Below are 143,646 nucleotides of genomic sequence, written 5' to 3'. Positions count from 1 at the left end.
GGGCAGATTCCTTGAGCTCAGGAGTTCCAAGACCAGCCTCGGCAACATGGCAAAACCCTTCTCCACAAAAAATACAAAAATTAGCCAGGTACGGTGGCAGGCATCTGTGGTCCCAGCTGCTCGGGAGGCTGAGACAGGAGGATCACTTGAGCCTAGGTGGCAGAGGTTGCATTGAGCCAAGATCACACCACTGCCCTCCAGCCTGGGCAACAGAACAAGACCAGATCTCAAAAAAAAAAGAAAAAGAAGAAGAAGAGAGAATGAGGTTCAGAGGTGACTAGCCTGAAGCCACCCTACTTAAAAGTGCCAGCAGTGGGATTCAAATTCTGTCCAACTGTCCTCAGAGCCAAAGCTTCTTGCACTACACTAAACTACCCCACAGAGTTTCTGTCCCTGGTCATTTCTACATGAGAGCTAAAACAAGAAGGTAGAGTCACATTATTCAACCTCAAATGAGAACATACTTTTTGATGACCATGAAAGCACTGCAAGTATTGATTTTGGTTTTACAAATAAATTTTAGCAATCAGACAAATTCACAAATACGGAATCTGTGAATAATTAGAATTGACTACTGAAGCTCCTCCATTTTTGTCTTTCTGTTCTAAGTTGAGGCTTCATTTTAGTCATAGGTTTGGTTTTAGAAAAAATAAAATTTTAATTCTGTTTGGTTTTTGTTCCCATTTTTTTAAGGCCTGGTGTGCTGCAGGGAACTGTTTCAGTCTGCAACGGGAACATGATATTGCAATTAAATTCTTCCAGAGAGCTATCCAAGTTGATCCAAATTATGCTTATGCCTATACTCTATTAGGGCATGAGTTTGTCTTAACTGAAGAATTGGACAAAGCATTAGCTTGTTTTCGAAATGCTATCAGAGTCAATCCTAGACATTATAATGCATGGTAAGTGGTAATGAAGTGCAAAGACAAAGCCTTATTGATGGTGCCTGTACTTACTAATTTTTCTTGTTAGATAGCTCTTTATTGCCATGAATTTGGTTACTAATACTTAGGGATGGTACATACTGGTCAATAACTTCTAACTAAAATGTTTTCTTATGAAATGTACGTCTTTAACAAACTCTTAAATTAACTAATGATAATAGAACACCAGATTCTTATACTCAACAGTTTCAGACTTCTACCAAACTTTTGCAGATACTGTAGTTGTTTTTTGTTTGTTTGTTTAGTTTTGTTACTTTGTTACTTTTTCTTCAAACACCGAAATGGTGATTGGGACAAAAAGTGCTTGGGAAATTGGAAAGGAATAGCATAATTCACTTATTGGATAATAGAAAAAAAAATTGAAAAAATTCACTAGTTGCTGCTTTTTGACAGTGTTCCGGTTTATTGAGTTACTATTAAGAACTTAATGTACCCTTTTATTTAGCAGTATCTCTATTTTACTTTTTTGTACTTGTGTATAAGCAGACACATAGGAAATTACTACCTAGGTCATACTGTTATCAACTGAATAAGATATGAAAAAGTTTGGTCCTATTTCTGCCTCAACACCATACTTACTGTTGACATTTATTGTATTTTTCTGGACTGACTTAATAGTTTAAATATCAAGAGAAGGTATAATTATGAAGCCATAACTGTGGTAGTTTTTTTGTCAGATACGGTTATCTTTGGGGTTATTATAACAGTTGAGTTTTATCATTCTATTTGCTTCTAAATCTGAAGTATTATATTACTAAAACATTTTTTGATTTGTGACTATGTTGTTTAACGGATTATATCTCATTTTTCAGTAGTAGTTACATTGCCTGAAAGATGGCCAAAAAAATAGTGCTAGCTTTTGCTGACCAATGTAACAATCAACTTGCCAATGCTGCCGTCTCTTCCGACAGCTATGTTCTCTGTAATATTTTAAGAACTCAGTTCTTTTTTTTTTTTTTTTTTTGTGTCTTTTTCTGGCGGTGTCTCCCGGGTTGGAGTGCAGTGGCGCCATCTCGGCTCACTGTATGCTCCGCCTCCCGGGTTCACGCCATTCTCCTGCCTCAGCCTCCCGAGTAGCTGGGACTACAGGTGCCCACCACCATGCCTGGCTAATTTTTTTTTGTATTTTTAGTAGAGACAGGGTTTCACTGTGTTAGCCAGGATGGTCTCAATCTCCTGACCTCGTGATCCACCCACCTTGGCCTCCCAGTGCTGGGATTACAGGCGTGAGCCACCACACCCGGCCAAGAACCCAGTTCTTAATAAGACTTGTGTTGTTTTTGATTTTTTCCCAAGTCTGGTTGATCCTTATGTTGTTTTTTTAAAATGTGTATTGTTGGTTCAGCTATTTTGCAGGAGTTGCATTCTTAAAAAACTTAACCATATCAAAAATTATGTTTAAAGGAGGATTATTCAGATTGGCAAGCTTTTACTAGGAGGAGTTTGAATGCTGACGTATTTAGGTAACTCTAAATACTGAGCAACTTTATTCTAACTACAAAATAAATAGCCTTTCTTTTGTTTTCACTTTCACTATCATTAGCATAGTGTTTAATACCTTTTCTTCATCTATAACACAATTATAATGATATATAAAGCCACTCAACTAAAGCAGATATGTTGTGCTTTTTTCTTATTCATTTGATGCTTATTCCCCATCATCATCATCATCATCATGATCATCTAGTTGTGGCCGTGAGAAGTCTCCGTAATATAAACCATCCACACTATATTCATTTGACATTTTGAAAATTCAGGAGAAATACCTGCATATTAACCTAATACACTATTACATGGCCTTTAAAAATTGTAATTTGAAGGTCTATAAGTATAGGAGCATGCTTTTGATAACAGTAAGTGGGGGAGAAGGAAGCCAAACATGACACTATGTATGCTATAGTTATAATAATATAAAACAGAATGTGGAAATAGCATTGTTAGGAGTTCAGCCTTTAGAATCATTAAGGAAGAACCTGGTTAGAATCTTTATTAGCTGTATAACTTTAAGCAAGTTATTTAACTTCTCTAAGTTTCAGTTTCCTTATTCAAAATAAGGATGATAATGGTACCTATGATTCCTCCAGGGATTAAATGAGATAATTTAGCAATGATCTTGGCACACATGTAATAACTACTCAGTAAAAATTAGCTGTTAAATCTAGAATATGACAGGTATGGTGGCTCATACCTATAAGCCCAGCACTTTAGGAAGCTGAAGCGGGAAGATTACTTTAGACCAGGAGTTTGAGACCAGCCTGGTCAACATAGCAAGACCACTTCCCTAACAAAAAAAAACAATCAAGGCCGGGTGTGGTAGCTCACACCTGTAATCCCAGCACTTTGGGAGGCTGAGGCAGGTGAATCATGAGGTCAAGAGATCAAGACCATCCTGGCCAACATGGTGAAACCCCGCCTCTACTAAAAATACAAAAATTAGCTGGATGTGGTGATGCATGCCTGTAGTCCCAGCTGCTTGGGAGACTGAGGCAGGAAAACCGCTTGAACCTGGGAGGTGGAGGTTGTGCCACTGCACTCCAGCATGGCAACAGAGTGAGACTTCATCTCAAAAAAAAAAAACAAAACAATTAGTCAGGCATGGTGGTGTATGCCTGTAGTCCTAACTACTCAGGAGGCTGAGGTGGGAGGATTGTGTGAGCCTAAGAGTTCAAGGTTACCTACAGTGAGCTATGATCACGCCATTGCATTCCAGCCTGGACGACACAGCAAGACACTGAATTAAAAAAAAAAAAAAAAATCTATATGGGTTTAGGGGTGTGGTTTCTTTTTTCCTTATTATCATAGTTTTATTTGATTTGATTTGGTTGTTTTTGCTTGTAAAAGTGACCCTTTAAAATGTTTTAATGGTCTGGGCATGGTGGCTCATGCCTGTAATCCTAGCGTTTGGGAGGCCAAGAGTTTGAGGCTAAGAGTTTGAAACCAGCATGGTCAACATAGTGAGACCTTGTCTCCACAAAAAATTAAAAATATATTAATATAAGAAGGCTGGGGGCGGTAGCTCACACCTGTAATCCCAGCACTTTGGTAGGCTGGGACAAGCAGGTCACTTAACGCCAGGAGTTCAAGACCAGCCTGGCCAACATGGCGAAACCTAGTCTCTACTAAAAATACAAGAAAATTAGCTGGGCATGGTGGCACATGCCTGTAATCCCAGCTACTTGGGAGGCTGAGGCACGAAAATCGCTTGAACCCAGGAGGCAGAGGTTGCAGTGAGCTGAGATTGCACCACTGCACTCCAACCTGGGTGACAAAGCAAGACTGTCTCAAAAAAATATACATATATAGGCCAGGCGTGGTGGCTCACGCCTGTAATCCCAACACTTTTGGAGGCCAAGGCCGAGGCGGGCGGATCACCTGAGGTCGGGAGAAACCCTGTCTTTACTAAAAATACAAAATTAGCTGGGTGTGGTGGCGCATGCCCGTAATCCCAGCTACTCGGAAGGCTGAGGCAGGAGAAACACGAACCTGGGAGGTGGAGGTTGTGGTGAGCTGTGATCGTGCCATTGCACTCCAGCCTGGGCAACAAGAGTGAAACTCCGTCTCACGCCTGTAATCCCAGCACTTTGGGAGGCCAAGGCGGGCAGATCACCTGAGGTCAGGAGTTCAAGACCAGCCTGACCAACACGGAGAAACCCCGTCTCTGCTAAAAATACAAAATTAGCCGGGCATAATGGTGCATGCCTGTAATCCCCAGCTACTCGGGAGGCTGAGGCAGGAGAATTGCTTGAACCTGTGGGTGGAGGTTGTCGTGAGCCGAGATTACACCATTGCACTCCAGCCTGGGCAACAAGAGCAAAACTCTGTCTCAAAAAATATATATGTATATGTAAAATATATATATATAATGTGTGTGTGTGTGTGTGTGTGTGTGTGTGTGTGTGTGTGTGTGTGTTGTGTGTGTGTGTGTGTGTGTGTGTGTGTGTGTGTGTGTGTGTGTGTCTCTGTGTGTGTATATGTGCGCCTGGGCAACATGGCAAAACCCCATCTCTACAAAAAATACAAAAATTAGCCATGCCTGGTGGTGTGCACCTGTAGTTCCAGCTACTCAGGATGCTGAGGTGGGAGGATTGATCACTTGAGCCTGGGAGGTCGAGGCTGCAGTGAGCCGTGATTCAGCCACTGCACTCCAGCCTAGGCAACAGAGTGAGATGCTATATTTAAAATATAATAATAATAATAATAATAATAAACTGCTTTAATGGCTAGGCATTGTGGTTCATGCCTGTAGTCTCAGCTACTCTGGAGGCTGAGGCTGGAGGATTCTTTGAACCCGGAAGTTCAAGGATGCAGTGAGCTATGATTGGCCCACTGCACTCCAGCCTGGGTGAGAGTGAGACCCCAATTCAAAAAAAAAAAATTTGTTTAATTAAAAATAAGTAAATAAAATACTTTAATGATTTTTATCATAACTGATATTTTTTGCCTCCCCTCTAAGACCACCAGTATTCCACTGGATTATTAAAATGCCAGATTCTATACTTGTTCTTTTACTAATTGAACTAAATTAGCAACCTAAACTTTATATTTTTAAAATTATACTTTGTTTTATACTTTCAGGTATGGTTTAGGAATGATTTATTACAAGCAAGAAAAATTCAGCCTTGCAGAAATGCATTTCCAAAAAGCACTTGATATCAACCCTCAAAGTTCAGTTTTACTTTGCCACATTGGAGTAGTAAGTAGCTTTCTAAACATTAATACTCTATTAATCTCCCTTTTGAAATATGTTTGTTATTGATTTAATTGCTGTGATAAAAACTGGTCCTTTTTTGTGTTGAAACAGTATTCTGGAGCCTATTACAACCAAAAATACTACCCATTTGGCTTAGCATAAAAAAAAAAAATCACAGAATTGCCATTATCCCTTGCACAAGTCACTTCATTGCTCTGAGCTTCTGTTTTATGAATGTCATGTACTACTTGCTTACCTCATAGGGTTGTTCTGTGACTCAAGTAAGATATCTCCTGGCCGGTTGCGGTGGCTCATGCCTGTAATGCCAGCGCTTTAGGAGGCCGAGGCAGGTGGATCACCTGAGGTCAGGAGTTGGAGACCAGCCTGGCAAACATGGTGAAACCCCATCTTTACTAAAAATACAAAAATTAGCTAGGCATGGTGGCACATGCCTGTAGTCCCAGCTATTCGGGAAGCTGAGGCAGGAGAATTGCTTGAACCCAGAAGGAGGAGGTTGCTGTAAGCCGAGATCGCACTACTGCACTACAGCCTGGGCGGCAGAGCAAGACTCTGTCTCAAAAAAAAAAAAAAAAAAAAGATACTTCCTATTTTTGAAAGCATTTTCCACGGGTTAATATTTAGCTCCTAAGTTAAGTAGGGTTTTTTTTGGGGGGGGGTTTTTTGTTTGTTTGTTTGTTTGTTTCTTTGTTTGTTTTGAGATCTGTCACCCAGGCTGGAGTGCAGTGGCCCGATCTCGGCTCACTGCAAGCTCTGCCTCCCGGGTTCACGCCATTCTCCTGCCTCAGCGTCCCGAGTAGCTGGGACTACAGGTGTCCACCACGACGCCTGGCTGATTTTTTGTATTTTTAGTAGAGACTGGGTTTCACCGTGTTAGCCAGGATGGTCTGGATCTCCTGACCTCATGATCTGCTGCCTCGGCCTCCCAAAGTGCTGGGATTACAGGTGTGAGCCACCACGCCCGGCCTTAAGTAGGTAGTGTTTTAAGGCAAATGGTTCCCTGTGTTTAAGCCTCTGAGTAACATAGGTATGTCATAATAAGGCAATATGTACAATCATTTTTATATTTATATATTTTAAATGTATCTGGTAACAAATTGTACTTTGGCCAGGTACAGTGGCTCATACTTGTAATCCCAACACTTTGGGATGCCAAGGCAGGAGGATTGCTTGAGGCCAGGAGTTCAAGACCAGCCTGGGCAACATAGTGAGATCCAATCTCTACAAAAAAAAATTTAAAAATTAGCCTGGCATGGTGGTGCACACCTGTGGTCCTGGCTATTTGGGAAGCTGAAGCACAAGGATCACTTGAGCCCAGGAGTTCAAGGCTGCTGTGAGCTAAGAAGGTGATACTGCACTCCAGCCTGGGCAACAGAATGAGACTCCATCTCTTAAAAGAAAATAAATAAATTGTACTTTAATAGGAGAAAAGATATGTACATTATGTTTGTTTGCTTTTTTAAAATCTCATTTATTAGCTTCTGTATAAGTACAGTACCTTAAGTTCTTGTTCTCATCTTCTCATCCCTTTCCCCTTCTCCCTCCCCTCAGCTTCTCTCTTTTTTTCCCCCTAGCAAGTTTAGCTTTTGTGGGAATGGTCATACAATGTGAGGAAATTATGTTAGTTCGAAATGTCACTATCATGGGGGGAGTAGAATTCTAATTCTCTATTGACTAGAATGAAATTGACCATGATAATTTTCTTAAAAATGGACATAGTCCAGCACCATAAGACAGGGAAAGAAAAAAAAGTTGACAGTAACTTCTTTTATAGTTAGCTACTGCGGAAAAAATGGAGAGATAATGTGTCTACTTAAAGTTATTTTGTATTGTCATCACCTTATTTATTCAATTCAAAATTAAATACCTCTTGACACCTTTTGGTGAAGTTGAACACTTTTTAAAAAATAGGAATTCTTCTAAACTTATTGTAGAACAGGTTGTTTTAAATTTTTGAGTGGTTTATTTGAAGAAATTGTCAGGTAAGAGAGTAAGCTTTTCTCTTTTAGGAAACTAGTATTTAGGGTCTCAATCCTGTGGGCAGAATATTTGGCCAGCATTAGATCATTGCATAGATGAGTTTAGCAAGCAGATGTTGGCACTACCTATTCTCACATTCTTATGACCATGATATTTGTTAAAGTTCTGCAGCCACATTCATACATTCATTCATCCCACTTTTTTAATTTAATTTTTTTTTTTTTGAGATGGAGTTTCACTCTTGTTGCCCAGGCTGGAGTGCAGTGGCATAATCTCAGCTTACTGCAACCTCCACCTCCCAGGTTCAAGTGATTCTCCTGCCTCAGCCTCCCGAGTAGCTGGGATTACAGGTGCCCGACACCACGCCCGGCTAATTTGTTATATTTTTAGTAGAGGTGGGGTTTCATCATGTTGGCCAGGCTGGTCTCGAACTCCTGACCTCGGGTGATCCACCCATCTTGGCCTCGAAAAGTGCTGGGATTACAGGCGTGAGCCACCGGGCCCAGCCCACCCCACTTTATAACATATAATTTGTCCAAGGAGGAACACAGCAGAATATTAGTATATACATATGAATGAATAGTGAGGTTTGGTACTTTTTAAAATCTTTTAAATTTTAAGTTATTTAAAATATCTTGGCTGGGCGCGGTGGCTCACGCTTGTAATCCCAGCACTTTGGGAGGCCGAGGCGGGCGGATCACGAGGTCAGGAGATCGAGACCACGGTGAAACCCCATCTCTACTAAAAATACAAAAAAAAAAAAATTAGCCGGCCGTGGTGGCGGGCGCCTGTAGTCCCAGCTACTCGGAGAGGCTGAGGCAGGAGAATGGCGTGAACCCGGGAGTCAGAGCTTGCAATGAGCGGAGATTGCGCCACTGCACTCCAGCCTGGGCGACAGAGCGAGACTCCGTCTCAAAAAAAAAAAAAATCTTAAGTTATTTGCTTCCCAGTATTAGAGATCAGTGATTTTCAATTATGTAAAACAGTAAAATCATTTTTCTTTTTTTTTTTCTTTTTTTTTTTTTTTTTTAGACGGAGTCTTGCTCTGTCACCCAGGCTGGAGTGCAGTGGCGCGATCTTGGCTCACTGCAACCTCTGCCTCCCTGGTTCAAGCAATTCTCCTGCCTCAGCCTCCCAAGTAGCTCGGACTACAGGTGTGTGACACCACGCCCAGCTAATTTTTTGTATTTTTAGTAGAGATGGGGTTTCACCATGTTAGCCAGGATGGTCTCGATCTCCTGACCTCGTGATCCACCTGCCTCGGCCTCCCAAAGTGCTTGGATTACAGGCATGAGCCACCGCACCTGGCCAGTAAAATCATTTTTCAAATAAATTCCTAAAATATTGAAAATATAATTGTTCTGAGTGAAACAAGGTTTGTAAACAGGAGTTTTTTTAACATAGTTTTGAGAAGTCTAATGTTTGAAAGACCACATAAACCGGACAAAATGTGACTATTATCTGGCTAAATAGTACAGATCTTTTTTATGAATAGAACACCAAGGTTTTGATTGCCTTTTAGACTTAAAGGTAACCAAATATCTGCTCTAGACTATTGATTATCATCATAGATATGTACCAGAGGACCTAGATTTTTATCGCAGAGCAAATTATTTAAGATCTCTAGACTTCAGTATTCTCATCTTTAGTGAAGCAGTTGAACTAGAATTAGAAGTGATTTTAGATATAATCTATTAATCATTTGGTAGTTAATTACTCAATCCACTTAATGCAGTGGACAATCTAGTTAGACTCTACAACCTTCTCTCTAATAATTTGATTATGTTGGTTTTGAGTCATGTTGGTTCTCACCTTTCTTCATAAATATCAAGAGGGAGTATTAAAATGATCGTTATTTCTTACAGGTTCAACATGCACTGAAAAAATCAGAGAAGGCTTTGGATACCCTAAACAAAGCCATTGTCATTGATCCCAAGAACCCTCTATGCAAATTTCACAGAGCCTCAGTTTTATTTGCAAATGAAAAATATAAGGTAAGATAAATATCTTAAGGGTCTTCAGTGTTGTATTGCTTAAAAACAACATTATCCCTTGTTTTCAATAAACTGAAAGTTATTTATTTTATTTTGATCTGAGACATTTTTCCAAGCCGTTAATTTCATTTTTTGTGATCTTTATTTCTTCATGAAATACTCATAGGAAGGATAGGTGTGTGGATATTTAGGAATATATAATTATCCCTTGTAAAGATGCCTTATATAGAAAGGCAGTTTTTTCATCAGGTAGTTATCTTAAAGTTATCTTAAACCATCCTCTTAGGACCAAAATAAGTGAACAGATGAAAATGAATGTATGGGCCAGGCGCAGTGGCTTACGCCTGTAATCCCAGCACTTTGGGAGACTAAGGCGGGCAGATCACCTGAGTCAGGAGTTCAAGACCAGCCAGGCCACATGGTGAAACCCCATCTCTACTAAAAATACAAAAAATTAGCTGGGCATGGTGGCGGGTGCCTGTAAGTCTCAGCTACTGGGGAGGCTGAGGCAGGAGATTTCAACTTGCATTTGGGTCAAAGAATCATTCCATTGAGCATGAGTCTATATTTCAGATTTCAGAATCTGAGATCAGAGGAATCTATACATTTCAGACATTTCTTTTTTTAATTTTATTTTATTTGAGATGGAGTCTTGCTCTGTTGCCCAGGCAGTAGTGCAGTGGCATGATCTTGGCTCACTGCAACCTCCACCTCATGGGTTCAAGCAATTCTTCTGCCTCTCCTGCCTTGTGTTGTTGTAGCAGTGAAGGAGGATTGGAGTGTGTCATCTTAAAGATTAAGATTTCTTTAAAGGCCAGGCGCAGCAGCTCACGCCTGTAATCCCAGCACTTTTTGGGAGGCTGAGGCGGGTGGATCACGAGGTCAGGAGTTCACGACCAGCCTGGCCAACAGGGTGAAACTCCATCTCTACTAAAAATACAAAAATTAGCCGGACATGGTGGCGGGCTCCTGTAATCACAGCTACTTGGGAGGCTGAAGCAGGAGAATTGCTTCAACCTGGGAGGCGCAAGTTGCAGTGAGCCACTGCACTTAAGGCTGGATGACAGAGCAAAACTCCATCTCGGGGAAAAAAAAGATTTCTTTAAAGGCTAGGCATGATGGCTCATGCCTGTAATCCCAGCACTTTGGGAGGCCAAGGTGAGAGGATCACTTGAGGTCAGAAGTTTGAGACCATCTGGCCAATATGGTGAAACCACATGTCTACTAAAAATACAAAAATTAGCCGGGCGTGGTGGCACACGCCTGTAATTCCAGCTGCCCAGGAGGCTGAGGCAGGAGAATCGCTTGAAACCGGGAGGCAGAGGTTGCAGTGAGCCAAGATCATGACACCGCACTCCAGCCTGGGTGACAGAGCGAAACTCCATCTCAAAAAAAAAAAAAAGATTTATTTAAAGTAAGGCCGGGTGCAGTGGCTCACCCCTGTAACCCCAGCACTTTGGGAGGCTCACCTGAGGTCAGGAGTTCAAGACCAGCCTGGGCAACTTTAGTGAAACCCCATCTCTACTAAAAATGCAAAACAAAATTAGGCATTACAGGTAATCCCAGCTACTCAGGAGGCTGAGGCAGGAGAATCACTTGAACCCAGGAGGCAGAGGTTGCAGTGAGCAGAGTTCGCACCACTGCACTCCAGCCTGGGTGACAGAATGAGAGTCCATCACGAAAAAGAAAAAAAGATGTCTTTAAAGTAATAATTCTCAAAGTGGTCTGGGAACTTCTGAGGGTCCCTAAAATCCTTCCAAGGAGTCCTAGAGGTCAAAGCTATTTTTACAATAATATCTTGACATTATTTACCTTTTTCACTCTTATTCTGTCCCAAATGGACAGTAGAATTTTCCAAAAGCTACATAATACGTGATATCAGAACAGATTAAATGGAGAAGCAGATAGATGTGAGAATCTAGCTGTCTTCTACTAACAGAGACTTGCAAAAATGTTAATGCCACTCTTCTCAATGACTTTTTGTTATTCTGAAAAATTATATAGTTACTTTTCGTTAAAAAATAAATCACTGGGCTGGGCATAGTGGCTCACACCTGTAATCCCAGCACTTTGGTAGGCTGAGGCGGGCAGATTACTTGAGGTCAGGAGTTGAAGACCAGCCTGGCTGACATGGTGAAATCCCGTCTCTACTAAAAATACAAAAATTAGCTGGGTATGGTGGCACATGCCTGTAATCCCAGTTACGCGGGAGGCTGAGGCAGGAGAATTGCTTGAATCTGAGAAGTGGAGATTGCAGAGAGCAGAGGTTGCGCCACTGCACTCCAGCCTGGGCGACAGAGCGAGACTCCACCTCAGTAAATAAAAATGAATAGATAGATAGATAGATAGATAGATAGATAGATAGATGACCAAAAGCAAAGTTTGTCACCACCTGCATTCACAAAGAGGGGCGTGTGTGTGTGTATGTGTGTGTGTGTGTGTGTGTGTGTGTGTGTGTGTTCAGTGTACTAGAGTGCCTGCCATTTCTTAGTACCTATTGTCATATAAGTATGCATTTTATTTTCACAACAATAAGAACTAATACAATAAGGAAGTATATTGATTAAGATTTAGTTAGCTTTTGTGAAGATGATTTGGGAAATCGAATAAGTAAAAACACTTGCTTGGTCAAAACTTTAAAAATTTTTGCTACTTTAAGGTTTTTCTTTGCCTTTTTCAGTCTGCTTTACAAGAACTTGAAGAATTGAAACAAATTGTTCCCAAAGAATCCCTCGTTTACTTCTTAATAGGAAAGGTAAAGACTGGGGTCATGGTCCCAAACAGTGACTTTCATAGCAAATATTGACATTTTATAAGAATAAATGTAATACTTCCTGTACAATATCTATTGAGCAAATTCAACTAAAGCTCTGAACTGAGTGCTCTGGGAATAACAGATTTAGTTCTAACACTTAAGAAAGTGATATCCTAGCCGGGCACGGTGCCTCACGCCTGTAATCCCAGCACTGACTCCTGAGGTCAGAAGTTTAAGACCAGCCTGACCAACATGGTGAAACCTGACTTCTACTAAAAATACAAAAAATTAGCTGGGTGTGGTGACACATGCCTGTAATCCCAGCTACTCCGGAGGCTGAGGCAGGAGAATCACTTGAACCCGGGAGGCAGAGGTTGCCGTGAGCCAAGATCACCCCACTGCACTCCAGTCTGGGCAAGAGAACAAGATTCTGTCTCAGAAAGAAAAAAAAAAAAAAGAAGAAGAACAACGTGAATGGCACTGTGTTGTCTTGATTAAGAGAAATGGCTTATGAGAGTCCCAAGGCCAGACTAGTCAGTTTTTTATAGACTAGACCTCCATATGCCAGTTAGTTAAGGTGACTGTAGACAGTTGTAAAGAGCTGATATAACTCAATTTAAAATCACTGTAAATGAAAGTTAATTAAGCAGTTTATAATCCATTTAATCCCATTATCATTGTTCCAGTCAGAGTGATATTTATTGGAAACTTACTACCTGAAAGAAGCAAGGAATTCTGAAAATAATGTCTGATTATATTAAAAGGACCTCAAAAGCTGGTATGAGTTCATCTGTAGGAAGAAAATGTCCTACCCTTAGAATGAGTTTAGAGCACATAAATCAGGAGCCTAATTTAAATTATAAATATTTAGAATTGTAGAGGCTGGGCGCGGTGGCTCACGCCTGTAATCCCAGCACTTTGGGAGGCAGGTGGATCACCTGAGTCAGGAGTTTGAGACTAGCCTAGCTAACATGGCAACACCCTGTCTCTACTAAAAATACAAAAATTAGCCGGGGGCGGTGGTGGGCACCTGTAGTCCCAGCTACTCAGGATACTGAAGCAGGAGAATCGCTTGAACCTGGGAGGCGGAGGTTGCAGTGAGCCAAGATCGCGCCATTGCACTCTAGCTGGGGAAATAGAGTGAGACTCCATCTCAAAAATAAATAAATAAGTATATAAATATTTAGAATTTTATAGTTGAAGCTCACAACTTATTGAAAAATGTAGTGCTGCTGTTTATTTTTAGGTTTACAAGAAGTTAGGTCAAACGCACCTCGCCCTGATGAATTTCTCTTGGGCTATGGATTTAGATCCTAAAGGAGCCAATAACCAGATTAAAGAGGCAATTGATAAGCGCTATCTTCCAGATGATGAGGAGCCAATAACCCAAGAAGAACAGATCAGTAAGTATCATACATATGATTTTGAGTATTTAGAAAGTTACCTTTTGCATAAGGATTTGTAGGCTACTCTTTTATTTTTCTAACCATGGTGTTTTCATTATACCAAATGGACTTTTAGGGAAATTGAAGAGGGTGATGTAATAACAAAATGCATATAAAGTCAGATAATGAGTGTGTGTTCTGGATCTAGTTTGCTGTGTGACTTTGACAAATTCATTGCTAGGTTTTACCTGGGCCTCAATTTATGTTTGAATATGTAACCAGTACTGTTTTATCTGCTTCATAAAAATGTAGTTTTTTAAATAAGAGAATGGAGAAATTTCTGACAAGATAAATTCTGATTAGATGCCTTTGTTCCAGAAAACTCGGTGAAAGGCTTTAATTAAAATTATAAGCCACGGGGCCAGGCGCAGTGGCTCAGGCCTGTAATTCCAACACTGGGAGGTGGAGGTGGGTGGATCACCTGAGGTCAGGAGATCAACACCAGCTGACCAACATGGTGAAACCCCGTCTCTACTAAAAATACAAAAATTAGCTGGGTGTGGTTGCGGGCGCCTGTAATCCCAGCTACTCGGGAGGCTGAGACAGGAGAATTGCTTGAACCCAGGAGGCTGAAGTTGCAGTGAGCCAAAATCACGCCATTGCGCTCCAACCTGGGTGACAAGAATGAAACTCTGTCTCATATATATATATATGATTTTATATATATATATATATGAGATTTCAGTCTGCTGTCTCATATATATATATATATATGATTTTATATATATGCCAGGCATGATGGCTTGCATATGTAATCCCAGCTACTCAGGAGGCTGAGTTGGGAGGATTGCTTGAGCCTAGGATTTCACCACTAGCCAGTGAGACCCTGTCTCTAAACAAATTTTTAAAAGTAGCTGGCTGTGGTGGTACGCGTCTATAGTCCCAGCTACTTGGGAGGCTGAGGCAGGAGAATCATACCACTTGAGCCCAGGAGTTTGAGGCTGCAGTGAGCTATGATTGTGCCACTGCACTCCAGCCTAGGTGACAGAGCAAGATAGATGATTGATTGATTGATTGATTGACCGACCCCGTAAACCTTTTGAAACTGAAGATTATAGTCAATGTTTCTGTGGACTAGCAGGGAGTATTCTTAAAGTGGAGTCAGTGATTGGAGGTTGGGAGAAATGTCAATTTTTTTTTTTTTAATGTCTCAGAGAACTAGCTAGTTGTAATTCCTAGGGCAGGAATAAGGAACTCATTAGGAAGAGGCAGTTTTGGTAGTTAAAACCTTAAAGGTAAAATGCAGTAAGCTAATATCAGACCTATTATAAAGTTAGGAAACTTGAGTTGCATTTTATTAAAGGATATGAGGATTTTTAAGGGCCTTTATTTAGAATTTTATCTCTCTGCATATAATACAATTTTTCTTACTTGTTTTCATGAACCAACAGGATATATTTGTCAGAAACCTTACTGTGGACTTTTGTTTTATTTTTAAAGTGGGAACAGATGAATCCCAGGAGAGCAGCATGACAGATGCGGATGACACACAACTTCATGCAGCTGAAAGTGATGAATTTTAACTTCTGGAAATCGGACTTTTACAACTGGATGTGTGACTAGTGCTGACATGTTTCTTGTCCCTCCATATACTGAGTCTTTACTCTTGAGCCGGCGGTGTCATTATCCGTCACTTATACCATGAGTGTGCCACTTTCATTGGACCCTGACTGTATACAGAATGAAAGGCAGTGCAATATTTAGCTGCTAACAAGACTGGCTCTTTTACCAGTATGAATGACAATTTATGGGGGGTAGGGTGGGAAACTTTCTTTTCTGTTTTTCTTTAATCTCCCTTTGTTGGAAAGTATCATGAAAGGAAGAGTTATGTTTTATCTTGAAGGAACCATTAGATATGAAAAATAGTGATGAACCAGAATTTCTTGGTTGCTTTTTCAAAAATTGTTTTTATTTGGTTCTGTTCCTGATAAAACAGAGTAACTGACCTTCATTTCTAGGTTCTTCAAGAATGGTGTTTGCAAGTGCCAGATGGAACAATAAAAGACGTTGCCTATAACAGTGACTTGATTGCCAAGGAATGTAAATTACCTTAAACTTGCAGTGTCTCCCATAAACAAATGTAATGGGCATATTGGGACTCGTATGTAGGAATCAAATATCCCTCCATACAGTGTATACTTATTCTTGGCAAGAATGCTTTAATGTCTAACCAAGAATTTTAATTTATTCATCTTGCTTCAAAGTGTTGATCATTGTTGTCTTGGTATTGCAAACTTTAAAATTGTTTCTTACCATATTGCCTCTTCTCTTTGAGCTCTGTGGGATCACCTTTAACATTCAGAGATGATAGAGTGGTTCCCCACTGAGAAGCCAAAACAAGGCCCTTAATAAACCCTTAAGTTCACCATATCAATCAGAAGGAGAACACTAAAGTGGAGAGACTTTAAGAGATCATGACAGTGAAAGCCTTAATATAATCAGAATTGTACCATAACCTTGAATCTATATTTGTTCAAAACATTATCCCTTTGACTTTTCTAAGTGTTTGCTTAAGCAGAGTGTAAGAATGTGCAATTACCTTTGGTTGAGATCCTTTCCATTCTTTTTGACTCTCTGCTTCAGATTTTTTCAGTAGTGTGAGTCACCAAAACATTTACCAAGAGTAATTGGGTTTAGGATGTTGGAAATTTTTAGCTTGGGGGAAAAAACATTCTTATGAAGGAGATAGGTTCTCTTCTGAGTTTGTCATAATATGGATTGGTGTCTTTGGAAAATGGCCGCAATTTTAAGAATTTAATTATGCACATAAAATGATAATTATTGGAATTCCACAGTAACAGATTTAAACAGTCTTAAATTGTTTATCTCCTTTATTGTAATGTATTGAAATTTTTAGAGAAACTTTAGTTGTTAACATTTTATTAAGTGCCAATGTCAGAATATAACAAATTATAGTGTCTTATGAATGACAGGCCTACAGTTATTATTTTGGATTATTTGATGAAGGACAAACTTACCTGTATTTGTTAGTCAAGCTGTGAAAATAAGGTGGATTACAAAAGATGTGAAAAAAAAATTTAGCCTGTAGACTCAGTAATTTTCTATAATTTACTGTTAATCTCATTTGAACATGGATTAGGTACAATTATAAATTAATTCAAGTCAGGGTCTTTAGGCATCAGGTGCCAGAGAGATATTTAACAGATTTCCCTACCTAAATTTATGTATATGTACTGTCTAAAAAAAATACTTTTTAAAAAAAAGGAACAGCTGGGAGAAAATAAATATATTGAAAAATTCCCAGAGGCTAGCACTTGGATTCTAACACGTATGCTATTGTATTATCCATTAGTTCTGTAATATTTAATTTTAGATTCTTTTATTTTTTTAATTGGCAAAGCACAGGGTGCTGTATAACAGTGTCATTTAGAGTTTTATAGAAAGCTTCAACCTGAGTTCTGCATTATAAAGCCTGGAGAAAGCTAAGCTTAGAACATAATTTGCTGAAGTATAGTTATCTTTTTGTAGTAGGAATTTATGTCCTGTGCCAGAGGTGAGAGTCTTTCTGGTACTGATTTTTTGAGACCAAGGATAAAAGTATCGTTTTGTAAGACACGCCATGGCAATGGCTGGTTGGGGGACAGTTTCCGCCCAAGCTTGGCCTATTTTATTTTTCCTTAAACCTACTTTCAAAGTCATTTAGGTATTTGAAGCCTTATTTCCCACCTAGTAACACTTTCTGGCTTTTGCAGTTTCTTTTTTTGTTTGGTTTTGTTTTTTGCATGGAATGGGGATCAAACAACCCAAAGAAGAACACATTTTGATCAAGCAAAATGTTTGCTTCAAACATCAGAAGTTTATTTTACAGAAATTAAATTAAGTAGTTCGACATCCTTTTCTCTGTTTCACACATATATTAGGTTGGTGCATAAGTAATTGTGGTTTTTGCCATTACTTTTATGGCAAAACCTGCAATTACTTTTGCACCAACCTAATACATATATATACATATATATGCGCACACACTTGTTCGGAAGTTATGTTGTGGCCTTGGATTTGTTTTTCCCCTTGGAAATGGTTCTTAACTCTGGGATTTTAGAAGGTTAGAATATTTTTTCAAGAGAACAGTGGTACTCAAAAGAATGAAAGGTGGTCCCTACATTTTCTGTATTCATCACTTAAAATTTTTAATTTTTCCGAGAACTACAGGTAACATTTGAACCATGCTGCTGTTGTACCTTAAACAAAAACTCAGTGATAACCAGTATTTAGTCTATTAAAAATGCTCTTTTTGAAGAAAAAAGTTTGGAAGTCTCTGATTAGCCAGAGTATAGTATGAGTCTTCACTGAGAAATATGGTGACCCATTTTCTTTGTGAAAACCTGGGAAAATGCAAGTGTGGGTATGAAGTGTGTGTTCTGTTTGCATTGAAACAATGTAATTTTGTGTCTTCTTTTTGCTTTAACTGACTTATTTCAGAAATTGTACAGTGTTGAGGGGGAAAGTCTTTGCTGTTAATATATTTGCAATTCATTAAAGGATATGGAAAATCCGAATAAGTTACTTTTGAAAGCAATTTATAATCAAGTTGTTAAAGCTATATGAAAGCTGTGCCATCTGTATTTTCATAAGAAGGCACAGAAAAACAGAGATACAGTTTTATGTTTCACAAAAAACTAGAGCAATGTTTATCTAATTTTTTAAAACTTACACTCTTTTAATATATTTATATTTTTAAACGGTCATACTCTTTTTTAGTATTATTTGAAATATCAAAATAAATACTATGACAAAAACAATGGTAATTTTTAGAATACCTTTTTTCAAACTACAGAAGCCCCTTACCAACCAGCAGCTGTGAATTTGCAAGTCAACTGCTTATTCTTTGATCATGTGATTTCTGAAATTTCTTCAAAAGGGACACAAAGGTTTTTTTGTTCCAGTTAGAATCTATTTAAAAAGGTCAGGATCTGAAAGAAGTAAGATGTAGAAACTAAATTTTACTCTAATTTGAAAATCTTTTTTTTTTTTTTTTGGTATCTTGGAGAAAGTACAAAGAGCTGAAGGGTTTTATTCAGACTTGAAGAAAAGGCAGCAACAGGGAAAAACATATGAAGGTGGGGTGAGCTGGGCAGTTCCAAGGGGAACAATGCAGACCTCATAACCTTCCCTAGGACCTGCCATTTAATGTCAGCTGAACAAGGATAAACAGCAGCTTAGACATGAAACTCTTCTTTGGCTTGTTTAGCTGACAACTTACGGTTCATGAAGGTTCAGTATAGGTTTTATTTTTCTTTGTAAGTGCAAACTTTGTTAAAAAGCTACGTTTGCTGAGATCCTGCTCTATGGATTGTGTTACTTGCTTTGTGGATGATATTTTCAATTCTCAACACTAGAAGGTAGGTATTACTTCATTTTACAAAAGAGGAAACAGGCTCAGCTATTATATGATAAAACTGGGCACTTTTGGCATTAGTGTATGTTCAGAATCTTATATTTTAGTTTTAGACTTCTTCTGGAGGTTTCAAGTCATATTTAATGGTAACTGTAAGTTGTCTTCTCTAGCTTTTTTTTTTTTTAAGACAGTCTCGCTCTGCCCCGCAGCCTGGAGTGCAGTAGTATGATCATAGCTCACTGCAGCCTCGAACTCCTGGACTCAGGCAATCTTCCCACCTCAGCCACCCAAGTAGCCAGGACTACACATGCACCACGACACCTGGCTCATTTTTTATTTTTTATTTTTGTAGAGTCAGGGTATTGCTCTGTTGCCCAGGCTAATCTCAAACTCCTGGCCTCAGGCAATCCTCCCACCTTAGCCTCCCAAAGCACTGGGATTATAAGCGTGAGCCACCTCACCCAGCACTCTAGCTTTTTTTTTTTTTTTTTTTTTTTTTGAGATGGAGTTTCACTCTTGTTGCCCAGGCTGGAGTGCAGTGGTGCGATCTCGACTCACCGCAACCTCCACCTCCCAGGTTCAAGCGATTCTCCTGCCTTAGCCTCCCGAGTAGCTGGGACTACAGGCATGTGCCACCACGCCCAGCTAATTTTTGTATTTTTAGTAGAGATGGAGTTTCTGCATGTTGGTCAGGATGGTCTCAAACTCCCGACCTCAGGTGATCCGCCCACCTCGGCCTCCCAAAGTGTTGGGATTACAGGCGTGAGCCACCGCATCTGGCCCTCTCTAGCTTTTTTTTTTTTTTTTTGAGACAGAGTCTCGCTCTGTCACCCAGGCTGGAGTGCAGTGGCGCAGTCTTGGCTCACTGCAAGCCTCCAGGGTTCACACCATTCTCCTGCCTCAGCTTCCCTAGTAGCTGCGACTACAGGCGCTCCCCACGACGCCTAGTAGCTGCGACTACAGGCGCTCCCCACGACGCCTGGCTAATTTTTTTTTGTATTTAGTAGAGACGGGGTTTCACCGTGTTAGCCAGGATGGTCTCGATCTTTTGACCTCGTGAGCCACCGCGCCTGGCCTAGCATTTTTAAATATAAAGTCTACTGTAGGCTAATATCAAGGTCCAGGTTTTACAGAGGAAACTTTATTATTAATCATCCAGATCTGTTGTAGTATAGTACTTTGTTAGTGCTTTGATCTATGTGTTGCTTCTCTACTCTTCTGCCACTGAAATTGGAATATATTTTCCCTCTGAGTGACTAGGATTTGCTTTAAAGTAGAAAGTTATAAATCTTCAATTTTCTTTCAGTTCTTGCATTTTTATTAACAACTTCCTCTATCGCAAGCATTTTTATTTTATTTTTTTTTGGAGACAAGGTTTTGCTCTGTTACTCAGGCTGGAATGCAGTGGCACGATCACAGCTCACTGCATCTTCTACCTCCCAAGTTCAAGTGATCCTCCTGCCTTAGCCTCCGAAGTAGTTGGGACTACAGGCATGCCTCACCACTCCCAGCTAATTTTTTGTATTTTTGTAGAGATGGGGTTTTGCCATATTGCTCAGGCTGGTCTCAGACTCATGGGCTCAAGCAGTTCGCCCTCTCCAGCCTCAAGCATCCTTTTAATATTCAACACTCTTAGGGAAAATGTAGGCCAGACGTTGTGGCTCACACCTGTAATCCCAGCACTTTGGGTGGCCGAGATGTGTGGATTGCTTGAGCCCGAGTTAGAGGCCAGCCTGGGCAGCATAACAAGACCCCGTCTGTATTTAAAAAAAAAGAGAGAGAAAGAAATGGGCCGGGCGCAGTGGCTCACACCTGTAATCCCAGCACTTTGGGAGGCCAAGGCAGGTGGATCACGAGGTCAGGAGATCCAGGTCATCCTGGCCACCATGGTGAAACCCCGTCTCTACTAAAAATACAAAAATTAGCCAGGTGTGGTGGCGTGCGCCTGTAGTCCCAGCTACTCAGGAGGCTGAGGCAGGAGAATTGCTTGAACCTGGGAGATGAAGTTTGCAGTTAGCTGAGATCGCACCATTGCACTCCAGCCTGTGTGACAGGGCGAGAATCCATCTCAAAAAAAAAAAAAAAAGAAAAGAAGAAAGAGAAATGTAGGCTGGGCACCGTGGCTCATGCCTGTAATGTTAGCACTTTTGGAGGCTAAGGGTGATGGATCACTTGAGTCAAGGAGTTCAAGACCCCATCTCTACAAAAAATGGGTAAAAATTGGCCAGGAATGGTGGAGTGCACCTCTGGTCCCAGCTACTTGGGAGGCTGAGGTGAGAGGATGACTTGAGCCTCAGAGGTTGAGGCTGCAGTGAGCCATGATGGCACTGCTGTACCTAGCCTGGTGGCAGAGTGAGACCCTGTCTCAAAGAAAAAAAAATGTATGGCCAGGAGCGTGGCTCACACCTGTAATCCCAGCACTTTGGGAGGCCAAGGCAGGCGGATCATGAGGTCAGGAGATCGAGACCATCCTGGGTAACACGGTGAAACCCTGTCTCTACTAAAAAAAAAAAAAAAAATACAAAAAATTAGCTGGGCGTGGTGGCGGGTGTCTGTAGTCCCAGCTACTCAGGAGGCTGAGGCAGGAGAATGGCATGAATCTGGGAGGCAGAGCTTGCAGTGAGCCGAGATCACGCCACTGCACTCCAGCCTGTACGACAAAGCGAGACTCCGTCTCAAAAAAAAGGAAAAAAAAAAAGAAAAATGTATTTATGACACTTGCTAAAGATCATAAGACACAATGGGGGGCATGGACATAGGTATAGGGCCTACTGCAATGGGGTCTTGCAGTAGGGGAGAGAGATAGGACTCTGATTTTAACAGGGACAAGTGGAGGTGTATATCCAAGGAACAGAATGGGGTCAGTTGATGGAAAATTACTAAGAGAAAACATCAAAGATAAGGGGTTTCTGGCTAAACTGACTTGATAGGATTATTGCTGGAAGCTGAGTACGTTGATAAGATATCAAAGATGGGAGATTTTTGCTAAAATGATTTAGCAGGATTTTTTTTTTTCAAACTATATTCTATAAGGACAGAGACGGAAGCCCAAGGTCAGGCCTAATCAGAAAGGACTCAGAGGGGCCTGCCTAAAGTTTTGGTCAAAGGAGAGAATCTTGTCAACATCATCAACATAGAATTTTCAATTGAGAGTTAAAGCTGTCCCAAACAAATTCAGGGAAAGAAAAAGCTGTGTTTGAAAATTCAAGGCCTTGAAAATGCAGAATTCAGTTTGAATAAGAAAGGGAATAATAGACCCAGTGCTTTGGGAGACTGAAGCAGGAGGATCCTTTGAGGCCAGGAGTTCAAGACCAGCCTGGGCAAGGTAGGGATACCCCGTCTCTACAAAAAAAAAAAAAAAATAGAAAAATTAGCTGGGCATTGTGGCATGTGCATTTAATCCCAGCGACTTGGGAGGCTAAAGTGGGAGAATCATCTGAGCCCAGGGAGGTTGTGGCTGCAGTGAGCCATGATTGCACCACTGCACTCCAGCCTGGGTGACAGAGCCAGCACTTTGGGAGGCCAAGGTGGGTAGATTGCGAGGTCAGGAGTTCAAGACCAGCATGGCCAAGATGATGAAACCCCGCTCTACCAAAAATACAAAAATTAGCCAGGCACGGTGGCGGGCACATGTAATCCCAGCTACTCGGGAGGCTGAGGCAGAGAATTACTTGAACCCAGGAGGCAGAGGTTGCAGTGAGCCGAGAAAAAAAAAAAGAATAGATTTGCTGTGACCAATTTCCATATTTATTTTTAGCCAAATGTATTGACCAAGAATGACCAGTTTAGATAAATCATGGTCCTGGGTTGGAACACAAAGAAACTGGAATTTTATTAGCAAAGGAGAAGGGGAATGACTATTGAACGTTGATGTTGTGTTCAATTTAGTGAGGGTTTTTTGCTTTGTTTTTTGAGACAGGGTCTCAGGGTCTTGCTCCGTCTCCCAGGCTGGAGTGCAGTGCAGTGGCATGATCATAACACTGCAGCCTTGAACTTTTCAGGCTCAAGTGACCTTCCCACCTCAGCCTCTCAAGTGGCTAGGGCTGCAGACATGCACCGCCACATCCAGCTCATTTTTTAATTTTTCGTAGAGATGGGATCTCATTATGCTGCCCCGGCTGGTCTCAAACTCCTGGGCTCAAGCAGTCCTCCCACCTTAGCCTCCCAAAGCACTGGGATTACAAATGCAAGCCACTACACCTAGCCTGAACTTTCTTATTCTAAGGATTTGCAGAGTTTCTGTTTGAGCCATTATCTTCAAATAATGATGTTAATTTCTTTTTAATCCTTATGTAGAATACCTTATTTCTTCTTTATTTATTGCCATGCCAGGATCACCAATACTATATTGAGCAGTAGCAGCATAAAAACTAGTATTTATTGTCTTACTCTCAATATTTAAAAAGATGCTTCTCAATTTTCTCAAATTTGACATTTACTTTCCACTCAATGACACAATCTAAAGCCACTAATGTACAGTATGTTACACTCTGTCACCCAGGCTGGAGTGCAGTGGCGTGATCTTGGCTCACTGCAGCCTCTACGTCTCCGGCTCAAGCAAGCCTCCCACCTCAGCCTCCTGAGTAGCTGGGACCACAGGTGCACGCCATCATGACTGGCTAATTTTATTTTTTATTTTATTTTATTATTATTATTTTTGAGACAGAGTCTTGCCCTGTCACCCAGGCTGGAGTGCAGTGGTACGATTTCGGCTCACTGCAACCTCCACCTCCCAGGTTCAAGCAATTCTCCTGCCCCAGCGTCCCGAGTAGCTGGGATTACAGGTGTGGGCCTCCATGCCCAGCTAATTTTTGCATTTTTAGTAGAGACAGGGTTTCACCATGTTGGTCAGGCTGGTCTCAAACTTCTGACCTCGTGATCCACCCGCCTCGGCCTCCCAAAGTGCTGGGATTACAGGCATCAGCCACCGCGCCTGGCTGTTTATTTTTTATAAAGACAAAGTCACACTTTGTTGCCCAGGCTGGTCTTGAACTCCTGCCTTAGCCTCCCAAAGTGCTGGAATTAACAGGCACGAGCCACCACACCCAGCCCAACACATTACCTTTGCTAATCTTGTGGCCATTCTCAACACTCAGCTCCACTTATAACTATCATTTATAACCACTGATCATACCACAAGATCACAAATACCTCCTTTTTTTTTTTCTGAGACGGAGTCTTGTTCTGTGGCCCAGGCTGGAGTACAGTGGCACAATCTCAGCTCACTGCAACCTCTGCTTACTGGGTTTAAGTGATTCTTCTGCCTCAGCCTCCCAAGTAGCTGGGACTACAGGCGGGTGCCACCATGCCCAACTAATTATTATTTTTTGTTTGGTTGGTTGGTTTTTTTTTATTTTTTGAGACGAAGTCTCATTCTTGTCGCCCAGGCTGGAGTGCAATGGCACGATCTCGGCTTACTGCAACCTCTGCCTCCCAGGTTTCAAGCAATTCTCCTGCCTCAGCATCCTGAGTAGCTGGGATTACAGGTGCGCGCCACCATGCCCAGCTAATTTTTGCATTTTTAGTAGAGACGGGGTTTCACCATGTTGGCCAGGCTGGTCATGATCTCCTGACCTCAGGTGATCTGCCCTCCTCAGCCTCCCAAAGTGCTGGTTTACAGGCATGAGCCACCACACCCAGCCAAGATATGTCCTTTCTACTGCTAGTTTTCAATGGTTTTCATCATGACTAGATACTGAAATGTATCTGTGTATTAAGAAAAGCATACAGGCCAGACATGGTGGCTCACGCCTGTAATCCCAGCACTTTGGGAGGCCGAGGCAGGTGGATCACCTGAGGTCAGGAGTTCGAGACCAGCCTGGCCAACATGGCGAAACCCCATCTCTACTAAAAATACAAAAATTAGCCTAGCGTGGTGGCGTGTGCCTATAATCCCAGCTACTCGGGAGGCTGAAGCTGGAGAATCACTGGAACCCGGGAAGCAGAGGCTGCAGTGAGCCAAAATTGCACCACTGCACACCAGCATGGGTGACAGAGACTCCATCTCAAAAGAAAAAAAAAAGAAAACGAGAAAGAAAAGAAAAGAAAAGAAAAAAGAAAAGCATGCAGAGACTTCTGGGGCTGGAGAACAATAGCAGTAACCTCATTGTAAATCTGTCCCTCACTCTCCCAAAACAACCATAAAATCAAGTAGGACAAATAAAAACTACACAGGGCAGAACACTGCAACTTCAAATTACCTGTAACTAGAGGAAAAGGTTTGCAACAGGGATCCTGCCACCACCATAAGCCTGTGGGTGTGGCGAATGAGGAAAGGGAGGTTAAAGCATTATATGGACAAAGCAGAATGGAGTTTAGGACTTAGAGGAAGCACAGACACAATCTCCAGGGGGGAAAATGTGAAACAACAAGTGTAAAATACTGAACACAGGTTAGTACTTGGTAGATCACATCCCTGTCTTTGGGACACAGCCTTAAAAATGTGTGGTACCAGGAGTGGCAGCCTCATAGAAAGTGTTTCTGGGAGAGAATCAGTTATAAGGAGGGGTTGTGAAAGGAAAAGGGGGAATTGAAAAAAAAGAGAAGAGAAAATGCCAAGTTTTTCCCCCACCTTATCAACAAAAATCTTTAAATTGCACAAAAGAGGGCAGAACTGACAAGGCCACTCAAGAATTTTATGAATTGGGCTGGGCGCGGTGGCTCATGCCTGTAATCCCAGCACTTTGGGAGGCCGAGGCGGGCGGATCACGAGGTCAGGAGATCGAGACTATCCTGGCTAACACGGTGAAACCCCATCTCTACTAAAAATACAAAAAAAAATTAGCTGGGGATGGTGGCGGGCTGAGGCAGGAGAATGGCGTGAACCTGGGAGGCGGAGCTTGCAGTGAGCCGAGATCACGCCACTGCACTCCAGCCTGGGCGACAGAGTGAGACTCCGTCTCAAAAAGGAAAAAAAAAAAAAGAATTTTATGAGTTGAATGATTTGGAATAAAGTAGCCAACATCCATACAAAATTATTGCAAAAGTCAGGAAATTAAAGGTTTTTCTGCTGTTGAAAAGCCTCCCCAAAAACCTACAAAGCTAAAGGGAAAGAAAATGTCTTTCAAAAAGCATGTGAGAAAGTGAAAAGTCACCTTAAATTAGAAAAAAAAATAGAAAGGAAAAATGAGGCCAGGCGTAGTGACTCACGCCTTGTAATCTTAGCACTTTGGGTGGCAGGAAGATCACGGAAGCCCAGGAGTTCGAGATCAGCCTGGCCAACATGGCAAAACCCTGTCTCTACTGAAAGAACAAAAATTAGCTGGGCATGGTAGTGTGCGCCTGTAATCCCAGCTACTTGGGAGGCTGAGGTGGAAGGATGGCTTGAGCTCAGGAGGTGGAGGTTGCCTTGAACTGAGATTGTGCCACTGCACTGCAGCCTGGACAACAGAATGAGACTCCATCTCAGAAGCAAAACAACAAAACAACAAAACAACCAAACAAAAAAAACCCCACATATGCATCTACTCTTCTATTGAGCAATCCTACTTCTAGGAATTGACCCTGAACATACACCTCAACAAAATGAAAATACATATGTGTAGGTTTATTCATTACTGATTATCTGTAATTGCAAAATCTTGTAAACTACTCAAAAGTCCAAGCAGAGGAGGTTGGTTGGGTACACTGTGGTAAACACATGCATGTGGTGTAAACATATAGCCAAAACATTTACTAGGGGAACTGTGGGGCTTCAGAAGCCAGGGTCTTAGTATAGCCTTTTTTTCTGTTTTTTATTTTTCTTTTCTTTTTTTTTTTTTTTTTAGAGAGTCTCACACTGTCGCCCAGGCTGAAGTGCAGTGGCGCGATCTCGGCTCACTGCAACCGCAAACTTTGCCTCCCGGGTTCAAGCGATTCTCCTGCCTCAACCTCCTGAGTAGCTGGGATTATAGGCACCCAACACCACGCCTGGCTAATTTTTGTATTTCTAGCAGAGATGGGGTTTTGCCATGGCCAGTCTGGTCTCGAACTCCTGACCTCAGGTGATCCACCTGCCTTGGCCTCCCAAGGTGCTGGGATTACAAAGCGTAAGCCACCATGTCTGGCCAGAATAGATCTTTATGAGACATTCCATAGGCTTTCTTACAAATACAAATAACTTGTTTACTCGATTTCCAGGTAAAAACATTTTTTCTCTTTTAGAAACATTTTTTAAAAACACAAGTTTTACAGCTGTCTTGAACCGGGGAGGTGGAGGTCGCAGTGAGCCAAAATCGTGCCATTGCACCCCATCCTGGTCAACAGAGCAGGACTCCATATCAAATAAAAACAAAAAACAATATATATCACTATTTGTCAACCACCAAAGTTATAATTGTTTCAGGCCAGAATAATCGTTACTAAAATTAAGAAGCAAAAATGTGATTAAAAACAAGATTTGTATGTAGTCTCAAAAGTGCCTCCCCAGGCCGGGCGCAGTGGCTCACACCTGTAATCCCAGCACTTTGGGAGGCTGAGGTGGGCGGATCACCTGAGGTCGGGAGTTAAAGACCAGCCTAACCAACATGGAGAAACCCCGTCTCTACTAAAAATACAAAATTAGCCAGGTGTGGTGGCCCATGCCTGTAATCCCAGCTACTTGGGAGGCTGAGGCAGGAGAATTGCTTGAACCCAGGAGGTGGAGGTTGCGGTGAGCCGAGATGGAGCCATTACACTCCAGCCTGGGCAACAAGAGTGAAACTCTGTCTCAAAAAAAAAAAAAAGTTCCTCCCCACAAAATGGTTATTATTTTTCCTAGTAATATATATGGAGAAGTACACAGCATCACTTCTGGATATTCCTGCCAAAAATGTGTAACCTGAATCTAATTATGAGGAAATACTATGCAAACTCATACTGAGGGACATCATACATAATAAATAGTCAGTAACCTTCAAAAGTGTCATCAAGGTTATGAAAATCAGACAGACCAAAAAACGGTTGCATATTAAAGGTGACTACATTGACAAGTAAATGCAATGTGTGATGCTGAATTGGATCTTGAGACAGAAATTTTTTAAAATTTTTTCTTCTCCCATAAAGGACATTAGTGAGACAGTTGGCAAAATTTGCATCGTGTCTAGATTAAATAATAGTACTCTGTCAAAGTTAATTTCTTGATTTTGATAACTGTACTGTGGTATAAGAAAATAGGCTTACTTTTAGAAAGTACGAGTAATGGGCTGGGTGCAGTGGCTCATCCCAGCACTTTGGGAGGCTGAGGTGGGTGGATCACGAGGTCAGGAGTTCAAGACCAGCCTGGACAACATAGTGAAACCCCCGTCTTTACTAAAAACACAAAAATTAGCCGGGCATGGTGGCACATACCTGTTGTTCCAGCTACTGGGGAGGCTCAGGCAGGAGAATTGCTTGAACCCGGGAGGTGCAGGTTGCAGTGAGCCGAGATCGTGCCACTGCTCTCCAGCTTGGGCAACAGAGTGAGACTTCATCTCAAAAAAAAAAAAAAAAAAAAAAAAAGAAAAAAGAAAGAAAGTACGAGGAGTAATGAGGGACAGGGTGTGTATGCAATTTATTCAATGATAGTTTTGGGGAAAAATGTGTGTGGGGAGTGAGGGGAGAGACAAAAATTAAAAAGCAAACTTGGTAAAATGTTAACATTTGAGGAATCTCAATGAAGAGTAGATGGATTCTTTGTATTATTTTTGCAACTTTTCTGAAATTATTTCAAAATAAATGTTAAAATAATAAAGTATACTCATATAACTCTTGACCAGGCATGATGGCTCACATTTTTAATCCCAGCCTATATATATACACACACACACATATACATATATATACTTATATAACTCTTTCAAGGGACAATACTAAACCATGCTTAGGAATACATACACAGTCGATATAAGTATAAAGACAAGCAAGAAAAGTATTTACTATAAAAGTCAGAAGAAGGCTGGGCACAGTGGCTCACACCTGTAATCCCAGCACTCTGGGAGGCTGAGGCTGACAGATCACTTGAGGTCATGAGTTCGAGACCAGCCCAGCCAACGTGGCGAAATCCCATCTCTACTAAAAATAAAAAAGGGCTACCCTCTTTGGGTCCCCTCCCTTTGTATGGGAGCTCTGTTTTCACTCTATTAAATCTCGCAACTGCACTATCTTCTGGTCCGTGTTTGTTACAGCTGGAGCTGAGCTTTTGCTTGCCGTCCACCAGTGCTGTTTGCCACCATTGCAGACCCGCCACTGACTTCCAACCCTCCGGATCCAGCAGGGTGTCCACTGTGCTCCTGATCCAGCAAGGTGCCAATTGCCGCTCCCGAGTGGGCTAGAGGCTTGCATTGTTCCTAAACGGCTAAGTGCTGGGTTCGTCCTAATCGAGCTGCACACTAATCACTGGGTTCCACGGTTCTCTTCCGTGACCCATGGCTTCTGATAGAGCTATAACACTCACCACATGGCCCAAGATTCCATTCCTTGGACTCCATGAGGCCAAGAACCCCAGGTCAGAGAACACAAGGTTTGCCACCATCTTGGAAGTGGCCCGCCATCATCTTGGGAGCTCCCGGTAACAGGAGTGGCGATCCTGGGTTCCTAAGGTGGGCCAATGTGATAACGAGACTCCTTATCAGAGGGAGGCAGTAGGATCAACAGTCAGGAGTGGAAGATGTGATGAAGGAAGTAAAGGTGGGAGTGAAGCAAGGAAGCAGCCATGAGCCAAGGAATGCAGGTGGCCTCAGAACCTCCAGAAAGGACCAGTTCTACTGACACCTTGACTTTAGCCCAATGAGACTGATTTTGGACTTCTGACCTCCAGAACTATATAAAGAAGATGACAATTAGCGTGTGGGGAGTCCACAAGACATTGTGATGTTAAATGTGGATCCTTCTTCTTGAGAAGGGATACCCACCTACCCACTGAGAGACCTCCAAACAGAGACATCAGCATAGAAACCTCCGCAGAGATAACCAGATCTCCATATGCAAACCCATGCAAAAAGAAACCTAGAGAAACAGACGCCCAGATGAAGAGGGGTGTGAGTATAAGCTTTGCAGACGGAGCTACCGCCGGGAAAGACTCAATGTGCTTCAGTGGCTGATGCCCACTCCTCAAAAAACAAACCAAAACCCAAAACAACAAGTGGTGTAGAGACAAATGAGAATTGACAAAAGGGAAAATTACTTGGTCTAGAATTATTTTGTGATTTTCCAACTACCTGCACCAGTGTCTGACCAATAACGCATACTCAGTAGATAGTGAATGAATACATGTGACATAATCCAATGACCAGACGGTAGCTTGAGTTTAGAATAGTAATTCTGTTTGCCTTTTTCTGCTTTGTTTTTCTCCCCTGCCCCTTTGATCTTTGTATATTCCTGTCCTTTTTTTTTTTTTTTTTTGAGACGGAGTCTCGCTCGGTCGCCCAGGCTGGAGTGCAGTGGCGCAATCTCGGCTCACTGCAAGCTCCGCCTCCCGGGTTCACGCCATTCTCCTGCCTCAGCCTCCCCGAGTAGCTGGGACTGCAGGCGCCCGCCACCACGCCCGGCTAATTTTTTGTATTTTTAGTAGAGACGGGGTTTCACCCTGGTCTCGATCTCCTGACCTCGTGATCCGCCCGCCTCGGCCTCCCAAAGTGCTGGGATTACAAGCGTGAGCCACCGCGCCCGGCCTATTCCTGTCCTTTGGACACCCACCTCCATCAAAATGTCATAGAAAAATTCTGTGAAACTTGACTGCAGGGTCAAAGTGATGTCAAAGGGGGGTTTGGGGAGAGGCATGTGGTAAAAATAGCCCAGCTGGGGTTCCCATCTGTTTCCCATGCTGTAGCACTACACCCTGGGCAGTGTTTCTCATCAGTATCAGCTGGGTTGTTTGTCAAAAATTCCAATTCCCAGGCCACACCCCAAAGAATCTGATTCAGTGCTTCTGGGCTGGGGCACTCTTAAGTAGTTCTGCAAAACGCAGTTTGAGAATCTCACTTGTAGATTAAGGAGAGTGAACAATCTTTTATCCTTAATCCTGAAATCTAAGGAGTACTGAAAACAGAAAACTGCTAGGTTTTCATAACTCATTTTGGTGGTAAAATCTGATCCATAAAGTGACATCACACTATAAATGATCCTTATTTATTGCACATAATGTGGACATTCACACGCTTTGCTGCAGAAATATTAGTGTGTTTGATTAGAAGTAGCTCTCCCTGGCCGGGTGCGGTGGCTCACGCCTGTAATCCCAGCACTTTGGGAGGCCAAGGCGGGCAGGTCATGAGGTCAGGAGATCAAGACCATCCTGGCTAACACGGTGAAACCCTGTCTGCACTAAAAATACAAAAAATTAGCCAGGCATGGTAGCGGGCGCCTGTAGTCCCAGCTACTCGGGAGGTTGAGGCAGGAGAATGGCGTGAACCTGGGAGGTGGAGTTTGCAGAGAACGGAGATCGCACCACTGCACTCCAGCCTGGGCAACAAGAGTGAAACTCCATCTCAAAAAAACAAAACAAACAAACAAAAAAAAACAAAAAACAACAAAAGAAATGATGAACATATTGTTAGATAAAGACTTTGTGATTAGCAATGTAGTTAAAAATTCACAAAAAAGAATAAAAGTTGTCCTTGCCTTAGGGGACACAATTTCTAGGGAAGAGGATCACCGAATTAGGAGGTTTGGGTGGATACAATGCTGAAAAAAGGAGGGTGGAGTTCTCATAGCTCCCACGCTGCTCGCACATTTGTGCTCCTCCAATCTCATATACAATCTTTTCCTTTTGAGGCCCATGTCATTGAGCTATGAGACCCCATTGTCCACCTCAACTCCATCATCTCCCAACTTTCCATCCATTCCTCCATGTTAATTTATGGTTTGAGCACCTAGGTTTGTATCTTCCTTTCCATCATCCTAGCTACCATTAACATCTATGCTGCATCTTCCCTCACTCTCTTCAACTCCAGTAACCTTCTCGTCTATAGTGGCCTCCACCCATGACCATGGAAAGGAGCTTCCCAGACCCTGGACCAGCTCCATGACTGAAATCCTAGCTCCCAGGCTTCAACTCTCTGACCTATAACCTTAGCCCTTCTCAACTTTTCTTCCTTACTCCAATTTCCTCTGTTCTTTCATCTTCAGAGGCAAGATCCTATTATTCTTTTCAAAATATATATATTTTTTATTGAGATGGCATCTTGCCATGTTACCTATACTAGTCTCAAACCCCTGGGCTCAAGCAATCCTGCCGCCTCTTTCTCCCAAAGTGTGGTATTACAGGTGTGAGCCAGCATGCTTACCTCTTTTAAATTATTTTATTTCTTGAGACAGAGTCTTGCTCTGTCGCCCAGGCTGGAGTGCAGTGGTGTGATCTCAGCTTACTGCAACCTCCACCTCCCGGGTTCAAGTGATTCTCCTGCCTCACCCTCCCAAATAGCTGGGATTACAAGTGCCCACCACCATGCCTGGCTAATTTTTGTAGTTTTAAGTTTTAGTAGAGATGTGGTTTCACTATCTTGGCCAGGCTGGTCTCGAACTCCTGACCTCAGGTGATCTGCCCACCTTGGCCTCTCAAAGTGCTGGGATTACAGGCATGACCCACTGTGCCAGCCTTTTTTTTTTTTCTTTTTAATCTGTCTTGATTTTGCTTCCTTCCTAAACAGTTTTGGCTTCATGATCACTTAAGCCAAGAGTCACAAACTAAAATGCTATCAAAGGGCCAAGCAGGTAGCAAAATTTGAGTGATACAGGCTCAATGTCTTAGTCGCCTCAGGCTACAACAAAGTACCACAGACTGGGTAGCCTAATAATACAGATCATTTTCTCATGGTTCTAGAGGCTAGAAAGTCCAAGATCAAAGTTTCCAAAGAGTTAAGTTTCTGGTGTTGACACAGGGCTGCGAAGACCCCAAACTGGGGCTTAGCCTGAAAAGGTTCTTGGCTTCACCCAGGAAAGAATTAAAGGGCAAACCGAAGATGTTAGAGGCCAACTTTTTTTGTTTTTTTGAGACAGGGTCTCTGTCACCCAGGCTGGAGTGCAGTGGCTCACTGCAGAATCTGTCTCCGAGGTTCAAGTAATTCTCCCCACTCAACCTCGTGAGTAGCTGGGAGTACAGGGGCGCACCACCACACCCAGCTAAATTTTTATATTTTTAGTAGAAGACAGGGTTTCACCATGTTGGCCAGGCTGCTCTCAAACTCCTGGCCTCAAGTGATCCACCCGCCTCAGCCTCCCAGGGTGCTAGGATTATAGGCGTGAGCCCCTGCACCTGGCCTAGATGCCAACTTTTATTGAAGCAGTGACCTACAGCAACAGCAGAGGGACTGCTCCTCGCAGAGCAGGGCTACCCTATAGGTAGTGTGACCAGAGCAGCAGCTCAGGGCAGTTCTGCAGTCATATTTACATCAACCTTTAATTGTATGCAAATTAAGGGGTGGACTATACAGATGTTTCTAGAAAAAGGCTGGTAACTTCTGGGTTGTCGAGTTGTTGCCATTGAAAGGGGTGGTAGGCTGGGCATGGTGGCTCACACCTGTAATCCCAGCACTTTGGGAGGCTGAGGTAGGTGGGCCACGACGTCAAAAGTTCAAGACCAGCCTGGCCAAGATGGTGAGACACTGTCTCTACTAAAAATACAAAAATTAGCCTGGTGCAGTGGCAGGTGCCTGTAATCCCAGCTACTCGGGAGGCTGAGGCAGGAGAATCACTGGAACCCCGGGGGGCAGAGCTTGCAGGGAGCCAAGATCGTGCCACTGTACTCCAGCCTGAGTGACAGAGTGAGACTCCATAAAAAAAAAAAAAAAGAAAGAAAGAAAGAGAAAGAAAGAAGGAAAGAAAGAAAAAAGAAAGAAAGAAAGAAAGAGGTGGTAATTCTGGGTGCCGCCATGGAAATAGTAAACTGACATGGTGCACTGGTGAGCATGTCTTATGGAAAGCTGCTTTCACCCTGTCCCTGTTTCAGCTAGTCATCAATTTGGTCTGGTGTCCAAGCTCCACCTCTGGAGTCCAGTTCCACCTCCTAACTCAGTGTGGGCTTTATTACCTGGCTTGCCTTTTTGAAGTGGCCTCACATGGCAGAGAGAAAGCTAGAGACCTCTCTGGGGCCTCTTCTCATAAATACACTAATTCTATTAAATCAGGGCACAGTTTTATGACCTTATGTGACCTTAATTACTTCCCATAAATCCTTTTTTTTTTTTTTGGAGACAGAGTCTTGCTCTGTCACCCTGGCTGGAGTGCAGTGGCATGATCTTGGCTCACTGCAAGCTCCACCTCCCGAGTTCAAGCAATTCTCCTTCCTCAGCCTCCTGAGTAGCTGGGACTACAGGCGCGCACCACCACGCCTGGCTAATTTTAGTTTGTTTGGTTTTTTTGAGACTGAGTCTTGCCTTGTCGCCTAGGCTGGAGTACAGTGGCATGATCTCGGCTCACTGCAACCTCCACCTCCTGGTTCCAGTGATTCTCCTGCCCCAGCCTCCCAAAGTAGCTGAGATTACAGGCATGCACCATTGCACCCGGGTGATTTTTGTATTTTAGTAGATATGGAGTTTCATGATGTTCCCAGGCTGGTCTCGAACCCCTGACTTCAAATGATCAACCCGCCTCAGCCTCCCAAAGTGCTGGGATTAAATGTGTGAGCCATCATGCCTGGGCAATTTTTGTATCTTTTTAGTAGAAACAGAGTTTCACCATGTTGGCCAGGCTGATCTCGAACTCCGCCTGCCTTGGCGGACGGAGTGATCTGCCCGCCTTGGACTCCCACAGCGTTGGGATTAGTGGCGTGAGCCACTGCACCTGGTCAAATCCCTTCTTTTATTTTTTACTTTTTAATTTTTTTTTTCTTTTGAGATGGAGTTTCGCTCTTGTTGCCCAGATTGGAATGCAATGGTGTGATCTCGGTTCACTGCAACCTCCGCCTCCTGGGTTCAAGTGATTCTCCTCTCTCAGGCTCCTGAGTAGCTGGAATTACAGGTGTGCACCACCACACCCTGCTAGTTTTTGTATTTTTGGTAGAGACGGGGTTTCACCATGTTGGTCAGGCTGGTCTCAAACTCCTAATCTTAGGTGATCCACCTGCCTTGGCCTCCCAAAGTGCTGGGATTACAGGTGTGAGCCACCATGCCCGGCCCAAATTTCTTCTTGAAATAACATTTTATTTATTTATTTATTTATTTATTTATTTATTTATTTATTTATTTTTTGAGACAGAGTCTTGCTGTCGCCCAGGCTGGAGTGCAATGGCGCGATCTCGGCTCACTGCAGGCTCCACCCTCCGGGGTTCACGCCATTCTCCTGCCTCAGCCTCCCGAGTAGCTGGGACTACAGGCGCCCGCCACCTCGCCCGGCTAATTTTTTGTATTTTTAGTAGAGACAGGGTTTCACTGTGTTAGCCGGGATGGTCTCGATCCTCTGACCTCGTGATCTGCCCTCCTCGGCCTCCCAAAGTGCTGGGATTACAGGCGTGAGCCACCGCGCCCGGCCTTGAAATAACATTTTAAATGAATAAAATAAAAGATGTATACTCAACAAATTAGGAACAGAAACTTCCTCAACCTAAATGAAGAGCATCTATTAACAACTCACAGCTAATACTTTGTGTTTGTGTGTATATTTTATATACATATATAAGATCTCTCCCTATGGCCTTCCGGCCTGGAGTTTTCATCATGTCGCTTCCTGGATGAAGGAACCTGGAGGGGTGAGGGGCAGAGGTTGGGGGTGATGGAGAAGAGAACCTAAAAGGGACTTAGGTAGGGGGTTCAGAGAAGCCGACTGGCGTGATGCCTTGCCGGGATTCCTATTCCTATTCCTCCCACCTCAGGCCCCCTTCTAGTCCTCTCAGCCAAAAGCCTCTCGTTTCCAAGGGCCGAGATAGAGATAGAGACAGACAGATACACAGACACAGAGACGCCAAGGTATCAGCATCCCTCTCCCCTTTCTGTCCCGTCCCATCTCTCTGACGGATACCATCATTCAGCCAATGGCGCTCACGATGTGCCCCTGAAGGGCCAATGAGCGCCAGAGGAGGGCGGAAGATTCCCCGCCCCCACTTCCTGGCATGGTTGAGTCGCGCCGGAAGGTCGGGGCTGGGGGAGCCGCCGTTGGCTCTGATGCCCCTGGGGGTGGGGGCACGAGTGGGCAGGGTGATGGTGAGGCAGACGTGGCGGCCCCGACCCGGCGACCTCGAGGGAGCGCCCGGCTGAGAGGCGGGGGGCCGAGGGGCCCAGGGAGCGGGCGCCGCCGAGGGCCCTGGAAGCGGCAGGGCTGGGGGAGAGGGGACGCGTGTGTGGGGCACGGGGACCCCAGCCCAGCTCCCACTTGCAGACCTGGGCCGCGGGCTGCCGGCCGAGTGGCCGGGGGGCCTGGCTGCCCAGGAGACGGGCCGGGGCCGCGGCCGGGGGCGCGGAGCGGACCTAGGGGCGCCCGGCCGAGCTGAGGTGGGACGGACCGACGCAGAGAGGAGGGGAAGCCGCCTGGCCTGAAGATCCCGTCTCTAAGATCCCATTCTGAGGTACTGAATGTTAGGAGTACTACATATCTCTCTTTTTTTTTTTTTTTTTTTTTTTTGAGACAGGGTCTTCCTCTGTCATCCAGGCTGGAGTGCGGTGGCACTTGGATCACTGCAACCTCCAGCCCCCTCACCCCCGGGCCAAGCAATCCTCCCACCTCAGCTTCTCGAGTAGCTGGGACTACAGGTGCGCACTACCACAGCTGGCTATTTTTGTGTATTTTTAGTAGAGACGGGGTCTTGCCATGTTGCCCAGGCTGATCTTGAACTCCTAAGCTCAAGCGATGCTGTGGACTTGGCCTCCCAAAGTGCTGGGATTACAGGCATGCGCCACTGTGCCCAGCCCCCTGGAGTACTACATATCTCTTTTCGGGAACAAAATTCAGCCCAGAACAGGTGTATGTCATTTATCATGGGTACTAGACCCTCAACACCTATACATAGGAAATGAAAATTGATAGCATGAATTAAAGTAGATTATTTCTTTAGCGTCTCATGTGTTTATCTTTAACAAGATTTTTGTTTTATCTTTGAAACTTTTTTTTGAGACGGAGTCTTTGCTCTTTCGTCCAGGTTGGAGTGCAGTGGCGCGACCTCTGCTCACTGCAACCTCCGCCTTCTGGGTTCAAGCGATTCTCCTGCCTCAGCTTCCCCAGTAGCTTGGATTACAGGCGCCTGCCACCACACGTGGCTAATTTTTGTATTTTTAGTAGAGACGGGCGTTCATCATGTTGGCCAGGCTGGTCTCGAACTCCTGACCACACGTGATCCGCCCGCCTTGGCCTCCCAAATTGCTAGGATTACAGCTGTGAGTCACCGAGCCCGGCTCATACTGTTGGTTTCCTCTGCAGACTTATTTCCTCTTTTGCTCCTAAAAACATTAGTATTTGCCTTCCCTTGACCCTTTCTCCTCTCATCTTGTGCAGTTTCTGAGGAGCATTTCTAAAAAATTATCAATCTTCTGTTTATACTTCTTCATTTGGGGAAGTACCTCAGCATCTACCCATAATTATCTGTGTCTCAATTATGTCCAGTCTACAGTAAATGTTCTCATTCTGTGGCCACTCAGGTCTTTAAAAAAATAATCTTTAGGGCCAGGTGTGGTGGCTCACACCTGTAATCCCAGGGCTTTGGGAGGCTGAGGCGGGCGGATCACCAGATCAGGAGATCGAGACCATCCTGGCTAACACGGTGAAACCCCGTCTCTACTAAAAATACAAAAAAAAAAAAAATTAGCGGGGAGTGGTGGCGGGCGCCTGTAGTCCCAGCTACTCGGAAGGCTGAGGCAGGAGAATGGCGTGAACCCGGGAGGCGGAGCTTGCAGTGAGCCGCGATCGCGCCACTGCACTCCAGCCTGAGACAGAGCAAGACTCAGCCTCAAAAAAAAAAAAAAAAAAAATCTTTACTTTAGAATCTTATCAAGAGTTTTGTGAAAGCTCACATAAATTATATTCACATATTTATTTTCTCAGAGAATTTGGGTGAACTGGTGTGGTGTGATTTCCACTTTTAGAATCCATGTTGTCTCTTCCTCAGAAGGTTATTCATGCTGATATGTCTTCTGAGCCCATCTTTGTTAGAGATTTGCCAGTCTGGGCAGTTTGAAGTTGCAGCCTACTTGAGTGGATGGGAGTTACTTTGATGACAGCATTTTTTTGTTCATTTTTGTTCAGCACATATTTGTTGAGTACCTAATATGCCAGAAGTTGAGCAAGGAAAATGTTGATAAAGGAAAAGTGGATTCTATCCTCCTGGGATTTAGAGAAGGTCACTCATATGACCGTCAGCTAATATGTTCTGCCCTGCAGTTTAATGATTTATACTTAAATGCCTTTAAAACACAGAGAGGGGGCAGGTCGTGGTGGCTCACACCTGAAATCCCAGCACTTTGGGAGGCCGAGGTGGGCTGATCACTTGAGGTCAGGAGTTTGAGACCAGCCTGGGCAATACAATGAAACTCCATCTCTACTAAAAATACAAAAATTAGCCGGATGTGGTGGCACACGCCTGTAATCCCAGCTACTTGGGAGGCTGAGGTGGGAGAATCTCTTGAACCGGGGCAACAGAGCTTGCAGTGAGCCGAGATGGTGCCACTGCACTCCAGCCTGGGCAACAGAGCGAGACTGTCTCAAAAAGCAAACAAACAAAAAAAACCCATAGAGACTATTTTGGGTCTTCATGACTACCTGACATCTGACATATCAGTTTGAGGAATTTAGTATATTTAATGATGAATTTGATTCACTATTAGTGATTTGTATGTTTTAAAGAGTAATTTAGATAGTGTTTTCCCATCTTCCCCAGTAAATATTGAAGCAAATAAGAATTATATATATCAGCTGTCTTGCTTTTTATCCACTGTTTATATCCTGTTTATCAAGTGACCCATCCAGTTTTATTTGGCATCTAGCTTTTTATATATTTAAACTGTCTCTGAGGTTGCTTTGCATTTTCTTTTTTTTCTTTTTTTTGAGATGGAGTTTTGCTTTTGTCACTCAGGCTGGAGTGCAGTCTTGGCTCACTGCAACCTCTGACTCCCAGGTTCAAGCGATTCTCCTGCCTCAGCCTCCGAAGCAGCTGTGAGTTCAGGCATGTGCCACTACACCTGGCTAATTTTTGTAAGTTTTTTTTTTGTTTTTGTTTTTGTTTTTAGTAGAGAGAGAATTTCGCCATGTTGGCCAGGCTGGTCTTGAACTCCTAACTTCAAATGATCTGCCTCTCCTCAGCCTCCCAAAGTGCTGGGATTAAAGGTGTGAGCTACTGTGCCCGGCTTGCATCATTTTCTTGGAAGCTTTTTTTTTTTTGAGACAGAGTCTTGCTCTGTTGCCCAGGCTGGAGTGCAATCGTGGGATCTTGGCTCCCAGCACCCTCCACCTCCGGGTTCAAGTGATTCTCCTTCCTCAGCCTCCCAAGTAGCTGGGACTACAGGCGTGTGCCACCACACCGGGTAATGTTTGTATTTTTAGTAGAGTCAAGGTTTCACCATGTTGGCCAGGCTGGTCTCGAACTCTTGACCTCATGTGATCCATCCACCTTGGTCTCCCAAAGTGCTGGGATTACAGGCGTAAGCTACCGCACCTGGCCTCTTGTAAGGTTTTAATTGTTGTTTTGCCTGCATAGGTCTTAGTGCCCCTGACCACTTTATGGTCTTTTATTGTTTTTCCTCATTTGAACTATTCTTCTGTTTTGAGGAAAGTTTTTCATCCCACTTCCCCCTTTCCATGCTCGTTAGAAATTTAAGATTTTTGGTTGAGGCTGGGCATGGTGGATCACACCTGTAATCCCAGAGTTTTAGGAGGCCAAGGCAGGAAGATTGCTTCAGGCCAGCAGTTCTAGACCAGCCTGGGCAACAGAGTGAGACTCCTGTCTCTACAAAAAATAAAAACAATTAGCTGAGGATGGTGGCACATGCCTATAGTCCTCATTACTCAGGAGGCTGAGGCAAGAGGATCACTTGATTGAGCCTAAGAGTTTGAGGTTACAGTGAGCTCTGATCATACCACTGCCCTCCAGCAGCCTGGGTGACAGTGAGACCCTGTCTCTAAAAAAAATAAAATAAAAATTTTGGTTGGGCACCTGTTTTGATCTATTGCTCTTAGTAAAATATTTAAAAGTCCATCCATATCTATGCTTTGTATGGCACATTTGCTTTTTTTATTTTTATTTTTGAGACAGGGTCTTGCTCTGTCACCCAGGCTGGAATGCAGTGGTGCAATCATGGCTCAGTGTAGCCTCAACCTCCTGGGCTCAAGTGACCCTCCCACCTCAGCCTCCCAAGTAGCTAGGACTAAAAGTATGCACCACCATGCCCAGCTACTTAAAAAATTTTTTTTTTTGAGACGGAGTCTCGCTCTGTCGCCCAGGCTGGAGTGGGTTCACACCATTCTCCTGCCTCAGCCTCCCACGTAGCTGGGACTACAGGGGCCCGCCACCACGCCCGGCTAATATTTTGTATTTTTTAGTAGAGACGGGGTTTCACTGTGTTAGCCAGGATGGTCTCGATCTCCTGACCTCGTGATCCACCCGCCTCAGCCTCCCAAAGTGCTGGGATTACAGGCGTGAGCCACTGCGCCTGGCCTCTTAAAATTTTTTTGTAGAAATTGAGTCTTATTATATTGCCCAGGCTGGTCTCAAATTCCTGAGCTCAAGTAATCCTCCCACCTCAGCCTTCCAAAGTGTTGGGATTACAGGTGTGAGCCACTGTTCCTTGCTATTTTTTTTTTTTTTTTTGTAGAGATGTGATCTCCTTATGTTGCCCAGCCTGGTCTTGAACTCCTGGGCTCAAGCAATCCTCTCTCCTTAGCCTCTGGAAGTGCTGGGAGTACAGGTGTGAGCCACCGCACCTGGCCCTAAACATTCTTGTGTAAGTTTTTGTTTGGATACCTGTTTTCAGTTCTCTTGGGTATATTCCTAAGACTAGAATTGCTGGGTGATATGGTAACTCTAACTTTTAGTAACCACCAAAACTATTTTCCAAAGCAGCTGGACGATTTTGTATTTTTAGCAGCATATGAAGGTGCCAGTTTCTCCACAGTCTTGCCAACACTTTGTAATTGTCTTTTTTTATTTTTTGATTATAGCATCCTAGTGGATGTCAAGTGGTATATCATTGTGGTTTTGAATTGAATTTTCCTGATGACTAATTATAAGATATCTCCCTCCCTCCCTTCACTCCCTCCTTCCCTCCCTCCTTCCCTCCTCTCCCTCCCTCCCTTCTTTCCTTTTTCTTTTTTTTCATTTTGACAAAGTGTTGCTGTGTAGCCCAGACTGTAGTGCAGTGGCACGATCACAGCTTACTGCAGCTATGACCTACTGGGCTCAAGCGATCCTCTCACCTCAGCCTCCCAAGTAGCTGGGACTAGAAGTGTGTACCACCACACCCAGCTGGTTATTTATTTATTTATTTATTTTTTGAGACGGAGTCTCACTCTGTCACACAGACTGGAGTGCAATGGTGTGACCTCAGCTCACTGTAGCCTCTGCCTCCTGGGTTCAAGAGATTCTCCTCCCTCAGCCTCCCAAGTAGCTTGGTCTACAGGCCCTCGGCTAATTTTTGTATTTTTAGAAGAGATGGGGTTTCAGCATTTTGGCCAGGCTGGTCTCAAACTCCTGACCTCACGTGATCAGCCTGCCTCAGCCTCCCAAAGTGCTGGGATTAAAGGCATGATCCACTGTACCTGGCCTTTTTGTATTTTTTGTAGAGATGGGGTTTTGCCATGTTGTCCAGGCTGGTCTCAAACTCCTGGGCTCAAGCAGTGCCCCCACCTTGGCCTCCCAAAGTGTTGGGATTACAGGCCTGATCCCCTGTGCTCAACCTGATGAGATCTTTTCATGTGCTTATTGGCCGTTCATATATATTCTTTGGAGAAATGTCTATTTAAATTCTCTGCACATTTTAATTTTATTTTTATACATCTATTTTTTAGGCGAGGTCTTGCTCTGTCACTCTGGCTAGAGGGCAGTGGCCAATCATAGTTTTCTTTTTCTTTTTTTTGAGATGGAATCTTGCTCTGTCACCCAGGCTGGAGTTCATTGGCACTATCTTGGCTCACTGCAATCTCTGCCTCCTGGGTTCAAGTGATTCTCTGCCTCAGCCTCCCAAGTAGCTGGGATTACAGGCATCCGCCACCATGCCCAGCTAATTTTTGTATTTTTAGTAGAGACGGGGTTTCACCATCTTGGCCAGTTTGGTCTTGAACTCCTGACCTGATGATCCACCCACCTTGGCCTCCCAAAGTGCTAGGATTACAGGCGTGAACCACCGCACCCGGCCCAGTCATAGTTTCTATAACCTCAAACTCTTGGACTCAAGGGTTCCTTCTGCCTCAGGCTCCTGAGTAGCTAGAACTACAGGTGTGTGCCACCATGCCTGGCTAATTGTTTTATTATTATTATTATTATTAATTTTTTTTGTAGAGACAGGGTCTTGCTATATTGCTGTGGCAGGTCTCAAAATCCTTGCCTCAAACGATCCTCTCCTTCTGGTGGGAGCCACCGTGCTCAGCCTTTGCCCGTTTTAAAATTGGATTCTCTTTTTATTGTTGAGTTGTAAGAGTTCTTTAAATATACTAGACACAAATCCCTTGTGAGATACATGATTTGCAAATATTTTCTCCCATCTATGGGTTGTGTTTTCAATTTCTTGATGGTGTCCTTTAATGTACAAAATGTTATAATTTTGATGAAGTCCAATTTACTTATATTTTCCTTTGTTGCATGTGGTTTTGATGTCAAGCCACCAAATGAAATGAAGATTAGCTTTTGTTTTTGTCTAGGAATTTTATTGTTTTAGCTGTTACATTTAGGTCTATAATCCATGTTTAAATTTAATTAGAATTAATTTTTGTGTATGGTGTGAGATACAGTGGTCCAACTTCATTCTACTGCATGTGAATATTCAGTTGTCCCAGCATGGTTTGTTGAAAAGACCATTGTTTGTTTCTTGTAGAGATGGGGTCTTGCTTTGTTGCCCAGGCTAGTCTCGAACTCCTGGCCTCAAGCAATCCTCCTGCTTCGGGCTCCCAAAGTGCTGGGATTACAGGTGTCAGCCACAGCACTTGGCTTAAAAAGACCATTCTTTCCTCCACTGAATTGTCTTGGCATTCTTGTCAAAAAATCAATTGACTGTCAGTGTAAGGGTTTATTTTTGAACCCACAATTATATTCCATTGATCTGTATGTTTATCCTTATACCACTACCACACTGTCTTGATTTCTGTAGCTTTGAATTATGTTTTCAAATCAGGAAATGTGAGTCCTCCAACTTTGTTTTTCCTTTTCAAGATTCTTTTGGGTACACTGGGATCCCATTGGTTCTGTAGATCAATTTAGGGAATATTGCCATTTTAACAGTGTTACATCTTCTGATCCATTCTCATCCATGAACATAGGATGTCTTTCCTTTTTTTTTGAGACACAGTTTTGCTCTGTCGTCCAGGCTGGAGTGAAGCACAGTAGTGCAATCATAGCTCACTGCAGCCTTAAGTAGGTTCAAGTGATCTTCCCTCCTCAGCCCCCCAAGCAGCTAGGACTACAGGTGCATGCCATCACACCTAGCTCATTTTTGTATTTTTTGTAGAGATGAGGTCTTGCCATGTTGCCTAGTCTGATCTTGACTGATCCTGAACTTCTGGGCTCAAGCAGTCCACCCACTTCAGTCTACCAAAGTGCTGGGATTACAGGTGTGAGCCATCACACCTGGCCTTTCCATTTAGTTAGGATTTCTTTAACTTCTTTTGGCAATTTTTATATATTTCAGAGTATAAGATTGTCACTGCTTTTGTTAAATTTATTTCTGATTATTCTTTTTTTGTTTTGAGACGGAGTCTCATTCTGTCATTCAGGCTACAGTGCAATGGTGCGATCTCGGCTCACTGCAACCTCTGCTCCCAGGTTCAAGCGATTCCGCTGCCTCAACCTCCTGAGTAGCTGGGATTACAGGCACCTGCCACCACACCTAGCTAATTTTTGTATTTTAGTAGAGACAGGGTTTCACTATTATGGCTAGGCTAGTCTCGAACTCCTGACCTCAAGTGATCCGCCTGCCTTGGCCTCCCAAAGTGCTGGGATTACAGGTGTGAGCCATCGTGTCCGGCCAGCTATGTGTGTTTTCTTTTTTTTTTTTTTTGGATACTATTGTAAGTGGAATTTTTAAAAACTTTTCATGTTCAGATTGCTTATTGCTTATGTATAGAAATACAGTTACTACTTATATGTTGAGCTTGTATCCTATAACTGTGTTGGATGTGTTTATTGGCTCTAATAGTTTATTTGTGGGATTTTCTATATATGAGATTATATCATCTGCAAATAAAGGTAGCTTTACTTCTTTTTTTTAAGCCTGAGTGATTTTTATTTCTTTTTCTTGCCTATTTGCCCTGGCCAGAACCTTCAGTGCAGTGTTGAACAGAGTGGAAAGAGTGGATATCTTTGTTTTGTTCTTGACCTGAGGGAGAAAGCATTCAGGCTTTCTCCATTAAGTATGATTTTAGCTACGGGGTTTTTGTAGGTATTCTTTTTTTTTCCCCATAGGTATTTTTTATTAGGTTGAAGATGTTTTCTTCAGTTCCTACTTTGTTGAGTGTTTTTATCATGAAAGCATGTTGGATTTTGTCAAGTGCTTTTTCTGCATCTATTCAAATGATCATGTGGTTTGTATCCTTTATTAATACCGTGTATTACATGAATTGATTTTCAGAAGTTAAGCCAACCTTGAATCCCTGGGATTAAGTCATACTTAGCAATGGTGTATAAGCCTTTTTATATGTTGCTGGATTCATTTTGCTTTGCTGAGGACTTTTACATCTGTATTCATAAGATATATCGGTCTGTAGTTGTCTTGTGATATCTGTGTCTGGTTTTGGCATCAGAGTAATAATGGCTTTATTGAATGAGTTGAGATGTGTTCTTGGCTTCATCTTGAACTAATTTTGGTTTAACTTTGAACATTCATTTAGCAAGAGTAAATTCTAATTGCCTAATTACTGAATGAAGATAATAATTAAAGGTATAACTGTTTTTTGTTTGTTTGTTTGTTTGTTTTGAGATGGAGTCTCACTCTGTTGCCCAGGCTGGAGTGCAGTGGTGTGATCTCAGCTCACTGCAACCTCCACTTCCCAGGTTTAAATGATTCTCATGCCTCAGCCTCCCAAGTAGCTAGGATTACAGGCCCCTGCCACCACACTCAGCTAATTTTTGTTTTTAGTAGAGACTAAAAATACAGAAATTTTATCATGTTGGTCAGGCTGGTCTCGAACTCCTGACTTCAAGTGATCCTCCCATCTCAGCCTCCTCAAGTGCTGGGATTACAGATGTGAGCCACCATGCCCGGCCTTTTTGTTTATGTTTGTTTTAGAGATAGAGTCTTCCTATGTTGCCTAGGCTGGAGTACAGTGGCCTATGGTTTCAAGCACTCCTCCTGCCTCAGCCTCCCAAGTAGCTGGGACTAGAGGCACATGGCACACCCAGCTTGGTTGCCTTCCCCCCGCTCCCCAACCCGTGAGACAGGGTCTTGCTATTTGTCCAGACTAGTCTAGAACTCCTAGGCTCAAGTAGTCTCTCCACCTCAGCCTCCCAAGTAGCTAGGATTACAGGCACATGCCACCACACTTGGCAGTCAACTGTTTAAAAAACATCTATTATTTAACATTCGGGGTAGAGGTTCCAAGTATAGAACTTTAGATCCTTACTGCCTGCTTGGTTCCCTGGATTTTTTCTCCTAGTTTTATTTGGGATACTTACTTCATTATTTCATTTTGGTTATGCCATAAATAACACCCAATTTTAGCATTCCTGGGATGATTTAGGCAAGCTTCAGAATAGAGGCCAGAAGTAAATGGAATTGGAAGCATAAAGCCACTAAAATTTTTTCATTGTTCTCTGATCATTTTTTAGCTTTGGATTTTTTGATCATTTAACGTATCAATGAGTAGAAAGGATTTTTCTTGACTACCACATAGCTTATAAAGTGACCGAGTATTCTTTCCTTAGAGATTCTACAGTGTTTAACATTCATTAGGTACTCAGTATGTTTATGAATGAATATATATTAATGGTAGGGCTTTAATAGGGTCTTATTTTGTTGTAACCGAGTGAGTTAGAGAGAAATGCCACACTTTGAGACAAATTCAGGAGTCCTTTATTAGCCGGTGACCGAGAGATGGCTAACGCTTGAAATCCTCTCGGCCCTGAAGAAGGGGCTAGATTTTCTTTTATACTTTGGTTTAGAGAAGGGAGGGGGAGCCTAACTGTAGCAGTCTTACAGAAGTAAAAACAGGCAAAAAGTTAAAAGGACAAATGGTTACAGGAAAAACAAACAGTTCCAGGTGCAGGGGCTTTAAATTCATCACAAGGTGATAGGTGTGGGGGCTCTGGGTGTTATCTGCGGGACACAAATGCGGGGGCTTTAGAGTGCTATCACCCAAGTGAATTCCTGGGAACTGTGGACACAGCTTGCCACAGTACCTTATCAGTTAATTGCACTGTTTGAAGTGCTGAGAGTCAGCTTGCACAAGTTAAGTCCTTGAGGAAGGGGGTGGGTAAGGAGCCCTCAATGTCTTGCAAATGAGGGAGCCAAATGGAGTCCGTCTGGCTCTTTCAGCTAGGAGACAGTCAATCAAGTTAATACAAGTTAATTTATCACAATTTTACTGAAAATTGACAATCATTCAAATTTGGATTACAAGTATTTGTGTTATAAGCATTTAATGCGCTGGCCTAAATATTAACAAGCATGGTCATATTTTGGCATTGCCATCGTATGTATTCTGGGAGGTGTGAGTAGGATTTGGAACTCGGTGTTCATTGATTCCAAACACCATACTCTTTTCCAATAAACTGTATATTTAAAGTGAGAAAAAATAGGTTTTTCTATTGGATTTAGTATTAAAATTCTCTTATTCTTCTAGAGATAGAACGAGGCAAGTTCTCCCTATGGAATTTATGGGGTTGGGTAGGGATGGGAGGGAGACCATGTCTCAGTACATTGTACTTTTCTGCTCCTTCACTCTTCTGTTTTTATTTTGTTTTGTTTTGTTTTTGTGACAAATCTTGCTGTGCTGCCCAGGCTGGAGTGCAGTGTCACAGTCTCACTGTGCACAAGGCTCACTGCAGCCTTGACCTCTTAGGCTCAAGAGATCCTCCCTTCTCAGCCTCTTGAGTAGCTGGGACCACAGGCTTGCACCACTATTCCTGGCTAATTATTGTATTTTTTTTTTTTTTTTTGAGACGGAGTCTCGCTCTGTCGCCAAGGCTGGAGTGCAGTGGCGCAATCTCGGCTCACTGCAAGCTCCGCCTCCCGGGTTCACGCCATTCTCCTGCCTCAGCCTCTCCGAGTAGCTGGGACTACAGGCGCCCGCCACCACACCCGGCTAATTTTTTGTATTTTTTTTTTTTTTTTTTTTTAGTAGAGACAGGGTTTCACCGTGGTCTCGATCTCCTTACCTCGTGATCCGCCTGCCTCGGCCTCCCAAAGTGCTGGGATTACAAGTGTGAGCCACCGCACTCGGCCTGTATTTTTTTTTGTAGAGACAGGGTTTCACCTGTTGCCCAGGCTGGTCTTGACTCCTGAGCTCAAGCAATTTTTTTTTTTTCCGACGGGGTTTCACTCTTGTCATGCAGACTGGAGTGCAATGGCATGATCTTGGCTCATTGCAACCTCTGCCTCCCATGTTCAAGCAATTCTCCTGCCTCAGCCTCCCAAGTAGCTGGGATTACAGGCACCCACCACTACTACCTGCTAATTTTTGTATTTTTAGTAGAGACAGGGTTTCACCGTGTTGGTCAGGCTGGTCTAGAACTCCTGACCTCAAGTGATCTGCCTGCCTCAGCCTCCCAAAGTGCTGGGATTACAGGCATGAGCCACCGCGCCTGGCCTCAAGCGATCTTTTTGAAAGAGAAATTAGTATCACATATAGAATTCGAACATTCTAACCTCAGTTTGACTTTTGAAAGGAAGAAAAGTAGACAAAATTGATCCATTCTGGAGGAGCTACTTTGGAATGGCAGTACTTTAAATAACCGAGAACCTTTCACTATTAACTTTGTCATTTGCTTTATTCTTGTAACATACCAGAGTCTTATTCTCTAAAAAAGACAGAGTAGGCCGGGTGCAGTTGCTCACGCCTGTAATCCCACCACTTTGGGAGGCCGAGGTGGGTGGATTATCTGAGGTCAGCAGTTTAAGCTTAGCCTGGCCAACATGGTGAAACATATTGTCATATTGTTTATGTTCTTAGAAACAGAATTTCCTGGCTGGGGATAGTGGCTGGTGTCTTTGGGAGGCCAAACGTCAGGAGTTTGAGAGCAACCTGGACACCATAGCAAGACCCCATCTCTACAAAATTTTTTATTAAAAATTAGCCAGGGCCGAGTGTGGTGGCTTATGCCTGCACTTTGGGAGGCCGAGGTAGGTGGATCACCTGAGGTCAGGAGTTTGAGACCAGCCTGACCAACACGGAGAAACCCCATCTCTACTAAAAATACAAAATTAGCCAGGTGTGGTGGCGCATGCCTGTAATCTCAGCTATTTGAGAGGCTGAGGCAGGAGAATCGCTTGAACCCGGGAGGCGGAGGTTGTGGTGAGCCAAGATCGTGCCATTGCACTCCAGCCTTGGTATCAAGAGCAAAAGTCGGTCTCAAAAAAAAAAAAAAAAAAAAAAAAAAAGATTAGCCAGGTATGGTAGTATGCTCCTGATCCTAGCTGCCTGGGAGACCTCCCACCTAGGATAGCTTTCCATTTCTCACCACTTGTTGGCTTTATCAGACTATGTGTTTTCCCATCCAGATTTGAAACAGCATCTTAATGTTTTACCTAATATTTATATTTTAACTAAATTTTAATGAGATGACACATTTCTATATATTTATTAATTATTTGCCTTTTATGTGAATTTCCTATTTCTATTAAGATTGTCATTTTTTCTTTTAACTTGTTTCTTTTTTTTTGAGACAGTTTTGCTCTTGTTGCCCAGGCTGGAGTGCAATGGCGCGATCTTGGCTCACCGCAACCTCCACTTCCTGGGTTCAAGTGATTCTCCTGCTTCAGCCTCCCGTGTAGCTGGGATTACAGGCATGCTCCACCGCGACCGACTAATTTTCTATTTTTAGTAGAGACAGAATTTCTCCATGTTGTTCAGGTTGGTCTCGAACTCCCAACCTCAGGTGATCAGCCTGCCTTGGCCTCCCAAAGTGCTGGGATTACAGGTGTGAGTCACCATGCCCGGCCTCTCTAAATCTATTTCTGAGAGTTCTGTTACATATTCTGATGTTTAATCTTCAGTTATATGTATTAGATATCTTCCACCAAAATACAGTTTGCCTTTTAACTTTATTAGATTTTCTATTGTATGTTGAAAAGTAGGTGATATCTTTGTGTCTTATCTAAGAAATGCTCCCTGCTTTAAGTCCCGAAGATGTTCTTTTAAGTTTGGCTGTTCATATTTAGCAATTTGAAATACCAAAATCTTGTAATTATATCATGAAGAAGGGAACTAATTTTACTTTTTCCTTCTAAAGAACTGGCCAGTTTAGTACTATTGAACAGTTTAATTTTTTCCCCACGGATCTGATTAAAAGAAAATTTCCCGGTATCTTTTATGTATCTAGTTCTACGTTTTGAGGCTTTCTACAGTTTTGCAGCAAATCTGGCTATCTGGTAATGTGAATTTGCATCATGCCTTCTTCTTCCAAATTTCTTGCTGTTGGTCCTTTATTCCATGTGAACTTTTGGATCTGTTTCTCAGCTTTCATTAAAAATACTGTAGGCAATTTGATTGCAATTTCTTTGAATTTATAGATGTTCATGAGAATCACCATCCTTAAAAAATGTATCCTACCATTTGTATAGATCTTCATGCTTTCAGGCGTTACAGTTTTCTCTTTTTTTTTTTTTTTTTTTTTTTTTTGGTGGGGTTTTTTTTTTTTTTTTTTTTTTTTGAGGTGGAGTCTTGCTCTGTCGCCCAGGCTGGAGTGCAGTGGCCCGATCTCGGCTCACTGCAAGCTCCGCCTTCCGGGTTCACGCCATTCTCCTGCCTCAGCCTCCCGAGTAGCTGGGACTACAGGCACCCGCCACTGCGCCCAGCTAATTTTTTGTATTTTTAGTAGAGACTTAGTTTCACTGTGGTCTCGATCTCCTGACCTCGTGATCCGCCCACCTCTGCCTCCCAAAGTGCTGGGATTACAGGCGTGAGCCACTGCACCCAGCCTGCTGTTTTCTCTATAAAGATTTTTATTTATTTATTTTTTAATTTGAGAAGGAGTTTTGCTGTTGTTGCCCAGGCTGGAGTGCAATGGCACAATCTCGGCTCACTGCAACCTCTGCCTCCCATGTTCAAGCGATTCTCCTGCCTCAGCCTCCCAAGTAGCTGGGATTACAGGCATGTGTCGCCACGCCCGGCTGATTTTGTATTTTTAGTAGAGATGGAGTTTCTCCCTGTTGGTCAGGCTGGTCTCAAACTCCTGACCTCAGGTGATCCACCCGCTTCAGCCTCCCAAAGTGCTGGGATTACAGGTGTGAGCCACCACACCCGGTAAGATTTTTAATATATCATTAGTTTTGTTGGCGTTATGAATGGTACTTAAAAATGAATATTTTCTACTTTTTTATTAGTTTTCAAATATTCTTTACTGAAGACTTTTGCCGAATTTTTTATTAGTTTTAATCTTAATGTTGGTTGGATTTCCTGTATATTCTTATATGTTTTATTTTAGCATGGACAATATTTTTATCTCTAGAGAAATTAATGGGATTTCAGAGAAACTGTGTGCCACAGGATCAGGATGCTGGAAGGCAGTTCCACTTAATTTGGGAAATACCTATTTGAAAGTTTATATCCATGTGCATCCTGAGGAGTGAGGGGTGTCTGTCTCTGTCTGTCTTGGGTTTTTCTTGACACTAGAGTTAGTCTCTGCAAGGGCCTTTAGAAGTTAAATTCCATCCTCCACCCCCCAATCTGGTATAGATATTACTGCTACTCTTGGATTTCACTCAACTTATTTCCTTTTAGGAGACTCAGGTCAGAATGGAAATGGGCTGCAGACAGGGCAGCTATTGTCAGCTGCTGGAACTGGCTTCAGGCTCATGTTTCTGACTTGGAATATCGAATTCGTCAGCAAACAGACATTTACAAACAGATATGTGCTAATAAGGTAAGGGATAGGTGTCTGGTGCTTTTTAGTACAGCTGAAAACTATCATTATTGCTTTTCTCCCATTCCCTCCCACCTCTTTAATAATCCCCTTGCCATAATCCCCTTTTTTAACTATTTCAAGACAAACAGTTTAATGACCTGATATAGTGGTTTAATTTGTTTAAGAACCTGATGGGGCCACGTATGGTGGCTCACTCTGGTAATCCCAGCACTTTGGGAGGCCAAGGCAGGAGGATCATTTGAGCTCAGGAGTTCTAGACCAGACTGGGCAACATAGTGAGACCTTGTCTTTACAAAAAATACAAAAATTAGCCGGGCGCGGTGGCTCATGCTTGTAATCCCAGCACTTTGGGAGGCCGAGGCAGGCGGATCACGAGGTCAGCAGATCGAGACCACAGTGAAACCCCGTCTCTACTAAAAATACAAAAAAATTAGCCGGGCGCGGTGGCGGGCGCCTGTAGTCCCAGCTACTTGGAGAGGCTGAGGCAGGAGAATGGCGTGAACGCGGGAGGCGGAGCTTACAGTGAGCCGAGATTGTGCCACTGCACTCCAGCCTGGGCGACAGAGTGAGACTCTGTCTCAAAAAAAAAAAAAAAAAAAAATACAAAAATTAGCCGAGCATGATGGCATGTGCCTGTAGTCCCAGCTACTTAGGAGGCTGAAGTGGGAGGATCGCTTGAGCCCATGAAGTGGAGGTTGCAGTGAGCCAAGATTGTGCCACCACACTCCAGCCTGGGCAACTAAGACCCTATCTCATAAAAAGGAAAACACTATTAGAATATAATAGTTAATTGAACTTTTATTTAGAACAAAACAGTGTGGGTATCTGAGCTAACAGGAAACAAGAAAAATACTGTATAATGCAAGCAAGCCATTGATGTAACTGTCATATTTGTTAGATTTATGGAAAAGTGCCTACTATGTCTCAGCAGTGTTCTCCATAGTAGGGTCACAATGGTGAACAAAAATCCTACCTTCATGAAGCTTACATCCTTGTAAAGTATTTTTTATGTTAGCTTGGTATGGCTGAGCTCTATCTTTATCTAGACCCATGTCTTTATATAGACCCAGCACTTTGGGAGGGTGAGGCAGGCAGTTCACCTGAGGTCAGGAGTTGAAGACCAGCCTGGCCAACATGGCAAAACCCTGTCCCTACCAAAAATACAAAAATCAGCTGGGTATGGGGTACGCGCTTGTAATCCCAGCCACTCGGGAGGCTGAGGCATGAGAATCACTTGAACCCAGGAGGCGGAGGTTGTAATAAGCTGAGACTGTGCCACTGCACTCCAGCCTGGGTGAAAGTGAGACCCATGTCAAAAAAACAAAAATTAATTAAAAATAAATTTTTTGTAGAAAAGGAGTTCCACTATGTTCCCCAGGCTGATATCAAATTATCAAGCTATCTTCCCACCTTGGCCTCCCAAAGTGCTGGGATTACAGGCATGAGCCACGAGGCCCACCTAAATTTATATGTAAATAGCCATATGTGGCTAGTGGCTACTGTATCAGACCTCACAGTTCTGTACAGATAATGCACAGCACAGAGTAGCATACTCTACACGCCCTACTAAATCTTGCTTTGCTCCCTTAACAGCACCTATGCATCTTGGAGATAGATTGCCCCAGTCTGCCTCATTTTTAAAAACTGCTGCATAATATCCTCTTGTAATCCACAAAGGCAATCCCAGACCCAGCCTGGAGAGCCATGGGTCATCACTTTTTACAACAAGCTCTAAAATCTTCCACATATACCATAACCAAGGCACTTCAAAACAACCCTAGGTTCCTCATGCCTCTACTTCTATCAGCCTGGGCCTGACATAGTTGGACATCGAATAGTCACTTTTGGGGGCTGGCGGAAATAATTTGCCATGAGTGACTGCCCTAAAAGATACTCTCCACCCACGTGGCCCATGCCTGGCATTCACTAGTGCTAGTGGCATTCTTTAAGGTTGCTCATATCTCTAAGTGGTTCTCCTTTAAAGAGCAAAGTCTCCTGGGAAAGGTGGTCATTAAGCAGAACATCTGGGGCTGATCTTGCTTTTGCCCTGTTGAGAGGGGCCAAGGGACTTGGTAGAGCAGCAGGTGCTCTGACGGTGAACCTCATTGTTTTTAAAATTATTTTTAAGAGGCCAGGTGCGTTGGCTCACACCTGTAGTCCCAGGACTTTGAGGAGCAGAGGCAGGAGGATCATTTGAGTCCAGGAGTTCAAGATTAGACTGAGCAACATGGGGAGACCTCATCTCTACAAAAAATTTAAAAGAAAATTAATTGGGCATGGTGGCCCGAGCCTGTGGTCCCCGCTACTCGGGAGGCTGAGGTGGGAGGATCACCTGAGCCCAGGAGGTTGAGACTTGCAGTGAGCTGAGTTCACACCACTGTACTCGAGCCTTGATGACAGAATGAGACTGTCTCAAAAAAAAAAAAAAAAAATTGTCCTTAAGTCCATGTGGACCCCTGACTAGGTTTGTGCCCTAGACAGCCTTCCTCTGAGGGCAATTCAGGTGGTGAGACTCCAGCTTTAAATGGCCTCTAGAGAAATTTCACTAACCTGCCTTGGTGTTTGACTCTGTATAACCCCTTTCTTCTGGAGGTCCCTTTGGGTGGCAGTAGATACGGGATTTGGTGTCTGACAGATCTCGGGACAGATCCCAGCTCCAAATGGCAGAGTCTCTACAGATTACAAGCCAAATACTTAGCACTATGTGCTGATCTTCAGGAAGTCAGTCTATATTTCATAACAAGTCACATGGGGATAATGAAGGAATGGCCTAAAATGCTCTCAGTAATATTCCTGAGTCATCCCTCAGGGCTGGGCTTGGTGTTACGCATGGCGGGGAAGGGAGCAGAGCTGTGTGCAGAGGAAGATGCAGTTCGTGCCTTGTCAGGGTCCCTGACCTGATGGCGACGACCCATGGTGGAGTCTTCATAGTGACAGACACCACTGTAAAAGCAGACCCAGGCTGTGCAACCCCCAAAGCAGGCCTCCTCACTCACCGGGATAGATAGACTATTGGCCCTACCTGCACCCACCGCTTGCCATGGTTTTGTTGTGGGTGGAGGGTACTTTCCTGCCCCCTGGCTTTGGGTTTGCCCACGTGGCTTGCTCTGGCCGTGGAATGAAGCAGAAACGAAAGGCTGCCAGTTCCGAGCCCACGTCTCAAGTCGCCTTAGGTGGTTCCGCGGGCCCCGTGCTGTTCCACCTTCACCCAGAAGGCCTTCTCTGGTGCAGCCACTGCTTCTTCAGCCTCGGCCCAAAAGGAACGGAGGAGCCCCCCTGGCCGATCCGCAGGCCTGCAGGGAGCCACAGAGCGCAGCGGCCGGCCCAGCGTTCAAGCCCAAGCACAGGGCTGCGAGAACCTTGTTCCAGCCGCCGTTTAGGATGGTTGATTAGGACGCGTTGCCGTGGCGGTAGCTCACCAATCCAATGCGTGCACCCGCTCCTTTATTAGGCTATAGGGCCAGTGGCTCCCACAGGGACCTGATACAATAGTGCGTTAAATAAGGAGCTTATTGAGCTCTCATGTTGTAAGCCAGCGGAGAAGTCCAGGACTAGTGTGGGGGCTCCGGCGGGGGCTGTGGCCCCATCCGCATGGAGCCTCCCCATAGTTCACAGGTCTCAGTCTTCCGAGCCTTCAACCCTGCGAGCCCGAACAGTCCACAGGGCGGCGCCAGACCCTCTTTCGAACGCCATCCTCTAAAGCCTAGGCTCCAACCGGCTCCACTCCTTCAGGCTCAGGATTTTCACTCTTCTCGAATGGGGGTGGCCCTCCCCCAATATTCTGAGTCGCAACAGCATCTCCCTCCCACCAGGACCTCAGAGCCAGAGCTGGGCGAGAGGCCCTGACCTCTGGGGTAGGGTGGCAGCGTCCCTGTGAAGGTGCGGTCCTGCCTCCCATCCCCAGGCGCCCGGCCTCTCCCACCCTCAGCGCCCTGCTCACCTCCAGCTGAAGACACGAGGGCACCTCTGCTTCCTCCCTGCCCTCTCTGCAGTACCGCCGAGTGAGCATAAAAGGGTTTCATATAGGCTTTGCCGGGCGTGGAGACTCCCACCTGTAATCCCAGTAACTTGAGAGACCAAGGCGGGAGGATCACTTGAGGCCAGGAGTTCAAAACCATCCTGGGCAACAAAGTGAGGCCTGTCTCTGGGAAAAAAAAAAAAAAAAAGAATAAAAGAGGTCGCTTCTTCTGGGAGATTGATGTAGGGGAGTGTGAGTTAGAAGGGAGGCATCGAGGATCAGTCATTTAAAGCAGCATCCAAGGATGTTCAAGGCTAGAGATCCACAGGCGTATTTTCAGAAACTGAATCTCTTGGTGGGGCACAGTGGCTCATGACTGTAATCCCAGCACTTTGGGAGGCCAAGGTGAGCGGATCACTTGAGGTCAGGAGTTCAAGACTAGCCTGGTCAACATGGTGAAACCGTTTTTAGAAAAAAATAAAAATTGGCTGGGCATGACAGTGGGCACCGGTAATCCCAGCTATTCGGGAGGCTGAGGCAGGAGAATCACTTGAACCCAGGAGGCAGAGGTTGCAGTGAGCTGAGATCACGCTACTGCACTCTAGCCTAGGCGACAGAGTGAGACTGTCTCAAAAAAAAAAAAAAAAAGACCCCAAAACCCAAAACAAGCCAGGCGCGGTAGCTCGCACCTGTAATCCCAGCCCTTTGGCAGGCTGGGGCGGGTGGATCACCTGAGGTCAGGAGTTCTAGACCAGCCTGACCAACATGGTGAAACCCCATCTTTACTAAAAATACAAAAATTAGCCGGGCATGGTGGTGCATGCCTATAATCCCAGCTACTAGGGAAACTGAGGCAGGAGAATTGCTTGAACCCAGGAGGCAGAGGATGCAGTGAGCTGAGATCGTGCCATTGCATTCCAGACTGGGCAACAAGAGTGAAACTCCATCTCAAAAGAAAAAAAAACCAAAACAAACAAAACCCCTGAATTTCCCTGTGGACACCTTTTCTCTGGCAGCCTTTTTCAATGAGGAGTATGTTTTCTCCAATACTATATGGCCTGCAGACCGCTCAGCTTTCATTCTAGTGAAAACATTCCAGAAAAAAACTCTGAATCAATCGCAGGTGTTTCTCCAATCAACTCAGGATGATTGTGTGTCACCTGCTGCCCAGCTAGAATGACACCTCTCCAGGCCTCTGACTTAGCTAGGTCTCCACCTTGTGACTCCACCATAGACTCCATGCCTTCTTCCTTTGCAAAGCCTCAGACACCCAAATGCCTACCAAAAGTGGGTAGAGCGCCAGGACACCTCCAAGTATAAGTGGGGCTCTCCAGCACGCCTGGACGTGGAGGCGTGATGCAGAGTGGTGGCTGCTCGTGACACTCATTTCACCCCTTTCTGTGCAGGTGCCAGAAGCCCAGGAAGCACATATCAAGGCTCACTTGCCAGCGGGGTGCTGCCAATAGAATGTAGTCACGTGGAATTTGGAATGTGGAAAGGAGGTAGAAGTCATCCTTTCCTCCCCCGTAGCAGCAGGCGTGCAGGCTCTGGTGGTCAGCTGGACTCCATACTCCCCCACCAGTCACCAGCCTGGGGACTGTGGGGACTGCAAGGACCTCAGCAGCGGTTTCCCAAGTTTCCTGACTTCTTCCGTCCTCTGGAAATCAGCTGTGGTAAAGTAGCCTGAAAGCCAGTGGTGCAACCCCCTACCCCCAACCTTCACCACCTCTAGCCCCTCCAATCATAAGCACTAATTGCCTATATACAACCCCTTATTGTTTGAAATATCTAGAGTAATTTCTGTTTTCCTATCTGGGGTAGTGGAACATAAGAAGAAATATACATTTGGTCTCTGCCCACAGTTCCTAACACAAAGCTCCTAAAACCCTTGGAAACTCCTGAATGATGGTGGTGCTGGGCATTGTCTTCCTTTCTTAAAAAATTTATCATTTTTCTTTTCTCCCAGGGGTTTTTTTCTTTAAAAAAAAAACAAAACTTTTCTTTTAGGTTAGGGGATACACATGCACATTCGTTATATAGGTAAACTTGTGTCACGGCAGTTTGTTGTACAGATTATTTCGTCACCCAGGTACTAAGCCTAGTACCCAACAGTTTTTTCTGCTCCTCTCCCTCCTCCCACCCTCCACCCTCAGGTAGGGCCTAGTGTGTGTTGTTCCCTTGTGTTTATGAGTTCTCATCATTTTGCTCCCACTTATAAGAACATGCAGTGTTTGGTTTTCTGTTCCTGTCTTAGTTTGCTGAGGATAATGGCCTCCAGCTCCATCCGTGCTCCTGTGAAAGACATGATCTCGCTGTTTTTTATGGCTGCACATCTTTTGTTCTAACATTTGGTCCTTAAACCTGGTTCCTGACACAGAGCTCCTAAATCCCTTGGAATTTTCTGGGTGATAGAAGCGTCCTTTGTTCTCATGAGGTGACTCTTGGTGGGCTCCTTATTTGGGGACTGGTCACGAAAAAGACCTAACTATGGTTGGAAGCGTTGTGCTGTCAGCCCCATTCCCCATCCTCTGGGGTGGGGAGTGGAGCTGGAGCTCGATCATGCCTACGTGACAAAGCCTCCATAATAATCCTTAAAAGACAGGACTTGGAGAGCTTCTGGGTTGGCGAACACATCCCTGTTCTGGGAGGGTGGTGCACCCCAACTCCCCAAGGACACTTCCAGACCTCCCCCTGTGTATCTCTTCATCTGGCTGTTCATTTGTGTCCTTTAAAATATCCTTTGTAATAAATCAGCAATAGTAAGAAAACTGTTTTCCTGGGTTCCATGAGCTGTTCTAGCAAATGTTCAAACCTGAGGAGGGAGTTGTGGGGACCTCCAATTTATAGCCAGTTGGTCAGATGCATAGGCGATGCTTGGCCTTGCACCTGGGGTCTAACGTGGGGGTGGTCCTGACTGAGCCCTTAAGCTGTGGAGTCTGGTGCTCACTGTGCTTAGGGCTTCTCTGCCTTTGTAGTGTCCTGTCTAGAAGCCTTTCCTTCCTCTTGTCAGCTCAGAAAACTTTTCTTCCACTTCCCTTCTTCTAAGCCATCCCTTACATCTACTCCTTTCCAGCCCACCAAGAGCAGAACCACGGCTGGCTCCACTGCCACCATGCCATTCCACACTGTCTCCTCAGGATGTATTCAGATGTCCAGCCCTCCCCCAAGTCTAGGAGCCCTTTGAGGAAAGGGATGCTGGCCTAGTCAACTCTTTCCCAGCACCAGGCACAGCGTCTGGCACATTCCATCTTTTTCATGGACTCTCCCCAGGCAGCCTGACCTTCCCTCCTCTGAACTGCTGCATTTCTTGTCTGCATCATGTTTGCCCTAATCAGATATCACCTTATTTCCATCTTTTAAAAAATGCTTTATTTCTCTGGAAGGCTTCATTGGAATCACAATTTTCATTCATTTAGTAACTGTTGGCCTTGTATCCACCTCTCTCTGGCACTCAGGTCTCACTTAAGAGCTGGCCGTCTGAGCTGTGATTTGCGATCAGTGAGATGGAGACAGAGGCAGCCCTAGGCAGTCATGTTTTGTTCCACCTGACACTGGGTGCCACTCCCCCTCCCAGGGTACAGGTGGGCATGGGCACTAGCCTGGGAGAGACAGCTCATCCATACTCTGGCCCAGCAGAAACTCTGAGCTTAGACAAAACTGCTCAGTTGAGGACAAACTGGGCAAAGTAGAATCTTACTTTGGGAGTTTTTAGAAATATGGTGGGGTGGCATTTGGGAAAAATAAGAATTGCAGCTGGGCATGATGGTACACACCTGTAGACCCCCAGCTACTCTGGAGGCTGAGGTAGGAGGATCTTTGGAGCCCAAGAGCTTGAGGCAGCAGTGAGCTATGAATGCACCACTGCACTCCAGCCTGGGTGACAGATCAAGACCCTGTCTGAAAAAAAAAACGTACACATTTGAGATACCTAATTTTTGTTATATAAAAAAATTATAAGCATCAAAATGTGAAATTATGTAAATATGCCAAAATAGGAACCTGGAGGTGCTTGGAATCCAGAGTTTGGGAGCCCAGCAGTGCAAGGATCTCTAGTCTTGGCTTTTTTTTTTTTTTTTTTTTGAGATGGAATGTTGCTCTGTTGCCCAGGCTGGTGTGCAGTGGCCCATTATGAGCTCACTGCAACCTCTGCCTCCCAGGTTCAAGCAATTCTCCCTCCCTCAGCTTCCTGAGTAACTGGGATTACAGGCGTGCATCACCACCCCCAGCTAATTTTTGTATTTTTTAGTAGAGACAGGGTTTTGCCATGTTGGCCAGGGTGGTCTTGAACTCCTGCCTCAGGTGGTCCACCTACCTCAGCCTCCCAAAGTGCTGGGATTACAAGCATGAGCCACTGCACCCGGCCTTGTCTTGGCTTCTTGTCAGCTCCCTGCTTATGTCCAACACTCACCCCTATTAGAGCTGGTGTGGGGAGCTTCTGTCCTGGTGACTTAACAGTGTAATTAAAGTGCTTAGCACTGTACCTGTACCACAGCTGGTGCCAATAACAGCAGCTGCAATCATCCTCACCATCCACATGTTATTGTTATATTAACTCTTTGATGGCAACCCTGGCTTATCCCCCCATCTCCCTATGCCCTACAGCAGGGCAGTGGAATGGTTAAGAGGCTTTGAAGTCTAACAGTGCTGGCTTAAAACCCTAATTTGTCGTTTTGGATGTGTGGCTTTGGACACTTTGGGCAGGTCACCTACGTTCTTCGAGCCCTGTATTCTTATCTGTCAGATGATGATTTTTTTTTTTTTGAGACGGAGTCTCATTCTCTTGCCCAGGCTGGAGTGCAGTGGCTTGATCTTGGCTCACTGCAAGCTCCACCTCCCGCGTTCACACCATCCTCCTGCCTCAGCTTCCTGAGTAGCTGGGACTACAGGCTCCTGCCACCACACCCGGCTAATTTTTTTGTATTTTTAGTAGAGACGGGGTTTCACCGTGTTAGCCAGGATGGTCTCGATCTCCTGACCTCGTGATCCGCCCGCCTCGGCTTCCCAAAGTGTCAGATGATTTTAACAACTATGCTTCCATGAATTGCTGGGCTAAATGATATGACTGTAAAATGCCTAACCCAGGGTTTACATCGAGTAAGCAAATTGTAAATGGTAGCTGCTGCTCTGCCTATGATTATTTAGTCTTGTGCTTTAAACTCAAATATTTGTTGGCCCACTGCAGTCACCACACAGAGAAAGATGCTTTTCATTCTCAGTAAAGAACTTTGGGAGATAACTGGGGCAGGCAGCAAGAGAACAGGTGTCTTATGTCCAGCATTAGCAAACTCATCGGAACTGATGGGCAGCTCACTTTGCTTAGAACCTGCACCAGCACACACACGGGGCTGCTTCCCAGTCACACTGCTCCTGGGAAGGTAGGGGGGCTGCTGTTCTGCAGTTAGCGCCGTTCTTTACCTCCTATTACCGAACTGCCAGAGTTCATTTGTGTTCAATTAGGTAGATTACCAATTCTTGTTCATTCCGATTTTCTTTTGCTCCCTAATGTGTTTAACGTTCACTAACCTACCAAATGTGATTTATTAGTGACTTTTTCTTTGAAGATGGAGTGGAGGAATCCTGACGCCTTCTGCAACATTCTGCTGCTGTTATGGAACAGTACAGTTACGGATGTGCATCAGCGGGGGATGGGGAAAGGCTAGGGCAGTACATGTGAATGGAGAGGTAGCCCCACCAGTATGTTTTCTGAAATACAGTCCCGCAGAGGGCTTGGGAAATTACTGTTCTCACACGCTCTTGGGAAATTACTGTTCTCACACGCTCTTCTGGACCCTACCCCTCCAGCACCTCCCTGCTATCCAAGGGTTGGGATTTTTAAAAAGAAAAACAAATAAAAAAAAAAGCAATGTGAATCTTTTGTCATCTTGTAAGGGTGAAAAGCCCCCTACCAAGTCTGGATGAACATTCATGCATGTGCTTGAGGGCTTGGGAAAAAGGCAGGGCTTGGCCCCACAGTGCAGGTAGGCCCAGTGATCCTATGATAGGGGCCAGGAGATGGGAGGTCCCCTGTGGGCAGGAGTTCAAGTATGTGGGATTATATGACTGGTGCTTGATGAACCAAGGGAGAGGGCACCAAAAACAATGGTATTTAATTGCAAAATCTCCACCCCCTGAGGATATGTTTTCAGGTCTGGGTGACTAATTAGACTGGGAAACAAGGGAGGGAACGATGGCCCTGTGCTTCCTCTGCCCACTGCCTCTGGATGCATGGGCCGCCGGCTTCACTCCTGCTTTTCCTTCTGATGGCCCTTGTTGTTTATGCTACGTATTTTTGCAGGAGGCCTGAGGTGGGCTGGGGTCAGTCTGTGTTCTCCTGTGACAGGGCTTCACTCTCCTCCCCTTTCTCTGCTGGGGTTTCGCTGTCCCTGGGATAAGAATAACAATGCCAAGGTTTTGATTCTTGAAAGGAGCAATTAAGCTTCTCACCACCCCCCCCCATTTTAGATGGGAACTGTGAGGGCTCCGTCATTTACCCAGGGTCCTAGTTGAGGATCTCGTCCTCAAGAGATGACTCGGACAGCTTCCTTGCGCGATTATTTACTCTTGCGGCACTGACAGGTTTGTACGTATCTTTAAGCCAGAGCGGCTGTCGGAATGAGGAAAGTCCATCCTAGAAGACAGAAAGGGAAATATTAATTTTGCATGTCCTCTGCTTTCCCTGGCCACAGCAATGAATCCTCCAATGTACCTGACTCTCCCTTTGCGAAGAGCATCTTCTCCGTGGCAGAAATCTGAAAATGCCCCTGGGGAGACACATGCACAAGACAGTGAGTGGTGCAGCCCTTTCCCACGTATCTCACAATGTACTTCTCTGGTCTTATTAGGACTAAATGAGTATCTCAGTCCATAATCACAGTGAGAAGAACCACCACAGACCACATACCTGGGGTCTTGAAAATAATTCCATGCACGTGGGCCTTTCAGAAGCTCTCCATGTCTGTCCAGAAGGGCCCCACAATATACTGGGGGGACTTTGTATGTGGCTCAGCACGGAGCAGGGGCAGGATGTTCAGTCCCACTCACCCCCTTGGCCAAGTGCCCTTGTGCAGTGAACAAACTGCACAACCATGCTGGGCAGAAGCATTTTATATCAGTCCCCTTCGGACTTAGTCTCACAGGCATCATTTGATGGGGGGTGGGAGATGAAGTGGTTCTTCCTTTTCTAGATACTTTATTCTATAAGTTGGATCACCTCAAGCAAATGCCTGAGTGCAGCTAGCCAAGTTCTCTATCTCACAGTCTTCATACGGCTGGCTGTCGCTGATGAGTGAGTGAGCTGTGAAATCAGCTTAAAGCACAACATGTTCTTTTTGAATGTGAATAAAATAGGAAAATGCAGAGTGCATTGTGTGACCATGGGGCAAGACACTCTCCCTTTCTCTTTCTCAGTTTTCCTGTCATAAAAGGACAAACTACTGTCTAAGGTCTCCATAGTTAAAATTCTTTTTTTTTTTTTTTTTATTTGAGACAGTTTTGCTCTTGTTCCCCAGGCTGGAGTGCAATGGTGCTATCTTGGCTCCCTGCAACCTGCGCCTCCTGGGTTCAAGCAGTTCTCCTGCCTCAGCCTCCCAAGTAGCTGGGATTACAGGCCTGCGCCACCACACCCAGCTAATTTAGTATTTTTAGTAGAGATGGGGTTTCACCATGTTGGTCAGGCTGGTCACGAGCTCCTAACCTCAAGTGATCCCAAAGTGCTGTGATTACAGGCGTGAGCCATCCTGCCTGGCCTTTCTGGTTAAAATTCTGTGAGGTTTGCATAAAAGGAATAGAGTGGGGGCCCAAAAACCAGTAAGATGAGAAAATAGTGTTTCCTCAGTTCTAGGATCCAGGGAAAAAAAAAGAAATAAATAAGAGAAAGTACCGTTTCCTGCCACTTAAGAGGAAGGACTCACATATCCTACCTTCCATCAGCCTTGAAGGAGACGAGTGCCCTCTCTCTCACACCCAGTGGCCTTCCCTTCCCCTTTCCCAGAGCCTCCAAGAAGGCGCCTGGCCTGATGCCCACCATCAGCAGCAACAGGCACCAAAACCTTTCTCCTTCCTATCCCTCCCCACCTCCCGAAAGGGCTGGGGACAGCAGTTATGTCCTTGTTAGTTCCATCCAGCTCAGCTTTGGCTGGGGAGCTAATTTCACTGGAGCCAGGCTAAGCATTAGGATAAGTAAGTATTTGTCCTGTCTTGGGCAGTTCCCTCACTGAAAAATGAGGGCAGAGTTCTAAGCCCTCCTCTAATTCTAAAATTCTAATTAAAACTTTGCGAGACTAGTGGTGGTGCATGCCTGTAATCCCAGCTGCTCAGGAGGCTGAGGCAGGAGAATCGCTTGAACCTGGGAAGTGGAGGTTGCCGTGAGCCAAGATCGCGTCATTGAATTCCAGCCTGGCAACAAGAGGGAAACTCCGTCTCAAAAGAAAAGAAAAAAAATCACCAGACTAATATTTACCTTGCGAATCCTTCTTTATCTTCTTGTGGTGGCCTTCGGTGACAACAAATCTGTTTTAGAAGAAAACACAATTAAGATTATCTATGACAATAACCACCATCTCCAAATCTGTATTGATTCCTTTTATTCATTATAAGTCTCATCTACCTGATGAGGTAACTTTTTTGAAGACAGGAATTGTATGCTGTGTAACACTGCTTTGATTCTTCCATAGTTCAGTCATCCTTGCTATCTTGCGGGGGACTGGTTCTAGGATACCGCCCCCACACCATACCAGAATCTGTGGATGCTCAATCCCTTACATATAATGCTATAGTATTTGCTTATAACCAACACACATCCCCCCTATACTTTATTTACTTAGCGACAGGATTGCCCTCTGTTGCTCAGGCTGGAGTGCAGTGTCACGATCACAGCTCACTGTAGCCTCAACCTCCTGGGCTCCAGTGACCCGCCCACCTCAGCCTCTTGAGTAGCTGGGACTACAGGTGCATACCACCACACCTGGCTATTTTTTTTTTTATTTTTAATAAAGACAAGCTCTCACTATGCTGCCCAGTTTGGCCTCCCAATGTGTTGGGATTACAAGTGTGAGCCACCATGACTGGCCCCATGTAATTTAAGTCATCACTAATAAAATGTATACATATTGTACAGTGGTGACAGTTGTTATATTTTACTTTCTATTTGTATTTTTATTGGTTTTTTTTCTTCAAATATTCAGCCTGATCTAATTGAATCTGAAGATGTGGACCTGCTGATGAAGAAGGCTGACTGTATCTAACTTAGGGTCTTGCATGCAGCTGACACTTAATACATTTTATTGACTGTTTTAGATAACATTCAACAGATAATTCCTAATAAAAACTCTTAAAAGTAGGAGAAAAAGGACACCTGAATCCTTCCTCTGAAGTAGCAGGAAAACCAGCCTGGGCAACATAGCAAGGCCTTGTCTCTACAAACAAATTTTTTAAATTAGCTGCCTGCCTGAAGTCCCAGCCACTCAGGAAGCTGAGGCAGGAGGATCCCTGAAGCCCAGGAGTTTGATGTTACAGTGAGCTAGATCACACCATTGCTCTCCAGCCTGGGTGACAACAAGGCCCTGAGAAGGAAAAAAATAAGGAAAGGAAAAAGGAAAGGGGAAAGGAAGGAAAGAATAGAAGTATTGGAAAGGAAGAGACAAAACTATCATTATTTGCATATTAAATGATAAATGTTAGCCAAAGAAGCCTAAGACAATCAACTAAGATTTTACTGGAAGTAATGAGAATTCAATACAGCGGCTATCTACAAAATCAAGAAATCAGCACACAAACCTCAAATACTTTTCCCAGGTACCACCAATAACTAATTAGAAAATGGAAGAAAGATCCCATTTACAATGGCAATAGAAATGTATGAAGTATTTAGGAACAAAAATACAAAGATCTTTTATCTAACAAGAGATGTGTAAAATCTATATATGGAAACACTAAAGCTCTTCTGAAAGACAGGAACAGGAAATGAACACATGACATGAGATAGCACGTTCCTAGAATGTCGTACAGATGTCAATTCTCAAATTCATCTAAAATTTAACGTAATCCTATTCAAATCCCAAGACAGTTTTTGGTGGTGGCTGTTTTTGAGACAGGGCCTCGCTCTGTTGCCCAGGCTAGAGTGCAGTGGTACGACCACAGCTCACTGCCTCCTTGACCTCCCAGGCTCAAGCAGTCCTCCCACTTCAGCCTCTGAAGTCTCTCATATGGTGTCCAAGAAATGGTGACAAATCTCACAAAGGGACTAGGCTCAGCAGGGCTGGAATATTCAGGGAAGGTGTCAAGAAGAAAGATAAACTTGAGTTGGCTTTTGAGAGATTCATAGGACTCCCACAGGCAGAGTGAAATAAGGGCATTTTATGGACAAACACAGACAAAAGCAGAAATGCGGGTGGTGTGACTGGGGTGTGGTGAGGGGCTGCTGTGGCTGGAATGGAGGGCTGCCACAATAATGGAAATGGTAAATGAGGCAAATAGGGTTGGACTGGTAGCATAGTGTCAAGGTTGCCAGCTTATTAAATCATTCTTCCAATATGCTAGCACTGGCCTGTTGGGAAAAGTAATACATCATGTAATCGAACAAAAGACAAACGGAGGCAAGCTCCAGGAATGGGCACTGTAAACAGGACTTGCCCCAGAGTAGCCAGATGTAGGCTTTAGAAAAGTTGATGCAGCTGGGTGCAGTGGCTCATGCCTGTAATCCCAGCACTTTGGGAGGCCGAGGCGGGCGGATCAGGAGGTCAGGAGATCGAGACCATCCTGGCTAACACGGTGAAACGCCATCTCTACTAAAAAAATACAAAAAATTAGCTGGGCGTGGTGGCGGGCGCCTGTAGTCCCAGCTACTCGGGAGGCTGAGGCAGGAGAATGGCAGGAACCCGGGAGGTAGAGCTTGCAGTGAGCCGAGATTGCGCCAGTGCACTCCAGCCTGGGCGACAGAGCCAGACTCTGTCTCAAAATAAATAAATAAATAAAAATAAAAAATAATAAAAAATAAGTTGATGCAGGTTGAGCATCTCTAATCTGAGGGGGAATGTCTCACATGGGGTCCAAGAAATGGTGACACATCTCACAGAGGGCCTAGGCTCAGGACGGCTGGAGTATGAGACGTTCTCCCTCGCCTGTGAACTTCAAAATGTGGCCAACAATTTTTTAAAAGATGGCTACTCTGTAGTGCTTTAAATGGACCAATTTAGACAATGCCTTACACGCTGGAGGACGATACTGTGTAAATCTAATACGTCTACAAGACAATACTTCTCTCTTTTGGCTCTCTCCTTCCTCTCCAGGGTGATGACAACTCCGTGAGGGTGGAGATTATACCCCTCTCATCATTTCAGCAACAAGGAAATAAATTAGTGGCAGAGTAAGGGTGATTTGGTGAGTACATCCAATTGTTGACATAGTTTTGGGTGGGAGAAATTTTGCTATTATATCGACTTCTTAAAATAGTCCAGTGGGATTAACTTGGTTTCAATTCACAAAGATCTGGAAGCGAGGATCCTTTAAAAATCCTGAAATACACACTGCAGTAAAAGAGCAAAGCATACACCTCAGCCTTAAATGACTGAAGAAGTATGTCAAGTAGCAGCAGGTGGGAAAGTGGCTTTGGTTTTCAATTTGTGAGCTCTGAATCCACACAAAGACAGGACTACATTCTGAAAACCTGAATTAATTATTGTCCTTACCACAACGAGGCAGAGAATTATAATCAAATTCGTTACTATGATAGTCACAATTACTGCGAAGGTGAGTTTCTTCTTATAGCCATATCTTGGAACTTCCTTTGTGAGCTAAAAAAAAAAAAAAAACCCAGAATGAGAGCTAACTATTCAAAACCCCAGTATTCCAGGTGAGTAGCTTACAGGTTCTTTTTTATTTCTTTGAAAGAGGGTCTCACTCTGTCACCCAGGCTGGAGTACAGTGGTGCAATCACCGTTCACTAGACTCGACCTCCCTGGGCTCAGGTGATCCTCCCACCTCAGCCTCCCAAGTAGCTGGGACTACAGACACATGTCATCAACCCAGCTAATTTTTGTATTTTTAGTAGAGACAGGGTTTCACTATGTTGGCCAAGCTGGTCTCAAACTCCTGACTTCAAGTAATCCACCCACCTTGGCCTCCCAAAGTGCTGGGATTACAGGAGTAAGCTACCACCCCCGGCCTATGGTTCATCTTGTGCCCTAATCTATTTCACTCTTTACATGAGCAAAGTGGGAGATCACTGTCATGGCCAAAGTTACATGGCCAAGATAAGCTATGGCCTGGGAGTCCCAGGTTCTCCTGTGTGGGCACTTTCCTGGGATATGCTAAATGATGAGAAATCTGGGTCTCATGTTTCTATGTGGTCCTCACCTCAAGCGACTTCTGTTCTTTGTGTTCACTCTGGGCTTCCGTGCTCTCAATATAAGTAGCGGTCTTCCATTGGTCTGTATCCCATTCTACCTTGGATGCCTTTACTTCCTGCTGCTTGCTGAGAAGATTCAGCAGGTGGCCTGTCCTGGAGATGAGCCTGGCACAGGTCACTTGCACATCGGCCCCAGAGCAGTCCATCTTCAAGATCCGGATAACATGAGAAAGGAGCCTTCTCACATTGTTGTCGGGGATAAGGGACTGTAGCTGCTGGGTTAGCTGAATTTCAAACTGATCACCTGGGGACGAGAGCAATGGGTCATTGAAGCTTTTGGGCTCGGGGGACAGGTCAGTGCCCGCGTTGTTGTGTTCCCCTTTTGTCTCAGTTTGTGTAACAGTTGGCCCTAAGTCGAATGCAGTCCCAGTGGAGTCTGCCTCAGGAGGGTGATTGTAGTTTGTGTTTTCAGAGATGGTGCCTTCTGGCATGTTAGTGTTTTCCATAAAAACGTTTTCTTCAAAGGCATTTCTTGCAGTTGTGTCTTTTACATTTGTGTTTTTTATAAAACGTACTGAAGGAGCAGATACTTCCAGAAAAGGGTTTTCTTGAGGACTCAGGTCTCCTAAGGATGAAAAAGCCCCTTGTGAAGGGGAATTTATGAGGCTGTTCGCTGCAGAGAACAGAGGCCTGTTTGCGAGCATCAGTCTATTGAGATAACTTTTCTTTCTGAATTTTGGACTCTTTTTGAACTTGGGTGTTCTGTGGGCCACGCGGGAGCGAGTTTTGGGAAGGTGGTATTTTTTTCTGGAACGTATGATTGGTTTAGAATCCTCCATATGTGTGACTCTAGCCTTTGCACTTTCTAAAATGGAAGTAGCGTGGGTGAAGTCTTTCGATCTGTCTCTCACCTGAGGCAGGGCTTTTGCAGGGCTGGAGGTAGAAGGCGCGCCCTTGGAGAAGTGTTTCAGCACAGAGACTGCTGCCTTATGCTGTTGGGTGAACGAAGGCTTGCTGTAGACGGCGTTTCCCGCTAACTTCTCAGGCCCCTGCTGTATGTGAGGCTGTTCCAGCTCCCTTGGGGCTGGACTCCCGAGCCTTTTTTCTTCGGCAGCGTTCTCCACAGATGCCTGGGCACCCTGTTCCCTCCTGATGCTCTGCCTTCCCACCTCTTTGAAGTGCCTTTTCTGGATGCTGCTTGGGCCCATGAGGACTCTGTTAACCCTCTGCAGGTTTTTACCTACACTTTGAATTTTTGCCAGGCTGTTTCCTGTGGTTGGCAGTTTAATGAACGGTGATAACATTGATTTCACATCTAGGTTTGCCGCTGAAAAATACGGCAAGTAACTTAGGGCACTGATAACATCACTCTCGTCATTGGTGTCTCGCTGCTCACTCCCAAAGCCTGACAAGTTGATGCCACTGCTGTCTGAGGGCGCCTCCGGCTCAACAGTCAGCTCAGTGCTTGTGTGATTCTTCCGGGCTTGTAACACCTTCATGAACGCTCCTTCTGGATTCCCTATAGATGCTTCTTCAGCTGTCAAAAAAGAAGAGACTGCTTTGATCATGAAAGATGATGGGACAGGATGCATCAGTCCATAGCTGTACACCCCAGTCACACAGAGTAGGAGTCAGCAAACATTCGAGTGCCATTCAGAGAGGAGAAACACACACCCAATCCTAAACCTATGAAATGGCAACAACAAAAGGAGAAAATACATCTTTTGAAAACACGGCCACCTACTTGGAACATTCCATAGTGTGACATAGAGTAACTCTGCTTAGGATTATTTCGTTGATCCCCAGGGGCCAACTGCCCAGTGCTCAGTCAAAGCCCAAGGTGGAAGACAAGTGCTTCCCTGATGAGCTGATGAGCTGGCCTCTCTGGAGGCTGCTCCGTACCCTGTGCTGTCCTGCCTCAGATGCAGAGAGAGCACAAGGCTCCCGCTCTCCTCGTCCTCGGTGCGCCTGTTCTTGCTACCATCACAGCTGAATGCAATGAAAGGCATTGCTCTGAGAGGAGCAGGGTGGAGATGCTAAAGTGGAGGCCCCCTCCCATTGCTGATAGATCCTCATCTGGCACGCGCTCCACCCACCCACCCCATTCTCTGCTCCCACATATCGTAGCCCCATCACAGAAGATGCGACATGGAAAAAAGCACTGTGTCCACCCTAGTTGTTAAATTTGGGCAGAGATTTGTGGTGTAGGTTAAGAGGTTTTTAAATTTGCCAGATTGTATGCCTATGTTGTTAAATATACAATGAATCTGTGATATGATAGCAGTTTCTGGATAAACATTACTTGAGGTCCTAAAATGCAGAAGGGAAAAAGCAACTTTTGTCAGATGCCTACTTTGCTTTCATTCATCTCTAATATTTTGGATGGGGAATCATCCAAAGCTTCTGACTGCATGAAGGTCAAGTGTGCCAGTGTGCAGCTGGGTTTCTTTTCCAGAATTAAAAGTATTTTGGGTGGTGGTGAGGGTCAGCAGAAGAAGTAAAGATTGTGAGAAAGGGGAAACATGGGCTTGGGGAGAACCCAGAACTGGGGCTAGAAGACCTGGCACTAGGCTACAGCACTTAGCACCTCTGATCTTGTTTTCCTCATCTGTAAAAGGAGGTAAACAAAGCTTTTCTGCCCAATTCTTGGGGAAAAGGGAATAATATAATTGGCAAAAAAAAAAAAAAAAGTTTTGAAAAATAAGCAACACTGACTTTATGTAACCAAGCATTATTAATTATCCACCCCATATCAGTGGTAGATACCTGTATTCAAGCTATCTGGACATGAAAGCAGTCACATTTTAGAAGTCATGAAGTTGGTGCTAATAAACCTAATCTAAGAAACACTCTTGAAAGCCCTTGAGCATTTGTTCTGTGAACAGAAAGGTTTGAGATTCAGAGCAAGTTCAGAGTTGGATGGTCTAAGAATGGAAAAGCCCTCCATTCCATTAGAAGAGCCAGGTAGCAATTTCTGGTTATGGAACCAGAAGCTCTCAGGCTTCAAATAAAACAGCATCACTTGTACTCTTATAAAACTGTAAAAACAGAAAAACCAAAACCGCATCTACATCTGTCCTATAAGGCAGAGAGTACTTGAGACTTCATGGATTTAAAACCAGCTTACAAACTACATTGCACTATATGAAGAAATTATCACTGTGGGCAAAGCATCAAGCAGAGAGCACAGTACACAGTGTGTGGATGTTAATGGTATTCCCTAGCCTTCCCATTCCTTTGTCTTGGTCCTTTGTGCATATGGAACAGTTCTATTATTAAATTTTGTAGTAATAACTGAGAACCTGACTCTCAGCAAGGGAGTAGTTCAGAAATTGAGGGAGTTTAACTCTGAATGAGTAAATAAAAATAAAGCAATTATGTCATTAGCTTAAAATTTTGTCATCATTAAAAATAAAAAGTTTAAAAACAAATAATGTAACAATTTATCACCGCGCAATTTGGACTCACGACAATGTATGGTGTTTGTCAGACATGCACTGTTGCAATGCAGCTTGACTGTCTTGCAGACAGCCTCAATGCTGTTTTTAAATTGGCAGAGGCAGCAGGCCATATGGCTAGGTAAGATCCTATAGATGAAAACAGAGAGCAATAAATTAGTGGTAAAGCGGTTACTTGAGTAGGTAAAGGAGGCAGCCAACGCTACCAAAGGGGTGGGAAAAGGGTGCCATTGAAGCCTATGGACTGGACAGTTGGGTAGGAAGCAGAAGGCCAACAGGAAGGAGGGCAAAGTTGCCCAACCGAAGGGTAAACATGGCAGTGAGTATGGTATGCCTAGAATAAAGGTGGTTGGGATTAGAATTGGGTGACAGTGATTAGTAGTTTAATTCAGAAGTATCTCTTCCCAACGCAAAAGTCTCACTTTGGGCTGAAAGTACAGAAGAAGAAGGTAGACTTTTAAGAAGTCTGAATAAGCCCCCAACTTCTGGAGTCCCTTTCTCAATTCCTGTTGGGAGTGGGAAATATTATAAATTACTCTGGGCATTAAAAATAGCTTAGTTTAACCTGGATTCCGGGGTTAAAACATAACAAAGATTGCATTGGTCAAATCTGGACAATTTGAGCATTCAAAAGAATAACAACAATAAGTTACAACATATTTAATATAAAGAAGAATCCATGAAGAGTGATATTCAAAAAGAAAGAGGGGGAGTTCTTCTTCAGTGAAATAATGCCAGCTAGTAAATGTAGAAGGAATGACACAATTTTAAAAAGTGTCACTTTGCAACCATCAGTGTAATACAAATTCATTCAGACAAGGATTATCATTGATGCACATTTGGGTGAAAAGACATTTGAGAACAGGATCTTCACTGAACTCAAAGTAACAACCCACAGATTATTTATTAATTACCAAGGGGAAAATTATTATTTTTTATTTTTATTTTTATTTTGTCACTCAGGCTGAAATACAGTGGCAAAATTATACCTCATTGCAGCCTCAACCCCCCTGGGCTCAAGGGATCCTCCAAATTCAGCCCCCTGAGTAGCTGGGAGTATAGGCTTGCACCACCATGCCCAGTTAATTTTTTTTTTTTTTTGTACTTTTGTATTTTCAGTAGTGACAGGGTTTCCCCATGTTGCTCAGGCTGGTGTAGAACTCCTGGGCTCAAGCAATCCTCCCACCTCGGCCTTCCAAAGTGCTGGGATTACAAGTGGGAGCCACTGCACCCAGCAAAATAATTACAATGGAGAGATCTGGAAGATCACCTTAGTCAAGTGATCAAACTTAGTATTACAGGCCACCTGCAGTTACGAGGCAGGAAGGATACATCACCTATGCAGTATTTTTCCCAAAAATGCTTAACTTGAATTTCATCATGAGGAAACAGACAAATCCAGACTGTGGGACAATTTACAAGACAAACTATCTTTGACTCTTAAAAAATGCCAATGTCATGAAAGATCAAAGAAAGTAGAGGCATGTTTTAGATTAAAGGAAATGAAGACATGACATGCAGTGCCTGATCTTTGATTGGATTCTGTACTATTCTTTCATCTTTCTGGCTTGTTTGAATTTTTTTCAACATGTAAATTTGGGCAAAAGAGGTAACCAAGACAATTGATTCATTTATTGTTGTGGCTTATTGGGGGCACTTCCAGAGAGATAAAAACAATCCCTGTAACTGAAGTAAAAGGTTAATCTTAGGCAGTATAGCATGGTCATTAAGGATACAGATTCCACAGCCAGACTGTGCTTAAATCTCAGTTCCGCTAATAATGTGAATTTGGGCAAATTGCTTAATCTCTGTTCCTTGGCCTTGTCATTGTAATAGTACCTACCTCTAATGAATTTTGAGGATCAAATGAATCAATACCTGAAAAATGCCTGGTGCACAGTGAGTGCTCAATAAGAGTTAACTATAATTATTATGTTGCAGAGGTTGTGGGGGGCCTTTTCTGAGTCCTCCAAAAGGATGGCTTTATTAGGGCCACATTAAGACTGAAAACAGAAGAGGGTTTCATGGATACATGAAGTCTACGAGTTGGGGGTACAATGTATAGAGTTTTAGATTAAAACTGCATCCAATAAGTTGGCCTGACACATCTTTCAAACCTATAGAGGAATAATCACAAGTGACTAGTATTATTCCTTTGGGTCCAGTGGAAGCCTCTGATCTTCACATGGAATGGACCCGGAACCGTAACCCAGCATTTTGTTATATAGCAACCTTAACTCTGACACAAAGGTGTTTCTTTTGTTTATTTTGAGGCTGGGTCTCGCTCTGTTACACAGGCTGAGTGCAGTGGTGCAATCTTGGCTCACTGCAGCCTCTGCCTCCTGTGCTCAAGTGATCCTCCCACCTCAGCCTCCTGAGTAGCTAGAACTACAGGTGTGTGCCATCCCGCCTGGCTAATCTTTGTATATTTTGTAGAAATGGGGTTTCACCATGTTGTCCAGGCTGGTCTCAAACTCCTGAGCTCAAGCAACCCTCTGTCTTTGGCCTCCCAAAGTGCTGGGATTACAGGCATGAGCCCAAAATTTTTGTTATTCTTTTTCTGCCCCCAACTTTTTATTTTAAACATTTTCTTTTTTTCCTTTAAGCCTTAGGATGGCTGGGAAACATTTTCAAATGGTATAATGAACACCTGTATAACTTTCATCTGGAATCAATAGTTGCTAATACTTTGCCACATTTGCTTTCCTTGTGTGTATGTCTATACATTTTCTGGACAAAACCATTTGAGAGTCAGTTGCAGACCTAATGACCCTTCACCATTAAAGACTTCAGTGTGCAGCCCCTAAGAACCAAGGCATTCTCCGACATAACCAGAGGACTATCATCACCCAATGGAACTTCATATTATCATTGTCTACTATGCAGTCCATATACACATTTTCACAGTTGTCCCAATCATAACATGGCTTAAAAAATTCAGAATCCAATCAAACATCAGGCATTACATGTCGTACATGATTCTTTAGTCTCCTTCAGTCTAGAACTGTTCCCGGGATTGTTTTAAAGTATACTGACAAACCTTTGAGACTGTAAATGACCTGAGGTATACTTGAGAATAATTTTCCAATACGCGTTAAAGATCATTACACATGAGCCAAGACTCAAATGAGCTGGCCTACTTACTTTGTACATAAATGTGCAAACTGCTGAAGACTTCCAATAATGAACTCCCATAAGACAGTTAGTTCAATGTCTTTACGGCCTTGGTGACAAATCATTACAGAGGATGAGAGCATTTTTCCTATCCACTAATGGTCAAGAAAAAAGCAGACAGATCCTCACTATCTTAGAGAACTAAGTGAGAAAGCTGGTCGATGAAGGGGACTTCATCCAGAGAGGAAGGGATCCAGCTGACAGGGAAGATGCTGCAGGAGGCTGAGGAAAGTGAGGCTAGAGCAGTAAAACAGATCCGACAACGTGGTGAAGATAAGAAAGTGACCTGACAACAATGAACGGAGCAGAGCGCTAAATGAAGGGCCCTTTCCATGCTGATCTTGCATAATGCCCTCAACCAGCCTTAGCATAACTGAGTCTCTATTTAGCTTGCCATATTGTGGGGGCTGGTGGCACAACTTAAGTTGCAGTAAATTGTGTAACAAACACAGTAGGGCCCTGCAGGCATATATATACACATATATATGTACGTGTATAGATGTATATACATATTTTTTAGAGAGGGTCTTGCTCTGTCACCCAAGCTGGAGTGCAGTGGTGCCATCTTGGCTCACTGCAACCTCCACCTCCTGGGTTCAAGTGATCCTCCTGACTCAGGTTCCCTAGTAGCTGGGACTACAGGCATGTGCCACCACACCTGGCTGATATATATATATCTATATATAACCTGCAAAGAAGGCCAGGCACGGTATCGCATGCCTGTAATCTCAGCACTCTGGGAGGGTGAGGCAGGAGGATCACTTGAGACCAGGAGTCTGAGACCAGCCTGTGCAACATACTGAGACCTCATTTCTACAAAAAAATTAAAAATAAAAATAAAAGATACATCATATATGCAAATTAACTCAAAATGGATCATAGACCTAAATGTATATAATTTCTGGGAGAAGACATAGGAGAAAATCTTTTAGACGTTGGATTAGACAACAGGTTCTTAAAGATTTCTTAGGTAAGAAACAAAAAATCACAAGCCATTTAAGAAAAAAATGCTAACTTAAAGCTGATCAAAATTAAAAACTTCTGGTCTTCAGAAAACATTTTTATTTTTTACTTTTTTTTTTAGGCGGAGTCCCACTCTGTCGCCCACGCTGGAGTGCAGTGGTGCAATCTCGGCTCATTGCAACCTCCACCTCTCAAGTGCAAGCACTTCTCGTGCCTCAGCCTCCTGAGTAGCTGGGATTACAGGCATGTGCCACCACACCTGCCTAATTTGTGCATTTTTAGTAGAGATGGTGTTTCCACACAACCGGAATACTACTCAGCAATGAAAAGGAGTGAACAGTTGTCCCTCGGTGTCTGCAGGGGATTGGCTCCAGGACCCCCTGCAGATACCAAAGTCCACAGATGCTGATGTCTTTTTTATGAAATGACATGTTTGTATATAGCCTCAGGTATACTTTAAATACCTAATACAGTGTAAATGGTATGTACATAATTATACTGTATTTTAAATTTTCTAATGTTTTTATTGTATTGTTGTTTTATATATTTTATTTTTTCCAAATATTCTGCATCCATGGTTCATTGAATCTACGGATGAGGAACCTGCAGATATGGAGGGCCAGCTGTAGTGATAGGTGCAACAACATGGATGGTAGCATAATCTCAAAAAAAATTCTTCTGAGTGAGGCCAGGCAAGGTGGATCTTATCTGTAATCCTAGCACTTTGGGAGGCTGAGGCGGGCGGATCACTTGAGGTCAGGAGTTAAAAACCACCCTGGCCAACATGGTGAAACCTTGTCTCTACTAAAAATACAAAAATTAGCCAGGTGTGGTGGCATGCACCTGTAATCCCAGCTACTCGGAAGGCTGAGGCAGGAGGACCACTTGAACCTGGGAGGTGGAGGTTGCAGTGAGCCTAGGTCATGCCACTGCACTGCAGCCTGGGCGACAGAGTGAGATTCCATCTCAAAAAAAAAAAAAAAAAAATTAGGCTTTGTGAAAGGAGCCAAACACAAGAGGCTACATGCTATATGATTTCATTTATAAGACATTCTGGAAAAGGCAAAAGTATAGGAACAGAAATCAGATTAGTAGCTAACAGGGGCTGATGGTGGGAGGACGGGATTGCCTACAAAGGGACAGGAGGGGCCTTTTTGAGGCGTCAGAAATGCTTTATACTGGGAATGTGGTGGTGGTTATGTAACTACACATTTGTCAGCCTCATCAAACTATACTTAAAAAGCATGAATGTTACTATATGAAAATTATACCTCAATGAACCTGACTTAAGAAAATAATAAAACGAACCTAAAGAACCAACTAAGTAAAAATAAATCTCAGAAAAAAATAACTTACAGTTTTTCCAGTTCAACAGTCATCATGAGAATGTTCTTAAGTGTTGTAAGTGGGACTAGCGTTGTTCCCATGTCTCTGAAGAAGAAAGCCGAAACATTCATGATATGAACCCCAATAAAAAATTCTGTACTTAACAATTCAATTTTGGCTTCTCTATTAAATAAGCCAGCTCAAGAGTTTATTTGCTGTAGAATTCCAGGGGACTCTTATTAAAGAAATTAAAGTTGATTTGCATCATCAAATTAATGATACTCAAGAGCAGAACTTACACCTTTTTTTTACCATTATCTTCTCACTTTCATATTGCACTCACCATCTTATTTACGCTTTTCTTCATTTTTAGAATAATGAACACCTTTTCCCCTTTGCTTTCTTGGTTAAATAATATTCCTCCATGTGTCTACATGTTCCAAATCTATATGGGTTCTTCAATGCTGTTCTCTTCCCCTGCTGGCTGTCTTGACCATTATACATCCTCTTAATTATTTTCTTCGCCAATAACTTTTTTCAATAACCCAGTTAAAATTTGAATTATGACATTTTAGCCTAAATGTAAAATACTTAAGCTTTGATGAACAATTTAAAAAGCATAAATCATCTCATGACTCACGAGAGTACTATGGTACTTACAGATATTTTAATGCTGGCAATTGAAAGAGATACGGATCTTCAACAGTTGTCAGAGGATTGCGATTCAGAATTCTGAAAAATGCAATGGAATTAAAATAACCTGCATTTTCAGTGTGTGAAACTGCATGGAAAGTTTACATTCATTTTTTGGTATGGAACTTGTAGGTAAAAAAGAAAAAAATGTTTCCTGTTTTTACCTAAGAAATCACCATTAGACTCCGTAAAGCACTATTCCTCTGGGAACTACCGAGGTCTCTAGAAGATAAAGGATAGAACGAGGGGAAGAACTACAAGGAAAAAAAAGTGGATAGCAAAGAAAAAATATGCCACAGAACTTTCCAGGTCAAAAACCCTAAAAGTGAGTATGTTGGTAGGAAGCCCTGACTGTGGAGGAAACACTATTTCTAGCATCCTCCATAATTCAAGTTGCTCATCATAATTCAAGTTGTTCATCTATTTTTTTTTTTTTTTTTTTTTTTGAGATGGAGTCTCGCTCTTGTTGCCCAGGCTGGAGTGCAATGGCTCGATCTTGGCTCACTGCAACCTCCGCCTCCCAGGTTCAAGCAATTCTCCTGTTCTGCCTCAGCCTTCCCAGTAGCTGGGATTACAGGCACCCACCACCACACCCAACTAATTTTTGTATTTTTAGTAGAGACGGGGTTTTACCATGTTGGCCAGGCTGGTTTTGAACTCCTGACCTCAGGTGATCTACCTGCCTCAGCCTTCCAAACTGACAGGATTACTGGCATGAGCCACTGTGGCTGGCTGCTTGTCTTTTATCTTTATAAAGTTTTTAAAATTTATGGTTTAATTTGCACAGTTAAAAAAAAACAGGACCAATTCTTTTGCTTCATAGCCAAAGAAGAAGGAATAAATCTAAGAGGAGGAACTGGTCAAAACCATACTCCCACTTGTCTTCTTGTATGACATCACAGCCTTTCTTACATTGCATGTAATCACCTGTCCACTTGTCAGGCTCCTGGACTATGAGCGCCTTGAGGGCAGAGACCACATTTTTTTTTTTTTTTTCCCTGAGACGGGGTCTCACTCTGTCGCCCAGGCTGGAGTGCAGTGGCGCAATCTTCTCTCACTGCAATCTCCGCCTCCCGGGTTGAAGCAATTCTCCTGCCTTAGCCTCCCAAGTAGCTGGGATTACAGGTGCCCGCCACCATGCCCTGTCATCCCTGTGCCTGGCATGATGTCTGAAATGTATTAGGCATTTAACAAATGTTTATTGAATAAAAAATGACATTTTGTTTATATGTCAATAAAATGAATAAATTGATTTTGATGCAAATTTTTATTCCAAAATGCTGGAATCGATTTTCTTTTTCATTCTTTAAGGTGAACAAGAAAAAGAAAAGAAACAGGAAGAAATAAAAGAAAATCTGCCTTTAGGTTAACCCAAGAATCATCTTTGTACTTCTGCAGAAATTATAAAAATAATAATTATTACAGTGAGTATCTACTGGGTTGCCAGGTATTTGTGATCAGCAAATACCTTACGTGGTAGATATTATTATTGCTCTATTTTTAAATGAGGAAACTGAGGCACAGAGAGGTTATATAACTTGTCCTAGGTCACCAAGCTATTAAGCAGCAAAGCTGTAATTTGAAGTCATATGTTTAATCTGTATGAAGAAAAAGGGTTTACTTTAACCTTAGGTTTTTTTAAAATTTTTATTTTCGTTCTTCACTCATTCTTATTCTTTCTCTCTTTTTCCTTCCTTCCTTCCCTCCCCCTTCCTTCTATTTTCTTTCCTTTCCTTTCTCCTCTCTCCTCCACTCCCCTCCCCTCCCCTCGCCACCCAAACAGGGTCTCGCTCCATTGACCAGGCTGGAGTGCAGTGGCGTGATCTTGGCTCACTGCAACCTCCACTTCCCAAGCTCAGGTAATCCTCCTTCCTCAGTCTCCCAAATAGCTGGGACTGTAGGCACGCACCACCACGCCTGGCTACTTTTTGTGTTTTTAGTAGAGATGGGGGTTTCACCATGTTTGCCAGGCTGGTCTTGAACTCCTGATCTCAAGTGATCCACCTGCCTTCGCCTCCCAAAGTGCTGGTGTGAGCCACTGGGCCCAGCCTTAATTTTGAGAAGACTAAATACAGAAGTGCCTTTCAACCTTCTTCTACTCCTCTGGGAGGACCTCTATGAGAATTACAATTTCTCATTAGCAGGGCACGGCAGCGCTTGCCTGTAATTCCAGCTGTTTCGGAGGCTGAGGCAGAAGAATTGCTTGAACCTGGGAGGCGGAGGTTGCAGTGAGCCAAGATCAAGCCACTGCACTCCAGCCTGGGCAATAGAGCAAAAAAAAAGTGGATTACAGTTTCTCTTTTTATGCCTTTCCCCTAATCATTTCCCATGATTAAATAGTTAATTAGTCTATGGTCAATGAGACTTTTTTTTTTAAGAGACACATTCTCACTCACTGTGTTGCCCAGGCTGGAGAGCAGTGGCTATTCACAGCCACGATCCCACTAGTGATCAGGATGTAAGTTTTGACCTGCTCCATTCCTGAACTGGGCTGGTACACCCCTTTTTAGGCAAGCTGGTGGTCTCCTGTTCCCGGGAGGTCACCATACTGATGCTAAACTTAGTGCGGACACCCAATCAGCATAGCATGCTACAGCCCAGAATTCCTGGACTCAAAGGATCCTTCTTCCTTTGCCTCCCAAGTATCTGGGACTACAGGCATGTGCCCGGTGAGCCTTCAGAGATTTAAAACCATGTTGTAAGTGACATCAGTGAAAATGGTGGAATAAAGACATCCAGGCTGGGCACAGTGGCTCATGCCTGTAATCCCAGCACTTTGAGAGGCCAAGGCGGGCGGATCACGAGGTCAGGGGATTGAGAACATCCTGGCTAACAAGGCGAAACCCCGTCTGTACTAAATATACAAATATTAGCTGGGCGTGGTGGCAGGCGCCTGTAGTCCCAGCTACTTGGGAGGCTGAGGCAGGACAATTGTGTGAACCCAGGAGGCCGAGCTTGCAGTGAGACGAGATTGTGCCACTGCACTCCAGCCTGGGCAACAGGTCAGAAACCTTTCTAAAAAAAAAAAAAAGACATCCAAAAATTCATCCCTTCATAAAAGCAACAAACACCAAAAAAATGGCCAAAAAAAAAAAAAAAAATTGACCAGAATAAACTTTTTCAGAACTCTAGAAATGTAACCAAAGTCTTGCAACAACCCAAGAAGCATTTATTCAAGAAAAATTTCTGTAAGAACAGTGAGATTTGTGTTAACTTGCCTTAGACCATTCCTCACTCTCTAGCTCAGTAGTCACCTTGAAAAACAGCCCACATCCCCAACCAGAGGGAGCTGAATGGAGCTGGAGCTCCTTCAAAGCCTTATTCTCAGTTAACTGTCATGATGTCATCTGTCTGGTGGTTCCCTGGAAGACCTCATTTGAAAGGTTTGTCTTTATTTGACCAGAATGAAGGCTGTCAGTGCTAAAGCCTCTCCACAGAGGGTGTTTTTGGGAAACAATTACAGACAAGTGTTTTAACATGGCAACTGTATTGGGCAATGAATAACAGTTTGGGGGAAAAAAGCCTAATCAAAAAGCTTAATAGGAAAAGCTGACGAATAAGATGTCCATAGGAATTTTGAAACACTCTGATATATGCTTGGGAAACTAGAAGTCCATAAGACATATTCCTGGCGATTTGGAATGTCATGCACATGCATAGGGCAGGCTGTCAGCATGGTCAGGAAAGACCTACTAAGTTCATAAACTCTCATCCCTGGCTGATCTTGAGGTTTTGCACAAGCAAGAAGTGAAAGCTAAGGCATGGCTGTAAATTGTCTAGCTGAGTGCTGAAGGTATGCCCCAACATGGACCCAGAGCCCCCTGGCAAAAACTAGGAGACTTATCAGTTCCAAGAATTTAAGTAAATCTTCATTTAATCATTAGTGGATCAGTAAGCTAACCGAGGAGAGACTTTAGTGGGAACACATGACATATAATGCAAGACTTTGGAGAAGAAGTTCAGAAAAGTCACTTAATAAATAGCAACGACTAACATAAGCAGCAGTAACACCAAACCCTGGCAGCATGGATCTGATTTTCAGAATTGCTACATTATATTATTTAAAATATTCCATTTTTAACAAAAGTTTATGAAAGATGCAAGGAAACAAAGTATGGCCCAAACACGTGGTGGGGGGAGAAATATGCAGAAATTGCCCCTGAGAAAGACCAGATGTTAGACTTACTAGACAAATATTTTTTTATTTTTTATAGCTGGGGTCTTGCTAAGTTGCCCAGGGTGGTCCTGAACTCCTGGCCTCAGCCTCAGCCTCAGCCTCAGCCTCCCAAAGTGCTGGGATTATAGGCATGAGCCACCATGCCTGGCCTAGAGAAAGATTTAATTCAGCTATTTAAAATATGTTCAAAGAGATAAGAGAAACGATTCAGTTCTGTAGACTAGAGAACTAAAGGAAAGTATGAAAGCAATGTCTCATCAAATAGAGAATATCGGTAAAGAGATAGAAACCACAAAAAGGAGCCAAATAGAAATTCTAGAGTTGAAAAGTATGGTAACTGAAATGGAAAAATTATTAGAGGTTCTCAATGGCACATCACAGTAGGCAGAAGAAAGAATGGGGAACTTGAAGGTTAATTGAGATTGTTGACTCTGAGGAACAGAAATAAAAATGAATGAAAGTGTATGGAATCTCAGAGACCTGTTTGTGGAACACATCATCAAGCTTACTAACATACATATAATGAGAGTCCCAGGAGAAGACAAACAGAAAAAAGGAGAAAGAATATTTGAAGAAATAATGGCCCCAAACTTCCCAAACATGATGAAAAACAATCTGCATATTCAAGAAGCTCAAGGAACTACAAGTAGGAAAAACTGAGGGATCCACATCTAAACATACTGTAATCAAACTGACAGAAGCCAAAGACAGAATATCTTCAAAGCAGCAAGAGAAAAGCAACCCATCACATACAAGGGATCCTCAATAAGATCAATAGCTGATTTCTCTTCAAAAACAATGGAGGTGCTGAGCATAGTTGCTCACACCTGTACTCCCAGTACCTTGGGAGGCTTGAGGCTCAAGAATTGCTTGAAGCCAGGAGTTGGATACCAGCACTGGCAATATAGTAAAAACCTGTCTCTACAAAAAATTTAAAAATAACTGGGTGTGGTGGTGCATGCCTGTAGGCCCAGCTACCCAGGAGGCTGAGGTGACAGCATTGCTTAAGCCTGGGAGGTGGAGGCTGCAATGAGGTGAGTGATTGCCCCACTGCACTCCAGCCTGGGTAACAGAGCAAGACCCTGTCTAAAAACAAAACAAAGCAACCACACACAACAGTGGAGGACAAAAAGGCAATGAAATGGCATATTCAAAGTGCTGAAGAAATTGTCAACCAATAATTCTATACCTGGCAAAACTACCTTTGAAATTGAAGAGAAATTAAGATATTCTAGATAAATAAAAACTGAGAGACTTTGTTGCTAGAAGACCTGCCCTATAAGGAGTACTAACGTGAATCTGCACAAAGAAATAAAAAGCACTGGCCGGGCACAGTGGCTCAGGCCTGTAATCCCAGCACTTTGGGAGGCTGAGGCTGGAGGATCACTTGAGGTCAAGAGGTTGAGACCAGCCTGGCAAACATGTTGAAACCCTGTCTCTACTAAAAATACAAAAATTAGCCAGGTGTGGTGTTACATGCCTGTAGTCCCAGCTACTCAGGAGGCTGAGGCACTAGAATTGCTTGAACCTGGGAGGCAGAGGTTGCAGCGAGTCAAGATTGTGCCACTGCACTCCAGCCTGGGCAACAGAGCAAGACCGTCCCAAAAAAAGGAAAAAAATAAGAAAAAGATACTTACATACTGCAATAATTATAAATCTAGTTGATGAACATAAAGTATATAAAGATGTAATGTGTGACAATAACAGTATAAAGGAGAGGGTGAGAGTGGAGCTTTAGAGAAGCAAAGTTTTTGTATACTATTGAAACAAAGTTGGAATTAATCTGAACTACAACGTTATAAAATTAAGATGTAGCTGAGACGACAGGTGCGCACCACCACACTCGGCTAACTAAAAAAAATTTTTAGAGATAGGGTCTCACTATGTTGCCCAGGCTGGTCTCAAACTCTTGGCCTCCCAAAGTACAGGGATTATAGGTACGCACCACTGCATCTGGCCACAAACATTTGTTTTTTTATTGTTCATTTTTCAAGACAGGTTTTCACTCTGTTTCCCAGGCTGGAGTGCAGTGGCACAATCATGGCTCACTGCAGCCCTGACCTCCCGGGCTCAAGTGATCCTCCTGCCTTAGCCACCTGAGTAGCTGTGACTACAGGCGTGTGCCACCACGCTCAGCTAACTTTTAAATTTTTTTTGTAGAGATAAGGTCTCAGTATGTTGCCCCGGCTGGCCTTGAACTCCTGGGCTCCAGCGATCCTCCCACCACAGCCTCCCAAAGTGCTAGGATGACAGGTGTGAGCCACTTCACTGCACAAATACAGAAGACCAAATTATTAAAATTAGAAATGGGAGGGGATATTACTATTGTTCTTAGAGACATAAAAAGGATTATAATATGAATAAAAAGGATTATATATATAAACAATATATGCTAATAATTGGATAAGCTGGATGAAAGACACATTACCAGAAAGATATAAACTGCTGAATCTGACGAGAAAAACAGAAAATCTGAATAGCCAGACCTATGTCAAGTAAAGAGATTGAGGTAGTAATCAAAAAACTTTCCACTAAGAAAAGACCAGCAGGCAGCCTCACTGGTGAATCTACCAAATACTTAAAGAAGAATTAACACCAATCCTTCATAAAGTCTTTCAAAACACAGATGAGGAAAGAACATTTCCTAACTTATTCTATGAGGGTGATATTAACCTGGTATCCAAACTAAAGACGTCACACACAAAAAATTACAGACCAGTATTTCTTATGAATGTAGACGGAAAAACGCTTGACAAAATCTGGCAAACCAAATTCAACAGAGTATTCTGTAAACATGGAGCAGATAATAATAGCACGATTCTCCAAATTGATCTATGGTTTCACCACAATTGTTGTTTTTTGGAGTTAAAAAGCTTTCATTTATTGGCCAGGCATGGTAGCTCACGCCTGTAATCCCAGCACTTTGGGAGGCTGAAGCAGGTGGATCATCTGAGGTTAGGAGTTCGAGAGCAGCCTGATCAACGTGCTGAAACCCTGTCTCCATTGGAGTCTCACTCTGTTGCCCAGGCTTGAGTGCAATGGCGTGACCTTGGCTTACTGCAACCTCCATCTCCCGGGTTCAAGCGATTCTCCTACCTCAGCCTCCCGAGTAGCTGGGATTACAGGCGCCCGCCACCACGCCCTGCTAATTTTTGTACTTTCAGTAGACACGGGGTTTCACCATGTTGGCCAGGCTGGTCTCTTAACTCCTGACCTCCGGCGATCCGCCTGCCTCGGCCTCCCAAAGTGCTGGGATTACAGGCGTGAGCCACTGCGCCCTGCTAACATATCCTCTTTCTAAAAAGCTACATATATTGCAAAGTATTGGAACAGGAATAACATAGCAGTTAGGTTGGGCATTTGGGTTGATTACATGTCTTTGCTATTATCAGTACAATTCTTATCAAAATCCCAGCTGGCTTCTTTCCAGAAAGTGACAAGCTGGTTCTAAAATTATAATGCAATTTAAGGCACCCTAAATAGCAAAATAATCTTGTAAAATAATAAAGTGGGAAGACTCAAATGTCCCAGTTTCAAAACCCAAATCAAATCTACAGCAATCACAGTGTGACACTGTAATGTGGACAGACAAATAAATCAATAGAATAGAACTGACAACCCAGAAATAAACCCTCACATTTATGGAAAATTGATTTTTGACAAGGGCGCTAAAACAATTCAATGTGGAAATAATGTTTTTTTTTAAATGGTGCTGGAACAACTGAACATCTATGTGCAAAATAATGAAGGTGGACCCTCTACATCTCACACAATTATAAAAATTGATGCAAAATATGTCAAATATCTAAATGTAAGAGCCAAAACGACAAGACTCTTAGACAAAAACATGGGAGTAAATCTCCGATTAGACAACAGTTTTTTCTTCTCCAAACTGGATTTTTTTCTTTTAAAACAATTTTGTCTTTTGAATTTAATGAAGTATTACTAGCTGAAGGCAGCTGACATGGTGAAAAGAATGTCAGACTGATGAAAGGGACACAGCCTGATTTGAAACCAAACCCTGATCCTTTTTAAAGAAGAATAAGACATTTTATACACACACATGATACCAAAAGCACAAACAACCAAAGGAAAAATACATTAGATTTTATCAAAATTAAAAACTTTTGTGCATCAAAGGACACCGGCAAGAAAGTCAAAGAACTCACAGGATGAGAGAAAATATTGGCAAATTATCTGTTAAGGTCTAATATCCAGAGTATCCAGAAGATATACAGAATTCCTATAATTCAATAAAAAGACAAATCAATTTTTTAAATGGACAGAGGATTTGAATAAATATTTCTTCAAAGAAGATATATAAATGGCTCATATACACACAAAAATGTTGAATGTCTTAAATCATTAGGGAAATATCCATCAAAAATTGCAGCGAGATGCTACTTTACACTCACTGGGATGGCTATGAGAAGAGCTAGACAACGACAGTGTTGACAAAGACATGGAGAAATTGAAACCCTCAAACATTGTAGATGGAAGAGTAAAATGGAGCAGCCACTGTGGAGGTCGGTCTGACAGGTCCTCAAAAAGTTAAACATAAGAGTTGCCATATGATCTAGCAATTCTGCTAGGGATGCACCCTAGAATTAAAAACATGTCCACACAAAAAGTAGTACATGCATGTCCATAGCAGCATTATTCATAAAAGCCAAAATAAAGTAGAAAGAACCAAATGTCCACTAAGTGATGAATGGATGAACTGATATAGTGATGGCTCCATACAATGGAATATCACTCAGCCTTGTAAAGGAATGATCCATGCTGCAGCATGGGAGGACCTTAGAAACAACATGCTTCATGAAAAGAAACCAGACACAAAAGGCCACATACTGTATGATTCGTTTATATGAAAGATCTAGAATAGGCAAATCCATAGGGACTCAAAGTAGATTAGTAGTTACCTGGGCCTGAGGGAAGACAGCACTGGGGTGTGACAGCTAATGGGTACCATGTTTCTTTTTGGGCTGATGAAAATGTTCTGGGGTTATATAATGGTGATTGTTTGCTATACAACCTTGAGAATATACTAACCGCCACTGAACTGTACACTTTATAATACTGTGTTGATGGTATGTGGATCATGTCTCAATTTAACACAAAGAAGCATGTTGTACTATATAGAACACCAGGTGCCAGAAGACCAAACATGCTGGCAGATGGAAAAAAGAGGAGTGAAGATTCACTCTCCCTTGACAAAGATCAAGAGTGAGTCAGTGGCGAGGCTGGGAGCCACACAGCTTGTCCTGCCTTGTGATCCCCCTCCTCTTCCTATTCCAGATGGTTTTTCAGTGCCGTTAATTTGTTTTGTAACACTAATATCCAATAAGATGAGGTTACAAAGAGGAAGAATGTGAGTGCCACATGACTGGTTAAGTATGGATTCTCAAAGTAGGGCTTTAAATATCCTTTGTGATTTTTTTTGGCATGAAAACTTGTAAGACCACTGGTGGGCTCTTTACAAGTCGGCTACTCCCTCATTCTATATCTTCCTCTGCCCACTTTCCTCCCAGCTATTAAAAACGAATGTAGGCTGGGCACAGCAGCTCAAGCCTGTAATCTCAGCACTTTGGGAGGCCAAAGCAGAAGGTGAGCTTGAGCCCAGGAGTTTCAGACCAGCCTGGGTAACACAGTGAGACCCTGTTTCTATTTTTTTTTTTTTTAACAACCAAAAATAATGACTGTAAAGCAATATGTAGCCAAACAACTTAGCAAACTTTGTTATCTTTTCTCCAAAATTATCTCACTCTCCAACCTTCCCTCTTTCTTGACAGCTCACCCACAGCCTTGAGCTCAGCATTACCTCTGAACCAGGAAGCTCTTCTCCAGCTGCCATTAGGATCTTTGCCTTTGTCCCTAATGAAATCAAAATATAGGGCCACTCGATATGACCCTATTTTCCTCCTGTTCTAAGGCATTCTTTTCTTGACTAAGGTTGTGCCTGGGCCATGGAGAGACTGAGTGGGAACTGGCTCAACGGCTCAAGTTTGAGGACTCTACAGCAACTCTTTTCCACAAACCAAATGATATGAATGTTTTTATTTATTTATATTTATGTTTCCACTTTTTAAAAGTCTTTTTGTAGAGATCGGGGTCTCACTTTGTTGCCCAGGCTGATCTTGAACTCCTGGGGCTCAAGCGACCTGCCTGTCTTGGCCTCCTAAAGTGCTGGGATTACAGGCATGAGCCAGCACGCCCAGCCTCGAGTGTTTTTAGATTCACAGTAGATGATCATTTCCATTTCTGGTTCAAGTCCTTCATTTTATACATTAAACTAAGGTGCACTGACTCCCAGTCCATCGCCTTTTTGGTATCTTTATGGGAGTAAAATGTGGCAAGCTTTTTTTTAGCCTCAAAGACTGTCTCAGTGCAAAAGTTTAAGAAGTACTGATCTAAATAATTTTTTTAAATATGGCTTATAAGATGAGGAAAATAAATATTTTTGTACAAGCCTTTTGCTGTAGAACAATGGGACAGAATAAAGGTAGCTCACAAAATAAGGGAACATTTCTTGCCTGTTTTTCCTCCAAATTCTTCTGTACAGGTCCAGACAGATGGGCTACGTTTCCTTTCTATTAACTGAGGAGACAGAGATGAAAGGACTGGAGCACGTCATCACTGTCTTAAATGTACTGAAATCCTAACAGCTTTAGCTGAAAAAATGTCCAAAGCAGGCCGTGAAAATAAATTTAAATGACAAACTCCAAAATGATCTACGCTAGAATTCCAAGGCAGTCAGGGAAAACTGGTCCCGTGGAGGAAGGTAGTCAAAGAAATAAGCAGATGACCTAGACCCTCACCCAATATGTGCAGTGTACTTAGGGAGAAAGTAACCTCTTTCCTTTATTCATCTACACAGGTTCATGAGCCACACATCTCCCCACACCAAGCTCCTCACTACAAGACCTCGGACTGCATCACATAAATGCTTTTTCAGGGGCAAAGTCTAGAGAATCTGAAATGGTGAGCCTTTTTTTTTGAGATGAAGTCTCACTCTGTTGCCCAGGCTGGAGTGCAGTGGTGTGATCTTGGCTCACTGCAACCTCCACCTACTGGGGCCAAGTGATTCTCCTGCCTCAGCCTTCAGAGTAGCTGGGATTATAGGTGCCCATCCCCATGCCTGGTTAATTTTTGTATTTTTAGTAGAGACGGGGTTTCACCATGTTGGCCAGGCTGGTCTCGAACTCCTGAGCCCAAGTGATCCACCCACCTTGGCTTCCCAAAGTGCTGGGATTACAGCATGAGCCACCATGCCCAGCTGTGAGCCTGTATCTTAATCAAAGTCCTGAGAATAACCTTGAAGAAGACTCCCTTGCAATGAGGAAAAACCAAAGATGCAAGGGACCTGGAATCTGGCAGACCTGGGTTTGAATTCTGGCTCTGTCACTTTCTGGTGAAGTGACTTGAGTAATGAACATGAGCCTTTCTGGGTAGCATTTACAGCACAAAGCAATTTGAGGAATAAATGAAAGAGCACGTGTCTAGTGCCTAGCAATGCACGGGAAACAGTGCCGGTGCTCAGCCGTCATGTCACACCAGCACTGACCGGTGAGCATAAACCCTGGGGATGCCCAGAGCTGGTACAGCCAGGAGCTCCAGAAGCATGGGATTCTCAGAGGGAAATGGAGCTCACTGCTGTACAGGTCCTGTTCAAGTTAGAAAGTAAGATACAATGCACACAAAGCCAAATTGTCATCATTCAGCTCCTATTACAGGGGAACTAAGAGCTGCATTGAAAATTACTTGCAAAGTTTGTAAGTGGTTCTGCCACTTATTAGCCGTGTGAACCTTAGCAAATTACCTAGCATCTCTGAGTTTCAACTTCCTCATCTGCAAAATGGAAATGATAATAATAACCGCATCGCAAGAGTTGTTGGAAAAATGAAAATGAGATATCACAGGAGGTAACATGTATGGAGCATTTACCATATGCCAAGCAGTGTTCTAAGAACTTCGGACATGTTATCTCACTTGTATAAGTACTTAGGTGCCTACAACATAAACAGCACCTAGTAAATTAAGTATTGAAAAAATGCTTTGGGGCAGAGGAAGAAATGCTAAGCTTCTGTGAGAAGAGAAGACAGCTTGTTACACAGGTGAAAAGAATAAGCGGCAGCTGAGAGAAGAAAAGTATAAGAGTTGCTAGGTGTGACAATCTCAAGACTTTTCAACCATTACAAATTTAAACAGCCACCCTAAATCACCCCAAAGGACAGACCCGAGTTGTTCTTTTCGTCTTTAATGTTTGTGCCTCTCCGAATCAGAGAAGAAGCTGCCAGGATTCCAGTACATACCAAAACATGACAAAATACCCTCAACTGTGCAAACTTTTGTGCATCTACCGCTATGTAAAGGAAGCCGAAGTCAGTAGACTGGGGGGAACAGTAAGGCATGTTTGTGACCGAAGCTCAATTTGCCATCACAGTGTGGCCACACCTGCCTCACTAATATCCTAATAGTGGGATAAATAATTCAATAGGGATAAAGCCTGGATTGTCCTCTTCTTCTCTCTTAGTGCTTACATTCTTGGCACGGTATCGATGTGCCATAGACAAGCCAATATGTGAGTGTACTCTCTCTGAATAAAGTACAGCCTTTCTACATTGCCAAGTCATCCAGTTTCTAAAATTATTGTTAGAACCAATGAAGTGACTACGAGAATTTTCAAAAATAAGCCATCAGTCTGGACCTGTGTATAGGAATGAAGGAGACGCACTTAAGTCAGGGAAAAAATATAAACATACTTAACATTTAGGATTATCAACCATTGCTGCTTTTCCATAAACCATTTCATTCATGATTTCATCTGTAAGAGATATGATTATCGCCCCCATTCAGCGAGGGACTTTGATAGTTAGCCGCCTGGTCCTTCTTGCTTGGATGCCCTGCAAATAAATGTCCTCCTTTCCCCAATGCAAAACCTCAATATAGTTGTTTAACTTTACGGCGCTTGGGCCAGCAGAATCCAGTTAAGTCCACTAATAAGCTCTTGGCCTGTCTTTGAGATGGATTTCAGATTCAAAATAGACTGACCCTATCACCCTGCTAACTTGGCTAGTCAGTATTTGTCAATAACATAGAGGTTTCATTCAAGGGATTTACTGGGTTGTAACTATTGGAACCCAGGGATGATGTCAGGATTTTGTGGGGCCCGAACCTTATCTAGTAAAAACATAAAAAAATTATGAATACAAAAATTTCCAGGGGCCCTCCCAGGACCTTGGAAGGGCCTGTGCAAGTGAGAAGCCCTGAAGATTACGTTCTATTCAATTCATCTTCAATCAACCACAGCTGGGGCCTCTTTTTTTGTTTTTTACAAACTTATGTAATGCAGGGAAATATATTGTTTCAACTTACAAACACCACAAAACGGTGTCATATTGGTCATAACATTACTGGCACCTTCCCTTGGCAACTTGCCTTTGGAAAGAAATGCAATGGGTCTATATGTCACGTGCCAAATATGACTCTGCAATGTAGCTTTGTTTACCAGGAAGATTTGACCCCAAAGGAGCCCAGCCCCTAACATACACTTCTGTGTTCAGACCCTTGTGCCAATCTTTAAAGTAACCGTGACTTAGTTTGAAGGGTACAGCTCTATTCTGTTTCTATGAAATGAGTACTAGTTTCCAATATCAGCTAGCTCTGATTTTTTCATCACCACGAAGCAAATGCCTTTTTCTGTTGTTTAAGATGAACACAGAAACTCAAGATAAGAAGGTTAGTGTCTCCTCAAGTCTTTCTTAACCCACCCCCCATTCCTGCTTTGTCCTCTCCTTGTCACCCTGCCGTACAGATCCCCACATGGCTCTCATATGTTTTCCCATCAGCATCCACTTCCTCCTTGAGGAATGAAAGTCCCCTGGGGACAAAGTCCTTATCTTGGTGTGTCTTTGAGATGGATTTTGTAGCCCCAGCACTTAGTACAGTACCTGGCACAAATGGACATGGCACTCAGTGAATGTTTTTGAGTGAATTCATTAATTTGTATCAACTGTGATTCCAGTGTTTTCCTGGTGTTGCCTACATAATTGTAGTGGAGCTGGCTAGATGATGATGATGATGATGATGATGATGATGATGATGATGATGATGATGATGATTTGAGACAGAGTCTCACTCTGTTGCTCAGGCTGGAGTGCAATGGTGCGATCTCGGCTCACTGCAACCTCCGCCTCCTGGTTTCAAGTAATTCTCCTGCCTCAGCCTCCTGAGTACCCAGGATTACAGTTGCCTGCCACCATGCCCAGCTAATTTTTGTATTTTTAGTAGAGACAGGTTTCACCATGTTGGTCAGGCTGGTCTTGAACTCCTGACCTCAGGTGATCCACCCACCTCAGCAAAGTGCTGGAATTACAGGCAGGAGCCACCGCTCCCGGCCACCAGATTTTTATGAGGGACTCCTAGTGGTATAAAGTGCTTAGTAAAGATGGTGAGTTTAAAACATTTGTATTGATGCTACCTAAACCTCTTGCTGGAGGGACCTAATGAGCCTGTTCTCTGGTGTGAGGGCAAAAGAAAAACAGGCCCTTAGTGTCCTTTTCCTAAGTTAGGCATCAGCAAATCAATGAGGACAGAGAGGAGCATCTGCAGAAACTGCTGCTCTAGTCCAGACACATCCTGAACGCCTCCCTCTATCTCAAAATGTACTGTGTGAAACTAGATTTCTGAACCACAAGGCAGGTGGAAAGTCTTCTCGAAAGTCAGATGTAGAGGAGAATCTTCACCTTGAGTCCCCTTCAGGCCACTGAATATACCCACTCTGATTTGATGGGTATGTTATACAGAGAAATCATAGAATTTTTGCACTTACGGTAGAAGAGTAGTCAGGAAAGTATATGGAATTAAGATAGAGCGATATCTTTTCTTCACAAAAATTTTTTTTTTGCACAATAGCTTAACATAAACACCATCTTGGCCAGGCATGGTGGCTCACACCTGTAACCCCAGCACTTTGGGAGGCTGAGGTGGGCGGATCACCTGAGGTCACAGGAGTTCGAGACCAGCCTGGAGAGGAGGTTGGAGTGTAGTGGCACAATCTCGGCTCACTGCAACTTCCACCTCCCGGGTTCAAGCCATTCTCGTGCCTCAGCCTCCCGATAGCTGGGATCACAGGCGCCCGCCACCACGACCTGCTAATTTTTGTATTTTTAGTAGAGATGAGGTTTCGCCATGTTGGCCAGGCTGGTCTCAAACTCCTGACCTCCAGTGATCCTCCCACCTCGGCCTCCCAAGGTGCTGGGATTACAGGCATGAGCCACCAAGTCTGGTCCTACACTTTGGATTTAACTTTGATTCCTGCTCATATGCAGAGTTTCTAACTGCTTAAAGGTCTGCAACATTTAGCTGCAAGGAAGGAAGCTTAACACAAAATCCTCCAGGAAGCAAAAAACTGCACCACCATGCCCAGCTAATTTTTTTGTATTTATAATAGGGACAGGGTTTCACTATGTTGGCCAGGCTGGTGTTGAATTCCTGACCTCAGGTGATCTGCCCACCTCGACTCCCAAAGTTCTGGGATTACAGGTCTGAGCCACCCTGCCCAGCAACAAGGCTAATTTGAGGGTCACTTCTTTGATGCCTTTTCTTGCCCATGCTATAGGTCAGAACTAGGACAAGCAGAGGAGGTCATATATAAGCTACGTAAGTCTCTTGGCCTCTTTGTACCTTAGTTTCCCCATTTGAGAAAAATGAATTGATCTTAAGACACGCTTCGCTTTTCAGAGTTCATAATGGGCTTATACCCAGCTAACCAATCATTGTATGAGTTTTTGTACATAAATAGTTGTTTACATGTATTCATCTTCTATTTCACTTACAACTTATGTAAAAACTGCATTCCATGCCAGGCCTGAAATGTTCCAAAGCTGAGTTCTGTAATTATATTGCAACCAAGATTTCTAAAAAAAAAAAAGACACAAGCCAAAGGAAAAAAAAATTATTTCAGAACATTTACCATTTGCCATGATCCTAATTTATATAGGATGGAACATAACCTCAATCCCTTCTCTATGCACTAAGGAAATCTCACTGTGGAAGATACTGGCTTATAATTTATACTTTAACGCTGCACATGTGGCGCATTAGCTACAAAACAGTGAATGCTCAGTAAATACCCGTGTTGAGTGATCTTTATTTCTCTAGAACAGGATTTCACAACTTTAGTGCCATCGACATTTTGGACTATATAACTCTTTGCCATGGGGGTTTGTCTTATACCTTGAAGGATGTTTAGCAGCATCTCTGGCCTTTGCCCACCAGATGCCAGGAGCACACTCACAGTTTTGTCAACCAAAACTGTCTCCGGACATTACCAAATGCCACCTGAGTGCAAAAATCACACCAGCTGAGAACCACTGCTCTCTGATGATTCACTAAGATCTGTGTAATAATTCTCACAATAATCCTTGCTAGAGACAAAAAGGATTTGCTGTATAATTTTAGTAGCTTTCTACTGGTAAAATTTTAATCATATTTCAAAATGAATAGCAAAGAGGTTTACAATTTTTATAAAAATTCCAAATGTAATCAAGTTATATTTGTAACTTACAGAAACTGCAAAAATGGTAGTGGTTCAAATGTAAGTCTTTCAATAGACTGTATTTTATTGCAGGATAAATCTCTAGGAAAAGGAAAATATTGCCTTGATTAGTTATTAAATGTCGATTAGTATGAATAATAGCAAGAGTTTAGAATAATATTGAATACACATTTTTCATCTCAACTCTAAACGTTTGGACTTGTATTTGAACTTTCCAGAGCCCCTAACCCTGCCCATACCTCTCCTAGAGTCTCACTTTCATGGTTTTAATAAATATACAACTTAATGGACTTTGGAATTAATTTTTCCTGAGAGCAGTAGACTTGATTAGATGCCCTTTTGTAGTGTCATCAAATCTTAGATTATGAGCTCAAAGATTTTATCTCTATATATACAATTTCTAATATTAAAAAAAAAAGTCGGGCCAGGTGCCGTGGCTCACGCCTGTAATCCCAGCACTTTCGGAGGCCGAGGCTGGTGGATCCTGAGGTCAGGATATCAAGACCATCCTGGCTAACACGGTGAAACCCCGTCTCTACAAAAAAAATACAAAAAATTAGCCGGGCCTGGTGACACGTGCCTGTAGTCCTAGCTGCTTGGGAGGCTGAAGCAGGAGAATGGCATGAACCCGGGAGGCAGAGCTTGCAGTGAGCCGAGATTGCACCACTGCACTCCAGCCTGGGTGACAGAGCGAGACTCCGTCTCAAAAAAAAAAAAAAAACAAAAAAAAAAACAAAAAAGTCTCACATTTCTACACCTTCTTAGTTTCGGTCTGTTTTCCTAAGCCAGTTCAATATCAGAAGAAATAAAAGACGTCCTTTCACATCATTTGAAAGGAAGTTACCCTTTTACCTAATACATAACTTTGAACTAATTTGAATCATATTAATAGAATAATTTCTATCATATTAATAGAAATTCATTTTTGGTTTTATATTTCTTTAATATTTCATGAAAGAAATTTCTTCAGTTATACAGCGATGGAGTGTGTCCCTCCCTCTTTACCTGGATGGTGTAACGTTGTCTGGCTGATGTCTCCAACTCTAGCCTCTCCCTTCCTAAACTATCCTGCACACAGTCATCATATAAACTCTCCAGAGGTGGCTTGCAAAGACCAGCATCTCCTGGGAAATTATTGAAGATGCAAATTCTTGGTCCCACTCTAGACCAACTGAATCAGTAACTACGAGGGTGGAGTCCAGAACTGAGTTCTAACGTGCCCCCTCAATGACTGTGGCGCAGATCTATCTTACAGCACTGCTGTGGTAACACAGTTCCCCATGTTGGCTCCTCAGCTTGGCATTCAAAGCCCTAGAAGATCTGGCTCCATTTTCCTACCCTCCCTCCTTGTACTCTACGGGTACTCATGGCATTCCTCGAATACTTTCCGTGTTTTGCCCTCCCATTTTCCTTTTGCAAGTTTAGAATATTTTTTTCCCCAAGATGTGTGTCTGATGTTACACAGTGGCCCTTCAAAGTCCTATTCAAATGGCACTGTTCTAGTTACATCCTCCTGGGTCCAAATTGAAGGCATTTTTTCCTCTTCTATGCTCCAGAAACAATTTATCCCTCCTATGCTCCAGAAACAATTTATCCCTCCTAGTGCCCACATCCATTTCTTCTTTTTAATGTAGTTATTTTTTATCCCATTTCTTCTGAGCATAAACTCCTTGAAAGCATGGACTAGGTCTTGCTCATCTGCATTGCCCACCATGTTTAAAACTGACACATGGAAATAAAGCAAACTCAAATATTTGTAAAATAAATGAATAGCTGGGGGAGTGAGTAGAAGGAAAATAACTATTTTAAAGGAAACGTAGTTTTATTATTTCATGGCCTCTGTAGCACTTTGGCATCCACTTGAGGGTCTTTACACCCACTTCCCTTAAGCCTTCTATATTTGAAAGAATCTGTTTGCAAAAGACCATCACTAATGAGCTTAATAAGGATTAATGACATACACGCCTCTATGGACAAAGGGTAAGAATCAAGTTTTCATAGCAATGAACATAGTATCTTCTTGTCTCTAAACAGACAGAAATACAGGGATCCCTTTCTTGGTAACAGGGCTGGGGAGATCGTTATTTTGTAATTAGTGAAGAGTTAGGGGCATTTCTGATGTGCTTCTTTTTTTTTTTTTTTTTTTTTGAGACGGAGTCTTGCTGTGTCCCCCAGGCTGGAGTGCAGTGGCGCATCTCAGCTCACTGCAAGCTCCGCCTCCCGGGTTCACGCCATTCTCCTGCCTCAGCCTCCCGACTAGCTGGGACTACAGGCGCCCGCCAACACGCCCGGCTAATTTTTTTGTATTTTTAGTAGAGACGGGGTTTCACCGTGTTAGCCAGGATGGTCTCGATCTCCTGACCTCGTGATCCGCCCGCCTCGGCCTCCCAAAGTGCTGGGATTACAGGCTTGAGCCACCGCGCCCGGCCTTCTGATGTGCTTCTTAGTGTAAACATTTCTAGCTCTACCACTTAACCATCATTTTAAACATCTGTTTTAATATAACAATTCCTGAAATGAAATCCTTAATACCAGCCTATTCTCTTGGTAGCTTAATATTCTTGATAATATTATTGATATAATTCAGCTTTTTAATATTTAAATGTTAATTTAATTCCGATTAAATTACCAAAAAATTCTGGATTAATGATGTTCAAATGAATATAGGTGGTCTCCATTTTCTTCTCCTTTAGGCAACAATCTGAAGTTAACTTTAATTCCTTTCATCCTACTGAACCAACTTTTTGAAATCTTTTTTTGTGAAGGTCAGACAGTAAATATTCTAGGCTTTGTGGGCCACATATGATCTCTCTCGCATATTTCTCTGTTTCTTTTCTTTTTCTTTCACAGTCCTTTAAAAATGCAAAAACCATTCTTAACTTAATGGGCTATTTAAAAATAGACCATAGATTAGATTGGATCTATTGGTTGTAGACTGAATAGAAAAAGAATGGTATGTGAACCCTTATAAAACAAGGTTCATGCCGGGCGCGGTGGCTCACGCTTGTAATCCCAGCACTTTGGGAGGCCGAGGCGGGCGGATCACGAGGTCAGGAGATCGAGACCACGGTGAAACCCCGTCTCTACTGAAAATACAAAAAATTAGCCGGGCGTGGTGGCGGGCGCCTGTAGTCCCAGCTACTCGGAGAGGCTGAGGCAGGAGAATGGTTTGAACCCGGGAGACGGAGCTTGCAGTGAGCCGAGATTGCGCCACTGCACTCCAGCCTGGGCGACAGAGCGAGACTCCGTCTCAAAAAAAAAAAACAAAACAAAACAAAACAAAAAAACAAGGTTCATATGGGTGTCAGTCACTGCTCAGATTTTCTTACCATGTGAAATTTTTTTCTGTCTGTATTTTGTCTATATAATTTAAAAACTGAAAATGCACAGGAGGTAGCTAATGCTAGAGATGGGCTGAGACCCTATACAAACTTAAAGAATTGCAGAATTTTATTGCTCGAAGAAATCTGAGAGATTATCTAATTTGAACCCCTTATTCATTTTACAGATAATATGACTAAAAACTCATAAATATAATTAACTAACTTACAAATACTGGAGGAATAGCAGGCCTTCAAATGAATCCTTACGTAATTCAGTCAAGTTATTTTCACTGAGAATTCTGGAAAATGAAAAAGTTATTTCTAGATTAAAATGCAAACTACAACTATTTGCTACGCAGGACTATCTCCTGCATGTGGAGGAAAGCTGGGTCATGGTCACTTCAAGATGGTGGTATCTGCTGTGCTTTCATTCAAACTTTTTCTTACATTTTCCTTTTTGTGTCCATCTCTCTCCACCACCACCACAAACACACACACACACACACACACACACACACACACAAGCACACCCCTACTCACTCTTCCCACCAAATTGTATTATTTCACGCCTCCTCTCTAGATCACAAAATCACTTTCAGAATCCAACACTGGGTGGCACCAAGATCAGCAGAACCTCCATTTCCTCCTCTCTTTTCCCAAACCTTATTATGAAAGCCCCACATGGAACCATGTCAGGGCTGCAAGTGAAGCCATTCAACCTTTTCCCCCCATCAAAAAAATCTGAGAACTACAATGTGCATAAAGTGCACATAACATAAATGTTGTTTATATTTAATTTAATTTAATTTAATTTTTGAGACAGGGTCTCACTCTGTTCCCAGACTGGTCTCAAACTCCTGGCTCAAGTGATCCTCCTGTCTCTGCCTCCCAAAGTGCTGTGACTGCAGACATGAGCCACCTCACCTGGCCAAATATTCAGTTTAATAATTATGAAGCAGATACCCATGTAAACATCGTTACAAAAGATCATTGCTAGCATGCCAGAAGCCCCAGTGTGCCCCTTTCCAATCATATCCCTCTCTCTAACCCTAATAGGTAACCACTATCCTGACCTTTGTAATAATTTTCTTGTTTTTAAAATGTAGTTCTGGCCTGGCGTGGTGGCTGATGCCTGTAATCCCAGCACTCTGTAAAGCCAAGGTGGGTGAATCACCTAAGGTCATGAGTTTGAGACCAGCCTGGCCAACATGGTGAAACTCTGTCTCTACTAAAAATATAAAAATTAGCTGGGTGTGATGGAGGGCACCTGTTAATTCCAGCTACCCGGGAGGCTGAGGCAGGAGAATCGCTTGAACCCTGGAGGTGGAGGTTGCAGTGAGCCAAGATCACACCATTGCACTCCAGCCTGGGCAACAAGAACAAAATTCCATCTGAAAAAATAAATAAAGCAATTCTCCTGCTTCAGCTTCCCAAGTAGATGGGATTACAGGCACCCACCACCATGCCTGGCTGCTTTTTGTATTTTTAGTAGAGACGGGGTTTCACCCTATCGGCCAGGCTGGTCTCAAACTCCTGATCTCAGGTGATCAGCCTACCTCCCAAGGTGCTGGGATTAAAGGTGTGAGCCACCGCGCCTAGCATATGTTTTATTTTTAATTTAAACTCATCATGACTTGTCTATATACATTGAACTAATGATGTGACACACAAACTGTTGTGAAAAATGTCAGTTACTTTGAATATAAGCATTTTTTCCAAAATCACTTATGTGTCTAAACCAATTCCTTCTATAAATCAGGAAGAAAATGATAAAACAATTCAACAGGAAAATGAACAAAGGCCAGAAAACTCAGAGAAGAAACACAAATGTTCAATAAACATATAAAGATATTTAATTAAATTCATGAGTAATCAGAAAAATTCAAATTTAGATGGAATCCCTTTTATTCATTCATAACTTCAGCAAAAAGTTGGAGAATACCCAGTGGTGAAAAGGTGTTGGGAAATGAATGCTGTCATATTCTGCTGACAGTCGAGTAAGTTGGCACAACATTTTTGAAGGTAATTAAAATTTTATATCTACATAGTCTTCACCCCAACAATTCCATTTCTAGGTATCTATGCTACAGGAATACTTGCCCATGTTCACAAAGAAGCACGTACAGGGATTTCATTGCAGCAATGCATGTAACAAGAAAACTAAGCATAATCTAAACATTCATCAATGGGGGAATTATTAAATAAACTGTGATGCATCGATACTATGGATTGTGCAGGAGTTTAAATGAATGGGGTGACCCTCTAAGTACTGGGAAGGAAAGAAATCTAAGGCATATCATGAAGTGAAAGAATCAAGTTGCAAGATGTTACCATTTATGTAAAGAAAAAATTTTAAAAACCACAAAACAAATCTATTTTGCTTTATGTAAATATGTATGTAGGTAAATAGGGAAAAGTCTGGAAGCATGTATACTAAATGCAGAGTAGGATTACTTCAGGGATGAAGGAGTAGGGCACAAGGAGGGTTTTTGTTATATCTGTTACTGCATTTTTGTACATTAAAAATAGAATCATGGGCTGCGAGTGGTGGCTCATGCCTGTAATATGAGCACTTCAAGAGGCCAAGGTGGGAGGATCACTTGAGCCCAGGAGTTCAAGACCAGCCTAAGCAGCATAGGAAGACCCTGTCTCTACAAAAAATACGAAATTAGGTGGGCGCGGTGGCATGCACCTGTGGTCCCAGCTACTTGGGAGGCTGAGATGAGAGGATCACTTGTGCCTGGGAGGTGAAGGCTGCAGTGAGCTGTGATTGTGCCACTGCACTGCAGCCCAGAGGACAAAGTAAGACCCTGTCTCTGGAAAAAAAAAAGAAAGAGAGAACAAAAACGAATATAACCATGTATTATTTGTATGATAAAAAATAAATTTAAATTGCCTCTTATTTTAAAGAGAGCCTACCAAATTTAATTTTAAAATAACCATACGATTGCAATCAACAGTGGTTGATTTGGGGTATGGAGGAGAAATATCTTTCCTCAGAGGTACCGACCTAAAATTCTGGACCAAGAAGGATCTTACAATGCAGTTAGCCTTTTGTCATATTTGGAGAGAATATACTCACAGTTTCTCGGTCCAACTGTATGCTTTCCATACATTTCCATCAATGTAAGAAATATAGTTTCCTTGGAAATTTCTGTGAAGAAACACAGTTTATATCCTTGAATAGGTAGGAAAACAATGAACACGATAAGTAAAGGAATCATTGCAACCTTGTTGGGGATATTCAGAAACAGAAAATAACACCTGCTTTCTCATTTCCAGAGCTATCAGCTTCCCAGTTTGCACAATTCATCAAGAAATTATGCAGGGCCACTGGCACAAATGATGAGGCATCTCCCGGAAGCTTAACTTCCTATCCATCCCATCTCTTGGACAGATGATGCCAGTTAATTACTTTGAATGTAAGTATTTTATATAAAAGCACTTATGTGTCTAAACAGACTCCTACAAATCAGTACCAAAATGGTAAATAATTCCACAGAAATATGGGCAAAAGCTTATCATTATCAACAAATGAGAAGAAAGAAACCCTATGCCAGGTGACACCAAAGCTTTGGCCCAGTGCCCTCTGTTGAAACATCCTAGGCTTTTTCTTTCCACTCCTATTACAACTGATCTGATTTGGCCCCTTCACACTTCACTCCTAGATTTTGCTAGACCTTTCTATTTTGTCTCCCTGAATTACGCTTTTCCTTTTGGGCACTTTACATTGGATTCTAAAATAATCCTCTGCATGTCTACACTTGCACATAATGCAAAAAAATAAAATAAAATAAAATAATCTTCCTGTTTTAATCATTTAATCTCTCTTGCTTGGAAACTTTCAATGGCTTTCCATACCTCATTGTGTAACTTTCAAACTCCTATAGCTGATAATCAAGGTTTTACAGAATCGTATCTTCATTGCTCCCTCACCTAATTCTTTGTAGCCACATTGGTCTACTAAATTCCAACCATATCGGTAGCCATGCGTTTGCCTAGACTGTACTCCCATTTTTTTTCTATTTAACAAATTATAGCTACTCTTTAAGACCCAAGTAAAGTTTTAGCTTACCCATGTAGCATCTCCACACCTTAAGGATCACAGATTCTGGCAACTTCTAGCACCAATGGTCTGCATTATCTTTCAGTACTTAATTATATATACCTCCTTTTTTATGCCTATTCTCTTTCTTCTCTCCTATCATTTTTTTTTTTTTTTTTTGAGAAGGAGTCTTGCTCTGTTGCCCAGGCTGGAGTGCAGTGGCGCAATCTTGGCTCACTGCAAGCTCTGCCTCCCAGGTTCACGCCAGTCTCCTGCCTCAGCCTCCCGACTAGCTGGGACTCCAGGCATCCGCCACCACACCCAGCTAATTTCTTTTTGTATTTTTAGTAGAGACGGGGTTTCACCATGTTAGCCAGGATGGTCTCGATCTCCTGACCTCATGATCCGCCCGCCTCGGCCTCCCAAAGTGCTGGGATTACAGGCATGAGCCACTGCACCCAGCCTCTTCCCTCCTATCCTTTTCATGTTCTGGAGACAGTAGCATACTTGGCCCTGGGTTTGACACAAAACAACTTCTACATATAGAAAGCCAGGGACAAAGATGAGTTCTGGACAAAACTAAAGGACTGAGTAATCATGTGAACAGCCAACACTCCTACATATGCTAGGCACTGATGAAGTGTTTCATATATTCACTCACCTTAATTTCACAACAATCCTATGAAATGCTAACTAGCATAATCCACAGTTTAAAGGTGAGGAAATTGAGTCACAGAGCAGAATAACTTGCTCTGGGTCACCAAGCTAATAAATAGACCTGGGTTCAAACCCAGGCAGCCTGGCTCCGGAATCAACTCTTAACCACTTAGAGCACCATCACTGAGATCGGGAGACGGACAGGCTGGTGTAAAGAGGGTGAAGCGAAAATGGGAGGAGAGCAGCAGTTAAGCAATGATGTGATGGAGCTAAATAAAAATGGATACGAAAACGAGTAAAAGACTAGAGTACAAGTAAAAGACTGGAGAAGGGGCCTAACATTAAAGGAGAATGAGGAGAAGGGAGAGTTGACAAGCAAAGGTGAAAGCAGAAAGTCAGTTGTCCGTATGGCTTGGGGAGATAAAGAAGGCCCAGGAAGGCCTCCAGGAAAAGGCTGCCATGTCAGGCAGGACACAGAGGACAATTGAGGAAAGGTGATTCTTACAAGATGGTGAAGATGCCATTGTAGGTGTTGGGCTCTGGCACAGGCACTTGGCGGAGCCTCTGCTCTGGGTTGAGATCAATACATGACAGCATCTTATTTTCGCAGGTACAGAGCTCACATATGTTGGTGCTTGTGGAGGCCTTCTGTTCCTCTGGTGCAGTTAAAGCCTTATTTTGGGCGTAACTTTCAGACTGCACCAATGAATCCTGAGTAGGTTCTAGCTCAGTAGGTGGACCTGTGACTTCAGTCAGTTTTCGATGCAGAGTCTGAACCTGATCCGGATGAGGAGCTGTAGTCTTCTCCAGGGCTGTAGAATGTCCAATCTCTGTAGTGGGCTCTGGAGTTATGGCAAGCCCTGGGTCTGGAGGCTGAGTTGAGGTCTCCTCCATGGTTGGAGATGGTTTAACCTCTGTAGGAGGTTTTGTAGTTATGGTAAGCTCCAGGTCCAGAGGTTGAACTGTGGCTTGAGTCAGGTGTGAATGCTGAGTCTGAACCTGGTCTGGATGTGGAAGAGTCACCTTAGGGTGCTCTGGAGAAACTATAGTCCTCTTCAGGGGTGTAGAATGTCCAACCTCTGTAGTGGATTCTGGAGGGATGGTAAGTCCCAGGTCCAAAGGTTGAACTGTAACGCTGGGTGACACTGGATGCTGAGCTTGATCCTGACCTGGTGTTGGATTTGTTACCTCTTGATATACTCGAAGTTGGAGTACAACTTTCCTAGGAGGCTGAGTTGGGGTCTCCTTCATGGTTGGAGAAAGTTCAACCTCTGTCGTGGATTCTGGAGTGATGGTAAACCCCAGATCTAAAGGTTGAACTGCGGCTTGAGTCAGGTGTGAATGCTCTGGAGGTTGAGCTACAATTAGATTAGGGAACTCTGGAGTCTGAGCTGGGGCCTCCTGAAGGGTTAGGAAAGACTCACCCTCCTCAGCGGTCTGTGGATGCTCACCTGCAGCCTCCTGCTGGGTTGGAGAGAGGTTCTCATTATTAATAGGTTCCAGCGAGTGAAATGAAGTCTCCTGTTGAATTGTGAAAGATCCAGCCTCTTCCAATGACTCTGGAGGCAGAGGTGGGCCCCTGTGCTGGATGGCGGGAGGTTCTACATCATTACCTGACCCTGAGAGCTGAGCTGTAGCCTCCTGGTGGACTAGAGGAGTTCCCACCTCTGCACTAGGCTCTGCTGCTATGGTGAGCTGCACGTCTGGAGGCTTAACAGAGACATTGGGCGAATCTGAATGCCGAGTTTGATGGTAACCTGGAGGTGAAACTGTGACTTCATGATGTTCTGGAGGCTGACCTGGGGTCTCCTGCTGGGTCGGAGAAGATTCGACCTCCCCAGAAGACTCAGAAGGCTGAGCTGGCTGCTCCTGCTCACTGATGGAAAGTTCACGCTCCATAGCAGGAACTGGAGGCTCAATTGGCGCCTCCTGTTGGGTTGCAGAAGGTTCCACCTCCTCTGGAAACTGAATTGGGGCCTCTTGCTGGGCTTGGGAAGATTCTGTGTCATTGGTGGGCTCTGAAGTTATGGTAACCTCCACATCTGCAGGTTGAACTGTAATGTTGGGCAAGTTATAATGAGCTTGATCCTCACCTGGAGGTTGAACTGTCACCTCATGATTCGGTAGAGTTAGAATCTCCATAGAGGACTCTGGAGACAGAGCTGGGGCCTCCTGCTGGGTTGAAGAAGGTTCTTCCTCCTCAGGGAGCTGTGGAAGCTGTGCTGGGGCTTCTTGCTGGACTGAAGAGGACTGGATGTCTTCAAGGGTCTCTGGATTTTGAGTTTCGGGCTCTAGATGGAATTTAGAAGGTCCAACTTGCTCAGAGGGCCCTGGAGGCTCATCTGACTTCACCCGGAGTTCTGGAGGCAGGCTGCCGGGATACAGTGTATCCATATTCAAATATTCATCCTGCAAAGTCTGTTTCTGACTCCGAGGTGTGGATAATGATAATTGACGTGTAATCTCAACAATCTCAGCAAGGCTCCAACGCTGAGCTAGATCTTTCTTCAGGTTCTTGGGCGAAACAATAAATTTGGTTAGTTTTGAAACCTTACTGTCTAGCGGAGCAAGTATTTCTTTTTTTTTTTTTTTTTTTTTTTTTTTGAGACGGAGTCTCGCTCTGTCGCCCAGGCTGGAGTGCAGTGGCACGATCTCGGCTCACTGCAACCTCCGCCTCCCGGGCTCACGCCATTCTCCTGCCTCAGCCTCTCCGAGTAGCTGGGACTACAGGCGCCCGCCACCACGCCCGGCTAATTTTTTGTATTTTTGGTAGAGACGGGGTTTCACCGTGGTCTCGATCTCCTGACCTCGTGATCCGCCCGCCTCGGCCTCCCAAAGTGCTGGGATTACAAGCGTGAGCCACCGCGCCCGGCGGAGCAAGTATTTCATCTGCCTGATGATGTGCAGCCTGATCTAGATCTGCAGTTTGAACCTTACTTTTGAGGCGAGGAAGCTGAACTAGGGTCTGGCTCTGATCCCCATCTAGCAGTGGACCTACCTCTGGGAGCCCTTCTTGCGGAGTCAGCTTGTCGTTTAAATCCTGCTGTGCAGCGGAGAATGGCTCTGGCCCCAGGGGCAGCTCTCCAGCTGAACCTGTGTCCAGGAATGGAACCAAATTTTCAGTCGATTCCTGGGGTGGGGCTGACATCTCTGAGGAAGCAGAGAGCCCCAGGTAATCAAAGTCCCCAGGGTCTGCCGGGAGAGTAGGCGCATGGGGAGATTCCCATGGGAGATGGGAGGAGTGGGAAGACCAGGGCTCAGGAGGCCCCAGGGGGTTAGAGGTCAGCTGGAGCGGGTCCTTGACCCACTCCAGAGGCTGAGCCTCTTTGACTAGTGGCCACAATAGTTGCCACATAAGGAGGGGCCATGGGCCCCAGACACGCAGCCGGGACATGATACACGCTAGTGCTGCACACTGAGCGGGAGCCATTCTGGCAGCCCGGAGACGCTCATGCCCCTTACAAGTGTGAGCCCCGCCCTGTCTTTATGACACCTTTATTTATGCCACCTTTATTAGGCTTGGATCCAGATCTGCTCCATGTCACCAGGGCACTCTTATGTCACAATCCTGCCCAAGCGGGATCCCGCCTTCCGACCCCGCCCTGCCGGAACACCTCTCCCCTCCCCTTAGTGAGGAAGGATTTGGGCCTCAGACCCTGGTGGTCCCAGGACCCCAGTGCCTGCTGTGGTGGGGTAGGGTGGGGTAGGGTGGGGTGGGGGCGCGGCAGAGCTTCCCAAGGAAGTCACGGGACCTCGCCTCAGGATATTCAGAAGTGCTAGTCCAGTTCTGGCAGCCTTCCTCCTTCAAGGTGAAATCCGAGAATACTCTTCCTTCCAGGGAGAGCAACTGACCTGCAAAATGGGTGCCAGTTAGGTTGGCAGGCAGGATGCACATTACAGTCATTTATTCCAAAGTGTTGCCATTTTCGCTAAACTGTTCCATGTTTGATAATTAATTCACCACCCTATTAGGTAGGGGCTGCCAGGGAATAAGCAAGGACTCCAAATTTTCTGTAGGAGGGGTGTTGGGAGTTGGCAATTCGGTCTGGGAGAGAAGGTTTTAATCCGAGTGAAGAGCCCTTTGCACTAGCCTGGGAGGAGGCTGAACTGTCATCCTGCCTTGACTCAACACAGCCATTAAGTTACAGCACCACCCTTCAGAGATCTACCCTGTGTGCACACATGGAGAGAAGAGGCTTAGGTTGTTAAAGTCAGCATGTTAAATAATTTCCTGAAATGCGACTGTAACTAGAACCCAGCTGACTTCCCCCACAGCCATTCTTACCTATTTTATTACTGTCTGGCATAATTACCAGCATGTAAACTCCAAGAAGGTGCTTCATCTTATTCCAGTGCCTAGCATAGGCATAGGGTGCATAGTGATGGCTTTAAAATTGAAGGGGGGCTGGGTGTGGCGGCTCACACCCATAATCCCAGAACTTTGGGAGGCCGAGGTGGGGGAATCACTGAAGTCAGAAGTTCGAGACCAGCCTGACCAACACGGTGAAACTCCGTCTCTAGAGAGAAACTCCATCTCAAAAAAATAAAATAAAATAAAATTGAAGAGATTCCAAGATTCACCTCATTTAGGGATGGATCCATTGTTATAATCAGATTTCTGAAATGAGTGCTGACTTCCCCTCACATTTCACAGGAAGCTAGACTTCTTAAAGCTTGAAGTTTCCTTGGTGGGATTTATTTAAATTGAATTAAAATAATTATTTAACAGGGAAAAATTTCAAAACACTTTGCAACTTTGGGGTAAAAGTTAAATAAAACACTGTAGCCCCAAGTTAAGTTCCCACTGAAATGACAGTTTTGCTCCTTTTTTTAAAAAAAAATTCCATAAATGGTAAATAATGACTGTTTTGAGATTAATTTAGAAACTTAATCCCTATTTAAGAGCTTTCATGTGCAGTCATGCATTTCTTGCCATGTGAGGAGCTTGAGAAATGTGTCATCAGGTGATTTCACCATTGTGCTAACATCATAGCGTATACTTCCACAAACCTAGGTGGTATAGCCTACAGCACACCTAGGATACACGGTATGGCCTAGGACTCCTAGGCTACAAACCTGTACTGTATGTTACTGTACTGAATACTAAAGGCAGCTGTCACACAATGGCAGGTATTTGTGTATGTAAACATGGAAAATATATAGTTAAAATACTGTGTAAAAGATAAAAATGGGGCCCGGGTGCAGTGGCTCATGCCTGTAATCCCAGCACTTTGGGACGCCGAGGTGGGTAGATCACCTGAGGTCAGGAGTTTGAGACCAGCCTGGCCAACATGGCAAAGACCAGTCTCTACTAAAAATACAAAAATTAGCTGAGTGTGGTGGCGCGTGCCTATAATCCCAGCTACTCAGGAGGCTGAGGAAGGAGAATCACTTGAACCCGGGAGGTGGAGGTTGCAGTGAGCTGAGATTGCACCACTGCACTCCAGCCTGGGCAACAGAGTGAACAGAGTGAGACTCCATCTAAAAAAAAAAAAAAAAAAAAGATAAAAATGGTATACCTATATAGGGATAGCTCCACTATACTCTCACGGAACCACCATCATATATGCGGTCTATTGTTGACCCAAACCTCATTTTGTAGCACATGATTGTAAATGATTGACAGAAAAATCTTCAGCAAAATATTCCACCCAAGATACATGGGAGATATTGAGATCCAAGCAATAAGCCATATTTGAAAGGCATTATAGTTTTTGAAAGCTGTAGCGCAATCATTCTTAAGGCCAGTTACCTTCTCCCCACATCTCTGGGATCCTGTTTGAAGGGAGTTCTAAAAAGGCCTGTGTTCAAGCAGCCCAGCATCCCTTACTCCTGGAGCGGGGGGAGACTAACCCCTCTCCTGTGTCCACAACTGTAGTAATCCAGTCCTCAGTTCTGCTCTCCAAACTTCAAATAAGGGGTCAGAGCCAAGGGTCAAGACTTTAGGAAAAGCCCCAGAAATACCTTGCACTCAAAAAGCAGTTTCAGAGTTTCACGTTTTCCTGAGAATGAAACAAATTATCCTCCAAATTCTGCTGCTTGTTTTGAATTATGGTTACATTGGCCATGTTATCCGACCCTTGAGTTGTTTTTCTTTTTTTCTTTTTTTTCCTCTAGAGAGTGTCTTGCTCTGTCATCCAGGCTGGAATGCAGTGGCATGATCTCGGCTCACTGCAACCTCCGCCTCCTGGGTTCAAGCGGTTTTCATGCCTCAGCTTCCCAAGTAGCTGGGATTACAGGTGCCCGCCACCACACCCAGCTAATTTTTGTATTTTTAGTAGAGACAGGGTTTCACCATATTGGCCAGGCTGGTCTTGAACTCCTGACCTCATGATCCGCCCACCTCGGCCTCCTAAAGTGCTGGGATTACAGGTGTGAGCCACAGCGCCCGGCCTGTTTGTTTTTTGAGGTGGAGTTTCTCTCTTGTTGCCCAGGCTGGAGTGCAATGGTATGATCTCGGCTCACTGGAACCTCCGCCTCCCGGGTTCAAGCGATTCTCCTGCCTCAGCCTCCTGAGTAGCTGGGATTACAGGCATGCGCCACCATTTCTCCATGTTGGTCAGTCTGATCTTGAACTCCTGACCTCAGGTGATCCACCCACCTCGGCCTCCCAAAGCACTGGCATTACAAGTGTGAGCCACCGCACCCGGCCCTGTTACCTTTGAGTTTTTATCTCCACATACTTGAATTAAACCGTGTAGTTCTTCTTCCCATCTGACATCTACAATCTCTTCACAGGGTCTGTACTCCACAGCTATTTTACCACTTTCTGAAATAAAGTTAGCAAGGATCAATTCAGAATCTTTTTCATTCTAAAACTTCCTGCATATAATGGTAGCAACCCACAATGAGACATTCTTTTGGTTTCTAATAGCAGAAAATAAGCATTTTCCTGGAAGTTTCCTCATCTCCTCATCATATACTTCGATTTTTGTTTTCTTTTTTCTTTTTTTTTGAGACAGAGTCTCACTCTGTCACCCAGGCCGGAGTACAGTGGCACTATCATAGCTCACTGTAGCCTGGAATTCCTGGGCTCAAGTCATCCTCCTGCTTCAGCCTCCAGAGTAGCAGGCACTACACCACTGTGCCCAGCTAATTCTCTTTTTTAGAGACATGGTCCCGCTTTGTTTTCCAGGCTGGTCTCGAACTCCTGGCTTGAAGTGATCCTTCTGTCTTGGCCTCCCAAAGTGCTGAGATTTCAAGCGTGAGTCATCATGTCTGGTTTCACAGCTCAGTTTTTTTTTTTTTTTTTTTTTTTTTTTTTTTTTTTTTTTTTTTTTTTTGAGGCAGAGTCTCGCTGTCGCCCAGGCTGGAGTGCAGTGGCGCAATCTCGGCTCACTGCAGGCTCCGCCCCCCAGGGTTCACGCCGTTCTCCTGCCTCAGCCTCCCGAGTAGCTGGGACTACAGGCACCCGCCATCTCGCCCGGCTAATTTTTTGTATTTTTAGTAGAGATGGGGTTTCACTGTGTTAGCCAGGATGGTCTTGATCTCCTGACCTCGTGATCCGCCGATCCGCCCGCCTCGGCCTCCCAAAGTGCTGGGATTACAGGCGTGAGCCACCGCGCCCGGCCCACAGCTCAGTTTTTAACATATGTATGAAATGTTGACTGTGTTTGGTTCAAAGGACTTTATGATCTTACAGATAGGAACTAAGGAATAATAACATAAGAAATAAAAAATGTGGAAATAAAAATGTTCAATCATAATATGATTAAATAGTAAGGCACCAGGTGGGGGGTCGAAGTAAGTTCGAATCCAAAATAGAGACCACTGGGCTAGGAGACACTTCACATTAGAAGCACGGCTAGGTGTCTACTCCCTGAGAACCAAAATTCCACCAGATACAATGAACAAAGCTTTAGAGAGAGAAAACATTTGAACATTTTATGGGCAGAAAATGGCCCACATACTCTACAGACAATACAATTTCCTTCAAGGCAAACTACAGCTATAAGGCTTTTGGTCCAAGAAGTTTTGAGTGTGTGCAAGGGATACCCTTGCATACTAGGGAGGGGTAGACAACCCACACATTTAGCTTGGTTATTAAATGTCGTTACTCAGACTTGACAGTTGATGACCAAGGAAGTAAGACTTTCACTAGAAGGGGTGCCCAGGTTGGAAAGCTGAGAGCAATCAGGGCCACCTCTTACAAGCAAATAAAGGTCTGTAGTAACTTAATTAGAATCTCTCAGTCTCTAAGCCTTCAGGGAGGTGAAGCAGAAGGGCAACTCTGTTCAGGGACTCTTTGCTAAACACCAGGTTTCCTTTGGGCACAGGCTATGACATTTGCGCCACTGTAGAACTGAACAGGGAATACAAGCAATGCCATTCAATAGGATGACCACTTCCAAGGCTCACAGCAAAGCAGCTGATTATTATATAAGAATCATATTTGGCCAATATGTCAGTGCCAGAAATGAGAGCTGGAACTGAATTCTCAATTCGAGAAACATAATCTAATAAATTCTTCAGCAGAGAGTTTATTTATTCAGAGAGAAAACAACGACAACAATAGCATATTTTGTCTGCTTACCTTGTAAGTATAGTTCTGAGTTTTTACACTTGTCATCTCATTTTTTCTTACGATATCTGCCATAAGGTTGATGGGATTACTAACCCCAGTTTGCAGATAAAGATTGCAGCTTAGAGATATTAAATATCATCAAATCTCTCTGGCTATAAGACTAAAACTGCATACAAAAATCTAAGAGACAGAGTTAGGACTCAAATCCATGTGTCCAGGGCTTATAATCACTATTTTGTATGACAGGCATGCAATTAAAGAAGACCTGCCTGAAACATTTTCTGTGTGACCTGAGGCAAGTCCTTTTATATCTATAAACTAGGGACAGTATTTGCTGTCATTTTTTCTACAAATGTCACAAAGAACAAATTTGAGCCTGTCGCTGTGAAAGAATTTAGCAAATGGCAGCATACTAGGGAGTGTTTTAGATATCGATATTTTTATACAATTAACTTTTCAAAATGAGTTTATTTGCTCATTGAAACTGAAGTACTTCAACGACGATTAAGAAAGTTTTACCTAGAACCACAATCAACAGTTTCTGGAATGCATCTGACAAAGCCTTCTGAATAGCAATCTGGGCTATCTTCCTTTTCATAGGAATGACAATGGTCTTAAATCTAACCAAAACAAATGGATTTAACATGCTTATCTGAGTGATAATTGCTACATGTTGGTTAAAAAATAAAAATGCATCCACGAATCTTAGCTCATAATCTTCGTGATGAAAGGCAGACAGCACAAGGGTAGGGTTGAATGTCTCTGTTCTAGGTACATCCTGGCAGGGCCCATTTTTACTGCCTCCATCTAGTTGGGAAGTTCCTGAAGTACTAGAGGGAGACACAAGCCAAGAACCTGGCACATATCTCACATCACCCAGAGATTTCAAATTCATCAGTTAAGGCTACACTCCTACGGACCCCACCCTCCTATGCATCAAGGGCTGGAATCACTCACCGAAAAAAAGTTTTGTTGGCTGGACACAGTGGCCCATGCCTGTAATCCCAGCACTTTAGGAGGCCAAGGCAGGTTGAGGCCAGGAGTTCAAGAACAGCCTAGCCAACGTGGTGAAACCCCATCTCTCTTAAAAATACAAAAATCAGCTGAGTGTGGTGGCACATACCTGTAATCCCAGCTAGCTACCTGGGAGTCTGAGGCACAAGAACAGCTTGAACCAGGAAGCGGAGGTTGCAGTGAGCCGCGATCATTCCACTGCACTCCAGCCTGGGTGACAGAGTGAGACTATTTTCAAAATGAGGCCGGGCACAGTGGCTCACATCTGTAATCCCAGTACTTTGAGAGGCCAAGATGGGCAGATCACTTGAAGTCAGGAGTTTGAGACCAGCCTGAGCAACATGGCGAAACCCTGTCTCTACTAAAAAATTTTTTAAAAATTAAAAATTGGCTGAGTGTGGTGGTGGGCAGGAGGCAGGTGAACTGCTTGAACCTGGGAGGTGGAGGTTGCAGTGAGCCAAGATCACATCAGTGCACTCCAGCCTGGGCGACAGAGCGAGACGGTCTCAAAAAAACAAAAAAGGTTTGGTACAGATGATCTGGCTCCTCCCTGGGCATCATCCATGAAAGCCTACTCCCCTCCATTAGCCTATAGCCCTGCCTCTGACTTCAAACCCTAAGCCTGAGAGCCATGAATACTAGAAAAAAATCTCAACGTCAATATCAATTGAGTACCCTTTCTAGGTATCTATAGTAGACTCTTTTTCCACTGAAGCCCTTCTATGAGTAAAAAAAAGGCTGAATGGGCCGGGTGCAGTTGCTCATGCCTGTAATCCCAGCACTTTTGGATGCCGAGGCAGGTGAATCCCGAGGTCAGGAGTTTGAGACCGGCCTGACCAACACAGTGAAACCCCATCTCTACTAAAACTATAAAGATTAGCCAGGTATGGTGGCCACATGTGGTGGTGCATGCCTGTAGTCCTGGCTACTCAGGAGGCTGAGGTGGGAGGATCCCTTGAGCCCAGCAGTTTGAGGTTACAGTGAGCTATGATCATGCTACTGCACTCTAGCCTGGGCAACAGAGCAAGACCCTGTCTCTAAAAAATAATAATAATACATAGATAAATCTTTAGATAATTTTGTTGGGATAACTGAAGGCTATAAGAGATACATATTTGAAGGACTATTTTAATACAAAGCAAGTTCTTAACCGAAAACTGGAAAAACATTACTTCCTTCTTCCTCCTAAGCTTCTTGGCAGGAAGTACACTGTACAATTTTACATTTAAAGGTTCTGGCCGGGCGGGATGGCTCACACCTGTAATCCCAGCACTTTGGAAGGCCGAGGCAGGCAGATCACGAGGTCAGGAGATCAAGACCATCCTGGCCAACATGGTGAAACCCCGTCTCTACTAAAAATACAAAAATTAGCTGGGCGTGGTGGTGGGCGCCTGTAATCCCAGCTACTCGGGAGGCTGAGGCAGGAGAATGACTTGAACCCGGAAGGGGGAGATTGCAGTGAGCCAAGATCACGCCACTGCACTCCAGCCTGGTGACAGAGCAAGACTGTCTCAAAATAAATTAATAAATCAATTAATTAACTAAATTAATACATCAATTAATTTATTAACTAATCAATAAATCAATTTATTTAATTTATTTATTTATTTAAAGGCTCTGTCAGGTATTGCCTAAGGTAAAAGTCTATATTGTAAGACATATACTGAAGTCCTGCCCAGGACTTCAGTAGCTCAGAGAGGGAAGGGCTTGATATGTGTCTGAAAAGACGAGTTTTAGACAGCAAAAAAAAAGGAGATCCTTCCCATTTCAACTCCTTACCTTCCTCCACCCCCAATGAAAACAGACCTTCCTCCACCTTATCCACAGGCTCCTCCACCAAGCCAAGGCCAGACTCCTGCAATCATAGGATGGCAACACCACTGCTAAAGCACAGAACTTCAGGCTTTGCTTCGGAAGTGGCACCATGGTCTCTTCATTTTCCCTTTCTTCAAGGTCAGTAAACAGAGGCTGTTAGGAGTTTTAGTGTAAGTTCCTTCCAAGGATGTTAATTAGGCTTCAAACTGTTTTGTTCTGAGAAATAAAAACTAAATTCCAGTCATTCAAGCTAACAGTTGAGGTGTTTTTTTGTTGTTGTTTTTGTTTTTTTTGTATTTTTTTTTTAGTACAATCGGAATTTCACCATATTGGCCAGGCTGGTCTCGAACTCCTGACCTTGTGATCCATCCATCTGGACCTCCCAAAGTGCTGGGATTACAGGCGTGAGCCACCACGCCCGGACAGTTGAGGTGTTCTATGGCTTCAAAATCAAGTAAGATTTGCAAATGAATTACTAGATACAACCGTTTTTTTTTTTTTTTTTTTTTTGAGACGGAGTCTCGCTCTGTCGCCCAGGCTGGAGTGCAGTGGCGCAATCTCAGCTCACTGCAAGCTCCGCCTCCCGGGTTCACGCCATTCTCCTGCCTCAGCCTCTCCCAGTAGCTGGGACTACAGGCGCCCGCCACCACGCCCGGCTAATTTTTTGTATTTTTTAGTAGAGACGGGGTTTCACTGTGGTCTCGATCTCCTGACCTCGTGATCCGCCCGCCTCGGCCTCCCAAAGTGCTGGGATTACAAGCGTGAGCCACCGCGCCCGGCCCATTTTTTTATTCTATGCCACACAAACAGTGGAGAAAATTATGGACACCACCATCCAAGTGATTGAGGTTATTAATTTTAGGTAGCAGGCCAATTCAGACACGTCCACTTATCCTCAATGGCAGGAGGCCTCTCACATCCCCTCCCTGTAACCCAGTTCAATACCTCTGTCTAAAGTCTAGAATTTCAATGTTGAGAGGACAGCGTGGTTAGTGAGAGAAAATCTACAAACTTTATCCTGATGATCCTTTCTGACCATCCATTGAAACCAAAGTAGTAATTCACCAGTTCTTGGCATCAGGACCTGTTTCAGGCAAGGGCCTGATGTGGAACTGCCTTATGTCTGGTGCCAAGAGGAACCTAAAGTCACAACAGATAGACCCATAAATATCACAGCCTGCCAGAGATTTTATTTTGGATACACCTGAGATTTATCAATACCAACTGTGCAAAGAAAAGAAATTGTTTCAGTCTTCCCATTCAGTAGCTCCTTCTTAAGAACATGACCTGAAGAATAGATAAGAGGAACCCACCCATCCCCCACCCCAAGTTACTAACCCCCGTTTAAAGAGGAAATACACATACCTCTATACATTTTACAAGCAACTAAAACAACTAGAGGTTCATCTGCATTTATAAGCTTCTTTGAGAATGCAAATATCTACCGAGTGTTAATTCTTGAATATTTTACACATTTCTGTGAATTTCTTATATCACCAGTTCTTTCTTATATGTCTATTTCATTTTGTAAGTGTAGTATATGATTATATTCATGAAACTCAAATGATACAAATAAAGTCAAATTTATTGTATTAGAAATTAACAAGAATTAATAGTAAAGTTAATTCTTTGTTGATTTGTTTATGCACCTTCCTCTGTCACTGGTTTATAAGCTCCATAAGTGCCAGAGGAAAACATATCTTATTCTTTTTTCATTCCCAGAACCAAGCACAGTTCTTGGCATATAATACAGGATAGATGATCTGTTGATTGAGTGAATGAATAAAACGAGCAAGTAAAAAATGAAATTACTTTTTCCCACTGAAGAGAAAGAGAAACGCTTGTCGGGAAGGAGAAATGAAGACTAATTTTTTTTTCTTTTTTTTTGGAGACGGAGTCTCCCTCTGTCGCCCAGGCTGGAGTGCAGTCGCAGGATCTCAGCTCACTGCAAGCTCTGCCTCCCGGGTTCATGCCATTCTCCTGCCTCAGCCTCCTGAGTAGCTGGGACTACAGGTGCCCCCGACCACTGCCGGCTAATTTTTTGTATTTTTAGTAGAGACGGGGTTTCACCGTGTTAGCCAGGATGATCTCCATCTCCTGACATCAGGATCCGCCCACCTCAGCCTCCCAAAGTGCAGGGATTACAGGCGTGAGCCACCACACCCGGCAATGAAGGCTAATTTTTAAATGTTGAGTGCTACCGCGGAGACCAGCCTGTATCATGAGTCACAGTGAAGCCTTTCGGGACATCTAGGAAACTTCAGAAGGACTCTGAGCCCCTGGGTGGTACAGACAGTTGTCGCCTTGGATAACCTTGCCACAGTTCTTGCTGGCAACCATTTCCCTTCATTTCACTGAAACAAAAACAAAAACAAAAAACCCTCACAGGTGCCTTAGGCCTTTCCTTGATTTTAAAACATTATTCTCTTTTCTGTATTTATAAAAAGCAAAAAATACAGGAACTAGGTGTATGTGCTAAAGTAGAAAAGAACACTTAAGGCCAGGAGCAGTGGCTCATGCCTGTAATCCCAGCACTTTGGGAGGCTGAGGTGGGCAGACTGCCTGAGGTTGGGAGTTCGAGACCAGCCTGACCAATATGGTGAAACCCTGTCTCTATTAAAAATACAAAAACTAGCCGGGCGTGGTGGTGGGTACTTGTAATCCCAGCTACTTGGGAGGCTGAGACAGGAGAATCTGGGAGGTGGAGATTGCAGTGAGCGGAGACCGGGCCATTGCACTCCAGCCTGGGGAACAAGAGTGAAACTCCGTCTCAAAAAAACAAAAAAGAAAAAAAAAAGGACCCTTAAACTAGATAACAGTGGGGGTCAAGTAGTAATCCAAGGCTCTGAGTTCAGTAAGTAAATAAATCTAATATGAATGCTCTTTCCTCTCATTCATCTATTAACTTGTAGAACATTTCCTCCATCACTGCATCAGCGATGAGCTTTATGCTGTGAAATTCTCAAAATCTAAAGCTTATGAAGTGGTCTCAAGGTCCAAAGCGCACTAAAAACTCATTACTTACAAAATGATACCAAGTAACTGTTTCATCATGTTTACCGTACCTTTACCATATTTGAGTGGCTATGTGAAATGGTCACAGGTTAGAAACACATCATAGTCCAAAAGTTAAATAATATCTCACAGGTAATCATTTCAGTCACAGGAAGTAGAACCAGGATTGAAGAGGGTGTTGAATAAGCTACAAAAGTGGGTATAGTATACCTGGAGTCATTACTAAGCAGAGTTCTCAGATTTGATCAAGGTTAATTCAATGAGGAATGGAATATAGACAACAGGCAGCAAGATTAGCAGGAAGCAGTCAGATTAAGTAGCCAATCAGGAATTGAAATTGGTCCTTGAAAATGGAAAGGTGATTGAATTAAGGCATACAATGAGATATCATTCTGTGGCTCTGGGAAAGTAAAATTGGTTGTCATGTTAATATGGAATAGGATTTCTACAAGGCCGCTTAAAGAATGTTTCCATCCTCTGAGAACTGAAGGGAGTTCCAAACAGGCAGTTTGTGACTGATGATGAGCATGATGATGATAAAGTCTCCTTTATATAACAGCCGGCAGAAGACTTGGTCACACCCACACATTTTAAATTCACATAAAGGTAAATATATGGTCAGGCGTGGTGGCCCACACCTGTAGTCTCAGCACTTTGGGAGGTGAAGGCGGGTGGATCATTTGAGGTCAGGAGTTCGAGACCAGTCTGGCCAACATGGTGAAACTCCATCTCTACTAAAATACAAAAATTAGCCAGGCATGGTGGTGCATGCCTGTAGTCCCAGCTACTCAGGAGGCTGAGGCAGGAGAATCGCGTGAACCCGGGAGGCGGAGGTTGCAGTGAGCCAAGATCGCACCACTGCCCTCCAGCCTAGGCAACGGAGACTCTGTCTCAAAAACAAGTAAATATAGCTGGGCATGGTGGCTTGTACCTAGCTACTTAAGAGGCTGAGGCAGGAGGATTGCTTGAGGTCAGGATTTAGAGACCAGCCTGGGCAACACAGGGATACTCTGTCTCTAAAAAAATTTAAAAAGTACCACCACCACGCCCAGCTAATTTTTTTTGTATTTTTAGTAGAGACGGGGTCTCACCATGTTAGCCAGGCTGGTCTCAAACTCCTGACCTCAGGTGATCCACCCGCCTCAGCCTCCCAAAGTGCTAGGATTACAGGCATAAGCCACAGTGCCCAGCTGAGAACTTGCATTTCTAACAATTCCCAGATTGTGCTGTTTGGGGAACCATACTTTGAGAAACACCTCCCTATAACCTGATAGGTTATTTCCCCTAAGATCCAGATGAGTAAAAATTAATACACATTAGATGAAATTCCAGAAGTTATCTTCAAATTTTGCTACTCATTGAATGTCATGAAGATATTGGAAAAAAAAGAAAAAAACAAACGACAAAAAACAACCTTGCTACTCAACAAGCGATTTGCTATTATCACGTTTCAGAGAATTTCAGAATCTCAGGCCTAAACCCAGGCCTACTAAATTAGGATCTGCAGTTTCTCACCATCTTCAGGTGATTTCTATGGTCATTAAAGTTTGAAAGGCTGCCTTGAAACAGTCCTTCCTAAAACTGAAGTGGAGGTGCAGCAAAAATCATCTGGAAAATTGTTTAAGGTAATCCCAAATGCAACCCAAATTTACAGAATCCCAGGTGAAGCTCAGTGATCTGTATTTTTATCCTTCTCCCCAAATAATTCTGATGTGCAGGCAAGTTTGAAAACCACTGCTTTAAAGAAAATGGATACTCCCCTTACCAAGCAGAAAGTAGGATTTTGGAAACTCATGCAAGGGAAGCAAAAAGATGCCTCAGGAGGCACGATTACAACAGGATTGATGCAAACGGAAGCTGAAGCTTAACCAAAGATATTAATATATGCCCACAAAAGAAAATGCTAAGGAAGTCAAGTGGTCTGCCTGAATTCTGAAGAAAAATGGAGAACCAAAGGACAAAATTTGTCAACGAATTTCCAGCACAGTCTGGGTTAAGGGAGTGAATTTCTTGACTGAATGACACAGACTCTGTACCACCTGATTGGCTGTTACCTTAATGGAGGAATTACCTATTACAATGTATAGGTACTTTAATTAGAATGACCTGGCAGTTACTGAGGCAAAATTTTCCGCTCCTTTGTATTCTGTAATACAAGAAGGACCTACATGGATGTTCTCTTCTCTGAACTGTCTGGATGAACTGGTCAATGGCACTCATCATACCTTGGTTTTTAAATCTGCATTGTGGTCATAATCTGTTATTTAATTTCTCGTATTTTTAATAAAAACTCCGCCTATATATTTTAAACAGAAATTGCCTTACTTTGCTGAAATTCTGAGAAATCCTAGACAGTCTTTAAGGCCGGGCTCAAATGTCACCTCTTTGCTGTGCCTCCTGGTGCTGTGCTTCTGACACTTTGTACGGTCCTCCATGACAGCATGAGCACAATTATATTACAGGCAATTATTCATGCTCCCCTAGCTCATTTGTTGACTCCTTTAGAGCACAGATCATGTTTTATTTATTGTAGCAACTAAAACAAGTATTTGTTCAACCAATGACACCCATAAACAAAACTACCTGCCGAGGGGAGAGATGCAGGGGTAAAGGTATGCCAAGATTAAATCCCAGAAACCATTGTAGATTTTTCAGAGTTGACTCCTGTTTTCAGACTTCTAGACTTCAAAAAACAACTCTCTATAAAATGTATGTTTCTAGAAGGAAGAAGTGTAACATTGTCCCCTTATTTATTTTTTTTTTTTTTGAGGTGGAGTCTTGCTCTGTCGACCAGGCTGGAGTACAGTGGTGCAATCTTGGCTCACTGCAACCTACACCTCCCAGGTTCAAGCCACTTGCCTGCCTCACTTCAAGCAGCTGGGATTACAGGAGCCCACCACCACACCTGGCTAATTTTTATATTTTTAGTAGAGATGGGGTCTCACCACATTGGCCAGGCTGGTCTCAAATTCCTGACCTCAAGTGATCCACCTGCCTAGGCCTCCCAAAGTGCTGGGATTACAGGCATGAGCCACCATGCCTGGCCTATAAAGTGCTTTCTATTTGGCATTGTGCTAAGCACTTTAAAATGCATTATATCATTTTATCCTCAGATCAGCTCCATAAAATAGCTACCATTATTACCTCTACATGTATATAGATATATGTATCTATATATACGTATATCTACATACATTGAAAGTCTCACCAGTGTTTTAACTTTTGCTTTCAACCACTACACATATTTTAAAGAGCTTAAGAGGAGAAACAACCGTTTGCGCTTTTAAATTTTCCCAGATACCATTTCTGCTGCTCTTTCTTTGTCTCTGAAGTTCTAGTATTATCACTGGTATAATTTTCCTTTGGCCTAAAGACCTTCTTTTACTTTTATTTTAGAGCAGAACTTCTGCCAACACATTCTCTTAGATTTTCTTCATCCGAAATGTCTTTTTTCTTTTTCTTTTTGCCTTAATTGTTGAAGGGTATTTTTGCTGGATATAGAATTCTGGATTGACATTTCTCTCAGTACTTTAACGATGTTCTGTAGTTACTTGAATCACTGAAAGGCTTAAAGTTGGGGACCGGCTCTATCACATACATATTTTATAGAAAGGTTCATTACTTTCATATCTTCACTGTGGACCATAGCCTTTATCATCACAAAATTTTGTTTCATTTATGAGTTTTTAAATTTTGCTTTGAAGCTAAACTTTTATAACTCCTTTCTATTTCCTACAATGTGGAGTTTATGGCGGACAGCACAGGCAGTTGGAAATACATATCTGGAGTTTAGAAGAGAGGATAAGGTAGGAAAATGGATCTAGAAGTCATTGATATTTTGGCCGGGCACGGTGGCTCATGCCTGTAATCTCAGCACTTTGGGAGGCTGAGGCAGGCAGATCACAAGGTCAAGAGACTGAAACCATCCTGGCCAACATGGTGAAACCCCGTCTCTACTAAAAATACAAAAATTAGCTGGGTGTGTTGGCACACACCTGTAGTCCCAGCTACCCGGGAGGCTGAGGCAGGAGAATCACTTGGACTCGGGAGGCAGAGGTTGCAGTGAGCCAAGATCGTGCCACTGCACTCCAGCCTGGTGACAGAGTGAGACTCTGTCTCAAAAAAGTCATTGATATTTTGGTGGTAATTGAGTCAACTGATAATTAGGGGAAAGTTGGGGAAACTAAATGCTGAGGACTATCACATGTAAGAGGGATGTCTGAAGGAGGAATAACTGGTCAAGGAAATCAGGTCATGAGTGGCAATAGTAAATTTAAGAAGGATGTAGTAGCCAAAGGTATCATACATGCACTGTATATATATGTAGATATATATCTTTCAATGTATGTAGATATATGTCTACATACATATACAGTGTATGCATGTAGATATAATATACATTGAAACTACAGATACATATCTATATATCTACATACATTGAAAGTGTATATAGATATATACACACATACACACACACACATATATACAATTATAAGGGAGGGGTCTAGAATAAAGAAATCTGTATGTTTGCAATACTTTTACATTTTATTTAGAGGTAAAATGCTAACTCTAAGTAGGTAGGTTTGGTATATATTTTGTAATTCCTACAGCAAAAACATAGCACAGATATAACCAAAAGCCAATTAATAAAACATAACACTAAAAAATATTCAATTAATCCAAAAGCAGGCAGAAAAAAGAAACAGAAGAAACCCCCCAAAAAAGAGATAATCAGAAAACAATAAAAAGGAAACCTAAATCCAATCATTATCAATCATATTAAATGTAAATGGTCCAAAACACATTAATTAAAAGACACTGTCAGATTACATTTAAAAGAAAAACGAAAAAACAAGAAACCATTTGAAAATATAATGATATGGCCAAGTATCGTGGCTCACACCTATAATCCCAGCATTTTGGGAGGCTGAGGTGGGCAGGTGGCTTGAGCCCAGGAATTCAGGACCAGCCTGGACAACAGGGCGAAACCCCATCTCTATTTTTACAAATTAAAAAATAAATGAATACCATGATATCTAGATTAAAAGCAAAAGGGTACAGAAAGATATGTCATTTTAACACTAGTCAAAAACAGTATTATACTACTAATATAAAACACTAATTTTATATTAATATTAAATAATATTTTTTTCCCCCGAGATAGAGTCTTGCTCTGTTACCCAGGCTAGAGTGCAGTGGCATGATCTCGGCTTACTGCAACCTCTGCCTCCTGGCTTCAAGCAATTCTCTTGCCTCAGCCTCCCAAGTACTTGGGATTACAGGCGCCTGCCACTGTGCCTGGCTAACTTTTGTATTTTTAGTAGAGATGAGGTTTCAGCATCTTAGCCAGGCTGGTCTCGAACTCCCGACCTCAGGTGATTCACCCGCCTCGGCCTTCCAAAGTGCTGGGTTTACAGGCATGAGCCACTGCACTTAGCCTGTTTTTATTTTTTATTTTTCTTTTGAGATGGAGTCTTGCTCTGCTTCTCAGGCTGGGGTGCAGTGGCGTGATCTCAGCTCTCTGCAATATCCAACTCCTGGATTCAAGTGATTCTCTTGCCTCAACCTTCTGAGTAGCTGGGACTACAGACGTGTGCCACCACACTAGGCTATTTTTCTCTTTTTAGGAGAGATGGGGTTTTGCCATGTTGTCCGGTCTGGACTCGAACTCCTGACCTCAGGTGATCCACCCGCCTCGGCCTCCCAAAGTGCTGGGATTACAGGAATCAGCCACCATGCCTGGCCAAATAATGGTTTTTAATATAGTGATTATTACCAGAAATAAAGGTTATTTCAGAATGATAAAGGGGTCAAATAATCAAGAGGACAAAACTGTAAATGTTTCTAATAACAGTGCCTCAAAATACAGGACGCATAAACAGAATTTCAAGCAGAAAGAGAACAAACCCATAACAATCGTTGCAGACTTCAACACTCCTTTCTCAGTAATCACTAGAACAAGCAGACACGTAATCAGCAAGGATAGGGAAGACCTTAACACGATCAACCAACTTGACCTAATTATCATTTATGAAACACTTTACCTAACGGCAGCAGAACGCATCTTTCCTATTACAAACTGAACATTCACCTAAACAAACAATGTTTCAGGCCATATACAAACCTCTACATGTTTTTTTTTAATTCATCATAACGAGTATGTTCCCTAACCGTAATGGAATTAAATTAGAAACCAACAACAAAGATGTCTGGGAAATCCCTAAATGTTTGAAAATTAAACAATACATTTTAAAACAAATCATGGGTCAAAGAGTAAGTCATAATAGAAATTTTACAATATTGTGAACCAAATGAAAATGAAAATAAAACATGTATCACAAATTCTAAGATATGTTTTTAAAAGTGCACAAAGGGGCTGGGCGCAGCGGCTCATGCCTGTAATCCCATCACTTTGGGAGGCCGAGGCAGGTGAATCACGTGAGGTCAGGAGTTCAAGACCAGCCTGGCCAACATGGTGAAACCTCATCTCTACTAAAAATACAAAAATTAGCTGGGCGTTGTGGTGGGCACCTGTAATTCCAGCTACTTGGGAGGCTGAGGCACGAGAATAATTTCAACCCGGGAGGTGGAGGCTGCAGTGAGCCAAGATCGCACCACTGCACTCCAGCCTGGGCAACAGAGCAAGATTTTGTCTTTAAAAACAACAACAACAACAACAACAAAAAACGCATAAAGGAGCACAGTGTAAGTTTAGCCTGGAAACCCAGCACTTTGGGAGGCCAAGGCAGGAGGATTGCTTGAGCCCAAAAATTCAAGACCAGCCTGGGCAATATAGTGAGAACTCATCTCTATTTAAAAAGAAAGAAAGAAAAATCAAAGAAAATGAGGTATATATGCACAAGAGGATATTATTCAGCCATTTAAAAAGTGAAATCCTTCATCTATAAAGCTTGAGGTTTGGAAAATAAAACCTGTTTGCAGCAACATGGATAGAACTGCAGGACATTATGTTAAGTGAAATAGGCCAAGAACAGAAAGACAAATATCACACATTCTCATTCATATATGAGAGATTAAGAAGTTGATTTCGGCCGGGCACGGTGGCTCACGCCTGTAATCCCAGCACGTTGGGAGGCTGAGGCGGGTAGATCACGAGGTCAGGAGATCGAGACCATCCTAGCTAACACAGTGAAACCCCGTCTCTACTAAAAACAATACAAAAAATTAGCTGGGCGTGGTGGTGGGCGCCTGTAGTCCCAGCTGCTCAGGAGGCTGAGGCAGGAGAATGGCGTGAACCCGGGAGGCGGAGGTTGCAGTGAGCCGAGATGGCGCCACTGCAATCCAGCCTGGGCGACAGAGCAAGACTCCGTCTCAAAAAAAAAAAAAAAAAAAAAGTTGATTTCATGGAGATAGGCAGTAGAATGATGGTTACCGGGGGCTGGGAAGCAGGTAGGGATGAAGACAAGTCGATTCATGGGCATAAAAACTCAGTCAGATAGAAGGAATACGTTTTAGTTTCTGTTTGCACAGTAGGGTGACTAGAGTCAACAATAACTTAGTGTATATTTTAAAATAGCCAGAACATTTGTTATCTTCCCAACACAAAAAAAAAAGGATAAACATCTGAGATGATGGATACCCTAATTAACCTGATTTGATCATTACACATTGTATGAATCTATCAAAATATTACATGTACCCTTATAAATATGTACACTCTACCTTAAGGAAACAATGAAAAAAGGTGTGGAACAACAACGACCACAACAAAATCAAAGAGGAAAATCTTTGTGAACTTGGGTTAGTCAGGCCAGGAATCAGCAAACCATGGCCAATCCACTACCTGTTTTTGTAATAATCAAAACAATATAATTGATAATTTGTAAATTATGTGAAATTCAAACTGCAGTGTTCATAAAGTTTTATTGGAACAGCTATTCTCATTCATTTACATATTGTCTATGACTGCTTTCATTGCTACAATGGCAGAGCTGCAACAGGGACAGCAAGGCTGAAATAGTTACTATCTGACCTTTTACAGAAAAAGTCTGGCAAGGTCTGGGTTAGGCAGAGTTGTTAGATGAACACCAAATGTGTAAAAGAAAAAATGTGGTAAATCAGACTTCATCAAAATTTAAAACTTATGCTCTGGGAAAAAGACACTGCTAAGACAATGAAACACAAGGCACAGATGGGGAGAAAATATATGAACATTACACAGCCTAACAAAGCACTTATATCCAAAATATATAAAGAACTCTTACTACCCAATAGTAAGAAATTGGCCAGGCATGGTGGCTCATGCCTGTAATCCCAGCACTTTGGGAGGCCAAGGTAGGCAGATTGCTTGAGCTCAGGAGTTCAAGACCAGCCTCGGCAACATAGCGAAACCCTATCTCTATTAAAAATACAAAAATTAGCCACACATGGTGGCATACATCTGTTGTCCCAACTACTTGGGAGGCTGAGGTGGTGGGAGGATCACCTTGAGCCCGGGGTCGAGGGGAATGACAGGCTGCAGTGAGCCAAGATCAGGCCACTGCACTCCAGCGTGGGTGAAAGAGCGAGACTCTGTCTAAAAAAATAAAAGACGCCTGGCGTGGTGGCTCACGCCTGTAATCCCAGCACTGTGGGAGGCCGAGGCGGGTGGATCACGAGGTCAGGAGATCGAGACCAACCTGGCTAACACGGTGAAACCCCGTCTCTACTAAAAATACAAAAAATTAGCCGGGCGTGGTGGCGGGCGCCTATAGTCCCAGCTACTTGGGAGGCTGAGGCAGGAGAGCGGTGTGAACCCGGGAGGGGGAGCTTGCAGTGAGCCAAGATCGCGCCACTGCACTCCAGCCTGGGCAACACAGCAAGACTCCATCTCAAATAAATAAATAAATAAATGAAAAGAAGAATAACAATAAAGAAAGCAACCCAATTAAACATCTTAAATAAAGATTTTGGTATCTTGGCCAGGCATGGTGGCTAATGCCTGTAATCTCAGCACTTTGGGAGGCCGAGGCAGGCAGATCGCTTGAGCTCAGGATTCAAAATCAGTCTGGGCAACATATCAAAACCCCATCTCTATTTAAAAAAAAAAAAAAAAAAAAAAAACTAGCCAGGTGTGGTGGTGCGCACTTGCAATCCCAGCTACTTGGGAGGCCGAGAGGTGGGAGGATGGCTTGAACCCAGAAGGTGGAGGCTGCAGTCAGTGGTGACTGTGCCACTGCTCTCCAGCCTGGGCAACAGAGCAAGACTATCTCGAAAAAAAAAAAAAAAAAAAAGATTTTAGTATTTTTCCATAAGCAATGATATACAGATGGCAAATAAAAAGATGCACATAAAAAGAGGCTCAGAACCATTAGTCATTAGGGACAAGCAAATTAAAACCAGAAGGAGCTACCACCATATACTTATTAAGGTGGCAAAAAACAAACAAACAAAAAAAAACTTGAGGCCAGGTGCGGTGGCTCACGCCTGTAATCCCAGCACTTTGGGAGGCCGAGGCGGGAGGATCACGAGGTCAGGAGATCGAGACCATCATCGCTAACAAGGTGAAACCCCGTCTCTACTAAAAATACAAAAAAATTAGCCGGGTGTGGTGGCGGGTGCCTGTAGTCCCAGCTACACGGGAGGCTGAGGCAGGAGAATGGCGTGAACCCAGGAGGCAGAGCTTGCAGTGAGCCGAGATGGCGCCACTGCACTCCAGCCTGGGCGACAGAGCCAGACTCCATCTCAAAAAAAAAAAAAAAAAACCAACAAACAAAAAAAAACCTGACAATATGAAGTGCTAGGGAGGATACAGGGCAACCAGAACTCTTCATACATTTATAGGTAAGAATGCAAAATGGTACAGCTACTTTGGAAAACAGTTTTGGCAGTTTCTTATAAACATACAACCCAGAAATCATACTCCTAAGTATTTACTCAAGAGAAACAAGTATTGTGTTCATACAAAAAACATTATGGAAATGTTTAGGGCAGCTTTATTCATAGCTGCCAAAAACTAGAAATAACTGAAATATTCAACTATTGAACAGATAAATGCACTGTGACACACTCATATAAGGGACTGCTACTCAGCAATAAAGAAACTACTGATACAACAACATAGATGAATCTCAAATACATTATGCATTGTACATGTATAAACTAAAAAATTAAAATACCTTTTTAAAAGTCAAACAGGCCAGGCGCGATGGCTCACACCTGTAATCCCAGCACTTTGGGAGGCCGAGGCTGGCGGATTACCTGAGGTCAGGAGTTCAAGACCAGCCTGGCCAACATGCTGAAACCCTGTCTCTACTAAAAATACCAAAAATTAGCCAGGCGTAGTGGCGGGCGCCTGTAATCCCAGCCACTCAGGAGGCTGAGACAGGAGAATCGCTTGAACCCGGGAAGCGGAGGGTGTGGTGAGCTGAGATCGCGCCATTGCACTCCACCCTGGGTAACAAGAGCGAAACTCTGTCTCAAAACTAAATAAATAAAGTCAAACAGTACATGAAAAAATAATATGATCAAGAGAGGTTCACTGCAAGAATGTAAGGGTGAATCAATATAAGATCTACTAATTCTATGAATATACACTACTGTAATTAATATGTAGCATGCAGGAGGAAAACTATATGATCATCTTAAAAGATGCTAAGATGTCATTTGACAAAATATAATAGCCATATCTGATTAAAAATAAAAACTTACACAGAAAAAAAATTGAAATAGGTGAATACACTCAACACATTAAAGGTCTCAAACCAACAGTTAACCATTAAATATCTGCATCAGTTCCATTAAATTGGGATAGCATACTAAGATGCCTATCATTATAACTAACATTTGACATTGTTTTGGAGGAGGTGGTAGGGAATGCAATTTTTTTTCTTTTTTCTTTATTACCCAGGTTCCCATCAATGGTAAAGGCAATGTAATTTGAAGAGAAAAAGGAGATATAAATATAAGAAAATCAGATGTATACATGATTCATGTTTACAGATGACACAACTTTATTCCCAGAATAAAGTTATTCCAATCAAAGCAAAAGCTACAAGAAACAATTAGAAAAAAGAATAGGTGGCTGAATTTTAATTAATGAGTTTTCAACTAGAAGCCCCCTAGGAGAGCAGGTATTTTTATAGACAAAGATTAAATAAGATATCATGGCATAAGTGAAAATATTTAGCAAATAAATTATACTTCATCCAATTTTGTAAAAAGTATGTACATACACGTGCCGGGTGCAGTGGCTCACGCCTATAATCCCAACACTTTGGGAGGCTGAGGCGGGCAGATCGCCTGAGCTCAGGAGTTTGACACCAGCCTGGGTAACATGGTGAAACCCCATCTCTACTAAAAAAATACAAAAAATTAGCTGGGTGTGGCAGTGAGCACCTGTAGTCCCAGCTACTCGGGAGGCTGAGGCAGGAGAATCACTTGAACCCGGGAGGTGGAGGTTGCAGTGAGCCGAGATTCCGCCACTGCACTCCTGCCTGGGTGACAGAAGAGAAAAAAAGAAAAAGTATGTACTTTTTTGCTCAAAAGAAAAAAAAAAAGTATGTATGTACACATGTCCACCCAAAGATGGTGACCTAATGAGAGGAACCAAAATATTAATGTTCTGGGTTTCCTAAATTTTCTACATTACTTTCCTGATAAAGGGAAAAAGCAAAAATAAAATGTAAAGGTTTTGTTTTTTTTTGAGATGGAGTCTCACTCTGTCACCCAGGCTGGAGTGCAGTGGCACGATATCGGCTCACCGCATCCTCCACCTCCCGAGTTTAAGCGATTCTCCTGCCTCAGCCTCCCAAGTAGCTGGGACTACAGGCGCATGCCACCACGCCTGGCTAATTTTTGTATTTTTAGTAGAGACGGGTTTTCGCCATGTTGGCCAGGCTGGTTTCGAACTCTCGAGCTCAGGCAATCCACCCGCCTCGGCCTCCCAAAGTGCTGGGATTACAGGTGTGAGCCACCACGCCTGGCCAAAATTTAAAGGTTTTACTAGATTTCCAGCATTATTTATGAAAGTCAAAGCTTTTTTCCTAAACTAATTACCGAAATCACAGACTAATGAATGTCAAGAGCTCAAAAATAGGGTGAACAAACTATGGCCGGCCACAGCCTGTTTTTGTAAATAAAGTTTTATTGGAACACAGCCACACTCATTTGTTTACTTATTGTCTATGGCTGCTTTCATCCTAGCAGCTCAGGCTGCTTTCTGCCTGAGCTCTGCTCAACGGCAGAGCTGAGCAGCTGTGACAGAGCCAGATGGCCTCCAAAACCTAAAATATTTACTAATTGGTGCCCTAAGAACAAGTTTGCCAATCCCCTGATCATTAGATCATCTAGTCCATCCTACACTGTACAGGTGAGTAAACTGAGGTCCACACAAGAATGACTTCTCTATGGTCCGAACTCAAGTTAAGTAAGAAGCAAGGAAGACTCCATTTCCATGGTACTTTCCACCACTTGGCCAGGAAACTCTCAAAACAGACATCCTGCTGTTGGGGAGGTAAACCTCAGGGTCTCTTATCACGTCGCAAGTGAGTGTATTTGCCAATACATTGATGAGAAGAGGACTTTGGGCCTAGTCAGTATCCAAGAACACCTGCTAAAGGTCTGAGTAAACCTTACTAGACTAGAAAAAGTTAATTTAAAAACCATATAGGCCGGGCGCAGTGGCTCACGCCTGAAATCCCAGGACTTTCGGATGCCCAGGCAGGCGGATTGCCTGAGGTCAGGAGTTTGAGACCAGTCTGCCCAACATGGTGAAACCCCATCTCTACTAAAAATACAAAAAAATAAGCCGGTATGGTGCCATGCGCCTGTAATCCCAGCTACTTGAGAGGCTGAGGCAAGAGAACTGCTTGAACCAGGGAGGTGGAGGTTGCAGTGAGCAGAGATCACACCACTGTATTCCAACCTGGGTGACAGAGGGAGACTCCATCTCAAAAAACAAACAAAAAACAAACAAACAAACAAAACACATAAGCACAGACTAGGGAAGGTTTAAAAACAAACAGATGCTGAGAGTATAATCTGGTTCAGTTTTTTTATTTAAAAAAACTGCACACACTGTAACCCAACAATCCAATCCCACTCCTAGGAACCTACCCTACAGAAACACCAGCTTAAGTGACTAAAGATACATCTCTAGCACATTTAGGACAGCACTGTCTGTAAAAGCAAAAAGGGCCTGAATTCTAGGCAAATAAATATTATCAGCAAATGCAGTTATGTGTTAATAAAGAAGGGGGCACTTCATGCCTTTACCTTACAGAGCGTCCTAACCTTCTGAGCATGTAAATTTGTGACCCTTGCCATAAACAATCTCTACTGTTAGGTTTCTTCCGAGACACAGAAGATTCACAACTCATGCCATTAAGGCAGTTAAGGACAACCAATATACCTGGAAGACGGTAATCTTCCAAGTTACAGAGGATCAGAAACCTAATGCATTTCACCTGGATAATTCAGACTCAAAAGTTCAAATCTGTATCTGAAATTACAGTAAAGCCACTTTAAAACTTTTCATTCTTTGCACAGCACTTTGAAAGCACAGTACAGTCATAAGGTGGAGAAATGAGTAACTTACTGAATGAGACTTTCAGAAGTGTGTGAAATAGTTTTGACGTCTACAAAAACAGGGAAAAGTGCACTTTCTTTCTGTCTACTTGTTCTCTTGATTACTGTGAGAAGAATGTTGAAGTCTACAATATTGTTAAGGATGTTGTCTGTTTCTCCTTGGAGTTCTATGAGTCCTCACGTATTTTGAGGCTCTGTTATTAAGTTCATAAACCTTTAGGAAGGATTGTTTTAGGATGGGCTAAGATATTATTCGCTATTTTAAATGTTGGACCATCTCTTGAGACAAATATCCATGCAAGAATTAGAAAGGAAAAAGGATAAGAGAAATTCCACAGACTAATATATGCATTTCTGAAATACTTTTTAACTTCCATAAATAGAATATACACACAGACCTCAAAAGAGGCACTACGAACATAGTGAAATCGAGCAAGAAGCCGTATTTCTAGTAAAATATATAAACTGCACCTACTGAATGTTGCCATTTGGTATGAATCACATGGCCATGCCGTTTCCCAAGTGTGGGAATTACAGAACATATCCATGAGCAGAGAGGAGTCTAAGCATAACTTTCTTAGTAAATCTCAGGAGGGTTCCGTAGACAAATAATTTGGCCAGTGACTCCTGAGAAAGAGGTTTTATATAGGAGAACCCAGACCCACTAGGACATACTAACATCTCACAATTCAGTTTGCATATCAACATTTACACTTTTATAACACTGAAATTCTCTGAGTTATCAAATTTAATTTCTCAACCAAAAGTCTCTGAATCCTAATCTTTCCTTCCCTTCTGGCCTACATATATGACTCTTAGCTTACTTTTACCAGGACTGTGGCAGATTTTCTAATTACGTGTTAACTGACTGCCTCTTCACCCTATCACCAAGAACAACAAATAATGGAAAGTCATCTCACACATGACCCCAAATCTTATTGCAGAAATGCAATACCATCACGTACACAAATAATGCTGGGCCCAGAGTCTCCACAAAGGAGGACCTCACTCAGCCAGACTGCTGGGGCTACCCAAGCGGTGCAGGATTTAGGGCAAATAAAAGGCTAGAAAAGGAGATGTTAGGTAAATTCTCACTGGTCTAACAGAGGCAGACTGACTACAATGAGTCCAGGAGAACTTTCTGCAATGATATGAAATGCCCCAAATGCCCTACATTTGTGTGGTGCAATACACGTGGCTACAGAGCACTTGAAATGAACGTATAACAGCTAGTGCCACTGGAGAAACTGAAGTTTTCATTTTACTTAATTTTTTTTTTTTTTTTAAGAGATGGGTTCTCACTCTGTCACCCAGTCTGGAGTGTGGTGGCACAGTCCATAGCTGACTAGAGCCTCAAACTCCTGGGCTCAAGCAATCCTCCCACCTCAGCCTCCCAAACAGGTAGGACTACAGGCTCGCCATCCTATGCCCAACTATTTTAATTCTTTTGTGAAGACAGGGTTTTTACAAAACCCTGTTGCTCAGGCTGGTCTTTAACTGATGCCTCAAGTGATTTCCCACCTCAGCCTCCCAAAGTATTGAGACTACAGGTGTGAGCCACCACGCCTGGCCTACTTAGTTTTAATTAATTTAACTCTCCACATGTGGCTAATAGCGACCATACTGGACAGTATAGAGGGTGAAAACAACCCACAGGCTTTCTTTGACTCAACATTCAGCTCCACAATTACCTGTGCTGCCTACTGCGTTCAAGAGATTTAACCAGGCACTCCAGAGACTGAATGGGACTTTCCCTGCCCAAAGTAGCTTGTAATGAAGGAAGGGCCAGATCATTAACAGGCCATTTCAGTTCCACCTCTTAACAGATAAAGATACAGATAAAGGGGTTAAATAATTAAGAGGATAGAACAATCCTTCCTAAAGGTTTATGGACTTTAGGAAGGAGCCTCAAAATACATGAAGATTGCTAGAACTTCAAGAAGAAACAGACAAATCCTTCACAATAGCTGTAGACTTCAACACTTCTCTCAGTAATCAACAAAACAAGCAGAAAGTCAGACAGATCCTAATAACACTATCAACAAACTTGACCTAATTGATATTTATGCAATACTCCACCCAACAAGAGCAGAATACAAAATTCTTTTCAAGTACATATGGAATATTCACTTCGACTGACAAAATTTTGGGGTGCAAAACAAACCTCTAAAAATGTTTTACAAAATTAAAGTCATACAAAGTATGCTCTCTGAACAAAATGAAATTAAATTAGAAACCAGTAACTGAAAGATACCTAAAAAAAAATCCCCAAATATTTGGCTAAAACAATTAATGCACAAGGTCCTGGAAGTTAAGGGGGTGGGAAACAAAGGAACTCAGCCCCACCTGGGGGTAAAGGGAATGGTGATCAGAGAAGGCAGGCTGGAGAAGGTGACGGATGGGTGACTGGGATTTGGGTCTGTGAGAACTACAAAGAAATAAGTATTACTAGATCAATCTGAGATGAAGAGAAGAAATAAGGAGTGAATAAGGAAAAGAGAAATAAGGGAGATGTAAAAAGTAAAGTAGAGGTTCCTCTTCAAGACTTTCCTCTCTAATTAAGAATAAATAGTAACTTCTCTTAGACGCAAAATTTATTCAAAGACCTGTGCTAACATTCTTAAATATCTGCTAGCGGTAATAAAGAAATCAATGTACTTTATGTTCTTAGCTCCCACAATTTAGCCTAAATATTTGCCCTGGCATGCTTAGACTGCTCCAAGCAAGCATTAGGTCATAGCCTGTTCCTCTTCCTTATTTAAAAGTGTTTTTACCTTTCTCAACATTCCACAAGTTACTTCCTCCTTCCTTTGTTCCCCTCTGCCTTTGCCTCTTTTAAAAAGTTCTAAGTTGCTAGCCAATCGGGACAAATACAGAATGTGAGCTCCCATTCCAGCCAATGGAAAACAGACACAGCAGTAAGGTGGATGAGTCAGATTATAAATGACCCTGTCTCCTTTGTTGGGTGTACTCTCATGGCACAACTGCTGGCGAGTGTACCCTTTCTGCAGGAAGTAAAAATGGCCTTACTAAGTAAATTAAATTTAGTTCAAGTGCTGTTTCTTCACGGCACCAGGGAACAAGCATTTCAAACAGGAGATTTAGAAGTCAGTTCATCCTTCACTCCTTTTCTCCCGCTCATCACATCCCAGCCTAACCAATCTATCATTAAGGATTCATTCTAACGCCTAAATTATTTTCTGCCAGGTGCTGTGGCTCACACCTGTAATCCCAGCACTTTGGGAGGCCAAGGCGGGTGGATCACTTGAGGTCAGAAGTTCGAGACCAGCCTGGCCACTTGAACGGAGGCAGAGGTTGCAGTGAGCCAAGGTCATGCCACTGTACTCCAGCCTGGGCGACACAGTGAGACTCTGTGTCAAAAAAGAAAAGAAATTAAAATTGAAAGTGCAATAACCCAGCAAATAATCCTATTTATATACCCAAGAGAAATGAAAATATATGTACAGATAAAAACATGTACACGAACGTGCTCAGCAGCATTATTCATAATAGCCAAAAAGTGGAAACAGTTCAAATGTCCGTGAACTTATGAAATGGATAAGCAAAACATGATCTCTGGGCACAGAGGTGTGTGCCTTAACTCTAGCTACTCTGGAGGCTGGAAGGCTGAGGCAGGAAGCCTGAGCCCAGGAGTTCCAGGTCAGCCTAGGCAACATTGCAAGACCCTGTCTCCATTTAAAAAATAACAGTGGTATAGCCATACAATGAAGTGTTATTCAAATATAGTACTGATACATGCTAAGATATGCATAAACCTTGAAAACATTAGGCTAAATGACAGAAGCCATACATTATATGATTCCACTTAGTAAGAAATGTCCGTAAGAGGCAAATCAACAGCGAATGACCGTAGATTAGTGGCTGCCAGGGGATGAGCAGGAGGGAGGTGAAGAACAGGGACTGATGCTATAGGCATGGGCTTCTTTTGCAGGGGCGTAAAAACGAGCTGGAATTAGGTAGTGTTAATGGTTGCACAACTCTGTCAATATACTAAAAAAATCACTAAATTACATACTTTACAAGGGTACATTTTACAGTATGTAAATTATATCTCCATAAAGCTGTTACCTTTTAAAAACTGAACTTTCATAAATATTGCTTGAAAATCATTCTGCAATTTAAAAGATGTTCAATAAATGTTAACTATTACTGTCACTATTTTTAAAATGTGACAATCTCAAAATATTTGAATGTAGCTATCTAGAAAAACATAAAAATTGTAGATATATACCAGCAGACAAAACAATTGAAACATTATATTTAATTACACGCATTTTAATTCTTTCTATATGATCACTTTCGATCTTTTAAAGTGCATTTTAATGTATAATTTTTTTTTAAGTTAAGAAACATGCTGCCTCCTGATACTTATGTTAAAGAACCAAAAGAATGAAAAGAATTAGAGGCCAGGCGTGGTGGCTCAGGCCTGTAATCTCAGCACTTTGGGAAGCCAAGGCAGGTGGATCACGAGGTCAGGAGTTCAAGACCAGCCTGGCCAATATGGTAAAACCGTCTCCATTAAAAAGTACAAACATTAGCCGGTGTGGTGGTGGGCGCCTGTAGTCTCAGCCACTCAGAAGGCTAAGGCAGGAGAATCGCTTGAACCCAGGAGGTGGAGGTTGCAGTGAGCTGAGATTGTGTCATTGTACCCTAGCCTGGGCAACAGAGTGAGACTCCGTCTCAAAAGAAAAAACAAAAATAGAATAATTAGTGTTGGTGTTAAGCTAGTGCTGAGATCATAACCACTGTCAACAGGCACTCAAAGAGAAGGAAGAACAAGGTGCGCAACAGGACTCAGGGAAGATCTCCCAGGAAGACGGATTCGAGCCTGGCTAAGGAGCAGGAAGGGAAAAGGGCATCAGCTAGGATTTGTTCCTGTGTCACCCAGATTACCACTTGCCCACCATGACTACCACTCTCTCACCCCCATGTCTCCACCATTAAGGGTCTTTAGTCAAAGGGAAGACACAGGGACTTGAGGACTGAGGAAAGGAGGACCTAACAGAAGAGACCAGAGCTCCCGGTCTTAACATCCCCAGTCCTGTTATATGCATGTTTCAACACAAACTTCCAAACATGCCCATGGGTGAGCAGAATAGAAAGGCACGAACTATATGCAAGACTATTTATTACTGCGTAACTAGGACATGCCTCTCTACTACTCACAAATCATGTTGCCCAACTTTTTCAAAACCCTTTTGGCTCTCACTTTAATTCTCATGTTTAATCTCTTGAGGTACTGATACCTGAAAACAGATGTCAATAATTTCCCTTATAATCTTGACCTCGCTATTGTTACTGAAAGTACTACCGTTCTTAGGGAGGCATAGGTGATGCACTCCTCTCTCTACATTCTATGTGTCAAGGACAGAAGAACTCTAAAGTACCTGCTGGACTGATCTTCCATTCAGGACTACAAAACCCACCAGCTATCTTGTCCTTGTCCATCCATCCTACAGAACAGAAGCTATGCTTCAAGATCTTTTGATCATCTCAATACCCAAAATTAAATAGATTTGAAATAGATTTGAGAGAGAGGGCGACACCAGTGGTTCAACAGCATCTGTGTGATTTGATGTGATTCTGTTTCATGTTTGTGCATGGTGCTGCTGGGAATACAGCATATCTTCTCAGGGTGTTCAGGAATGAAAAAGGCCTGAGGATCACGATCTAGCCCAATCCTTATTCTACAGAAGAGGGGGAAAGTACAGTTGCTATAGCCTGATCCTCTAGGTACTGCCCAACACAACATACAAGGGAGCTTTGGTTTATTTCCTATTCCCACACTCAGCCTCTTGTTAAACCGAGTTGAGACTGCCCACACTTTAGTATCAGTGCCTGCCGCTCCCTGCTGCTCCCTCCCGCTCCCTCCTGCTCCCTCCCTCAATCTGCCTGTCCTTACTCTCGACATGCCCATCCAGGAAGCCGACGCCCACACCAATCCCCTTAAACAGGGTATATAATCTCGCCCTCCTTTAAATGCCCACTGCACTTTGCACCTCATTTGTAACAATCAGAAATTATACTGAAAAGATATTAAGTTGACACTGGTGGGAATAATATTGTCGAACCAGTGACAAATTCTGTTTGAGGTAAATCTATGGCTCATTGATGGCATCTCTGCCGCTGATCTCCACTGTCACAATCCTTAGAGGACATAAATCACTAACTTTCCCAGGATAACACCAGGGCTTTTGTTTTATGAAGTCATCAGAGGTTCCAAGTTTTAAGATTCCAGGAAAGTATTCTCAGAAGTCTCACACAAGACTGAGACTGAAACACAAGAACCATTCTGTTTTAAATACAATTTCTTAAAATTAGCAAATGCTTAATTTCAAAGTTCTGTCAGATCTTTACCAAATGCCTATTGAAAACACTTCCTATACAATCCTTCTCATTATATCGGCAATGTCATAAAACCTATAGGCTGAAGTAATTCTAAATTTAAAAAGTAAAAATAAATGAATCAAAGCATTATTCAGCCATATGCCTTCGGCTAAAGCAAAACTAGGTGATTTCAATTTTATACGAAAAAGTTGTTATCCTTACATTTTTTTCCATAAAAGGAAAACAATCTTCAATAAATAAACCTTTCACAACTTTAGTAATATCAACTAATGTCTTTGCATTCAGTTATATTACCTACAAAATACTGAGTTATTTCTTATATTAGGAGTTATTTCTTACGTTAGGAATGTCACATGTCAATAATTAAGCCAACGCTGTAAACTATAAAAATTAATCAAATTACTCTACATTACCAATAAAGTAAATTCCTCTTTCAGCTTTCACAGTACAATAGGATTCAAATTCATCAATCATACTTCTTTATGTGTTATTCAGATATCTTAAACCAGTTCTAAAATTTTTTTCTTCCATCTACACATTTACCTGACAGCCTTCCACCCAGGAAGTACAAACTATAAAACCAATGAAACTAGTACTTAGCCTAAACAACTCACTGTCACGCGTTGTTACTCATTGAAGACAAGTGGGCATGTTCTAAAAGTTTGGAACTCAAAATGTCACTCATATCTGGGGGGTGGGGGGCGAGGGGAGGGAACTTAGAGGGCGGGTCAATAGGTGCAGCAATCCACCATGGCACACGTATACATATGCAACAAACCTGCACATTCTGCACATGTACCCCATTTTGTTTTTAGAAGAAATAAGGAAAAAAAGTCACATCCATTTTACCATAATCTTAAGAAATAATGTGTTGCAAAAGGTAAAACATCCAAATTAACATCACAGCCAATAAAGGAAAATGCCTGGCAAGCAATATGAAATAGCAACTCAAAAACAAAGTAACTCTTGCAATGAAAAACATTCACTGGGCCGGGCCAGGTGGCTCATGCCTGTAATCCTAGCACCTTGGGAGGCCGAAGCGGGCGGATTGCCTGAGTTCAGGAGTTCAAGAACAGCCTGGGCAACATGGTGAAACCCCATCTCTACTAAAATACAAAAAATTAGCTGGGCGTGGCAGTGTGCACCCGAAGTCCCAGCTACTCAGGAGGTGAGGCAGGAGAATTGCTTGAACCCGGGAGGCAGAGGTTGCAGTGAGCCGAGATCGTGCGTGCCATTGCACTCCACCCTGGGAAACAGAGCAAGACATTCACTGATCAAATTGTCCATCAAAATCCAATTAGAAAAGAACAACAACAACAAAAAACCAACTAGGACAACTTTCAGTTTCCTAAATCCAAAATATTTAGGGGTTATGACACCCACTGTAGAATTATCAAAACTTCATGTATTACAAGTTCTCATCTACTAACAGTAATTTATCCAACCAATCTTTGATGAGCACCTGCTATGTGCAAAACACTGTTACAGGAGCTGCAGGGGGAATAAGCTCAATAGCTATCACTACAGAGTTAGTAATTTCATATAAGGATAGACAAGTAGACACACAGTAGGCTACAGGTGTCATTAAGAAAAACAAAATGTCAGGCTGGGCATGGTGGCTCACACTTGTAAGCCCAGCACTTTGGGAGGCTGAGGCGGATGATCACCTGAGGTTGGGAGTTTGAGACCAGCCTGACCAACGTGGAGAAACCCCGTCTCTACTAAAAATACAAAATTAGCCAGGCGTGGTGATGCATGCCTGTAATCTCAGCTACTTGGGAGGCTGAGGCAGGAAAATTGCTTGAACTTGGGAGGCAGAGGTTGCAGTGAGCCAAGATCGAGATCGTACCATTGCACTCCAGCCTGGGCACCAAGAGCAAAACTCCTTCTCAAAAAAAGAAAAACAAAATGTCACAAAAGAATCAAAAGTAAACACATTTTTTTAAAGAACACCTAGCTACAAATTGTAATTTAAGTCAGCATATGCACAGCCATCAATCCTAAATATTATTTGCTAGGCCTTCAAATACAACTTAAAGTTAGCTGAACTGCCCTGCCAAAATGTCTCAGCTCTGTCTAACCAGAAAAAACTTCCTCCAGGGGTGTATGCAATCCAGTCTCCATGTTTCAATTACCGGCTCTGGGTACAAAGACCAACTTGTGATTTCTTAAGGTAAAAATTATTACTATAAAAGATGTACTAGGCCGGGCACGGTGGCTCACGCCTTTAGTCCCAGCACTTTGGGAAGCTGAGGTGGGCGGATCACGAGGTCAGGAGTTGGAGACCAGCCTGGCCAACATGGTGAAACCCCACCTCTACTAAAAATACAAACATTAGCCAGGTGCGCTGGTGGGCGCCTGTAATCCCAGCTGCTCAGGAGGCTGAGGCAGAACTGCTTGAGTCCGGGAGGTGGAGGTTGCAGTGAGCCAAGATTGCGCCACTGCACTCCAGCCTAGGCGACAGAGCAAGACTCCTTTAAAAAAAAAAAAAAAAAAAAAAGCACTAAAATTAAGTTGGCAAGAATTTACATGTACTCCTTTTTACATATAAGACATAAATATCTGACACTTGATTCATTCCCTTCATTCTCCAGCCAGCCTCCCAGGGCAAGTCTGGCAAGGATTCTGACCATGGGGCAAAAGAAACTACCTTTTTTCAGTTTATGTTAGGACAACCTACGTGGGTTTACATTTGGCTTAATATAATACTACCCTACTTCTCCAATCAGTATTTAAGCATTTATGAAAAAACAGAAACTTTTCAATTTAACCACTTCTACTACCCTAGTCTCTCTGACAAAGACATGACACATCTCACTTCAAGGAAAAAAGGGTCCTTTTTCCTCACAATACTTCCTCATAAACTTTATTTTTAAAATGCTTTTAAAACCAGATTCTAATTTAATTAATCCAGATTTGCAAAATTATAAAGGAAAAGTCTTGCCGGTTGTTGCTTCGGTTATGTTAATTTCACAATTTAGTACACTGCAACTACGTATTTAATACAAAGCAGCCTTTCTTGGGGCGGGGCGGGGCGGGGGGGAGGGGCGCGGTGTTTAACAAAATACATCTCAGCACCAGCCTAGAGAAGCTTTTCTGTGTGAAAACAGAAGAGGGGTTACCATGGAGAAATTCATTACGGATTTCGGGAGGGCTTTTTCCTCAGAAATAGAGTGAAAAGAAAAAGTGGTTGTGTAATAAATCTGATACTGATGCTGTGTGACTTAGAAGTTGGTCCAAAAGTTCATCTTAGGCAATTATGTCTAGATGATCAACTACACATCATCTGCAACAGGTGACAGGAAACTGCATTTCCCAGGCAAGGCAAAGCGATCAAATGAGTTAAGACGCGCGTTCCTGCGGTCTTGTACTTTTATTTTTGATTTAACCAAAACAATTTTGAATCGGATGAATTACCAAATTTGGTTGGGTCTTCTTGGCTTTCTGCTTTGCTTTTTAATCAGCCATTTACCAGAAACTGTTGCACAGGCCCATTAGCACTCGAAGAATAAAAACAAACACACAGGACCAGATAAGGTTCCCCTACTAACCCAAATGATCCGTTTCCTTAACATAATTTTAAAACCACAGCTAGGGGTGTGAAAACAGGACAGATTGTGACACACAATCTGTCCAAATCCTTAATTCCCTTTTAAGGAACAGATATATAATAAAAATCCGAAAGGAACCACATTAGAAATGAAAAGAGGTTTGCAAAACAAGAGGCTTCTTTCATTCCAGAAAACCATACCAAAACAAGGGGAGAAAAATGAAAGAAATGGATATGTGTTTGCCCAAGTTTCAATCTTGCCCAGTGGAGACAACTACGCTGGCACAAATTCTGAGGAAGAAAAAGAGGAGGTTGGCGGGCGGGGGCGGGAAGAGAGAGCGAGTGTGGCCTGCAAACCGCAACAATGCAATCTCCATTTTGAACAATGCGCCTCTTTCCTCTTATAAATCTAGTTTTTTGCCACTTGATGTGCCCTCGCATTTCCCCTCTGGGGGTCGGCGGGGTTGGGGGGAGATCGGAGCAGGATGCACAGCACATGAGTGAGCAAGGAGGGGGGCAGAGAAGGTGGGGAAGGAGTCTGTAGCAACTGGGCTGGGTGGGTACCTGGAGTGCTGCTGTAGATACTATAGCTCCTGAAGCTGCTTTCCGTGCAGTAACTGGCGTCCTCGTACACCACTTTGTTGACCGCCCTCCGGGCCGCGGCGGTCCGGGCCAGGTGGCTGCCCCCACCTCCCCCCGGCCTGGGGCGCTGCTGCTGGGGTGCGGCCGCCGGCGGCGGCGGCTTTCTCCGGCTACTGCTGCCCATTCTGGGCGAGCTCAGCCGCGTCTTGAGCGCCACCTCAGCCTGGCGGCGGCCCACCTGCCCCGGCTGCTACAGCGTTGCCGCGAGCGGAACCCCGGATAGGTCCGGACGTGGGCGGCGGCGGCGGCGGCAGCGGCGGGGCCGGGGCGCAGCGCTCCGCAGTGGAAGCCGCGGGCTGCTTGGTCTGCCTGCCCCGCCGGCCCCTCATGTTGGAGCCCAGGAGGAGGGAGAAGGGAAAGCGGACGGGGAGGGGGGCGCGCAATGGGCGCAGTGGGGGCGGCCGGGGTCGGGTGGGGAGGCCTGAGGGGCCGGGCAAGAGGGACCCGGCCTGCGGAAGCGGTTGGAGGGAGAAGGCTCGATCCAAATGGCTGGGGCCCCACTCCGGATCGCCTTCAGCCGCTATCTTGTCTCTTCCGTCTACCGGAGCGCGGTCACGTGAGCTGCGCCACGGACGAGCCTGGAACGGGGCGAGATGGCGCGGCGGCCGCTAGGGGGAGCGCGGGAGCATTGAGTCGGGGGCGGAGAGCCTGGAGAGCATGGGGCGCCTGGGCCGCCTGGGCTGGGCGCAGCGCGGCGCGGCTGGACTCCGGGCGCGGTGGCGCGGCTGAGAGAGACGCGCAGCTCGCGAAATGCCCCGCGTCTAAGGCCTTCGGACACCACAGTTTCCGCGGACCCCTGGCTGGAGTCCAAAGCCGACCGGACCTCCTCCCTGCGTCTCCCCTTCCGCGGCTCGGAGAGGAAGGCAGGAGAGCCCCCAAATATCATTCCCCTCCCGCCCCCTAGGGAAACTGAGGCTGAAAGAGCCAGCGAGAGAAAGAAAAAAAAAAGTCTCGGAGTGGGGCGGCCCGAGCGACCTAAGGGACGGGGCAGCGCCAGCGACCGAGGGAAATTAGTCGGGGTGGGGGAACAGGGAGACAAGCCCCCCAGAATTTAGGAAACTCCGAAGCTTGGAGCTGGAGTCCTGAAATTGACTCCGATGACAACTGCCCCGGATCTGTGCCAGGAGCCACGCCCCGGGCTGCCACGCCTGGAGGGAGGGGGCGTCCTCAGACCTGTTGCGTGGAATCTCCACTGGGAAAACCTCAGTAAACTCCAGCCTGGACAACATAGTGAAACCCCGTTTCTACTAAAAATAAAAAAATAAGCTGGGCATAGTGGCGGGCGCCTGTAATCCCAGCTACTCGAGGCTGAGGCAGAAGAATCGCTTGAACCCCTGAGGTGGAGGTTGCAGTGAGCCAAGATTGCGCCATTGTACTCCAGCCTGGGCGACAAGAGTGAGTAGTCCCAGCTACTTGGGAGGCTGAGGCAGGAGAATGGCGTGAGCCCAGGAGGCGGAGCTTGCAGTGAGCCGAGATCGCGCCACTGCCCTCCAGCCTGGGTGACAGAGCGAGAGTCTGTCTCCAAAAAAAAAAAAAAAAAAAGAATGAGACTGGAAACCATGCCACCTGGTGAAATGAATAAAGAAATAAATGTTGTCTGGACTGAGTGGCTCACACCTCTAATCCCAGTACTTTGGAGGCCGAGGCGGGCAGATCACTTGAGGACAGGAGTTCAAACCAGTCTGGGCAACATGGTGAAACCCTGTCTTTTCTACAATTACAAAAAGATTAGCCGGACGTGGTGGTACATGCCTGTAATCCCAGCTACTCGGGAAGCTGAGACACGAGAATCGCTTGAACCTGGGAGGCAGAGGTTGCAATGAACTAAGATCACGCCACTGCACTCCAGCCTAGGTGACAGACTGAGACTAGGTCTCAAAAAAAATTATAATTCAGTAACATAGTCAGTTACAAGATAAACATTGAACCTGCCTCCCAGGTTCAAGTGATTCTCCTGACTCAGCCTCCCGAGTTGCTGAGATTACAGGCGTGTGCCACCACGCCTGGCTAATTTTTTGTATTTTTAGTACAGACGGTGATTCACCATGTTGGTCAGGCTGGCCTCCAACTCCTGACCTGAAGTAATCCACCCACATCAGTCTTCCAAAGTGCTGGGATTACAAGCGTGAGCCACTGTGCCCGGCCTCAATTTGGGTTTTTATGGAAGCTTCATTACAGAGTCATTAATGATTACACCGTTGGCCGTTGGTGGTCAGCTTAACCTTCAGCCTCTCTCTCTCAGAGGTTGACAGTGGCAGTGAAAGCCCTGACCACCAGCCCCAATCCTGAGGCTCTCTAGGAGAGCCTAATTAGTCAATCATTAGCATAAAAAGAGACTTACTTTGCAGATTCTGAGGGTTTTAGGAATTGTATGCCAGGAAACTGGGAGGAAGATCAAATACGTGTTTCACATTCTCAGAGGACCACAAAGAGGAGATTGGTCATCAGTGTTTCTCAACAGAAGCGCTTTGGCGTTTTAGACAAGCCAGTTGACACACTGTAGGAAGAAGTTTAGCATCTCTGGGCCTGGATACCAAAGGCTAGTATCAGCGCCATCATTTTTACAACCAAAAAGATAAACTTGCCCCCTCCCCATACATTCGCAAACACTCTCTAGGAGGTGTCAGAACCACTTCCGGCTGAGAACCACTGGAATACGTTTTGGAATATCCAAAAAATGTACTTCCATTTTAAGAAAATAATGTGGGATTGGTGTTTTTCGTTTTTTAATTATTTGGAGGAAATTGCCAATGACAAGTGCTTGAACAAAAAATCCAAATTACAGACTAGTGTGTATATAGTATGATGTATCCATTCAATTCACTCAGCAAATGTTTATTTAACACTTAAGGTGTGCCATGCACTGTTTCCATTCCACATTCTGTACAGAGTGTACAGAATATTTGTAGTTTATATCCTTTATATGTAAATAAATAGGTCAGTTGCACTTCAAAGCCAACAAATAAAAGTGATCTCTAAATCTAACCCCCAAAGACAATCATTTTTAAACAACTTTAGAATATATCTTGTATATATTGTTTTAATGCGTGTGTTCATATATAAACACACTTTATACAAAAACAATCTAATGAGGAAGAAAAATTATACTTTGGGAAAGAAGGAGCCGGGCGCAATGGTTCACGCCTGTAATCCCAGCACTTTAGGAGGCCAAGGGAGGTGAATCACATGGCACCAGTAGTTCGAGACCAGCCTGGCTGACATAGTGAAACCCCATCTCTACAAAAATACAAAAATTAG

The 143,646-nt window shown here is 43.4% G+C and overlaps 4 protein-coding genes and 1 long non-coding RNA gene across 20 annotated transcripts in view; 3 read left to right on the top strand and 2 right to left on the bottom strand.

Moving 5' to 3' along the window:
* Positions 1-18,586, top strand: part of CDC27 (cell division cycle 27) — a 65,154-nt gene extending 46,568 nt beyond the window's left edge. For 6 of the 11 annotated variants that reach the window (XM_032163978.2, XM_032163981.2, XM_032163980.2 and 3 more), the window contains 6 exons: positions 694-902; positions 5,520-5,637; positions 9,498-9,626; positions 12,307-12,381; positions 13,628-13,784; positions 15,267-18,586. In XM_032163978.2, coding sequence (XP_032019869.1) covers positions 694-902; positions 5,520-5,637; positions 9,498-9,626; positions 12,307-12,381; positions 13,628-13,784; positions 15,267-15,349 — 771 coding nt within the window. In that variant the 3' untranslated portion in view covers positions 15,350-18,586. Of the gene's footprint in view, positions 1-693; positions 903-5,519; positions 5,638-9,497; positions 9,627-12,306; positions 12,382-13,608; positions 13,785-15,266 lie in introns of all 11 variants that reach the window. The other 5 variants (XM_032163986.2, XM_032163983.2, XM_032163982.2 and 2 more) reach the window with 2 other exon arrangements.
* A 35,710-nt stretch (positions 18,587-54,296) lies between these two features.
* LOC116475378 (uncharacterized protein FAM215A) lies at positions 54,297-54,956 on the top strand. Its single transcript, XM_032164730.1, is given in 3 exon segments — positions 54,297-54,527; positions 54,529-54,630; positions 54,789-54,956. Coding segments are annotated over 3 exon segments (501 nt in total).
* A 6,078-nt stretch (positions 54,957-61,034) lies between these two features.
* LOC116475009 (leucine-rich repeat-containing protein 37A2-like) lies at positions 61,035-105,362 on the bottom strand. 2 transcript variants are annotated; one of them, XM_032163975.2, is made up of 15 exons: positions 104,931-105,362; positions 102,438-104,446; positions 100,313-100,384; positions 97,458-97,529; positions 93,917-93,988; positions 93,186-93,266; positions 77,139-77,210; positions 76,509-76,583; positions 71,026-71,144; positions 67,566-69,094; positions 66,899-67,003; positions 63,673-63,722; positions 61,921-61,975; positions 61,706-61,842; positions 61,035-61,597 (listed from the first exon to the last, which is right to left on the bottom strand). In XM_032163975.2, the coding sequence occupies exons 1-14, from the start codon at positions 105,360-105,362 to the stop codon at positions 61,714-61,716; spliced, it is 4,872 nt and encodes a 1,623-aa protein (XP_032019866.1). In that variant the 3' UTR covers positions 61,035-61,597; positions 61,706-61,713. The 2 variants fall into 2 exon arrangements, with proteins under 2 accessions (XP_032019866.1, XP_058302052.1); XM_058446069.1 differs by lacking the exons at positions 93,186-93,266; positions 93,917-93,988; positions 97,458-97,529.
* Positions 61,694-119,329, top strand: LOC116475011 (uncharacterized). 4 transcript variants are annotated; one of them, XR_009215417.1, is made up of 7 exons: positions 61,694-61,999; positions 66,500-66,590; positions 77,341-77,496; positions 78,483-78,595; positions 100,513-100,652; positions 113,298-113,423; positions 118,019-119,329. It is a non-coding gene; the product is annotated as an uncharacterized LOC116475011 (long non-coding RNA). The 4 variants fall into 4 exon arrangements; XR_009215416.1 differs by having other exon boundaries at positions 77,304-77,496; XR_004249800.2 differs by lacking the exons at positions 77,341-77,496; positions 78,483-78,595 and having other exon boundaries at positions 61,694-61,790; positions 61,901-61,999.
* On the bottom strand, positions 104,961-140,878 carry LOC116475010 (nucleosome-remodeling factor subunit BPTF-like). Of its 2 annotated transcripts, XM_032163977.2 has the most exons (4): positions 140,311-140,878; positions 108,592-108,701; positions 105,685-105,784; positions 104,961-105,025 (listed from the first exon to the last, which is right to left on the bottom strand). In XM_032163977.2, the coding sequence occupies exons 1-3, from the start codon at positions 140,510-140,512 to the stop codon at positions 105,737-105,739; spliced, it is 360 nt and encodes a 119-aa protein (XP_032019868.1). In that variant the 5' UTR covers positions 140,513-140,878; the 3' UTR covers positions 104,961-105,025; positions 105,685-105,736. The 2 variants fall into 2 exon arrangements, with proteins under 2 accessions (XP_032019868.1, XP_058302053.1); XM_058446070.1 differs by lacking the exons at positions 104,961-105,025; positions 105,685-105,784; positions 108,592-108,701 and adding an exon at positions 136,845-137,442.
* Between the last annotated feature and the right edge of the window lie 2,768 nt (positions 140,879-143,646).

The sequence above is a fragment of the Hylobates moloch genome, unplaced genomic scaffold (assembly GCF_009828535.3).
Source record: "Hylobates moloch isolate HMO894 unplaced genomic scaffold, HMol_V3 SCAFFOLD_10, whole genome shotgun sequence".
NCBI lineage: Eukaryota > Metazoa > Chordata > Mammalia > Primates > Hylobatidae > Hylobates > Hylobates moloch.
This window is presented reverse-complemented; position numbering and strand designations above follow the sequence as displayed.

Excerpts from the sequence above, each read along its gene's own strand:
- LOC116475009 (XM_032163975.2), bottom strand. The coding sequence starts at position 105,362 with ATGGCTCCCGCTCAGTGTGCAGCACTAGCGTGTATCATGTCCCGGCTG. Across the intron at positions 93,267-93,916 it reads CTACCATTTTTGCAGTTTCT|AAATCTTGGTTGCAATATAA; the intron begins GTAAGTTACAAA and ends TTTTTTTTTTAG. Across the intron at positions 63,723-66,898 it reads TAATTCTCTGCCTCGTTGTG|ATTTGTTGTCACCGAAGGCC; the intron begins GTAAGGACAATA and ends CTTCTAAAACAG.
- LOC116475010 (XM_032163977.2), bottom strand. The coding sequence starts at position 140,512 with ATGGGCAGCAGTAGCCGGAGAAAGCCGCCGCCGCCGGCGGCCGCACCC. Across the intron at positions 108,702-140,310 it reads TATCTACAGCAGCACTCCAG|AAAGTGGTAAAATAGCTGTG; the intron begins GTACCCACCCAG and ends ACTTTATTTCAG. Across the intron at positions 105,785-108,591 it reads GTGGAGATAAAAACTCAAAG|GTCAGTTGCTCTCCCTGGAA; the intron begins GTAACAGGGCCG and ends CCCATTTTGCAG.